Source organism: Embiotoca jacksoni, unplaced genomic scaffold (assembly GCF_022577435.1).
Source record: "Embiotoca jacksoni isolate LCO1_2020_lvr unplaced genomic scaffold, fEmbJac1.0.p SCAF_18, whole genome shotgun sequence".
Lineage (NCBI taxonomy): Eukaryota > Metazoa > Chordata > Actinopteri > Embiotocidae > Embiotoca > Embiotoca jacksoni.
The window spans coordinates 11,226,387-11,348,753 of NW_027185318.1; the positions used below are offsets into that span (position 1 = coordinate 11,226,387).

General features: G+C 44.7%; 9 protein-coding genes and 3 non-coding genes across 18 annotated transcripts; 1 reads left to right on the forward strand and 11 right to left on the reverse strand.

Moving 5' to 3' along the window:
* Positions 1-1,129: 1,129 nt before the first annotated feature.
* dact1 (dishevelled-binding antagonist of beta-catenin 1) lies at positions 1,130-17,775 on the reverse strand. The gene is made up of 4 exons (XM_069152785.1): positions 17,044-17,775; positions 10,293-10,422; positions 10,075-10,188; positions 1,130-6,970 (listed from the first exon to the last, which is right to left on the reverse strand). The coding sequence occupies exons 1-4, from the start codon at positions 17,332-17,334 to the stop codon at positions 4,875-4,877; spliced, it is 2,631 nt and encodes an 876-aa protein (XP_069008886.1). The 5' UTR covers positions 17,335-17,775; the 3' UTR covers positions 1,130-4,874.
* Positions 17,776-20,119: 2,344 nt separating this feature from the next.
* kiaa0586 (KIAA0586 ortholog) lies at positions 20,120-52,129 on the reverse strand. The gene is made up of 28 exons (XM_069152786.1): positions 51,739-52,129; positions 50,491-50,560; positions 50,034-50,265; positions 49,826-49,896; positions 49,503-49,581; positions 49,300-49,414; positions 48,074-48,209; positions 32,602-32,749; positions 31,769-32,298; positions 31,070-31,142; positions 30,470-30,646; positions 30,170-30,383; positions 29,848-30,060; positions 29,418-29,536; positions 28,822-28,977; positions 28,250-28,434; positions 28,034-28,158; positions 27,752-27,948; positions 27,523-27,673; positions 26,945-27,086; positions 26,556-26,806; positions 25,999-26,051; positions 25,724-25,825; positions 25,482-25,620; positions 25,098-25,237; positions 24,969-25,002; positions 22,957-23,158; positions 20,120-20,448 (listed from the first exon to the last, which is right to left on the reverse strand). Exons 1-27 carry the CDS (start codon positions 52,007-52,009, stop codon positions 22,995-22,997), a joined length of 4,287 nt encoding a protein of 1,428 aa, XP_069008887.1. The 5' UTR covers positions 52,010-52,129; the 3' UTR covers positions 20,120-20,448; positions 22,957-22,994.
* irf2bpl (interferon regulatory factor 2 binding protein-like) lies at positions 37,308-43,535 on the reverse strand. The gene has a single exon (XM_069152787.1). The coding sequence runs from the start codon at positions 43,236-43,238 to the stop codon at positions 41,229-41,231; it is 2,010 nt and encodes a 669-aa protein (XP_069008888.1). The 5' UTR covers positions 43,239-43,535; the 3' UTR covers positions 37,308-41,228.
* A 793-nt stretch (positions 52,130-52,922) lies between the features above and the next one.
* Positions 52,923-54,713, forward strand: timm9 (translocase of inner mitochondrial membrane 9 homolog). The gene is made up of 4 exons (XM_069152788.1): positions 52,923-53,024; positions 53,424-53,472; positions 53,858-53,953; positions 54,172-54,713. Exons 2-4 carry the CDS (start codon positions 53,434-53,436, stop codon positions 54,304-54,306), a joined length of 270 nt encoding a protein of 89 aa, XP_069008889.1. The 5' UTR covers positions 52,923-53,024; positions 53,424-53,433; the 3' UTR covers positions 54,307-54,713.
* A 1,259-nt stretch (positions 54,714-55,972) lies between these two features.
* Positions 55,973-74,150, reverse strand: arid4a (AT-rich interactive domain 4A). Of its 4 annotated transcripts, none has more exons than XM_069152791.1 (25): positions 74,132-74,150; positions 72,113-72,163; positions 69,971-70,081; positions 69,321-69,386; positions 68,251-68,341; positions 67,481-67,560; positions 67,254-67,351; positions 66,645-66,777; positions 66,260-66,339; positions 65,772-65,848; positions 65,425-65,612; positions 65,202-65,274; positions 64,893-64,987; positions 64,568-64,665; positions 64,176-64,407; positions 63,741-64,072; positions 63,368-63,529; positions 62,651-62,732; positions 62,205-62,397; positions 62,037-62,099; positions 60,357-61,955; positions 60,156-60,260; positions 59,781-59,936; positions 59,120-59,266; positions 55,973-58,047 (listed from the first exon to the last, which is right to left on the reverse strand). In XM_069152791.1, exons 2-25 carry the CDS (start codon positions 72,116-72,118, stop codon positions 57,944-57,946), a joined length of 4,371 nt encoding a protein of 1,456 aa, XP_069008892.1. In that variant the 5' UTR covers positions 72,119-72,163; positions 74,132-74,150; the 3' UTR covers positions 55,973-57,943. The 4 variants fall into 4 exon arrangements, with proteins under 4 accessions (XP_069008892.1, XP_069008890.1, XP_069008891.1 ...); XM_069152789.1 differs by lacking the exon at positions 74,132-74,150 and adding an exon at positions 73,171-73,259; XM_069152790.1 differs by lacking the exon at positions 74,132-74,150 and adding an exon at positions 72,400-72,564.
* On the reverse strand, positions 67,681-67,766 carry LOC138200289 (small nucleolar RNA SNORD53/SNORD92). Its single transcript, XR_011178391.1, has one exon. It is a non-coding gene; the product is annotated as a small nucleolar RNA SNORD53/SNORD92 (small nucleolar RNA).
* Positions 74,151-75,384: 1,234 nt separating the features above from the next.
* Positions 75,385-81,918, reverse strand: psma3 (proteasome 20S subunit alpha 3). The gene is made up of 11 exons (XM_069152793.1): positions 81,829-81,918; positions 80,557-80,639; positions 80,307-80,430; positions 79,730-79,831; positions 79,307-79,380; positions 78,468-78,540; positions 77,658-77,723; positions 76,747-76,793; positions 76,480-76,547; positions 75,816-75,880; positions 75,385-75,583 (listed from the first exon to the last, which is right to left on the reverse strand). The coding sequence occupies exons 1-11, from the start codon at positions 81,847-81,849 to the stop codon at positions 75,539-75,541; spliced, it is 768 nt and encodes a 255-aa protein (XP_069008894.1). The 5' UTR covers positions 81,850-81,918; the 3' UTR covers positions 75,385-75,538.
* On the reverse strand, positions 76,270-76,349 carry LOC138200294 (small nucleolar RNA SNORD53/SNORD92). Its single transcript, XR_011178395.1, has one exon. It is a non-coding gene; the product is annotated as a small nucleolar RNA SNORD53/SNORD92 (small nucleolar RNA).
* LOC138200288 (small nucleolar RNA SNORD53/SNORD92) lies at positions 79,014-79,093 on the reverse strand. The gene has a single exon (XR_011178390.1). It is a non-coding gene; the product is annotated as a small nucleolar RNA SNORD53/SNORD92 (small nucleolar RNA).
* A 1,104-nt stretch (positions 81,919-83,022) lies between the features above and the next one.
* Positions 83,023-91,015, reverse strand: snx6 (sorting nexin 6). Of its 3 annotated transcripts, none has more exons than XM_069152796.1 (14): positions 90,870-91,015; positions 90,670-90,720; positions 88,574-88,678; positions 88,298-88,408; positions 88,043-88,164; positions 87,752-87,875; positions 86,620-86,715; positions 86,402-86,507; positions 85,965-86,040; positions 85,806-85,845; positions 85,606-85,692; positions 85,340-85,499; positions 85,107-85,192; positions 83,023-84,959 (listed from the first exon to the last, which is right to left on the reverse strand). In XM_069152796.1, the coding sequence occupies exons 1-14, from the start codon at positions 90,873-90,875 to the stop codon at positions 84,918-84,920; spliced, it is 1,212 nt and encodes a 403-aa protein (XP_069008897.1). In that variant the 5' UTR covers positions 90,876-91,015; the 3' UTR covers positions 83,023-84,917. The 3 variants fall into 3 exon arrangements, with proteins under 3 accessions (XP_069008897.1, XP_069008896.1, XP_069008895.1); XM_069152795.1 differs by having other exon boundaries at positions 83,023-84,971; positions 90,670-90,717; positions 90,870-91,013; XM_069152794.1 differs by having other exon boundaries at positions 83,023-84,971; positions 90,870-91,013.
* Positions 91,016-92,953: 1,938 nt separating this feature from the next.
* cfl2 (cofilin 2 (muscle)) lies at positions 92,954-98,728 on the reverse strand. The gene is made up of 4 exons (XM_069152798.1): positions 98,618-98,728; positions 94,925-95,232; positions 94,420-94,496; positions 92,954-94,050 (listed from the first exon to the last, which is right to left on the reverse strand). Exons 1-4 carry the CDS (start codon positions 98,618-98,620, stop codon positions 93,938-93,940), a joined length of 501 nt encoding a protein of 166 aa, XP_069008899.1. The 5' UTR covers positions 98,621-98,728; the 3' UTR covers positions 92,954-93,937.
* A 1,564-nt stretch (positions 98,729-100,292) lies between these two features.
* baz1a (bromodomain adjacent to zinc finger domain, 1A) lies at positions 100,293-115,168 on the reverse strand. Of its 2 annotated transcripts, XM_069152799.1 has the most exons (30): positions 115,077-115,168; positions 114,617-114,753; positions 112,491-112,769; positions 112,130-112,291; positions 111,929-112,030; positions 111,313-111,400; positions 111,115-111,240; positions 110,784-111,026; positions 110,587-110,682; positions 110,136-110,274; positions 109,456-109,587; positions 108,736-109,056; positions 108,376-108,541; positions 107,855-107,983; positions 107,618-107,694; positions 107,401-107,522; positions 106,930-107,168; positions 106,617-106,837; positions 106,397-106,527; positions 106,165-106,307; positions 105,769-105,920; positions 105,458-105,529; positions 105,176-105,258; positions 104,840-105,004; positions 104,315-104,532; positions 104,114-104,233; positions 103,816-103,994; positions 103,230-103,426; positions 102,964-103,051; positions 100,293-102,499 (listed from the first exon to the last, which is right to left on the reverse strand). In XM_069152799.1, the coding sequence occupies exons 2-30, from the start codon at positions 114,727-114,729 to the stop codon at positions 102,324-102,326; spliced, it is 4,479 nt and encodes a 1,492-aa protein (XP_069008900.1). In that variant the 5' UTR covers positions 114,730-114,753; positions 115,077-115,168; the 3' UTR covers positions 100,293-102,323. The 2 variants fall into 2 exon arrangements, with proteins under 2 accessions (XP_069008900.1, XP_069008901.1); XM_069152800.1 differs by having other exon boundaries at positions 114,617-115,168.
* Between the last annotated feature and the right edge of the window lie 7,199 nt (positions 115,169-122,367).

Here is a 122,367-nt window from a genome sequence, read left to right on the forward strand (position 1 = left end):
ATTAAATTCTTCAGCTTTCACCTAAAATCCACAAAGTCACCACTCGGTTACATAACAGGATTCATGAGGCGGCGGGCCGCGGTGTGTAACGTGATGAGCTGAACTCTCTCTGAACCGTTGGAACATTAACATGAAGATTTGTGGTCGCACTAATTGCAGCCACAAGTCATCTCTCCGAAAACACGGCGAGCCATAAAACATGTTGAAGAGCCTCCATGTTTACTGCAGCTGCAGAGCAAAGAGACGCAGCGGGGACGCGACGAGCCGCAGTACGAGACGGAGACACGAGGAAATGCAACGAGACACAAGACGCAAGACAACACGCCGTGCTAAAAAGACAAAATGATCAAACGCACGAGAAACATAACAAGACGAATCGAGACGGGACGCAAGACCACAAAACAAGACACAATTATCAATTATGAGTGGAGTTTTATTTTTGCTATTGCTTTTATTTAAGCATTTAATGCATCATTTCAACTGTTGCTGTTGGCAAATCTTTGCTATTTAGTACTTTTAGTTAACCATTTATTGCATTACTTTGGCTGACTAGCATTTTTAGCAAACCCTTCAATCTGTTATTTGAGCTGACTATTATTTTTGTTAACAATCCATTATTTTAAGTGACTATTTATTACTTTAAACTAACTTAATCCCTTATTTAAACACAATATTTATTACTTTGGGCGAACCCTTTAATCCACTACTACTTAGCTAAATATGTATTATTTTCAATCTAAGCATTTATTAATGAGGCTTTTTTTTGGTGAATCTTAGTTATTACTCTAAATGTTGTATTTATTACTGAAGCTCATTGTTTCGGTGTAGTTTTCCAGCTCCCCATCACCAGTGACTCATCGTCGACTTTGTCTAAATTCCAAACTGTCGGACAAACATGTATTAGCCCCGCTGTTGGTGTTGCTAAATAATGAGCGGACGGGTCAGACTGCACGGACTCTTGACAGAGCTGTGAGAAATGTGCAGATAAAAAAGATTTCATGCAGGAGGTCAGAAGCGTGAAGCAGCTTAACACACAAACACTGAGATACCTTGTGATCGAGCTGAGCAGCAGGGAGGAGGTTATTACTGGACGCCAACTGGGACAAAACCCACAGCTCCAGGCTGTCGGGATTCAGGATTTTGAGGTCAGAGGAAAACAGATGAACCCCGAACAAAGAAACATTATATGGTAAAGTCAACATTTAATGAAGCATAAAAAGGTTAGGCATCATTATTGGCATACAGATACATTATATATACACACACACACACACACATCAGTAACAGTCATTTACAGTTGCATATGTGAACATTTACAAGAGTAAAGTTGGATACGGTTCGATCAGTGTTCGCGGTTAAAACTCAGGAGGAGTCAAGTTTTCACTTTTTGCTTGAAGGTTTCTGGCTGGTAAATTACTCAAAGCCGTAGTCTATATTTAAATACAAACTGTTTCAACACCAGCAAAAACCTCAAAGTCATAGAAAACCTAAAATAGATCAACAGAAAGACCGCATGTGACAGCTGTTAAAGGAGCTTTCTGTGGCGTTTTAAAGCTTCGGTGGAGCTATTTATATCTGGAACGTGTAAACTCTGGAGCAGAACAGATGAAGAACAATGAATTTAAAGAGGTTCGAGTACGCCGTAACTTTAAGGCTGCTCATCAAACTCCACCGATGTTTCTGGGTATCAGTAAAACTCCTACAATTAAATGCGAGGGCGTTTTCACACCTCAAAGTCCAAACAAAGGCCCATGTTTTTGTTACACATTTGATCCGGTTAGTTTTGGTTTCATACTGCAATTTTGCAAGCGCACTAAAGTATATTGCATGACATACCTACGTGGGCTGCGTCTCCCCATACTTAACATTGATTAGTTTGTAGATTTGATATTGGCATGCTGTCAATTCAGCCTGTAGCCTTAAAAACGAAAAAAAAAAAAAATAAAAGGAACAAAAATAATTGTATTGCCACTATACTAATAATAATAATAATAGTAATGTGATATTAGCAGCAGCACCAGCCTTAAGCAGAATTTGCTAAATGAACGTCATCGTTGTGCAAAAATGTTAATCTGCAAGCAATCCTGTGAGGTTTGGCAACATTTCTGAAGAGACCTGCAAGGCGACAACTACAATGACTGATCGGGCATTAACTACGGGATAATGACCGCCAAAGTGTATCGTTATACAAACTTAATGACGTGAAAGACAGAAAAAGCAAACCAAACGTTAGTCAGGTTTTGGTGTAAAGATGTAAATGCTGGTTAAATGGGTTATTGTGGCACCAGTATTGAGAGAGACACGTCAGACTTCTGATTAAATAGAGCATAAACTGCAGATCTGTACCACTCTGCCTCCACCAGCTGTCAGTCAGTTAGTACCATGTGCGGTTTCCTATATGTACCAAGCAAATATATTAGGTTTTAAATAACTTTCATCAAAAACAACAACTTAAATGAGGACCGTCTAAAAAAAAAAAAAGGAAAAAAAAAAAGAGAGAGAGAGAGAAGCATTTACAGACGTTTGGCGTGATGCGTCGGTGCGCGAAAGCGAAGAGCGAAGTTCTTGTGATAATAAATACAAAATAAGGCTACATACAAAACAGATTAACAGAGTTACGCCGTCCGTCTGTCCGTCCTGTCCACAGATGGTTTGTCTCAAAGTGCAGGAAATAAAGAGACTACTGCAGTGAAATTTGATCTAAACCCTCAAACCAACTTTGGCCAATTCGACTGTAGGAACTTTTTTCAAACCATTTGAGGAACCTTTGTTTTCACTGGTGGAACTGGGGTCAAAACGAACAGGAGAACATTTTATCTAAACAGTCCCTGCTCGGGGGGGAGGGGGGGAGGGGGGGGGAAGCAGTATTTTCCAAAAGTACAGGAACTTACAGAGAAGGGCTTGCAGCACTGTAGCGTGTTGTTGAATGATCGAGTACTTAATCAGTTTTCCAGCATTACAGTTGTCTTTGTTTTTTGTTTTTTTAAACTGGCAACTACAAACACTTAAATTTTCTTCACTGAATTTTGACAACAACAACAGATCACAATCAGATGGTGGACAAATTCAAGATCTCGAAGATCCAGTGGGGAATTTGAGATTTCTACCTTAATATTTAGTTAATGTCGTTGATGTTTGGTATTGTCGTGCGCAACAATTACAGCTTTCCTTCATATGTCATCGGACTAATTTATCTAATCTTCACAGCGCTTGAGGCCTTGATGGAAACACAGATAACAAACTGAAGGAACCTTTGGTCCCCTGGTGACTTCCTAGACATTAGTGCGGCAGAAACACAGGTTGAGGAACATTTGAAGAGCCTTCTTGACAACCCTGGAAAGAGAGAACCTCACGAACTCTCTGAGGAACCTGACTAAAGCCCCACTTCTACTGTGGACCAGAGGACACGGTCCAACAGCAACGCTAAAAGCCTCAGTATGCTTCAAACAAAGTTGTTGTCAGATCGTGACACGGCATTTTAAACCTCTGGTCTCACAGCAAATTCTCAACCCTTGAATTGTGAAAATGGGCAGAGATTGAAATTTGAGGGTCTTCCAGCAGAGACTGTCAGGAAGAACCCTTTGTTACCCCCGTATGTACGATTTTCTCATGTTGACATACAAAATCATGCCGAATTAACCGCCCAGTTAGCTCCGGGCAAATATTAGCAAGCTACAATATTCCTACACTGGAAAATGACCCAACTCCACTTTACTGAGAGGTGCACAAGTTAGTTTGTACTTCTAATTGCACACATTTGTTTTAGGATGTAGGGGCATCTACCATTTGGCTTTTAAGGTGCTTTCGTTGGTTTCTGGTAAGTAGGGCCCAACAACAAATCTTTGCCCCGGGGCTTCTCAAAAGGTTAATCCGGCCGTGAGCCAGAAACGGACTAAAACAGAAGGCCTTCAGTGTACAAACACTTTGCGTTTGTTTGAAGCAAACTGAATCCAGGTTAAAGTCAGTTGAGGGACTTTGTTGGGTCAGGAAACAGAGAGGGGCGTGAAGGAAGCCAATTAGATTGGCTGAATCCAAACTCCACATCTTTTCAAACGGTATGTTCCCAAAAAGCATCTTATGCTGCATTTGTGGGAAATTGGAAATAAGAAGCTTAGAATGTATATATTTGCTTGTTTGAACCGGAAACTTCTGCAGAGATAGTTTGATTCACATAAACGAAACCACTGATTTAAAACTGTTTTAAAGGTTTGCAGATTTCTTTAAGTGATACTCGTTTACCGTTTGGGCTGCCATGTTGATTTGTTTGATATCATGGACTGGTTTTTGGATGTTGAAACTTATAAGAGAGCGTACTACAGTGCCTTTGAAGTCCCTTTGAACAACCGAGTGCTGTACTACTTTAAACTGCTAGTTGCTTCCACAGATTCCCAAATTAAAAATTATAACTGCACATGAGCCATGTGACGGTACGTTTAAACAGGAAGCTGATGAGTGAATGTGGTTGCCAAGAATAAAGCTTGGTTTTTACCATTTTTAAAATTACAGGAAAGGCAACAGAGGAGAACCAGAGAGATTCCACACTTGAAGTCATGAGTACCACGACAAGGGTCATCCAGACAGGCCGGACTGGCTGTGTTTGAAGGCATCAAATGTACCTCCTGAATAAAAGCTAAAGAGTACCATTAAGAAAAAAGGCGTCACACATTCTTTAACAAAGTGAAATGACTGGTTTGGATTTGTAGTCCAGGCTGAAGAGGCTCGTGGCTGGTTGAAATGTCAGCGTTTAAAAGTGTTTGTTTTTTTCCTCTTGTTAAGTGTACCTTGCAGCACCCTGTCCTTCCCCAGTCTGTTTGTCCACTGGGTTCTCATGGGTAAGGCGACCAACAGATGTGGTTCTGGTCCGGTCTGGCCGGTCACACGGTGGTCATGAGTTTGAGCGAACCCGACCTGAACCTGAGGATCTTCTTCTTCAGGTTGTGAGACGCCTTGATCTTGACGAAGGCCTTCGCCTGAGCTGGAGTCATTTCCTGCCTTACCGCTCTGGACCCGGTTGCCCCTAACTGCCCCCAACCCCGGCTCATCCCGCCTGCTCCACCCCCAGCTCCACCTCCCCCACTCTCCTCAGTATCACTGGTGGTGGTGCTTTCCTCCACGTACTCCTCCTCGCTGGACTCGCTGTCTCCGAAGCAGTTTGTGGTATAGTTGGACCTCTCGTCCTCGCTGGTGTCCACGATAGTGGAGTGAAAGAGGGAGGCGCACTCGGCTGAGTACTCCGAGTCACTTCCTGCAATGTAAGAGTATGGGCTGCTCAGCTGCCCTCCGGATTGAGGGCAAACGTTGGCTGAAGAGTTGCTCAGTAGCTCCTTTCTCTGCCGACGCTGAGCACGCCTGAACGCCTCGTCGTACGGGACCTCCATGATCGCACGTAACCGCCGGTAGTCGTTCCGTTTGTACTTTGGTTTAGCGACGACCACAATCTGGTCGCGTCCATGGTGATGGTGGTGGTGGTGACCATGATGGTGGTAGTTACCACTGCAGTGGTGGTGGTTTCCATGGAGATGGTGCTTAGAAGCACCTGACCGCACACTGCTTAGTGTCGACGTGGCGTGTTTGTCCAGGACTCGGCCTTCAGGGATGGACGCAGGGAGGCGTTTCATTCTGGATGAAGCGCCTCGCTTGGAGGCCTTAATGTGGGCGGAGCCTGCCTCTTCCTGGAGCCGGTACTTTTTGGAGCTGGACCTTTCTCGGGATCGCTCACCTTTTCTCTCTGACAGAGGCTCATTGTGTTCAGAGGCCCGACTCGTCTTCAACGCCATGGTGCTCTTCACCTTGACAGCCTTGACGTTCCTGGTGCCACCCTTGCGGAGTTTGACGCTGTGCTGCTGGGTGGGGACGTGTCTGCCGTTAACCGTGGAGCTCCCCCCTTCTCCTCCTCCTCGTCCTTCGTCCTGACTCTGGGACCCCTGACTGGCAAGTTCCAGTGAGGACCTGTCCCCTGTCTCTGTTGGGCCTGTTTGGAGAGGACTGGAGCTGTTCTTGGGGGTACCCATCTGCGTTTTGACGATTGGATGTGAAATAAGGAGCAGCTCCGGGTCAGAGGGACAACTTGGCTGCTTGTTCTCTTTGGGGGAGGAGTTAGCTTTGGGAGTGCTCAGTTCCCTGAAGTCTTTTGGCAGCGTTGTGGTGGACACTGCAGAGTGAGGAAGAAGCCCTTTGGTCTTCTCTCTCAGGAGACTGTTGGTGCTTGTATTAATGTCCCAGTTGGTGACAGAAGAGCCGTTTTGGATGCTATAACTACGAGGAGAGTCAATGCCACCCGGGAAAACGTTTGGGGTCTCCTGCTCTTCAACTTTACTGTCCACAGACCACTGTCTCTGAGGACATGAGGTGGCAACACCTTCTGCTGATGTTCCCCAAGACGCCCTCAGAGTCCCAACACCAGGACCACAACTGGGACCAGACAGCTGCCTCACACAGAGACTGGCCTGCCTCAGGATGCTCTTTGAGGGGTCCGTGCTGATACTGGTCCTGGGTCTGCTGGACCTGACAGGCTGGGCCTTCCGCTGCAGCAGACTGTAGATGTAGCTGTCCAGTCGCTTATGGGGAGTAGTTTGGGAGGAAAAAGAAGAGGAGGAGGCGGGCCAGGAGGAGCTCTGAGCTACATGAGGAGCTGAAACAGAAGCAGAAAGAGGGAATGTTTCTGGTTTGAGGCCTTCAACACCGGCCTCATCTCTGCCGTGACCCCCATGACCCAATATCTGCACGAAGGCGGGGCTTTGGACGGACACGGCGTGCAGCGGACTTGGGTAGCGGTAGACGTCGCTGCTGTTTCGGGCCACCAGGTCACAGTGGTATTTCGACTGAGCGTCACTGGAAACCACCGAAGAGGCAGTGTCCGTGGCAGATGGGTGAGGAGCTGAGAGCGAGCGCCGGACCGTACCGGAGAAAGACGAGTCATCAAAAAGTCCTCCAACCAGCTCGTCATACTCCAAACAGCTGGCCAGCTCATCTGGAGACAGAAGGAATTTGACATTAGTAAGCAGATCCAGACGCAGCTGCAGAGTTGGGGCAGTTGTTATTTTAGGCATTTGGCTGACCGATACAGAGTGACTGTGAGGCAGACTGCTCAACACTTCACAGTTTCAAACATCGAGAATCTAAATGGATCCGAGTTCATTTCATGCTGCTGTGTTTCCTTAATGTCAGCAGCTGACAGGAAGTTGACTCTGACCAGAGCTGTTTCCAGGCCGTTCTGATTAAATGCTCTGCTGGGCGTGGTAATAACTGTTTGGTTCGGCTGTGGATTGGAGCGCTCGGGCATTAGTAAGTGGAAAATTCTGTTCAGCGGAGACCGTGTGTTGTGAAATGTTAACCCTCCACTGTCCCGGGATAGGAAATTAAATGATATACAGACCAGGACTTGGCAGGACACTCGTTTAGACGTCACTCTTTGGGGGCTCCTCAGGATTAAGAGCTCCATTTATTCCCCATTTAGCAGAATTTTTTTTTAGGTCAGTTTAGTGCTGAGTACAGAGCTGAAGCAGACGGGACAAACCAACTTAAACACAGTTTTTTTCTTATGACCGAGTAAATACACGAGACTGTTCTGGTACCAAAGCAGACACGATGGCCGACCAGCAGCTCGTTCGGTTTCTGTGCAGCGACATTGGACTGAGTTTATCTGCGATTATGGATGGAGGTTGCGGGACTGCGGAGAAAGCTTGAGCCGAGTCCACTTTGTAAAGCAAAGCTGGCTTTAGTAAAAAAAAAAAAAAAAAGCATTTTAATTTATTGCTACGCGTCCATCGGTGATGCACAAAAAAAAAAAAAATCGGCGGTCAAAGTCGCTCGCAAATATCAAACGTTTAAAAACATCCTTCAAACCGACTTAAGATCTCACTCTGCACGAGTTCTTCTTCAGACTTTTTAGTTTAGTTTTATTTTATTTTGTTCTTCATTTTTGCATGTTTTTACTTTGATGTATATATATAAAAAAAAAATGTATTACCATTTTCTTTTGTTCCTATTTTACCTTTTTTTGTTGTTGTTTTCTTTATTATCATTATTTGAATTTACGAGGGGTGATCAAAAATGATCTGTTGCGTGCACCGTGATTTGCTCACGAGGGTTATTGTTTCCTTCGGTTCAATGAGCATCACGCTGCTGCGCTGTGTTCAACAGGAACAGCCTCCAAACGTTTTGATCCACCCTTCTATTTTTAACATCGTTTACTCCGTTTCCTGTTTTGATATTATCATTATTTATCTTACTTTTCTCCCACAGAAATACCGTTTTTCGGCAATATCTTTCGATTTTTTTTTTTTTTTTTTTGTCATTCCAACACAGAGTTTTTATGCACAAATGGAAGTTTTAACATTCATACTAAAAGAAAGGTGGAGTCATATTCACACTTATGTAAACTCAGAAATAAAACAATTTACTCCCAACTGAATAAAGCATCATTACATGCAGCTCCATCAGAGCCCGTTAGAGCAGGAGAAACAGCTGGAACTCATAACATTAACGATGTGTCTGAGCACAGAGACATCAATAATGTTTTTCCTGCTGCGACACGTCAAGAATATCTGCAGAAAGAAAGGCCTGTTGTGACCGGGCTTCACGTCTGATTTTAGCGCTGTGATGCTCGCTTACACGATCCGTCCCCCCGGGGCTCGTATTTACACACAGGACAGAAAATACACAGCAGAACTAATTATAAAAAGAGGAAATGAAACCCGAGCAGACATCCAGACCGGTTGTGGACGTTCGGGGAAAAAGTGTTGGTCACGGGTGATGGTAGTTCGATCAGATACGTTGTCTGTGAATGTCTGTTGATACGTTCGGGATCAACAGTTTGTGTCAGAAGATGTGTTCAAAGAAAACGTATCCGGGCGGCGTGACGGGTCGTTCAAAGCGTCCTTGCCGTTGCAGTGGCTTGGGTGTGTTCACGCTTCTTATCAGGTGATGTTTAAGTGCCAAGTATGAACCGAGACTCGTCGCGGCGGCTGCAGCCAGAAACCCTGCGGCGGTCGCAGGGGTTTGTGGGGTTTAAAACAAAATGAGGCTCTCAGATTCCTGGTGGAGGTCAAAGGTCACTATGCCGAGCAACTGCGTTGATAATTCACAACGGTGGTTCCCAGCCTGTGTCATCAGACGTTTCCCCGGCCTGTCGGATACAAAACCTCCTCACCGAGACCTTGATTTTAAACTGCGATAAACGACAGAACTTTTAAAGTTTTAATAAAAAAAAAATTATTTGATAGCAATTTTGGTGAAATATGTTGGAGCAGCTGAGGTGAAAACTCCTAAATAAATAACCAAAAATCAGAATCTGCTGTGTGTGTGTGTGAGAAATCTGTCAGTGTGACGACAACTTACCGAGCAGCAGAAACCTTGGCACGGTAAAAATATGTTTTCATTGCCTCTCGGCTTATGAATTATAGTGATTCATTTCTAATTATGGAAACGTATCTACAGGCTACATACTTTATTGGACTTAATTTAACAGATCAAATATTCAGGAACGGTGAAATTAAACACCTTAAACCTGAGGACAGACGCAGTGGTGCGATAATTTCACTGCAGCCGATGAAGCTGCAGGTTTTTAAGAAACTCGGAGGAAGGACTCAGATTAACAGCTGCAGGCTACAAACGTAATTTCCGCTTCTGTTAACGTTTTGTTGAGACCCAGATTACACGGCCATCAGAAGCAGCTCTCTGATCAGCTCCACTAAAAACACCATCCGCTCTATTTGGATATACTGAAGCCTTGATTAAGCTGCAACGAGCACCCAGTCACTTTTCAAAATAAAACGCACAGGTGCAGACTCCCTCCTAATGGTACGTCACATCTTTGTCTGCAGCACAAACTAGAAAAACAACATTAAACACAAAACACAACCAAAAAAAAAATATATATAGAAGCACAAAAGTCAAAGACAAATGACCAAATCAGGTTTTAAAGATTTAACTGCACTGCTGTTGTTCAGGTGTATCTCTGTGGGCGGAGCTTCCTGCTGAGCCCACCCGGACGCTCGCCGACAGGGCGTCCAGGTGGGTCTCAGGAGGGTTCACAGCTTCCTGCGGACGGAGAGGTGGACCGGCCGCTCGTACCTGTGGACGGGAGACGTCCGTCAGCGTCAGCCGTCGAGCAGAAACACTCGCTGAAGACCGAGTTGGAGGAGTTGGAGAGAGATCCGGACACACCGTCGCTCAGCTCGTAGAAACCTGAGAGACACGAGAGCCGAGGAACTGTTAAGTCAAAATTTTTACTTTTTCTGTCAGAAAATGTTATTTCTTGTCCAGGAATTTTTTTCAAGATTTCCGGGCACCTGAGCTCGGCCGACTGTCGGTCTCCAGCTGGTCATGTGACGCCTCAGTGTCCAATCGCAGGTCGCTGATCTGTCGGTCCAACTCCTGTAACTGACTGATGAGGCCAGCGTCCCTCCTCCTCAGACAGTTCTGACAGAGAAGCATGAAAACAGTTAGATTTTTTTTATCAGCTCAGCTCATCAAGGAAATAAAGTCCAACATTTTTTACTGAGATTTGACCTATGAAGTCGAAAACATGTTTTGTTAAATTTTCACCGAAAAAAATTCACATCTTCTTCCTATCTGGTAATTTGAACTTTGTCTCAAATTTGCTGAAGTTCATTTTTCTATGTAATGTTTTTTTCATTTTGTCATAATTTGGAGTTAGTAAATAATTTGACTTTACATCTCAGAATTCAAACAAAATCAAAGTTGTGTCAATTCTGTGATGATATATTCTCCATTTTATAAGTTTGAGTCCTTATCTTTTTCTTCATTTTATTGTTGAGTCTTCATATAATATTTATTTTTATATTATAAATTTTTTGTTATAATTTTGACAAAGTCAGAGGTTTATCTGTTATAATTTGTTTATCTAGATTTTTTTATTTCAGCAATTTGACTTTATATGTAATTATTTTGAACTTTTATTGGAAAAATGTTAAACTTCATCTTCTAGTTTTTCTTGTAGTATTTTATCATGACCCTCTTTCTTTGTCCTCTTCGGAGGATGTGGGTTTCCATTTGGCCGTCGACCCGTCTGTTTCCTGTTTCAGAGTTCAGCTCGTTTGCCTCTGATGAAAATCTGTGAATCGCCTTTTCTCCAAACAAAAGTCGGACAGAGTCCTGATCCCAAAGGAGACTTTAATGGTCCTGCTGAGAAAACCAGACGGAACAAAAGCAGATTTCTTCAAAGTGTTCCACTTGATTTTAAACCAATAAATAAATTGGGATATTAAATGACTAAAAGTCGAGAGGGACAGTTGTGACCGGATCTCAGATCAGTTGGTGGTTTTACTTCAGTGAAAACAGATGACTAAAAACAAACAGTTCCTGCAGATTAAACTGTAAGAAGAGAAAAGTCCTTCATCCTGAGATCTGAAGAGGAGCACAGCAGTGGTTTGTTCTGGACCAGCTGATCACAGACTGGATCAGTTTGGTGCAGCGGCATCTGGTTCTGCTCGTTTGCATCCAAAACTGAACAAAAGTAAAAGCGAGAACGAAATTAATGAAAATAAACTGTTGGTGTGAAGAGACTGCACGTCTTTGCTGTGTCGGCACGGCTAGAAATAACCTCTTGAGGGGCCGCGGGGCAGAAAGGTACCACCGGGCCCCCATTGACCCCCCCTCCCCCTATCATTTCCACCAGAAATAAACACGTTCAGACCCAAAAAGTTGGTCCAACATGGCAACCAGAAAATACCAGGACAGGAAGTCTGGACCATGATGACATCATCAGGCAGTGTGTCTTTTTAAAAAGGGAAAACCAAGGAAAAGTTCTGTGACATCCTCAGCGTCAAGCTCCAGCTATACAATGTGATCCTCCATTTCGCTCCCTGCTCTGTTGCTATGGCGACGCATCAACTCAACTAAAAACGGGTCGAAATGCTTTCTTTGGAGCTGGAGACACTGAAGATCAGAGGTCACAGGGACGAGACCACAGATGAAGTTTTTGATCCTGATGATCTGAAGACTTTTTGCCTGAACAGATACTCTGATCTCAGATCTGCTGCTGACTCGTCTTCACTGTTCTTCGACTCTTTTAAAAGGACTCCCGTTATGTCCCCCTGTGAGGTTTTCACACCAAACTCTTATCAGACCGTCTCAAGGAGGCCGGTTTGAATCTGAAGCAGTCCCACTGCTCGGTTTCCAGCAGTTATCTCGAAGGTTTTTGATCTCAGCTGAGAGGAAATCAGATTCAATCATCCTGGAATCAGATACGAGAACATAAGAGACGGAGTGTGTTGAACAGGAAGCGGCTCGTATTTCAGGGTTTTCAGATGAATTCGAGGACAAATGCTGCAGATTGTGTCGCTGTGATTTTAAGACAATGCCGTTTGTAAATGCATTTTATACCAAATTTTATACCAAACTCTTTAAAGATTTGTAAAACTTCCTTTGTCATTAACTAATTTGAAACGTGACAAAAAGAGGATGTTTCATATCTAAAACTGATGTTAACGCAGATGAAAATAATCACGTATTTTTGATAAGTAACTGATAAAACCACAAAGATTTGAAACTACAGAAACAGACTGACGTTCATAAAGATCAGCGGGATTCTCCTTTAAACAGTCTGCAGTGAGACTTGATGACACACACACACACACACACACACACACACACACACACACACACACACACACACAGTGAATCAGCCCAAGCCCCAGCCCCTCCCCCTCCTGACATGGAAAACATGCAGGTTATGCAGCACAGCTCTCAGGTCATGTGCTGCATTCCTGCGACTGAGCTGCTGCAGAGAAACAAAAACACACTGCTGCTGCCTGATTGTCAATACATGAATACCAATACATGAATACACATGAATACCATTACATAAATACCATTACATGAATACACATGAATACCAATACATGAATACACATGAATACCATTACATAAATACCATTACATAAATACCAATACATGAATACACATGAATACCATTACATGAATACCACTACGTGATCACTAATACCGGATCACCACAACATGATCCTTACTCGTGATCAATATTACCTGATCAGGCTCAAACACATATACGTGTAAACGTAAAGTTCTGTCATCACACACACATTTGTACGTTTGTGTGTGTGTTTAACGAGCAGCGTCTTCAAACTGTCCCCGACTCTCCTCCAGTTGTTTTGTTCTGTCAATCAACCAGCTGACAGCCGGCCTTAAGGGCCCCACCCACCGACCCTGCAGCTGAGCCCACGACAGGAAGTGAGTTCGCGCATATCCTGTGTGAACTGACTGCCTGCGCCCGTGTTTAAGTTTCTCGGCCTGACCTTTGACCTCCCGGTCCAGAAGAAAAGTCACAGCTCGGTCGCAGGTTAGTCAGCGGAACTGCAAGCCCCCCCCCCCCCCCCAAAAAAAAAAAAAAAAAGTTCCTCTACTCTCACGGAGCACGACCCCTCAGAGGAGGAAGGGTTTGAGGACAAAACCACAGGCCGCATATAAAGATTTGACTTCAGTCGTCTGTCGTGTTGTTTGAATGGAGGACCCTGTGAATGCCGATCTCGTGACTCTGAGCTGTCGCCTGTCTCTCAGGACACTGGGACTGTTTACCAGGTTAACCCTCTGAACCTCCTCATGGTGGAAACAGCACAATCATGGCTAGATGTAGAGAGAACTGAAACGCGTCTTTTGTGCAGAAGAACACAGTTATGATGTCATGAATCAGAGAGGAAGGAAAAGTTGAACTTCTTTGATGGTCTGAGTGTTTGTTCTCGTTTCCCCCTCCAGAGAAGCGGTTTAGAGACGCTCTTCGTCCTCTGAGACCACGACTAGAGAGCCTTCTTTTTATCGGACCAGGACCAGGACCAAGACCAAGACCAGGACCAGGACCAAGGCAAAGACCTGGACCAAGACCAAGACAAAGACCTGGACCACCCTCCCGAGTTTCCTGTGCAGACCGTGTTTGTGTTTCAGCTGCTCTGTCAGAGCTGAAAGTCGATCTGCAGAGTTTCCAGCAGCTCGCAGGAATCTCCATTTGTTACTGCTTCAAATGGGGTGGGGGAGGGAGGAGGGGGAAGGGGAGGAGGAAAAGGAGGAGGGGGGGGGTGCACTAATCTGCGCCAGATTCTGCAGAAACAACCGACACAGAAATCTGACCTGGAAACAGATTGTGGAAACACACGGTTCTGTCCTAAAGGTTTTGTCGACGACTCCAACCGGCAGATTGGAGATCAGATTCCCTTCAAAATGCACTCTGTGAAAACACGACGAGGAGCCGGAGTCTGCAAAACCTCAGTCCAGAAGAGACAAACAGCAGCCGAGCGAGCAGCGTCCACATTTTCCAGACTTTTAAAAACTGCACTTAAAACATCACGGGACTCCGTTCAGGGGACTCAAACAGATGAAGCTCAAACTCTTCCCTCACGAAGCTCCTCTCTCCTGCTGGACTTCACACCAGCTTCACTTCAAAGCTCTCACGTCGCCACGCAGACGTGCTAAAAGTTGCACTTGAACGCAGCACGGAAGACGACAGCTGACATTCAGCTGACGCTCCTGCGGGACAGGAAACACGTCGTCCGCAGAAATCAGAACAAATTCTGAGCCGAGAGTCTCTGCAGGACCTCTTCGAACCTTTGAGTGGATTTTAAACGTCACTCGGCTCCTTTTTAAAAAAAAAAATTGTTTTATTCTTCACTCATGTGAACGACTGAGATGATTGACACCCTGAACATCTTCAAGTTTGGAACGATAAATCGATTAGTCGATCGACACTAATTGACTCTTTTAATCTTAGTGTCACAATTTTTTGTCATTTCAACCACTGACAGTTTATAGTGAACATAATAAAAATGCGATGGATCAACACGTCCTTCCCTCATGTTTTCTGTCTCTTAATGACTTCACACGCAAAAGAACCCAAAAACATAAGTAATTTGGTAAAATAACTTAATCAAAACCAGATTTTTAGTCCCACTAAGACCACAGCCACAACATGGAGGATGAACAACTCGACAAGTTTCCAATTAACAACATTTTTTAGACCCAAATAACCTGAAGTGAACCCGACTATAAACCTACAAACAGACTTCACCCTGAAATGTACTGAAACATGTTTTTATCATCAGAAGGGAGTGAAGTCCCCACAACATCAGTAAAACAAGAACACATACACACACGCACCTCTTCTCTTCCTCTTAAACCTGGAATCACTGAAACTCCCAGCATCCTCTCTGAGCCGCAGGGGACGGACCATCAGACTGGAGGAGTTAATTTAAGTCAAACATAAAACCTTCTCCTCACTCCCCCACCAACAGACACACACACACACACACTGATTAAAACCGCCTGAGTTCATCATCCATGACATCATCGTCTTTATGGACGTCCAGACGTTTATTATCCGACATTAAAGACAAATTATTCATCAAAGAAAACAAGAACCGACGTTTGACTGAATCTGACTCCAAAACATGGAAACTAATGATGATCAGATTATTATCCTTCCTGTTTCACTGTATTTGAAACCCATCTCAACCTTTTCTCATAATTACAAAGAATACACACTCTTAATAATACTAAATAATAATTAAAAATCTCATAATTATGAGGAAGGTCTTAACTATGACCTCATATGATTTTCAAAAAACTACCTGTTACCAGAAACTTTTTAATCACTACAAGAAAAATGATCTCAGAATGAAAAACAACCTAATAATTACAATGAGAAATCATAAAGGAAAGAAAAAAAAAAAGATCTCAAATTACAAGAAAAAAAATGTGTTTTCATGAGTCTCATAATTATGAAAAATGATCTCATAACATAAATTATGACACGGTTACAAGAAAATGATCTGTTAACAATTACAAGCAAACGATCTCATCATCAAGAATTTTCATATTTACGAGAAGCACTGTAGCACCGATACGGAAAAACAGCTAACTCATAACCACAGCAACAAACCATCTAATAATCTCAGATAAGGTCTCCAATTATTTTCTTTCGAGATTATTTTTTTTTTTTTTAACCCCACAGCGAATTATAGTGAGGAGCTCCTCAGGGCTCTATTTTTGGTCCTTTACAATTTTTCATTGATGACTTAATAATAACCTGCTTGTGGTTTCTGTCTTCTCGTCTCTACTGTTATTTTCTGATGAAACTGTTTCCAGTTTCACGTGAATATTTTAGTTTATTGATTAAATACAAAACTGAGCCTTTTAAATGGAGGTCTATGGAATAAGACTGATTATTGTAATGTAGTTTTGGATTTCATGATTTTTAAGAAAATTCAAGTTCTGAACAATTGTATACGTTTATGTCAAATTATGTGATTTTATTGAACAATCTCCAAACATTTTCTACATCGTTAACATCAGTTTTCAGATCTTCATTCAGATTCAAGAATTTTAATTGATCAGTTTTCCATCTCGTAGCAGTAATCATAAATATGAGGCTTCGACTAATGATGAATTTTTATTACATATTAAAGTACTGACTATTTTGTTGATGAATCAATCTGCAGTTAAGAGATATAAAACATCAGATATCAGTTTCCTGAAGATCAAGTTAAAGACATGAAATGTTTTGTCTGATAAGAAAACCAGAGATGTTATTGTAAAAAGACACACAAAAAAAAGCAGCTGAAACTGGTGAATTGAAAAATGAAATACAGTCACCTACAAAGTCAGCTTTATACTAATTAATCAGATGCCATTCCGTTAATCGATAAATTGTTTTAGTGATCAAAACCCTCCACTCTCTGCTGTCAGTTTCTCCAAAATCTCAGATTTTATGTTTTTCTGTCACGATAAACTGATATTTTGAGGTTTAATGAGAAACAGGACACTTGAAGATTAGCCACTGCATTATTTTCTGAAGACTGATCAATCAATCAATAACAACTGAAAACAATGGATGTCTGCAGTTCTAACAGCCTCCAGGTGTCTTTTTTTTTTTTTTTACCTCCTACAGTCTGTCACATCAGACAGGCTGACCCCGCCCTTACCTCTGACCTCTGACCTCACACCTGAGTCATTCCGTCCCAGACTGTGGTCACACAAGTCAGAAGGTCATGAGACAGACAGGTCAGGACCTACCAGCTGTTTCCGGAGCAGCAGGATGTTCTCCTCCAGCAGCTTCTCCTCGGAGCTCAGCTGAGCCTCCCTCTGCCGTTCCTCCACCTCCTCCTCCCGGAGCTCAAGCGCGGCCCGGACCAGCACCTCCTGCCGCTGCCGCAGATACTCCAACTCGCCGAGTCCGGACACGGTGGCCTCCAGCCGCTCCCGGACTGAGCGCAGCCGCTCCGCAGCATCCACGTCCGCAGCCACTGCCTTGTCCCGGCCGCAGCGGCCGTCTGCGTCCCGCCTGCAGGGACCGGAGAGCAGCATCTCCTCCGGCAGCCGCCCCGCTGTGACCTCAGGGTCTCCGCAGCATCAGGGTGCGGAGAAGCTGCGGGACTGGAGGAGCATTGTGCGGAGAGCGGCGGGTCTGTTCGGGAACTCAGCCGCGGATCAGCTGAGAGGAAACACCTGGTGACACTCACCTGGATTAATCACCTGGTAAAGTGAACCCAGGAACATAAAGCGGGTCCCTGTCAGTAAGTGGATCCAGATCAGATCCTTTCCTCCGCAGCTTCCAGTATCAACCGGTGGTTTAACGGTCCTCCTGCAGGAAAACGAGTGAAATTATTCCGGTGAGTCGGTCCCGACTCCTGTCGAGTAGATGTCCAGGTACGTCCGAGCACGCTGCGAGGCAGCAGCGGTGAGAAGAGCCGTGAGAACAAAGCGGAGAGCCGGGGTGAACTCTGTCCTGCTGCCGCTCCTCCGGAGGCTCCGTCCACACTGACCCGAGGCTCAGCGAGGCTGTTGAACCCCGCCCCCTCCACGCTGTCTGACACACCCCTCAGAGTGACGTCAGCTGCATTGAAAATATGAGCTTCCTGTCATTACCTTCAAAATAAAAACATTTTGATGCTTTGTTTAATTTTGATGTTTTTATAGGCTACTTTCTTAAAACAGTATATGTTAATATTCGCACAGGTAATATTGATTATAGTTCTATAATTCTTAGAGTATTTATATGTTTTAAAGTAAAAAAAAAAATATATTTCTGTTCATTTTGTTTTCCCTCACCATTTTAAATAACATAACAGAACTCTGTTTCTTAATATCAGATCGGTCTTTATTGATCTCCACGAGGGAAATTCTAACTTTATCGCAACCTAAAAGTGGAAGAAAGGAGTGAAGTGCAACATAAAAACAAACTCTCAAAAATATATAGACCTATCAGAAACACAGAAATATGTAATAATACACACACTGTATATAGGGTAGAATATGGCAGTCACTTGAGATATCTATATAAATCAAAAAGGCGGAGAATGTTGGCACAAACAATGAGAGTTTTGACAAATGAGTGGCACCAAATTTACTTTATTTTGGAGGGCAAATTCTAAGTGCTTCCTGCCTGAGTCCCTTAATTGTTAATTTACCAGCTTGATGCTCCCCCTCAGATCCACCTCTTTTTTTCCCTTCTTTTTTTGAGTTTTCCCTCAAGTCCTAAAGCTCTGAGTTTTAGTAACATTATGAAGGGCTATTGTACTAACTAAATACAAAATAATATTGAATAACTGTGAAAACAAGACGTATCATTAAAGTCGTGCGTTTTATGTATTTATATGTAATTAAATAGAACACACTGTGAAAATATTGGTAGTTTTTTTACACAAGTTCTAAACAAAACTTTTGCAAAACAAAATGATTTGATGTTTTTCTTGACAGCAACATAATGTCAACTTCTCAAATTTGAAATACCAATTATATAGGGCGGCACGGTGGTGCAGTGGTTAGCATTGTCGCCTCACAGCAAAAAGGTTCCGGGTTCGAATCCGGTCCTGGGCCTTTCTGTGCAGAGTTTGCATGTTCTCTCCGGGTTCTCCGGCTTCCTCCCATCATCCAAAAACATGCACGTCAGGTTACCTGGCGCCGCGCTAGTGGCAGCCTGTTGCAGCAGCTCCCCCCTCAGAGCCCCCCTGCTGTAGCGAAGAAATTTCCCACTTTCCGTACATTTACAGCTTGAACTGATTTGCATTTTCAGTGTTTTTATATGTCATCGGTTCGACTAATCTTTATTGTTCTACATATAGAACAATCAGCTGGAAAAAAACAGCATGAACGGGTCTTCGTTTGGTTTCTGGGTCATTTCAGTCTCAGCAAGTGGAGTTGTGTAGCGTTTAATGAGGTCACATTTATTAGTATGTTAGTGAGGGGGGGAGGGGCTAATAGCAGAGCCACTTGTTGCTGCTGCTTAGGAACATGATGTAATAGTTTTTTAATGCTAAAAAATGTTGGTCTATTAATTCATGATGACTTCCCAGTGAAGTTTACTTAAACTTAATCAGCTGTTGACCAATCAGATGAGCCAACGCAATCAAAGACGCTGAGCCAAGGAAAAATGAACTGGAACCAAAATGGTGTAACTTGGTTCGTGTTTGAATGCTCAGCCTGAAGGTTTGAAGGGACAGCTCGAGTTGTCCACTGTCATTTGTGAGGTGGATTTAATTATGCTTGAAACGTTTACTAACAAAAAAATTTATAAATCAGGAAGTTAATCCAGATCGGATGTCGTAGGTCAGGAAACTCCGCGGTTACACAATCTCCCGCAGAGACCATTACTGCCTGCTGACTGTTTCATGTCACTGCGACTGTAGATACAAGAAAAGTACAATTAAAAACAAAGGTTCAGAAAGTCAAGAGGACGTTTCAGATTTCAGACGTTTGTTGACGAGCTGCAGTTTTTGAAGATTGTTTCTAAGTTTAACTTGCAGCTGGATGAACAGCTTCTGAAGCGGCAGATTTATTTCATTCATCGGCTGCTGTATTCATTTCACAGCAGCTGCTGAAGAATTGATCAAGCGGAGCCAAAGAAGCAGAACGACGCCGCTTTGTTTTACAGCTTCGACCTGCAGAGGGAAGAAATGAACCCTGGAGCTTTATTTTGGAAGGACTGAGAGGAAGGAAAAGCGGAACACGACAAGAAGAGACGAGATGACGTGAGGTGAAATATGATAATAAAAGATGAAACAATATTTTTGAGACAATATTAAAGAGGTAGGATGCAATAAAGAGACAAGCTTAGAAAAAGGAAAAAAAAAATCACTTAAAACGCCACAAAATCAAACATTTTTGATCGCAACAATCACCCAAAAAACTCAAAAATCTTGGAGGGACTGCTTTTTTATTTCCACCCCTATATGTTTCCAAAGACATGAAAGATGAGAGAAGTGAAAACAATAAAGATGATAAAGTATTAATGAGGCCTTTTTTTATCCAAAAATCCCTCAGAGTCAAACAAAGAGCTTCCATGAAAGCTTTGCGTTTCTGTTGGTATTTATGGATCTTTAATGCACCGCGGAGACACGACGAGTCCACCGAGAGACCGAGAATCAGATCAGGTTCCGTGTTTATCAAGCAGGAAGTCGGTTCTGACCAGCAGAAAGTTCTCTGTATGACCACAGAAATATAAACATGTCAGTATGTATATGTATAATAATCACATACATGAAAATAATTATATACTGACATATGTAAGAATTAGATCAACTGGTCGACTATCTTCACTTGTGTCAAATTCTGATTTGAAAGATGGGAATTATTTCAGAATATTTTGAGCTCATATGCTGTAAAATTTTCTCTCTTCATGAGACAAACATGTTATAATTTTGTGAAAAACTGTAGTGAAGTTCACAAAAAGTTTTCCTACTTTTCTCCCAGTTTGGATGTTTTCTTTGTAACAGGGAGAGAGTTTGGATCAATAATGAGCTGATGAAAAATCAACACATCGGCAGGTAAAGAAGAAGAAGAAGAAGAAGAAGAGGAAGAAGAAGAAGAGGAAAAAGAAGAGGAAGAGGAGGAAGAAGAAGAGGAAAAAGAAGAAGAGGAAGAGGAAAAAGAAGAGGAAAAAGAAGAAGAAGAAGAGGAAGAAGAAGAAGAAAAAGAAGAGGAAGAGGAGGAAGAAGAAGAAGAGGAAGAAGAGGAAAAAGAAGAAGAGGAAGAAGAAGAAAAAGAAGAGGAAAAAGAAGAGGAAGAGGAAGAAGAAGAGGAAGAGGAAGAAGAAGAAGAAGAAGAAGAAGAAGAACAGGAAGAGGAGGAAGAAGAAGAAGAGGAAGAAGAAGAGGAAAAAGAAGAGAAAAAAGAAGAGGCAGAGGAGGAGGAGGAAGAAGAAGAAGAAGAAGAGGGAGAAGAAGAAGAAGAAGAAGAAGAGGAAGAGGAGGAAGAGGGAGAAGAAGAAGAAGAAGAAGAAGAAGAGGAAGAGGAGGAGGAAGAAGAAGAAGAAGAAGAAGAAGAGCAGCAGTGTGTGTTGAACACGAAGAACTTCCTGTGTTTGATGTGTGTTTTTTTGCCCGAGGCTGAAACTGAGCGTATGCAGCTTCATTAAACCTGCACAAAGTTTAATCCGCCGCCTGAGAAAATCGATCATCACGCAGACACACAGATCCTCAGAGAGCCAATCAGTCTGATCAATACTCTGAGAAACACACACATACACACAAAGAGACAGATCACTGACTGACTGAACTCATCATTGTCAACACTGAAGGTTTGAGATGTTGGACTCAAACGTCAAAAACAGTCCGACTCAGATGTTCTTTTCTTTTCTCAGTAAAAACCCCACTTAGTATGTGTTTGTATGTTTATGTGATAAATATATGATGTTTATATATGTTCATGTGTGTATGTTTAAGTTAATATGTGTTTTTATATGCAAACGTGTGTTTGCATGTGTTTTACGTGCATTTATGTGTTTATATGCCAATATATTTTTGTACATGTTTGTTTCTGACTTTGCATTTATTTTTTAGTTTTTATTTCTTTATATACTCATATATTTGCCTGTTTATATATGTTTTATGTATGTGTTGAATATATGTTTATATATATTTATACATAAATATGTTCATATGTGTTTATGTATGTTTATATGTGTTTATGAATAATGTTCATGTGTTTACATGTTTATATATATTTACAAGTATTTACATATGATTATATATGTTTGTTATTATTTATGTTTATATGCGTTATATATGGTTGCTGTACCTGTATCTGACCTCTCAGCTTTTATCTGGGCTTTTCAAAAGCAGCTCCCTGAAGATAGAGATCCCACCATCGGGATTTTTCTTTGGCCACGTGAAGCCGAGGCCCCTGCAGAAATGTGTGTTAACGTGTGTGTGTGCTGACATGTGTGTGTGTGTGTGTGTGTGTGTGTGTCCTGCTCAGTGTCAGTCTCACTGTCTCCCTGCTGCCTCACTAATCCCACTTCCTGCTTATCAGCCTCTTATCTAGCACACACTGTCTGTGTCTGCGTTTTTACTGTGTGTGTGTGTGTGCGTCTGTGTGTGTGTGTGTGTGTGTGTGTGTGTGTGTGGCTGAAAAGTATTGAGTGTGTGTGCTGATATCAGCTCTCTGTTGTTATCTGCGTGTGTGATGGGCTGCGTGATGGTAAACGTTCCCTCGGTTTTGACTCAGAAATCCACCGCAGAGACACGAAATAAGCACAAAGAAAAATGGCTGCAGCTGAAGACGACACATGGACCATTAAACTCGACAATATATTACATCATTTATTCAACTCGATGAAACGGTAGAACCTCGAAACCCTTTTAATTAAAACTGGTTAAAATGCACTTGAATTTTTTTTTTTAGGACTGTTTTTGCGTTCATTTGGCTTCGAAGGAGAAAAGTGACGCAAGGTAACGCAAAAGTAATCATCAAAAAATACTCTCGCCGTGACCCCTCAGGAACTCTGTACATACAAAAGACTATTTGATAAAATGATAAAACTTACAAATATAATAAAACATTTTTTTTTAAACTGGTTCAGTTTTATTTGTGGAGGTATTGTGGGAGTTGAAACAGTCGCTTCTGTTCAGTTCGCCAAAGTTTGTTTGGTTTAAATTAGCTGAGCAGATAAACAGAGGTCGAAGGTCACAGGAAGTTTATCCAACTAACCTGATGGGACAATAAGGCCAAAGACTGATCCTGTATAATCAGAAGACATCGCTGATGGAGGAGTCTGTGTCTGCGGCTCCGCCCACCGACTCCAACATCATCTCCTCCTCCTCCTCCTCCTCATGCTGCTGCTGCTCCTGCAGTCTGATGGAGGGCAGATAAACGTGCATCGTCTTGGCTCCTCCCTCTTCCTCCTGTCCAGCTGCAGAAACAAACATCATTGGTCAGCTTTCATGACCTCATCACACTGACCCGCTGATTTTAAACTAGATATGATTATATGACGTTTTCATATGGCGTTTAAAAAAAAAAAATTATTTACTTGCACGTCAATATGAATCCATCATTTTTCGGAAGAATGAGATAACAGATCTATTCAAACCTTTTCTTGAACAACTGTCACAAATTCACATCGCTGCCGGTATGAAGAGTTCTGATGGGAAACATTTAAGGATTTTAGACCCTGGACAGTCCTGATGTTATTACAGACCGTGAACTAACCACAGACATTTCTGCCTCTCCATGAGAATCTAATAACTCTTTCCTGACTCTCTGCGTCTCCATGGCAACACACTAACATCTCTCCGTTGGCTGGTTGTCACAGTTACTGAGCTTGTTCTAATTAAAGAGGCAAAGATGAGACTGACAGACCTTCAACTTTACACACACACACACACACACACGCGCACGCGCACACACACACACACACACACACACACACACACACACACACACACACACACACACACACACACACACAGACAGAGTCAGACATATGTCAACATGCTTTCTGATTGGCTGGTGAAGCGGGATAGTAAACACATCGGCGCAAACGCCTCGTCGACGGCTTTGACATCTGACATGTTACCATGACAACCAGAGAAACAGAAAGCGACAGAAGATGTGCTCCAGTGAAACGTCTCCTTATCGTCATCACGAGCTTCCTCATCGTGTTTGAGCCTTTATTCACACTGACAAAAATTTTAAGTTGAAGGAATTTTTTTGTTTCCATGTTGCAATTTCTGTTTTATCAAGAATTTGTTTCTCTGAATCTCTACAACAGAGTGCAAAGTTAGCCTGACCCATAGAGACACAGCAGACACATTAATGGGAAATACAGCAGGATGAAATAAAGCGGAATGATCCTTTAAAGAGATTTTTGGCTTCAAGTGTGCAGATGAAGATGATTTAACCCCCTGAGTGTTCAGCAGTGTAAACATTTCCATGTATGGAGGTGTGGTGACAGAGAGGCTGTGTGCTCTCAACACACTCACAGCCCTCTCCGTGATGTTCGGGACAAACGCTCATGCCCTTCTTTATTTCCCCCTGTTTGGATGTAATAAATCTGTATTCAGTTCAGATGTAATAAAAAGGGCGCATTCCACATTTTATCAAACATGAAATGAGCAGAGAGAAACTACAGCAGCTTTTGATAAGCGTTTCCCTCCATCGTGTTTGGGACGATTGTCTTCACTGGTGTTGGTGACCAGTTAAACCAGGTCACCTGACTGGGGGACGCTGACTGTCTTGTCCTCAGTAGTTGAATAGCGCTTTACAGTAGAGACAGTTCGATCTGTCAGTAGAACTGAGCAGTAGAGTCACGGCGCCATCTGCTGGTCACACGACAAAGTGCAGTCATGCACCTTGTGTCCAAAAGTATGTGGACACCCGCTCTATTCAGGGTTTGCACATTTTCAGTGGAAGAATTTTATGTCGTTTTTCAGTTGTTATTTTTTCTGAAAATTGATGAATCCTTGAAATGAAGAGTTTCTTATTCTGACTTCCTCAGGAGTTGTGTTTGTTGTTTTGGCTTCACCTATTTTTGTCTGACTGTTTTATAATGCGGATATTTTTTCAATTGAGGTAGAAATTCATTATATTGATTACGTTTATTGATTAAGTTGTGAGGCTGACGATAACAACAACTTCTAACATGGGAGGCGCATCTTTTTGTTTCAGTGACAGGAGACAGTTTGTGGAATGAAACCATTCGAGTCAGGTGTGTTTCGTACCTGTTGGTCTGTCGTACTGGCGGACCAGGACAACCTGAACACACACACAAAAACATACACTTGTTTATTTCAAAGTTGTTGAACATATAAAAACCTGTTAATGTGCGTCTGTGTATGTTTGTGTCTCACCTGTCCTGCCGTGTCTGTGCTCTCCAGGTGCGGAGGAAGAGACAGCGACAGGTTGAGGTCAGAGGTCAGCGTGCCGATTGGCTCCACCATCAAGTTGCCCACGGCAACCGAGTCCTGATCGGTGCCTTTAAAACTGACTTCTGACCCATATGGGGGAAGTGAAAACAAAGTGATGTCAGACTACAGTATGTATATAAAATCATCAAAAACCTGACTGGAGTTTGGTGTGAAGAATTTCAAAACTGGACAGTAATAATGGCATAATTTTAAGCAGGTCTCTCGTTGTATTTTGTTTCAGTTATCTGGTCTGAAGAGTTTATTAGAACATTTTTATCTCGTCAGAGGAAACTAAAAGGATCGCTGTGTGTCTGCAGGCAGTCATACCTGCAGCCTGGCTGATCTGGCCAGGCGATGACGTCTGACCCCGCCTGGGAGGTTTCGTAGTCCAATCGTCTCTCACCTCCCCAACACTCGCCTCTTCCTCCCCCTCCTCCTGCTGCTCCTCCTCCCGCCCCCAGGAGCCCTTGCAGAGGTCAAAGGTCATTGAATGTGTTTTTATGTCTCTTCCGCTTGTCGCGGTAAAAAATAATTTACCACAGAGTTTTATTAAAAAATGGTTAACTCACCTCCGGCTGCGGCCTCTCTCCTCTCTGTGAGAGTCTCTGCTCCATCCTGGTCGGCATGAGGTAGTGACCTTCGACCTGTCCTTCACTAGGGGGGTCAAAGTCCTGAACGAGGGACAGGAAGTGACAAAACAGAAAGTTGTATGTACAGCAGTAGTGAGAAGTTGTTATTTTCTGTAGTGTGAAACAAAACCGATGACATCACAAATGTGAAATAACACGGATGATTGTTTCTTATTTCATATTTGATGACGGCGCCATGCTCAGTGACTCCTCACCATGTCCTGCAGCTCCTGCAGAGAGCTGGAGAAGCTGCAGACGGCCTCCTCCTCTGAGAGACAAACAGAAGCAGAGAGACATGAGACAGGATTCAGAGGGACACGTAGATGTCCTGTTTCCCGGTAGATATTGATGTCTGCTTCCAATCGGTGTCCTGCTGTTAAAGGTCATTCACAATTATCAGATATTTAGTGGATTCTGTTGTTTCCTCTCTTCCTGCAGTGTTTTCACACAACCCCAAAGAAGACCATTTAAATCTGCAGGTTTCTGAACAGAGTTTGGAAACAAGAGCATGAACATGTCAAATATGCAGATTTCTGACTGGACTTTGGTGTAAAGAATATGTAAATTGCGAATGATTATAAAAAAAAAAAAAAAAAAAAAAGTTTGACATATAAGACAAGTAAAAAAACATTAAAACTCTTACTGCAGTTTGATGTATGTTAAAAGAGTAAAACATGCAGGGTTTTGGTGTACAGGAAATGGCTGAACCAGTTTAAGTCAACAGTATTTCACAAGACAAAAGTGATGATGATGATGAGGATGAGGATGTTACCCGTCATGGTTGCCAGGTGGTTGACACTGATGAGCAGCTCTCCCTCTGAGATCTGTTTCAGCGTTGCTTCAGTTCCTGCCGTCACTATACTGGTGCTGCTGCTGGAGCTGCTGGAGCTGCTGGAGCTGCTGGAGGCCTCTGAGGAGCCGGCGGGGGACACCGGTTTGGGTTCATGAGGAGGAGACCGGGAGCGAGCTGGAGGAGGAAGAGGGGAGCAGAGAGGAGGCTCCTCCTCTGCTACTGACATCAGCCTGCAGGAGGAGAAACCGTTTGCATTTGATGTCTTTTTAATGTGTCCAAAATAAAAACTGCAGGATGTCTGAAACTTTTCCACACCTGCTGTGTGTGTGTGTGTGTGTGTGTGTGTGTGTGTGTGTGTGTATACATACAGCTGCTTGTGTGTATCCATGTGTTCATCTGGTCTCTCCTCGTCCAATGGCGGCTCTGTGTCTTCCCAGGTGTGGGGAGGCGGGGCTTGATGAGCAACAGAAGGGGCGGGCTCTGGGCTCTGGGTGGGCGTGGCTACAGGCTCTGAAGTCACATTTAGATAAAGAGAGTAAACAAAAAACAGACTGTAATATGAGAGTAATCAAATTATAATCTAACTGTAATAAATTCATATAATTTTATGTATCATATAATCTGACTATCTATTCAGACAACATAAAGATAATCGGATTAGCTTCATATTGTAATCAGACTAAAATATGCTCCTGATGCTAATCTATTAGCGCTAACACTATACTGAAACTACTGCTAGAATTGCTACTTCTCCTAACAATGCTACCAGTGTCACGACTACAGCTACTTCTGCTAAGGCAATTGCATAATTGTTGCAAATTATGCTAATGTTATGACAGACACTAATACTATTGCTACTACAGCTTGTACTGCTAAAGACAGTACCTTTTACTTCACGTAAACTACTGCTGCAGTATACAATGTGCTATTAATTGGTGTGGCTAACCTGGCGGTGTGATTGGCTGCGGGGACTCGGAGTTAATCAGGCTGGTTGGTTCAGATGGAGGGGGTGTGGCTATGGGTGTGTTCTCTCTGCAGGGCTGGGCTGGACTGGGAGGCGGGGTCAGTACCGGCGTGGGGACCCGTGGCAGTCCGTCCTGCAACAAAACCAGGTGTGTGTGATACGTACAAAGATGGACGGGAGGCTCTGACGGTGCTGCGGAGATGTTCGGTACCTCCTGGCGTGCTGGTGGTCCTGGTCCTGGTGGCTCCAGCTCCGGTTCTGGACCCGACTCCAGCGTGTCTCTCCGACCCAGCATCACAGCAATCGTCTCAGCCAGAACCTCGTTAACCAGCTGCCTGATTAACTCCGAGTCCACCGGGATGTTGGAGTCGACGAACAGCTGCAGACCTCCACCTCCTGCTGCCTCCACTGCACACACACAAAAGTCAGAGGAGGAGGAGGAGCTAAAGGAGGAGGTGGAGACGGAGCGAACGATGTCAGCCGGTCCACCTACCAATGTCTGAGGTGATGCTCTCCTCCTTCAGCTCTGATTGGTCTGTTTCCTCATTCTGGGCGGGGTCAGTGGTAGGGGGGCGGTACATGTCTGAAATAAGCCTGGCCATCAGCTGCTGCTCCACCCTGAACAAAAACAAATTGAGCAGATGAGAAACAAATAGCAGAACACAGTGGAGCTACAGCACGTTCAGTCCAGTTCGGACCGGTTTCTCACCATTCCACCAGCCGGTTCTCCAGGACGTCCCGCTGTTGGTCAATGGCCAGGACAGGGACCTGATACTGGGCAGGGAGGGCAGAGGGTGCCTGGGGAGGAAATACCGGACCCTGGTACACGACCGGAGGGGCAGTCGGACCCCCGTCCAACTCAACAGCCTCCTCACCCACCACACTCTCCTCCTCCTGAGGGGAGAAGAGAAAGGAGGACAATTTATTATTTCTCGGACTATTTTTAAACATGGTGTCCTTTTTCAAGACGTCCTTGGAGTTACAATCCCTGACAGTCATGTGCTCCATAATCATATTTGTCACGTAAATTTACAGTATACCTCTGAAGCAACACCTTATTTTACACATCCTGAATATTTTAGCCGATTCTTTGGACACTTTTCACATAATTCCCCAACAAGTGTCTATAATACGTATAAAATGCGAGAGGGATTTTACATTGAAATGGGAGCTTTTAATTTGAAATGGATACAGGAAGTTGCCGCATTTGGCTGAACAATCATGTAGCTTTTTTTTTTACTCTTTTTTAATCTGCTGTTGTGGTACAACCAAAGAGGTCACCTGGACGACATCAGCGACAGACAGGAAGTCAGTTCCAGGGAAGACGTTCTCTTCTTTGTCTTCCTCTTCCTCTTCCTCGCTCGTCCTCTCGATGATGTTGACAGTGTGTGAAGAGGTGAGAGGAGGCGGCGTTTCCTCTGCATCCAGCTGCTCCTTCTGTCAACACAAACACACTAGTTTGTAAAACTCAAAGTACATCTGAAGTCCGGCAGCGACGATTTCGGTCACAAACGTTCAGACTGGTATTTTTTTCTGGCTTGGACGATGCCTTTGTGAAAGATTTAATTTAAACACAAATCATTCCAGGCATTTATAAATCTGTTTTTCATTCACACATCTAGAGGAATTTATGATATTTTGATAACCAGCTTCAGTTTATGAGCCAACGAGGAAGATTTTTATCTTTAACTTCCACTTCAGTCCAAACTTTTTCTTTTAAAAATCAGGGCCCCCGGTCCTGATTGATGGGCGGCTGTTGCTGTGGTTGCTATGGTAGTAACATCAATGCAGCACAGACTCATCATCAGGATGAGCATATGTTTGGGACTTCTATTAACTCTGATCAGGGGAGAGCAGAGGAATCTGACGCCGCTCACCTGTTGCTCAGGTGCTTCACTGTCTGCGGCAACATCGCCGGCTGTGGACGGAGTGGCGGGTGGTGATGTCACCTTCCAAGGACGTCCACACCTGGAGGAAGAGTTCATCCTGGGACGACCTGCAGAGGAACAACACGTTGGATTAGTATTTTAAATTTTTAATAATGACTGATATTTCAAACTAACTAGCTGAAAGCCAAGGTTCATCTTCATCTGCAGATCTGTCGTCATCAAAACCCTCCACGATCAAAGAAAACACTGCTGTTCTATAAACCAGACACACTTCTGTATTATCGTGTCTGCGATTTGGTGCCGGAACAGTGAGACAACACTGTCACCATCAGGTCAGGCTGTGAATTACAACACCGAGCAGAGCAAACAAAAATAAAAACATGAATAACAACAGGTAGGCGTTGATTAGTTTACTGACCCAGCGGGATCGCCATGGCAACAGGGTAGCTGTAGGCAGCGGTCACAGCGAGGTCAGATAGGTTATCTGGGGCCAGGTGAGAGGAGCTGAAGGCGTTGCGGTGCAGAGGTCCTGCTGGTGACAAAGTGAGGGGAGGGGCCAAACTGAGGGGAGGGGCCAAACTGAGGGGAGGAGGCAAACTGGTCTGAGTCTTACACGACTTCAGCTTCACACCTGAGAAGGAAGACAGACACAGGCAGAGACAACACACATAGCTGATCATTTATAATCAGGCTACTGATTTAAATGTTTTAATGCGGTTCGTTTTTTTTTTTTTCCTCACCTCGGACACGCTCCACTAGTTGTGGGCGGGGCTTCCTGCTGAGCGGTGAGGCAGGTGAACTGAAGCGAAGATACGGACTCTTCTTCAGAGTTCGTCTCAGACCTTCGTACGGGGCTCTGCCGTACAGGCGGGTCAAGTACGGCTCTCCGTCCACCTCCGCCGGCTCACTATCCATTAGCCCACCTGCGACGCTGTCAGGCTCCGCCCCCCTTACCTGCACACAGAAAGGATGAATGACAGAGTGATCGCCTGTATGTTGAGTCGATCAAATCAATCCCTGTTAGTCAAATCCGGTCTGACCTTTGTGTTTCTGGCTGTCTGTCCTCTGACTCCTCTCCCCGCTGCTGGCTTACTTCCTGTTCCTCTGAACGTTCTTACTGGCTTCCCCCTCTCTGTGTGGGCGGAGCTCCCACCAGCCCTCTGCTGTGTGGTCACGACACCTCTGGTGCGGACAGTGTCCTCTGAGGATATCTCAACCTTAGGATGACGAAGAGGACCATGAATCTCAGATCAAGAAGAAGATGAAGAAGAAAAACAAGAAAGAAAGTAGAAAAGAAGACAAGAAATAAGAAGGTAGGAGAGAGAGAAGAACTAGAGAAAAAGAAGAAGCAAAAGAAGAGAGAAAGTGCAGAAAAAGAAGGGAAAAGAACAAAAATGAAAAGAAGAAAGACAAAAGAAGCAGTAATGTAGTTGTGGTGCGTTCAGGGGAAACTGAGCTTTGAAAGTCTGTCATATCAGAGACAGAACACATGGTGGCAGTAGTGCCACATTTCACTGATTTCTTGAACTCAACTCTCAGGAGGAGGCTGAATCACAGAAATGACCTGATTAGGGCTGATAATGATTGATTCTGGCTTTCCAGCTGTTCCAGGACTTCAGTGCGGCATGCTGGGAGCTCACCTGGATGTCTCTGGTTAAAGTGTTGATCCAGGCGTCCACCGTCTTCTTGATCCGAACCTCCTCGCTCCAGTCTCTGCGATGGACACAGAGACAATTTTAGGTTTTAACCTCTGTATAAAATTATTCTGTGGAGTGACATGTTCAATTTTCTAGGAGAAAACTTTGTTGATAAAGCGAGGAGAATTAAAAAAAAAAAAAGTGATGTGAATCTGACAGACAGATTTCAGACCGACAGAAGCAGAGAGTAACGGTGTCTCATCAGACTGACAGCTGCCAATCAAATTATGTTTGGGTTAAGCTTCGGCCCGCTGCCACCTGCAAACTGCTCCGAGGCCGGCTGTCAATCAACACCAAACAAACAGTGACGGTTTTATGTGTTGAACCACACACTCAGTGCTGAAGTGAAAATGATGAATTGTCTCATAGAATTGATAAATTGCAGTTTCTGCTGATCAATAATCACGATACCATTTGTTAGCGTCACTACCAAACTGAACCAGACTTCTTGTTAGCATCCAGTAATTTACAGCTAAATATCAAATTTATGAGGAAAATTTCCAGGAATATATTTAGAAATAGAAATAAACTGTATTCACATTTGTGGTTAATAAAATCTTTGCTTTACTTTTTTTCTTTAAATAGTTTTTTAAGTCAACTACAGAAGGACTTGCTGACAGTAAAGCAGGAAGTGTTAGCTACCTGTTAGCAGCCAATGCTTCCAGCTGGCAGTGCAGGACCTCCCCGCTGTTGGCTCTCAGCACAGACTCCACGTTCTCCTCCAGAACTTTCTTTTGTCTGCGGACCTGACGGAGAACCTGACTGGCCTCCTCCAGCGTGGAAGGAACCGCAGGCCACTTATGGACCGACTGGGACTCCTGGGGTGGCTGGGACTGGGTTCGATGGAACAGGCTTTGGGGGTACTGGGGACGGTTTTGCTGGGACTGCGTCTGGTGAGACTGGTGACTTTGGGATTTGGAGTGTTTTTGTTGGGACCTGAGGTTGGAGTGAGACTGGTTTTGTTGGAATTGGAAAGTTTGGGACTGGAGGTGGTTTTCTAAGGGCTGGGATTGATGTAACTGGAAGTGGTTTTGTTGGGAATCGGTCTGTAGGGATGGGGTTTGTTGGAACTGGTTTTGATGGGGCTTGGATAGTTGGGACTGAGATTGGTTTTGTCGGGACTGCGTGTGGTCCGGTGCAGGTCTAGTGTTTTCCAGATAGTTTTCTGACTGCTGGATGAAAAAAAAACAGTCATTCACACTTCAAGACAAAAACAAACTCCCAATATGAACATCAGGTTCCGATCAACCAGGTTCAACCTGGCATAAGCATAATCGCTCGAAACAGTCACATGAAGGTGTTTATGGACTTGTTAAATCATCGCAGGGGTTCTCAATCCAGCTATGAGCAGGTTTTTGCCCTAAGTTGAGTCTCCCATGTCTACTTTTCGCTCAAACATCCTGCCAATATCTTTTTAAATAATTTCCGTCTGTTATGACAGGAATGTTATTGCCACAGTTTTAATGTCTACTCACCGTCAGCAGCGTCTTCATCTCGGTTTTCAAACGTCTCATCTCCCTCAGCACTTCATTGGCTGTCCTCGCCGCCTCCTGGCTGTGATGGGTCAAAGACTGCGGGTGACTTCCTTCCGTTGTGGAAGCACCACGAATATACCGGTTGTCCCTGAATTAAAACATACCCACAGAGAATAAGATGTAAATGAACCTGACACAAAGTCAGTCAGTGTCCCTCCCTGCTGTGAACACGCACTTAGATGAACGGTGGATAAGTTGTTTTGAGAATTCCATCCATTCCGTCATATAACATTTTGGAAAGTCGAAAACGATTTTATCCCTTTTTTCAGTCAGCATATCGCCAAACCAGAAGTTAGCCGATTTCGCCGATGGAAGTTTCTAGTGCTCTGCCCAAAGAGCATCCTCGGTATACATTCACCCGGGAACCTCTCACCAGAAAGCAGAAGGCAATCCTCTGTGAAATACAGAGTGATTTATCACTTAAATTCAAAACAGCATTGTGTGAACTCGTTTGGCTTGAATGACCGTTAATTACCGAGTAAAAGCTGCATAATGAGGGTCGATCAAAAAGAGTGCAGCACAGCGAGGTGCTCAGAGCCGAAGGAAGCAGTAACCTTCGTGAGTGAGTCTTCCAAGTTACGTCCCTTGATCGACATCAGCGCCACAGGAAAATATATCAGACTCTATTCGCCTCCGACTCATCAGGAGTCAAAACAATGAAAACCTCTGACAGTGAGGTCATATCATCAATAACCTCCGACCAAATGTTCCTACTTTCATTTAATGATCTACACTGGGGAAACACACAAACAATAAGTACACACACACGCAGCAGGAAAAGCCCATCAGCAGCAGCAGTCTGGTGTTTACCAAGTCTCTCCACGGTCTGCTGCATCTGGAGTCAATCAGAGGACACCATAGTGTGTCTGTGTGTGTGTGTGTGTGTGTGTGTGTGTGTGTGTGTGTGTGTGTGTGTGTGTGTGTGTGTGTAGGTGATGGGTGGGGATAAAATGGCTGCTACTATCACCTCCTGCTCTGTCATTTAGCTGTTCAGAAATGATCACAAACAGCTGCTGCAGACAGTCTGCTGCTGCTGCTGTTGCCGGGCAACGCCTCATTGGTTTCCCATGGTGACAGTGAGCAGGGTTTACCATGGAGGATGGAGAGTAGCTTCCATTCACAGAGAGGAAAGACGAGGAGAAGGAGGAGGTGAGACAGGCCTCAGTTTACTCCTCTGGTTTCTTCCTCCTCCTCGCTGTGGACCTTTACGCGTGACCAATAATTCATGAGCGTTGTAGTAACGGGTGGAGATGAATATTAATGCTGTGTGTGTTAACCTTTTCTTTCATTTTGTCCTTGTGGTTTCCCATCATCCCCTTTCCTCCCCTCCCCCCCAAAGCAGACCCATGTGGGGGTAAAAGTGGGACAGTGTGCGCTAAATGAAGATAAACGAGGGGGAATATAAGAGAACAGTTGGTCTAAATGTGGATCCAAAACACGGATGCAACGTGGACTCAAACGGTCATAAATACGCAGAGGACCAAATGAGATCTGTAGCATCACCTGTAGTCAACGAATCAGACGAGACAAAGACACAATGAGACGGAGACATCTGCGGGGTGTGTGTGTGTGTGTGGGGGGGGGGGGGGGATATGCTGCTGAAGAAGGGTCGAAGGCAGCTCATTTGTCAGTCACAGATGTGGGGGAGGGGGTGAAGAGAGAGAGTGTGTGTGCGTGTGCATGTGTGGTAGAGACTGAGTCGTGTTGAGACACTCGAGGTGTGAGGACGGTGGGAGTGGGGGTGGGGGGCACTGGGGATGCTAGGAGAAAGAGAGTGCTGACATCACCGTCTATAAATGGAGTCGGCGCCGTGAGATGATGGGAGGGGGGTGGTGGGTGGGGGGGTGAGTCAGGAGAGGGGAACAGCCTCGACTCTGCGCTCTCACACTCAAACGGGCTTTATTGGCACGAACGTTACGCTATCGGTCGATTCCATTTGTCATTTTTTTCAACGAGTTATCGATCAGTATTGTACACGCCTTTCTTTCTCTCTCCGGCTCTTTGTTTCCTCAGCACATTCCTGAATAAATGATGTTTTCAACCAGGAAGCCGGTTACCGTGGCAACCGCAGTATCCTCCGCGGCAACAGAGGAGGAGGAGGATGAGGATGAGGATGAGGAGGAGGCTGGGAGACTGCACTGATGTGCAGACAGAAAAAAGAAAAACAGAAGAAGAAAAAAAAAAAAAGGCACAGATGAATGAAACTGAAGGGCGCATCCCAAATCTCTGCCTCCACTTGCACCTCGCTTATTTCGTTCGACGTTCGCCCACGTATAGCGCAAAACATTCAGCCGACGCGAGAACAGCCCGGCTGGTCGGAGCCGACCAAAAAAAAAGGTTACGTTGACTCAGATATCCAATTTAAAAACTGTGCTGAGCAGAACAACAGCTCAGACTCACGACACGGCCAACCTCGAGGTGGATGCGGTCATTTGTTTGTAAAAGGGGAGCAAAGCAGGAAGGACAGCAACTCGCAATTTCGACACGCTTTTGCTTATTTCTTTCCTACGTTCTCCAAAAACAACAACAGAAATGACACAACACACTTCTTTTTTGCGTCCGAATGAAGCGTCACGTCGTCGTCTCTCCCAGGTTGCTCGGCGCGCGTTCGTGCGTAAAAGCCTCTTGCGTACGTTTACGAGCTGTTTATCGGAGCCAGCGTCTTGCCCTTTCGACCTGACCCCGCGTGACTTTTGGCGAGACAGGTGGCATTTCTCATGACAAGAGGCTGGAGCCTTGTAGGGGATGATGTTAGCTGGGGCCGGGGGGGTGAACTCAGAGACCTGTTATTTGTGATTGAGTACGTTCTGAAGACGACAGATGGTCCTCTGAGGGTTCTTCCAGTAGAGCAGATCGGCTAAACAGTTTCCGTCACAGTGTGTCCATATTAATTCACTTATTCCGCGTTGAAAGTTACGTTTGCGCCGAAGGGAGCGGGACGTTTATTAGGAAAACCCGTTGAGCTGCCGTCAGATTGAGGGGAAAGCGCTGCAGCTGTGGAAGAGTCCTGGAGAGAGGGAGACTGCAGTGTGGAGTCTGTCGGCCTGTCTGCAGCTTCACTGCAGCACAAACAGAAAAACATCACGTCGAGGGCCTCGTCGACCAATCAGAAACCAGCAGAGCTGAACTGAGCGTGTGCACATTTTCACCTGTTTGGATCGGGACGTTGTCGTCGTGTGTTGAATGCGTCACCTGCAGTCAGAGTCAACACAGTAACACGGTACTGATTCTACCTGTAAACCAGCAACAGTGTCAGCAGCCCTGGAAGTCGTACAGTATCAGTAGTGTGTCAGTATCGTCGCTGTAGATTTGGTTTCTTGCTGCATTGCAGATCTTTCTCTTTGGGTAACAACACACCTGGACTGTGTGTGTGTGTGTGTGTGTGTGTGTGTGTGTGTGTGTGTGTGTGTGTGTGTGTGTGTGTGTGTGTGTGTGTGTGTGTGTGACGCTTAAGGTGCCCTTGGCACAGTGCAGCAGCTCGTTGTGTGCATGCTAATGTGCACAAACAGTGATGTGAGTGTGTGTGAGGGCGCCTTCAAATTCTGAACAGGAAACCACCTGGAGTCCCCACAATATGTGTGTGTGTGTGTGTGTGTGTGTGTGTGTGTGTGTGTGTGTGTGTGTGTGTGTGTGTGTGTGTGTGTGTGTGTGCGTGTACACTTGTATCACATATTGTGGGGACCCACCGCACTGGTCTGCTATTGGTGATGTTGTCTTGTATTGAAGTGCAACATACGTTTCACAACATTAGATATTCTTTGTGAACGGCGAGAACATCAGTGTGACATCGTCTCTGACGGTGAGTGATGCATTATGGGTTGCTTGCAGCCTTATTGTTTTTTTGTGGGGGAAAATGCTGCAGGCTTCAACACATTTTAAACAGTTCAGCACAGGGCGTCTGGTTCAGTACTTCCTGAAGTACCCAGTTCCCCCAAAGTTCTTTAGCGCGCTCCCACAACTGCAACGTGAAACCCCAAACTAACCAGATCAAATGTTTACAATACGACACAAACACAAACACAGCTTAGCTACGGCTAAAAAGCCAGCAAACGATGGCGAGGCAAACGGGGGTAAACGTTTCCAGGATGGTACATATTCTCTTTTATGTTACCCTGCAAAAACAGAAGCGTTGCCACCAAATCAGTCAGCACAGTGTTCGTCAGCCCGGGTTCACCTGCCGGAGTTTCTAAAGGCTCCTGTAACGCGTTCCGCTAATACGGAGGAAATGAACGCACGTTGAGCGAAAATGAGTTCGTAGAGTCTCTGAGGGTTTGACTGCAGAAATGAAGCAGAGAAAATCTGTGAAACAGCCAAAAGCAACAAGAAATTGATGATTCTGACTGCTTCAATTCTACTTTTTCATTTTTCCAGAGCTGTTGATACAAGATAATTATTAAGCAGTTCGGTTGGAGCAATGAAAGCAGTGAAGTTCAGCTCCTATTGTCGCCCGACTGTTTTTAACACTTATCATATTAACGTGCATCTTGTTGAAGCTTTTTGATGTTCCCAGCGCATTAAATAAATCAAACACAGGAAATATTTTTTGACAGATTGGGAGATCTTCGTACACTTCTTCGAAGACCTGCAACAACAGAATTTCCTAAATAAAGTTGTTCAGTCAGAAAGAAAAGTCACGTTTTACTGAAAAGGTTCATACCAATGGAATTTATTACAACTGACTCAGCTCCAAGGCACGTTACAAGATCAATTGTGTTTGTTTCATCTGCCTATCATTTTTATCTGCCACTACAGAAACAGAAAATACCAAAAAATAATAATAAACAGAAACAGGCCGACTTGTTCTTGCATTACTGTCAGCTGAATAATTTTTTTTTTTTTTAACTGAAAAACAGATCATTTTTCTTGCAGTAAAAAAATATTGAAAATAAAAAAACTTTAAATTAATAAATTCTCAATCACCAATTAAAAAAATAAAAAAAAAAAATCAAATTCTAAAAATAATGCTAAAAAAATTAAATAAGTTTCTATAAAAAAAATGAAAAACGTAATGATTTTTTTTAATTTTTTTTTTACATACATGACTTTATAATGTGATGTAGAAGTCTGTGTTACAGCGACTGAAACCTGTCTCACTCTCTGAACCTGTCTGGTTAAACACAACATCACTGTTCACACCTCTGTCACCTCCACAACAACACGACAACTTTTTCTGAAACATCCACATGTAGAATATTTATATGTTAAAAAAAAATCCTCCATCCTGAAACGATTCCTTCACTGCAGCCGAAAAACCTAATGTCTTCATTAAAATGGGTTAACGAAGACGAGGCGGCGCTCTTTCATTCTCATCGTACGCTGACGATCTCGTCTTATATATTTAGGTCACTGATCAATCCGGCCCGAAACTTTTAGATGTACAGGCTTGTGGTACATTTTCAAGCTATAAACTGAACCTTTAAATAAAGGTTGCTTTTTAAACTAGATAATAAATGTACAAATTACACAAACTTTCAAAGCATTGTTTAAACATAATTTCACTCATGTATTTGTCAAGTCTTCTACAATTACTTGATACCTGCTTTTTATCTGGAAGGAAAATCTGTCAGTGGACGAGAAACCTGCACTTCACTGTATCAAAGAGAAGTTTATTGACCCAAATTGTTGGTAATTTTAAACACCAATCAATCATTTTCTCATCGTTTCTCCAGTAGTGATTCTTTCATCTGATCTTAAAGGTGTGGAAAGACTGCAGCAACTCTTTAAATATCATCGTACGCTGACCATCCCCTCAAATATTTCAGTCTCTGATGAATCTGTACCCAAACTTTTTGATATACAAGAAACCTTTTTGGGGCTCAACCATTTTTTGTCATTAGACAATAATAGTATCCAGTTCCCATTCAAAGTTTCAATATGTTTCGCCCGTCTTAAGAGACAGATTATACAAACGTTCTTTTGAACCAGCAAACGATACTGCTTAACTTTACACTCAATTTATCTGCTGCTGTTTACTCAGTTGGTCACGTATTCTCTAAAGGTCTTTACACACTGAGGGCATTTATTTCCTACGATTACTTTGCAAGTTTTTTTTTTTTTTTTTTTTTTTAAACTATTGTTTTTGTCGTGATGCATCAAAAAAAAAAAAAACTTCAGAAAAAAGGTTGATTTTTCTGACCTTTCCCAACGTGAGAAAAGGCATCAACCAATCACATCGTGCGGAAGTGGAACGGACACCACATGACGGCTCCTGGTGACTGTCGATTGTTTGTGTCTGACTCAATGATATTGACTCTCTCATTTTTCTGAAGATTGACCTCACACGGATCTATTCGAACTTTTCTCTGACAAACTATCGCAAAATTCACATCGCTTTAAGTATGAAGACTTCTGATTCAAAATATTTGCAGACGAGTAATTTTTTGTGCCGTTTATTTAACGTACCCGGAGTGTGTAAAGGCTTTAAAATGTCAACCAGAGTCCGAGGTGACGTCCTCAAATGTTCCGTGGGTACTTTTGATTCAATGGTTAATTTAATGATTAATTATCAGAACCGATACAATTTGGACTTTTCTTGGTAATTTGGGGGATTTTAGTTTCATTATACTTTCTGTAAATTTGCAGAAGATTTCTGTAGGTTTACAGAAAATTAAGAATTTTGATTAAAAAAAATTAAAAAAAAACTGATCTCCAGTTGTGTGGACTTTGTGCTGCCACTGGATCGAGATGAATCAGGGGGATAAATACGAGCACTTGTCCATCCTGACTTAAATCAATATGCAAATCTAAACTTCAGGGCTTCATTGAACAATTGTTCAACGATTTTGGCCTTTGTTATTCACGACAGAACAAGTTTTATCGGTCTGCATTTCTCCACGCTGTCAGTATGTAATTGTGGTGGAGAGATAAAACATCCCTTTACTATCGTGTTTTTGTTAAGTGTAATATTTTTGACCTAAACCTCGTCTATTATAATATTGAGTCAGTCTTGAATGTATAATTAGTGCAAAACGTAAACAGATTTACCAGCAACAGTCCAACCTGCTCATTTCATCAGTTTCACTCTCAGCACCTTTCTGAGGATTTTATTTTTCTGTGTGTAAATAAAACTTTGACGTTACAGAGCAGGCTGCAGGTTTCTGCAGCGTCACCGAGTTAAACCAGAGATTTTTTCCAAAACACAACACAGGATGTAATTTTATGAGTTTCCCCATCAAAGTCTGATGGAATACCATGCAGGAACAAAATAAACTGTGATTTAATCACAATTCTGGCAAAATGTTACAATAATTCTTAATATGATATGATTGATAGAAATTGATGCAGCCTGAATCCAGATGAGCAGCAGAAAGTCGCTGGATGGATTAACCAGTGAAAAAGGTTTTTATTCTTTTTTCGAGTTGCAACGAGGAGTCAACTGATGTCCCGTCAAGATTTGAATCATCCGCAATGATTTTTGATAAAAACGGATTCAGTCATTTTTCATTTAAAGCTACAGAATGTACATATTTACATGATAACAAATGCTGTGTCTTTGAGTTTTGGACTGATGAATAGATGGCTTTGCAGAATTTAACTGCAAGATTTTTTTAAAGCCCGTTTTCTGCTTTGTTTTGCAGGAGTTAAAATTCAGTGCCTTTTAATGGATTTTTCAGCCCAATAAATCTTATAGAGAAAAAGGAGACAAAGCTCTGCAGTCTGGAACGATAAAACAGCGATTATCAACATCATTTGGTGTGTTTAGGAATCAGAGCAACCCTGTGGATTTTTCAGACAGGAATATTAAAGCTTTCCCGACTCTGCCTCGTGCTGCAGTGGGTCACAACAGCACAACAACATGTAGACACACTGATGGAGGAAGTATTTAGATACTTTACTGAAGTAAAAGTACTAACACCACTGTAAAAAATACTCTATTACAAGTAATATCCTGTGCCCAAACTGTAAACAAGAACATGTACTCAAAAGTATTAAAAGTAAAATAAGTCCAAGCAAATAAATGACAGTTACGCATATGATTCATCATGAGATTATCAATATTGATTCATGTGTAAACAGCTTTTAAGCAACTAATGATTGTTTTCATAATCTGGTGATTATTGTCTCGACCAATTGTTTGTAAAAATTCAGAGCACAAAGTGACTCCTTCACCACGCTTTCTTTTGTCTGAACAGCAGTCCAAACCTTAAAACTATTAAAAAAGCAATTTAAATATTGAAATGATCCAAAAGAAAAACAGCAAAGCCTAAATTTTCTGGAATTTTTACATGAAAAATGACTGAAAACAATATATAAAAATAGTCGCCAATCAGTTTCCCGTCAAATAATCAGTGAGTTTTTGAGCTCTGCTTGTTTAATTTGTAATAAATTATTACACTAACATGTATTAGAGAGTAGAGCAGGGAAAGAAAAGACTCAGTTAGGTACCTCAATGTGATTTTTGATCCAAGAAATGAGTGAAAACAAAAGATGATTGATTGATTGATTGAGATCAATAATCTCACTCCACTGACAGACAGAGGAAAGTCAGGTTTTGAGGCTCAGCAGCAGACTGACTGTGTGGTTCACATTAATGACTGGAATAGTCTTCTTCCTCCTCCTCCTCCTCCTCAGGGGTCTCTCTCCTTCTTTACCTTCACATCTCCGGCCAGGATGGTGGCTATCTCCCCCTGCATGAAGGCCCAGGGCACGTTGGAGCCGACCAGCGGGCACTTCTCCCCGCTGGGGCAGTACACCTCCCCGGAGGCCCCCTGGGCCTTGATGCTCTCTCTGGAGCACGGGAAGCAGAACTTGTGGTTGGGGACGGAAGGACACTGCACGAAGTGCGTGTCCTCCAAGCGTTCGTGGCAGATCGTGCAGCACAGAGGCCCGCTGTTGGCCATGGGGGAGTCAGGCACGTTCTGCGTGTGCACCTGGTCCATGCCACCTGCGGACTGACCGAGGTCTCCGTTGCGGGACGAAAGGCGCCTCTGGCCGGAAACGGAGGCCGGGGACACCGGGCTGCTGTTGGTGTGTCTGGAGGAGGAGGTGGTGGAGTGGACCGAGTCTCTGTCCTTGTTGGGAGAGTGCGCGTTCCCGAGCGTGTCCGCGACTGACATGAGCGCGGCCATTGGAGACTGTCCGTTCTGCGAGGGAGCGGCGGTGGACTCTGGGGAGGAGAGGCTGGGGTGTCCCGGGCCGAGCGGAGGCGGCGGTCCGCTGAAGGAGCTTGCAGCCATGGAGAGTTTTAGGGCTTCGGTCTGGCTGTTGATCCACTGCTGCCTCTGCTGCTCCTCTGTCAGCTTCAGGCCACCCTCAGCAGAGTCCGGCTCCGGGGACGCCTTTCTCTTCCTCACCCCGGCCCTGGAGCTACTGCCCCCGCTGCCTGAAGCCAAAGCTCGGCCGGGGAGCACCAGCGAGGTGGGGAGCAGCGGGTAGCTGCCGTCAATGTAGGGCTGCGGCAGCATGTCTCCCCCCACACACTCCTTAAAAACACGCAGGGACTCCGGTAATAAATCCCCGAGGAGACGCCAGTCCCCGGAGCCGTGCTTCTTCTCGTACTCCAGATACTTAAACCCGGAGGACAATCCTCGGCCGAAGTCCTTCATGCAGTCCTGGTACATCTGCTTGGCCACCCCCGAGGCGCTGGAGAACACGTTCCTGGAGCCGCTCGGGTACTCGATGAAGATCTTCAGCTCGTAGTCCATGCCGGGTTTGGCCACAGCGTCAAAGGCGAACACCCTGCCGACCAGCCCGTGGTCCTTCTTGAAGCGGACGTCAAACGGGGTGCAGCCGGACAGAGTGACCAGCGTGTCTCGCACCGTCTTCGGCTTGCTCGCCCACTCCTCCTGCCTGCTTCGGAGGCTCTCGCTCAGCTCAGCCAGAGTCTCCGCGTTCCTCTGCTTCTCCTTCAGCTCCCGCTCCTGGTCCGTGCTGGAAACCGACGCGGGACGCTTCCCTCCCGGTTCAGAGAGGACAGCCTGACCGGGCAGGGAGACACCGACCATGGAGCTCTGCGGGGGGGCTCTGCTCGCCATGCCGAGCGGGGACGGTCCGTTCAGCAGGGTCTGAGGCAGCAGGTTCGGGGGTACATTCATCTGTCCCGGTGCTGACACCAGCCCCCCGTGACTCCTGCTCCGCGAGTTTGGGCTCTGTCGGTTCAGCTCCGGTGGTCCATCGTCCGATTTAAACCCGTTCGGTCCTCCCAGTCCGTTAGGCAGCCTGCTGCTGCTGTGCCCGCCGTAGTCAAACCGAGCCCGGCTGTCCGCCCCGAGCGAGTACCGGTCCAAACCGGGCTGCTGAGACTTCCCCGAACCGTCTGCCTGGTGGTGGTGGTTCAGCTGTCCCACCGGTTCTTTCCCGGTCAATAACACCGCCTGGCTCTTTGCCACGGCCGGCTGCTGCTGTTGCGGAGGCGGCGGCGGCCCGCCTGCGGTGGATCTGCCCTCCTGGAAGCCGTGAGCCCGCTTCAGGTGGCGGGCTGTCTCGATGACGAACTCGATCCTGTCCGCGCCCTCGTAATTGACGCAGCCCCGACACACGGGCTCGGTGAAGTCCCAGATCATGGCCCAGGGCATGCGGGGCAGGTCGCACAGATAACATGATTGTCTGCGGGACGAGGAGACCTGCGGGGAGGACATCTTCCTTCTGCCCGTCTCCCTCCCTGCCTCCTCCGCGGAGCTGGCTCACCAGCTCCCCCGCAAAATCAGAGAAAGAGAACCGAGAGAGGAGGAATGACAGACGGACAGACTGCGGAGTCTCCTCTCGGGTTATTGTTCCTCCTCTTCCTCCTCCTGCTGCTGCTGCTGCTGAAGCTCCGTGTTGTGCTGCAGAAACGGAGGTGGTGGAGAAAGCAGGAGGAGTAGGAGGAGGAGGAGGGAGGTGTTTTTTTTTCCCTGCATGCATCACTCCCAGGGAAGCTGAGGAATTTGGATTGTGACCCCCCTCCCTCTCCTCCCCAACTCCAGGAATGCCACCTGGTAGAGTAAGTGACGTCACCGCCCCTCCTCCTGCATGATGCCACTTGTTGCCCTCCTCCCCTCCATCCTCCTCCACCTGTGTCAGCCCCCACCCCCCTTCCTCGTCATGAAGCCCTGCTCGCTCTAACTCAGTCCTGCTGCTTGTTTAAAGGCTTCACTCCGAAATCCAATCAATCAATCAATCTGCGTTGACACAGGACCTTTCCTGCAGGTGAGTGTTACACAGGTGACAGCTGAGACAAACGCACGAGAAAAATAAAAACAGAGATTCTTTTTTTTTTTTTTTTTTTGAATAAAAGTAGATGAAATAAAATGACAAGGGCGTTGATCTTGAGTTTAATAAAAACCGACCCGAGAGATCTGTTAATTGTAATCTAATTAATTAACCAAAACGGATCTCATTTTATAATTTGTTGAGGAAGCGCCTTAAAGATTTAATGTTCCGGTTTCTTGAACGTGAGAATAAACAGGAAACTGAATGTTTCTGGGATTTGGGAAGTCGATCGAACAAAAACGAGACGTTTAGTGAAGCCATTTAGGGAGCAAACTGCACCAGCCGTCTCCGGTTTGAAGAGGGTTTAATTCTCCACACTGCATGTTTCAGCTCTTCCCTTTGATGTTTGACAGGATTCAGATCAGGTCTCATAGAAGGCCACTTGATATTAGTCCAATGTTTTGTTCTCAGTCACAGGTCAAAGGTCCTCCAACAGCACACTGACCCAATACACGGCTAAAACCACCACTGGAACGGCCGAGATGGCTTTCTAACACCGATCGCTGCAGAATGCCGTGATAATCTTGAGTTTTGTCTCATCTGCTTGAAGGAAGTTCCCCCAGAAAGCATGGTAGCTCGTCAATATGCCTTTTTGGCGAATTCCAGCTGCATTCAGGCAGTTTGACTTTGTCATTAAAATTAATATATATATCAGGTCTCATAGAAGGCCACTTGATATTAGTCCAATGTTTTGTTCTCAGTCTATATATACATATATATATATATATATACATATATATATATATATAAACACTTGTTCATGATATTTGCAGCTGCAGTCACAGGAACATCAAGTTCACCATTTAAATAGGCTGAACAACTGAAAACGTGTGATAATAAGTAATTCATTTGAAATATCATTACAGCCCAATTATCCAAGATATTTTTCTGGGGGGTAACAACAAATCTGTCGACTCCCTTTTGCAATAATCTTTAAAGAAGAAGCAATAATTCATGACCAAAGGGTGTAGGTATTCATGAGACAACTACTCCGTTCATGATCCCGATGTGTTTTTTTTTTTTTTTTAAAGATGAGAGCAGTTTAAGGTGGACTGTTTGCTGCAGAGGTGTCTGTGTTGCTAGGCAGGTTTCACATCTCTGCGTCCCCACACCCCCGCCTCTGTCTCTCAGTGCCTATAGTGAGACTCGATGGAGCTCTTTGTGTTTCAGATCATTTTCCGTCCCTGCCTCCAGAGGTTTTCTGCTCACGTTTTCCCGCCGGCGCGGAGAAACATCGGAGACGACGAGTCGATTCATCAGAGCACAGGAAAAAAAATTATCTGGTGTGATAATCAATTAATTGAAAAAAAAAACGGTCCAGAAGATCCGGCTCTTCCTCTGCCAGGGGAGGGAAGATTTGGTGCTCGTTTATACTGACACATAACAGAGATATGTGCTGCACTTATGTAGCACTTCTTTACCTCCCATTCACTGTCAAACCACTGATGGACCTGCCACCACAGACTGCATAGAAAACTGGATGTAGACTCCCGGTCTGAAAAGCAACCGCATTAACATTATTTATCTTATGTTGCTTTTACATTTGGTCTTGATGCCTTTTTTTTTTTTTTGTAAAACACTTTGAAATACCTTGTTGTAAAAATGTCGCACACAAATAAACTTGCCTCGGAAAATTTCGATGTTAAAATGTTATATTTTTATATTGACGTAATATGACAAATCCGGCTAAATAAGGAGCCCAGTGTCACCACAAAGCATGCAATACACCCGCCAGTCCGCCAGAGGGCAGCGTGTCTTTGTGACGTCTGGCATCGCTTTGGCGTGAGAAGTACGAAGCCTGTGAAGTCTTTATATTGAGGCTGGAAGACACAAGTGACGGCAAATGGACGGCCGTACGGGAGTTCGAAACCCTAATCACGTTTCTTTTGTCCTAAAGCACATCGATTTGTACACACCGTGTACGCCGTGACCCCGGAGAGCTGCCCTCTAGTGGACTGAAGGGTGTATTACACGCTTTGCTCTGACCCTGGGAAATTTTTAAATCTACTGCTAACATTAGTGTTTGGATAAGTCATATAACATGTAATAATAAAGTATTTGCATTAAAGCGATGTGAAGTAAAAGCCAGAGTCATCGTCCTGTTCACAGACACCGGATGAGCTGCAATTTATATAAATGCACGACTGCAGCTCAGGTTCGTTTGTTATGTCACGTCAATTTCTGTGTGATTCCCTGTTGGCTGAACACCATATTGGTAACACGCAGAAAACACCATGACAACGTTTAGAATATGGAAAAGGTTAAAAAGGGTGCTGCTTTCCTCGTGTTGGTGCGTAGAGAGAAAATCATCGCAAAATCGATGCATTCTGGGGAAAAGAATATTAATTCGAAGTCACCGACACTGTATCTCCAGGCGAAGGTTTAATGTCGGCTGTTTGGCTCAGTGCCAGCTATACACACACACACACACACACACACACACACACACACACACACACACACTAGCACCAGCGCGCCTCTGATGGATACCATCTGCGTTGCCGTGGAAACGTGCCCGGCGACCGCGCTGCAAGGAGAGAGAGCAGCTGAATACATGACGAGCTGCAGCCTTGTTCACCCCCCGAGTCTCGCTCTCTATGAATGATTATGCAAATTGGGCCCCCCCTAATCTACATACACACACACACACACACACACACACACACACACACACACACACACACACACACACAGAAAGCTGCTGCAGTGTTCTGCTCAGACATTCGGAGGCTTTAAATGCAGATACAGTCTGCTCTGAATTTCCACCAGTTTCATCTTTTCTCTGACAAACATGACAAACACGTGATAAGTGACTGCACATGACGTCGGACTCTTTGTAGTCTCACGTGTAAAAAATGTGTAGGGATTAGAAAATGTCCGTTTTTTTGTTTGTTTGTTTTGTTTTTAACGTGGGATGCTGGATGAACGTAATAGATGGGAGCCGTCCGACCTGACGGCGGCAGTGTTATCGCTCCTGCTCCGATGCCTTAACCCAGACACAATGATGCAGAGGTGTGTCCGTTTGTGTCGTTGACACGGCAACACGATGAAGCCGCGGCTGGTTACAGGTTCGGTTCGCGGTGGCATTTAGTTTCTATATTGGAGAGTTTCGATGACAATAAAATTTGATGAGCGCTCTCTGTTTTACGTTTCAGGTCTACGGTGAAATCAGAAAGTTGAACGTACCCGCAGCCACAGAAACGCGTGTAAACGCAGGCGCTGATGTTGATCAAGAGACGTAATTTGGAATATTTACTCACTAAGGTTATATTGCTTCCTCCGGCTCTGTGAACATCACTGTGCTGCAACAGGAACAATCTCTAAACATTTCGATCAATCCTCGTATACAAATAACGGTGCCGTGTATGAGGACCTCTACGTTTATTTTGCTTTATACTGGACGACAGTTTATATACAGATGAGACTCGGATTTACGTTCCCCGTCCTGGTAGCGGGCTTTGACTCTGCTGCCAAAAGCACACAAGTAGTTTTGCAGTTTATGACGTCGGAAGATCTCACAAACTCTCCTGGAAACAATGCTGTTCAGCTGCTGCGGCCACGACTGAAGAAAAGGAAAGGGGAGCCATGCCTTCCAAAATAATGCCTCATCTGTCCTTCCACGTGTGACTGCAGAACGGTGAAGCTTTGTGCTGTAACCAGGCTGCAATAACTACGAGCACGTGATTGTGATTAGTGAGCCGACTGATTTGGGTTTTGGTAGGCGTCCTTTTGTGCAGCAGCTGTGTGCAACATAAGGCGGTAGAAAAACATGAAATCTATCAGTCTGATCCGACTCGTATTCAATTAAGTAGAATAGACAGTTTCCCAACACGTGATTGTAACATTTCAGAAAAGACAGCGGCATGTTTCTGTGTGTTTGCTGAGGCTGCACAAACATGATTTTAACCTCTGGTTTCTGTCTTATAGCAGTTCTGTAATATCAGAAAACGACTCGTGTATTTAAGGGTTGAAGACGTCAAATGAAAAAAAAACAAACCCCGTTGTGTTTGGTGTTGTTGCCGTGTTGATGAACGTCGTGAACGCTCGTGTTTTTGATCCTTCCTGCGGTTTGTGCTGCATATTCACAAGATCTGCTCCTGATGTGCTTCAGCAACACCGACGGGCCACAAACCTCCGTCTGCAGGATTCGGTCTCTTTAGTAAAACGCTCACGATCGAACCCGCAGAAACACTGTCTCTCCTCTCCCCTCCTCCCCCCTCACCTGGTTTGCTCTGGCCATTGGTCACGGCGGCGCGTTTCCATGGCAACTGGGACGGTTTCCACGGTGGCGGCGGCAGCAGCAGCAGCAGAAGCGCCGGTCGCCGGGGAGCTCAGCTGCTGGTTGCTGAGGCCGTTTGCTGATAGAAAGAAGGAGACAAAGCAGAGCTGTGATCAGAAAGTCACGATCAGAATACCTGCAACATTTGCCAGAACATTTCCCTATTTCATATTTTTCCAGACTCGGGAAATGGCTTTTTAAATGTTTCCAGGTTTTCCAGACAGATCTTAAAAATAAAAAAAATATATATATTTTTCAGGATTTCAGTAACAAATATGGTGATGTGATTCATCCACACCCCCTCCCCCACCACACACACGTGCACACGCACCACTGACTGCAGGATTGAAGCTATAAATAGCTGGTCTGCTACAAACACTCGTTACCATGCCAACCCCGTCTCTATCCCCTGAAAGAGCCTCAGTCTCTACAAACACACACAGACAGACACACACACACGCAGCTGATCTGTTCTGCTGCATCACGTTGCCACGGTAACGGCGCACAGGAATAGGAACAGCAGTTACTTGTCAGAGAGAGACGCTACTGCCACCTGCTGCCAGCAGCGACTCACAGCCTCTCAGCTCCGACACCGTTTATCAATCGACGCCAGATTTAATCAATCGCAACATTAATATAGATTCTTGGGAGACATCATCACATATAGAATTAGTGAAATATAATTATACTTGTTCAACCGTCACACATTACATGACAAAGCAGGGCATCTGCAGAGTTCACCACATTAAGTCTTTTTAATCATAATTTAATGGGGTTTTTTCACAGTCATACCAGCAAGAGAACGACAGAAATGATCGACTTGGCACACTGATTTATAATTAACTTAACATTAATACAGCCCAAAAAATTACATCTCAATTCTTCTCAGTTTAATGGACAATTCCCAAATTCATTTTCTTTTCTTTAACATGACTCAAACAGTTTTCTTTATCAAAACTGTTTGTCTCTGCTGAGTAACTACAGCCGACCTGGACACGGTTCTTTATTTAACTGCCTCGCCTTCATCAGGCAGACGTCTCAGGCTTTCATCATACTGTAAATATCACGTACTAAACTCACCTCTTTAAATTAATAGGAACAAGATATGCAGACGACCGAACATTTCAATCGATGAACAGGTCACATATTCACACATTGTGTGTTTTTACCTGCTGCGTCCAGGTGTCTGACCTGCAGGTTGGCTGGTGGACCTGAAGCTCTGAGGTCAGAGGTTGTAGGGGCGTGGCCTGTTACTATTCTGAGGGCCGACTCCAGCAGCTGGCTCTGATTGGAGGAGAAGAGAGGAGAGCCAATGAGCATTCAGAGAGCAGAGTGAAGCGGCAGCAGCTCCTGAACAGGTGAGTGTGTTTACCTGCAGCTGCATCTGCTGGCTCTGAAGCGTCTCCAGGTGCTGCAGCGTCTGCTGGCTCCACCCCCTGCCCCCGCCCTCCCTGACAACAGAGCAGACAGTGATGTCACAGTACACCAGGTACCAACGCAGTACATTAATTAATCCAGCCGTCAATCCACGGGAAATTAACTACCTACAACTTCAGTGATGGCATTTTGTTAAGTTTTAAAATATTTTGCCTGCAACCTCCAATCTGTCAGCCCACCTACTGCAGAAGCTGCAGGATGGATGTGTGTGTGTGTGTGTGTGTGTGTGTGTGTGTGTGTGTGTGTGTGTGTGTGTACCTGTCAGCCTGCAGCAGTCTCTGTACGCCGTCCGCCAGCTGAGACACTCGGGCCTCCATGTCTGACTGAGCCTGCACACAAAAACAAAAACAAACAAATAAACAGCTGAACATAAACAGTACTGCAGTGAGTACTACAGTACGGCAGTGAGTAGTACAGTAATGCAGTGTCCCTGCAGCTCAGTGAACTGATCTCACGTCAGGTTCACCTTGATGAGTGGAGCAGCAGCAGCAACAGCTGCAGCTGCAGCAGTCGCTGCTGCGTTGGTAGCGTCCCCCGGGCGACCAGAGGACAGAACCGCCTCTGTCCGGACCGCCGCCACACCTGCTGCATCATGGGAGCTCGGACGAGGAGCATCCTGGGGGTTTGTTGTGATCTGGAGCGCCTTCGGGTCCAGCATCTGCACTCTGACCAGCCTCCTGTGGGGGGCGCTGTGAGAGCTGCGCAAGAAATACAGGCACGGACAGCAGGGAAAGGAGAGTCAGGACTTCAGGAGGAGGTTGCACTAGAATGGATCGGCCAGAGGGATGCTATGTTGTCATGATTTACAAAAACTTTCCATAGGAATTAAATGAGAAAGTCACAGCAGCAAAGCGAAACAACCAACGGCAGCGGAGGAGTGTCCTGGCAGTTGATCCAAATATTTCCCTCCTTCCTTCTCTCACCGTTGTTTCAGAGCTGCCAGCACGAACCCACGACCTCCGGCTGCGAAGCGTGACGTCAGGAGCTCGCGACCTATGGGTGATGATGCAAGAAGAAGAGGGGTCAGTGTTGTGACGTCATGATTTGAGATGGCCAGTCTGGATATTCCCTTGAACCAGTCGAACCCTCACATCTCATGCCTGACTCTCTCTCTAGTAAAAGCCATCAATAACACAAAAATAAATGTAGTATATAATTTGATTAATGATATAATATGAAGCTTCTTTGACTTTAGTCTCATCTGTGGCTTCGCGAGCTGAAATCTGAACATCAGGTGTTTTGTTCAAGATGAATTTCTATGTATAATATAGAATAATCTGATGTCACTGGTTTTCAGAATCATTTGTAATCTCCCGTGGGGGTGTCGATGCTGTGACAGTAAATTCCCCACTGAGCTGAAAACTTTTAAGTAATGACGGATTGAAGTGATCAAGACCAACATAAGTCAGAAAAAGCAGAAAAATCCCGGTTGTTAACTCGTTAAAAAAAACAAAAAAACATGGTAGTTTCAGCTCAGGTGTGCGATTCTGTGCTAGGTTATGTTTACAATAATACAACATATATGTATGCCATATCATATTAATTATATATAGGTCGTATTATCAACTATTAATCCTAAGGGGTAGACGAAAGGCTGTGGTTGTGAATGAAGGTGTAGACAAAAGGGTGTGAATGAAGGTGTAGACAAAAGGGTGTGGTTGTGAATGAAGGTGTAGACAAAAGACTGTGTTTGTGAATGAGAGTGAAAGTACTGTGCCAAACCAAAAGGTCACAGGAGGGGGTCGGCAACCTGTGGGGTCACATACTGTTGTTCTTTGAGGCATAAACAGGAACAGATGGCTGTTGCGAGGACTCCAGGGTGTGAAGAAAGACAACCACCACCTCGACCAATCAACAACGGATACATCAATACACATTACTTTTTGGTGTCTGGACTATAAGAAGACTGGGTCAGGGAAAGTCAGGAGATCAGACTTTGTGAACTGACACATACTCTGTTGCGGTCAGGGAAACATAGTCTGGACCCAGAGCTCTGTAAACTGATTATTCTGTTGCTGTTAAATAAATATCTTGAAGCCTGACATCTTCTCCTATTGCCTCATTAAAGAACACGCAGGACTGGGGGCTGACACATATTGGCTTTGTACTAGCAGGAGCCCGAGTCCAACACATGTAACCAAATTCTCTGTCCCTCCTCCAAGAGCTCTTACCGGGCGGAGAGTCCGCTGCTGCTCGCAGGAGAGCAACGTCGTCGGGCTTCCGTCTTCGTTTCTGTCTGAGTTCCTGCCGCTCCGGAGTACCGGGCGTCCGGGGAGACGGAGGGCGGGCCGGGTCCCGCAGCTTCTGGACGGTTATCCGGACGGACCCGGGTCCCGGTCCGTGAAGGACCCGGGTGGAGCGGATCAAAACGTCCCCTGTGTCCGAGCTGCAAGAAGACTGATCCGGACTACGCAGCGTGTTTGAGGCGACCCGAGAAAACATACCGACAGTTTATCAACTCACATTTAAAAGAAAAAAAGGTTTTTGTTTTTTTTCTGTCAGCAAACAGCGTTCAAACTTCCCGCTCCGCCAGTGTCCGGCCACAAACAGTAACTGGACGGTTAAAACTTGGTGAACAACGGAAGTCAGAGCGAGAATAATATGAAGTTAAAAAAATAATAATAAAAAAAAAAAGCATCTTAACTAACTTCAAAGAGGTGCCAAAAAGATAAAAGTGTAAAAAGAAAATCTCGAAACACAGCCAACTGTTGCTGACGACAAAACACCAAACTTCCGGCTTCCGCTTTAGACCGGATGTTTAAAAAGACAGATCTCTTACTAATACAAACAGTATTAGTAAGAGTTTAATTCAGTAAAAATACAAGAAAAGATCAACAACCAAATCGATATATCAGAGAAAGAATTTGGTAGAGTAAATGTGCCCCCTCTTAAAATAGGCGCTTATATATTTCTTCATAATTACCTGTTTAACTGATAAATCCTCCAAGTCGCATCGCCCCCTGTTGTTCGGACACTTTTACAGATTGTTTCCATGGAAACAAGATGCTCACGTAACTAAAGTCTATATCAAACAAATGTGCTAATCATAATTAATAATAACTCATATTCTCCAAATATATAGAAGTAAAGCTCTTCTGTTGTCCGAGTTTACAGTATATTTCTGGTTTTAGAAGGTGGGAACTTTATGTTGTTGTGCAATTGTAGCTTTCCGGAGGGTTTTTCAGGAGCACATTGAAATTGGTGATCTTTACTTTCGTCATCGTTTTGCTTTCAGGTTTTAATCTTGTTTTGATCTCATTCATTCGATCTGATTCGAATCACATTAGAATCATTAACACATTTAATTGTGAATTTAATTTTACTACTGTGTTGCTGTTTGTTGATTTAAAGTAAAAAAATAAAAAAAATAAAAATAATGTGTTGAATCTGCTGCTGTTTCTCTCTGCGCCCTTCAGTCCACTGCGGGACGCGTTTTCACCTCCAACACGAACCACAGGTAAAATTAAAACATACATTCCGTTTCTAATTCAATCTGAAACATACTGCTGCTGCTCGGAAACATGAGCGAGCACAGTTACAACATAAACCCGCAAAAATGTCATCGGAGGACGGAAACACGAAGCCAAGCGGGTGGCTGCCAGCGTGATGCTAAACTCGTTGAGTCCAGACCAGAGTGGAGGAAAAAAGTCCAATCTGAACGTGTTTCATCTGTTAGCATGTATTTATTTATGAAGAATTTATCACAGTTTGTAAAAGAGCCGCTTTGTGTCTCTATTTACTTCAGCACTCTGGTTTTTATCAGCAGGCGGGTCTGTGAATCAGAGTTGAACGTTAAAATGGTGAATTTTTGAACGGAGTCTGGTGTGTGCTGATTTTTCTCCGTGTCCCCCTTCAGAGTCTGAATCATGGCAGTCCAGGTGTCCGAGTCTGACCAGGTCAAACAGGTAAGAGGTTTGTTTGAGTCTTTTCACATCTGGACCATTGGACCTGGTCCAGGTCTCTAAACCTCTACATCTGTGCTGTGTTCCAAATGGCCTATTTGTGTACTAACACTCACTATTTTGAGTGCATTCACACTGTCCAGTACAGAAAATGTCCAGTCAGTGCAGAACACTATTTGTTAGGTTACTACGGGAAGTACGTCATTTGGAACACATCAGTAGTGTTTTACAGGATCTTTTACCATTCGAAGATCATTTATGACAGGTGTTAAATTCCACCAAAGTATTGCTTAAACTCTGAACCTGTTTTCTGTAGGAGAAAAGTAATAATCTATAATAATGAATGTGAAAAGTGGTTTTTAAAATGTTTCCTGTGTTTTACTTTCAGTTTAAGGAGTTTCTGGGGACGTACAACAAGGTGACGGAGAACTGCTTCATGGGCTGCGTCAAAGATTTCACCACCAGAGACTTGAAGGACGAGGAGGTAAAAAAAACCCAGACAAACAGATAAAGTCAGCGATCCAAAGTCGAGCGGAGACGATTAGGATCATCCAATGTTTTTTTTAAACACGAATGCTAAAAAGTTGTTGCCATAGTCTCCGTTTCAGTTTTGATGTTCACCGGCTTCATCGTTTATTCTTTTATCTACTACGGCGTCCCATTCACTGTTGTTTATTGGTTTTTGTTTGTTTGTGGTTCCAGGCCAGCTGCTCCGAGTCGTGTCTACAGAAGTATCTGAAGATGACTCAGCGGATCTCCATGCGTTTCCAGGAGTATCACATACAGCAGAATGAGGCTCTGGCGGCTAAAGCAGGACTGCTGGCACAGCCTCACTAAACTGGCCCGAAGAAATGACCTCAGAAAGCTGAGTGGAACCGGACCACGTCCAGGTTCAGGTCCAGCAGATCTACTGTCACCGTGAATAAAGACTGGAACTGCAGCTGATGACGTTTTGTTCGAGTTCGAATGAGCCGAAGTCCCGCCCCATGGCCAAAAGACTCAACCAACTTAGAAGCCCCGCCCAGTCACTATAAGGCCCAACCTACTTGCGTTAAGCCCCGCCCCCCATACTTCCCCTACAGTTTTTGTTTGGAATGAGTTTCTGAAGCTCAGCTGGACACTGAATTCTTTCAAAACAATTTCTTTTTTTCATTTACAAAAACTGCAGACTAATCTTTTAACGTGGGTGTTTCTTTGAATTATGAATGAAGATTTTGTTACCATTAAATATTGTCATGATCTGATTTCTCGAGTCGGAAAATAATATCCAACATTGTAAATTTAAGATTTTAAATCCAGTGGTGCAAAATGACTATATTTACTTAATATGTTTCTACTTTATATTTTCACTCAGAGCTTGCAGTTACTTTAACTTTACATATAAAACTTTTAAAAAAACTACCAGCATTAATGAAGCTGTTAAAATGAACACATGAATGAATCGAATTATAATCTAGCAATATTATATTTATTGTCCTATATAATAAGTACTTTTACTTTGGGTACTTTAAGTAAATTTCTGAACGCAGCACTTCTATTTTGGAACAAAAAGTTACCTGTTGGAATTTCTTCCTTAATGGGACCATCAGTTGTGTTGGGTCGAGGTAGTGTCGGTACACCGCAAACAGCTTGTTCAACTACTTGCAGTCTTCCACACTACGGCACTCACCTAATTAAAGAGGAACAACAATTCATTATTACTAGCATTATTTTTCCAGTGCAAGTTTTTGAGAAAAAATACCTCTCATGGTGTTCCACAGGGATTATTTGGGTCCACTGTTATTTTCAACTTGGATTAATGACTTGCCGTGCGTTGTTAAAATACGCTGATGTCTGCTAAGGACACGACTTAACATCACCAGCTTTAGTGGAGTTGAGAGATAAATTAATACTAAAAGAGAAAGAGTTAAATTGGTATTTCACACACTGGCAAAACAGCAGCAGCACATTGTGCTTCATCACAATACCTGGCCTCCATAATCACTGATTTAAACCCAGCTCAGACGGTTTGGGATGAGTCGAGGCGCCGAGGGGAGGAAAAGCAGCCAACAAGTGCTCAGCATGTGTAGGAATTCCTTCAAAATAAAAGCATCCAGGTAACAAACTCATGAAGCTGATTAGGGGGTAAAGAGCAATAAAAAGGTTATCAAACATTTAAAACAGATTTTTTTTTTTTTATGTGCAATATGTGATTTCATTTGTGTCATTTCACAGTTCTGATATAATCATTGTAGAAATAAAGAAAAATCCTTGAAAGAGTCCAAACTCCTGCCTGCTGCTGCATTTACTAAAAAAAGATAAATAAATACAAGATATTCATAACCTGTTTATAGATCATGTTATATTAGAAAGTATTCATTGCTGCACTTTCACATCTTTTTTTTTTCCCTCCTGATGAGAAACATGGAAATAAGTGGCTTCACAAGCTAACGAGGAGCACCTGAACGCACCGTCGCCGCACCTGTTCAGGACTCTGAAATGAGAAGCAGCTGCAGAGTGGAAACAGATTTAAAAACTTTATTAGAAACAGAGAGCGCTGCTTGTTGTGCACACAGTTCCAGCATGGCTTCTGTTCTCAGGAAGAAGAGTGTGTGTGTGTTTCTGTATTTACAGCCGGCACTCTGGAACCGCCGCCGGAAAAAAACACCACATAGAAAAAAAAACAAAAAAAACCGAAATAAAAACAACAACCAAGGAGTTGATAATACAACAGTACAAACAGTCTTCTCTTAAAAAATATTATAAATCATTCTTTACAGGCGTGTAAAATGTAGTTCTCAAATACATTGTGTGGTTTTATTCTTTTCTTTACTCAGAGCTTTTTTTCTTATGTACAAAAAACAAAACAAAATAAACGGTTGAGGAGCCGTTAGTAGCCGTCTGTTCGCGCCGGAATCACACAGGAAACCAAAGAAGAAGTGCAGCAGAAAACCTCCAGAGCGACACCACTACGGAGCTCTGAGGGCCGAAGTACGGAAGATCAACTCCTCCAAAATTAGGACTTCAAATCAAAATCATTGAGTGGCGAGACGTAACCGTGACTCACACTCACGACAAATTATTTTTAAAGCTCGACATTAATCTTCATCACCTTCGGCTGTTGTTTTATAAGATTCTGTTACATGTGCTCATAAGTGCGTTTTAAAGTCAAAGCAGTGAAATTTACAGTCACAATTTTCTGATCTTAAGCAAAAACATTCAATTTTAAATTGAAGTGACAACTTGGACTTTAAGATAATCATGAAAATGTATCTCAAAACTAAACTTAAGTGATAAAACATTTGATTTCAAGGGAAACTTGTGACTTTTTAGAATCTAATGAGGTTATGAAAATTATGAGAAACATGAAGTCAAAATTTAAAATAATTTTAATGACTCAAAAAAAAAAGAGAAAAATCACGACTTTTTAAATGAAAATGAGACATACTGAATCACAGTTAAAGAGTTTGTAAATAACTTTAATTTTCTATGAGTAAATTAAAATGATCCGATATCAAATTTATAGCGGCAAAATAATCTGAAATAAGACACAAATAGCAAACTATTACATGAAAATGATAAATTTGAAACAAAAATTAGAGATTTGCTGGTAAATATTTGGACTTGGACGAGAATTTATATTTTTTATCATTCCTATAGTTCATATATTTTATGTGTTTTAATTATTGGCAGGAATGATCTTCCATACAAAGCCCACGATGCTTACCCCCAAAAAAAAAAGTTTTGTTCACGAACCCAATAAATATCTAAGGAGCTGGAGAAGCTTCAGTTAATTATTTTACACAAAAAAACAAAAGTACATCTACAAATATCTTGTTTCCTGTCCTGCTGTGATGTCAGAAACTTTTTGGGATTTTTTTTTTTTCTTTTTGTGTTTTTACCAAAATAAAAGCTCTGATTTCATATAAAAAAGGACCAAAAACACTCACAGCAGGATGTCAAAAAAAATATTTTTTGCATAATGAGCTGCTTCAGTGACCTGTTTCTGTCCCACCTTACAGGCCTCCCCTCCCCCCCCCCAAAAAATAAAAAAAATAAAGATTACTTTAAATTAAGAGATGCAGAGCAAAAGCACTGAGGATGCACTGGAGGGAGGAAGGAAAGAAGGAGGGAAGGACGTAAGGAGGGGTGGAAGGACAGAAAAGAAGAACTCTGTGGCGGCGGAACAGACGGCGAGCAGATTTTTCTCTCATTTGTCTCCTCAAACAGGAAGTCAGTCTGTAGGCGAGGGGGCGGGGCTAAGAGCCACACCCTCCCTCCCCTCTCCCCCGTGCAGCCATATTTAGAGGAGCAATGGCGTTTCCCATCAGCCACTGCATCAGTCGAAGCTCACGGCTACAAACTGGAGGGACTTTAGTTAACTTTTTTTCTTCCCCATCATGCCCTCGGAGCTGGTGGAGTGGGCGGAGTCCGTGTCGGGAAAGGGGGCCGGGCTGAGCAGGATAATGTGGGCGGGGTCTGTGTGGGCGTGTCATCACCTGCACTCCACAGCCACGGTGTTCTGGGTGGGCGAGGCCGAGGACGGACTCATGCCCGTGTCCGAGGAGCCTGATGAGGTGGACGCCGTCGTGTTGGACACTGAGACAGAAGGACATACAGGAAGTTTAATAACTGACTTCACAATAAAATCCCCGCACGCAGTGCAGCAAAATGTCAAAAAAACAAAAAAACACTGTCAGCCTCAAACCGTCCAAAACTTGAAGCAGCAACTACTTAAACTGCGTGTTATTTGTTATTTAAGCAAATTTCCAGCCGTTTATAACAAACAATTTTTAATTAATATTAAAATATATCATTAATATTACATTATAATATTGAGAGAAACTTCAGTCTTAATTGATTAACTTCTGCTTTCAGGGACAAAATGTTTAGATTTTGTATCCAATTATAAAACTGCAGATTCTCTGAATAAATGTTATTTGCAATTATGTTTCAATATTTCCTGAAATATCTTCACTAATATATCTTAAAGTTACAACTACCAATTTTTAACATGCATTTTTTTGATTCATTGATTTTTTTTCATCAACAAAGCAAACTTCAGAGTCAAATATGCATCTACAACCACCATACCACTGTTTTCATTATTGATTAATGTGCCCTTGATCTTCCAGACTACATGAGAAATTAATGAAATCATCTCCATCACAACTACAAACAGTCCAAAACTTTAAAAAATATTTAAATTTTTTTTAACATTTATGAAGCAGACATTTTTTTCACGTTACTTCTGGGAAAAAAAATAAATAAACAACTAACCAATTACTTTACTTAATTAATTAATTAGTAGAAAAGCAACATTGAAGAAGCTGAAAAAAGTTATTGGGAATTTTTACTCTTGCTATGATGGAAAAATGGCAATCGACCGATTATTCAACATAGTTGTTTTTCTAGTTATTAATTGGTTTATCTCCAAGATAACTAATTAATCATCAATATATGACACGGAACTGTAAAAAAAAAAAAAAAAAAAAAAAAAAAGTGCTTAATTCACAAGAATGTGTAAAAAGCACCTCAGATATTTCGTTTCTTTTTAAAAAGTGAGTTGATGGGGAAGAACATGGGAAGATTTAGAAATATAGATCATAGCTAAAGTATTTACCGGAGAAAAATGATGCCTACATTTCCCAGCATCCCCGGCCGGTCCTACCTTCTCTTTCTTTCTTTTTTAGTCTCTTCCTGCGTCTGTCGATGGAGGCGACCTCCGACTTCAGGGTCATGTAGTATTTCCTGATCTCCTGCAGCTTCTCCTGCAGGAAGGAGATCCTCTCTGTGCTCGACATGCTGTCCAGCTCATCTGAGGAGGAGAATGAGGAGGAGGAGGAAGACGAGGGGGTTATTTCTTGGCCCATATCTTTGTCTTCTAAAATTAAACATGTTTCTGCTCCAACAGACAAAACGTAAGCGTGGAAATGATTCGAAGCTCGGCAGCCTTTCAGTCTAAACGTCTTTAGATACGAGTTTCTCGACAGCAGCAGCTTCTGATCGTTGACGACACGTCGTCATGGAATAGAGAACTCGTTTACCGTCAGGGATATAGCGCGTGTTCTCGAAGAGCCAAAAGATAAAAGGAATCAGCAGTCCATCAGTTCCTGCCGCTGGGATTTATGCACCGCGGAAATGTTGCTATGGCAACGCTGCAGTGATCGTCGGCCCATATTTGCCTGCGGCGTCATCCCTGACGACCATTTCAGAGCCATTTATTTTAAAGCTAATGTAGTTGAAATAAAAAAAAAATTAAAAAAAGGTCTTCGGCATCTTAAATAACGTTGTGACAGCGGCAGGACGTAAAAAAACACAAGCATGTTTACCGAGCTGGAAGGTCCACTTGTAGGTTCGCTGAGGGGAGGGGAAGCTCGGCTTCTCTTTACTGTGAGAGGACGGAGACGACAGACTGGGACAGCGAGACTTCTGGGACTTGGACAGAGACGAGAGACGAGACTGGTCCTCGCTGTCGCTGCTGTGACCTGCGGAGAAGACGGACGAACGTTAACGACGGCCTCGTCTGCAGAACAGACCGAAAATTAAAGACGCTCGCTGTACACGGATCATTTTCTAAAGATGCGTTTAGCACACAGCGGTCAGTGACGTCATCACCCACCTGTGTGACCCGTCAGTGACGTCATCACCCACCCGTGTGACCCGTCAGTGACGTCATCACCCACCCGTGTGACCTGTCGGCTCACCTGCTCCGTTCTTCTCCACCTTCCCCGGCATGCTCAGTCGCTTCTGGTTGCGTTTCTGTTTCTTGGCCGACGGGCTCGAGTTACAGTCCGTCATCCTCTTCTGACCTGAAGCGGGGGAGGGGGGTCAAAGGTCACACCCATTACTCACAACACAAACGGACCAATCGGGCTGCGGCGTCGTTGTAGAGCTCCGTTTCTTACCTCTGTCCTTGTTCTCCTGCAGCGACAGCAGGGAGGCGGAGGACGAGGAGGCGCTGCCGGCATCGAACCCGGGACTGGAGTCTCCCTCCTGCTCCCCCCCCCTCGCTGGTCCCCGCTCCTCCTCTGCGGCACCCTTCGCCGGGTGGAGCTCTTCGGGGCAAGGAGTGGAGCTGGGAGTGGCAGCTGGGAAGAAGGGCGTGACCGGAGGCTGCGGGAGGTGAGAGAGGTGGGGGGAGGTGAGGGAGGCATGGAGGAGGTGGGGCAGCGTGGGCGGGGGTGGCTGCTGCTCCCTCATCATCAGCAGGAGGTGCTCTGGCGAGGAGACGGGCTTCTCCTTCTCGTCCGGGTCGTCCAGGTCCACCTCGTGGCAGACCAACGCCTCGGGGCCGATCTGCGGCTCCAGCTCCTCGGCGGGGGAAGGGCCGGGGGCCTCGGGAGCGAGGGGAGGCGTCCCAGCATGCACCTCTGGCTCCTTCACCGCTCCACCGGCGAGGCGCTCCTCCTCTTTTGGCGTCTCCTCGGCTGGGCGGGGCCACTCCTCCACCTTTGTCCCTCCCTCGCCCTTCCTCTCTGGGCGAAGGGGCGACGGGAGGTTTTTGGGGGAGGCTCCGGCGGCCATCTTGGGTGTGGCGGCGGGGGTTTTGGGGGAAGCGGCTTCCTCTGGTCTCCTGTCGGGGCGGAGCTTCTTCTCTGCCGCTCTCTGCTCGGCCGCCTTACGTTTGAACACTGCGCTGCTCCTCTCCTCAGGCGAGCCCTCCTCCTCGTCCTCGGTGGCCGAGTCGGTGTCGGAGTCGGGCGACTCGGGGGGGAGGCGCTGGGTGGGAAGGCAGTGGAGGACCACCATGGGCTCATCCTGTCTCTTCAGGACGCCACGAGGAGGAGAAGACAGCGCCGCCGTCTGCGGGGGGCTGATGGTGGGGGTGGGACTCAGAGTGTATGTAGGAATCGTGGGAGGAGTTTCAGAGCCGGTCTCCCTGTGGTTGGCCCTGCGACCTTTGACCCGGGGGGAGGACAGAGGCGTGGAGCGGTCGTCCTCCTCGGCTGCTGCCGGGGGAGAAACGGACACCTGCTGCGGCCTCTCGGCCTCGGCTGGAGGCGGCGTCCTGCTGGGAGACATTTGGCGGGGAACTTCCTGTCCAGGAGACATCTTGGTTTTGTCCAGGACAGACGCGGTCTTGGCGACCGGAGACATCTTGTTTTCTTTGTTCAGGTGAGCTGGAGACACTGCGTCCTCTCCGGCAGGCTCCTCCCCCTGCTCCACCTCCTTTTCTAATTGGCTCAGGACTTTGTCTGCTTTCTCCTGAGGCAGGCTGGGACATGGAGCTGCAGTAGCAGCAGGTGGCTGAGATGTTGTTGCCGTGACAACAGCGTTGTTAGCAGGTGTCAGGACATCAGCGACCTCACTCTTTTCCTCCTGCTCCACCTCTTCCTCCTCCTCCTCCTCTTCTTCTTCTTCTTCATCATCATCATCATCCTCCTCCTCCTCTTCATCATCATCTGCCGGGCAGGGCGGAGCGTCAAGCCTCCCTCGCCACGGGGACGGTTTTTTGTCAGGCGGGTCCTCTGATTCGCTGTCGTCTGAGGAGTTCCCAGAATCCTCTGCGGGGTAAAAGAGGAAGTCGGTTATTGATCAGTGAACTGGATCAAATGACAGAAAACAGGAAGTGGAGGCGCTCTCACCGTTGGATGCCCGGTCCGAATCGTACATGCCGGACGTCCTCCTGGTTCTCCTGCGAGGGGTGACTGCGGAGAGGACGACACGTCAGAGAGGAGGGGACGCACATGCACACGCACAACTATCCTGACACCTCAATCAGCAAATCAGTGGACTCGTCAGGTGCGACTCACTGTCTCCGTTGGCCATGTTGGGCGTCGTGTCCGTCTTCTTGCCGTTGGATCGTCCCTCGCTGCTCGGCGTTTTGGAGACGCTGCGTCCGGCCGAGCTGTTGGGCGTCGTCCTGATCTGAGGACGGCCACGCTTCGCTCCCGTTGGCTTCGGCACAGCTGGCTTGTCGTCGTCCTTCTCCGGCTCGTCCTTGTTCTGCCGGGAGGAGACAAGACGCAGTCAGGACGGTGGTACAGGTCCTTTTTCTTTTTTTTTTCTACGTAACTTTTACTCTCCTTTAATGTAATTTTACATCCTGCCGTGTATTTCGGAGGAAACGCTGGCCTGCGCGTGTTAGAGCGGCTAAAAACGGATAGTAAGTCGAAATTCAGCGTTTCCCGCCAAAACTATTGGATGTTCTCAAACTGACGGTTTTAATCTACGAACTGTTCCCGTGGCGACGTCTCACCTTCATCTTCCTCCTCTGTCTCTTCTTTGTTCCTTTCTCCGTGGGCCAGATGATGCGGTCGGCCTTCACCCACTCATCGTACCTGCAGGTCAGAAACAGACTGTCAGACTCAAACCACCAGCAGGGGGCGTGGCCACCAAACCAAAGCATCTCAGCCGCTTGGTCACAATTACTCAAAACAAAATAAACCTGACTTTGACATTAGATGCTAGGATGTTTTATTTGTTACCATTTAATGTACTCCTTAATAAACTGTTTGACAGACACAATATATTTATATCTTCTTTTTTAATTGCTACACAAAACTAAATTTTATTCACGATTATTGTATTATTTATGTTTTGCAGTTAAATTGCATGAATCTGAGGAACTGGGGGAGTTCTGCTAAATTACCAACTCCTACAAATACTGTGGAGATTGTTTGAACATGTGCCAATTATTTTATTATGTAAATGATGTTGAGTCATTTTGTATTAATTTCATAATTTTTATTTGAATGATCAATATTCCATTTAATTTTTTATTTATGGCTTTAATTGAATTTATTCCCCATGGATGTCTCGCGTTCAGCGACAACAAACTGGTCACCTGTCAACCGATCACTGCAGAGATTAGTAAATTCTTTCACGAAGCGTGATGTAACGGGATTGTCCGCGCCCAAGTTCCACTGTGACCTTTGACCTCTGCGACCCCACACTGCGCCCCCGACCCACTGACCTGACGTTCCAGCCGAAGTAGTGAACGAGGTAGAACTGCTCTCCGTTGTCCACGTCCGTCTTCTTGATGTGCGCCTCGTAGATCTTCTGAGTCTTTCCTCTGCCGTACTTCACCCGGACCTTTGTCCCCGTCACCGAGTCTCCATCCTCCTCATCCCCACTCCTGATACACACACACACACACACACACACACACACACACACACACCATTTAACAGGAGGTGCTGAGCATGAAATCATCGGTCACAACAAAATCTTGCTTTTTGTAACAGGATTTGACATTTAAATATTTACAAAATATTTATCATAAATTAGACATTAAATATCATGAGATGATAATTTTATAATCATTCTAAATTGTAAATCCATCTCACCTGTCTCCTCTCCTTCTCTCCACCTCGTCGTCATCCTCTTCGTCGTCCTCCTCGTCGTCCTCGTCGTCGGAGCCCTTGTCGGAGTCGTCCATTCTTCTGTTGCTGCGTCGCCTCACCTCCCGCAGCGGCTCCTCGCTGTTCTCCCCCGCTCCTCCAGGTCCTCCGTGTCCTCCGGGTCCCCCTGGTCCTCCGAATCCTGCAGGTCCTCCCGGTCCTCTGGGTCCTCCGGGGCCTCCCGGGCCTCCCAGCCCTCCGGGTCCGCTTCTCTTCTCCGGTCGGGAGGACGGCTCTCTCTCTGCCTTCAGCCGACTCCCCACGCACCTCCTCCTCCCCTACGGCACACACAGGAGGAGTCAGTCCGGCCCCCCGGTTTAAACAGGAACGTCTCGCACGCACAAACACGACGTATATGAAAGACGACGGTGTTTTCCTCACCCTCGGGGACGAGTGTCTCTCCTTCATCTCCTCCTTCTCGCCCTCGCTTTCTGACTCCGCCTCCTCCCTCTTGTTGTCAACGGGCTCCGCCTTCACCGTCGGGGAGGCTTTAAGCTCCGCCCCCGCTGCCTTCTGGCTGGCTGGCTTGGCGGCGGGGCGGGGGTTGTTGTGATGGATGGTTCTGAAGGTGACGGAGGCCGAGCGGCAGTACTCCTCGAAACCACACAGGTACCTGACGACACAAAAGAAAGGGTCAGAGGTCGACTGGAGAATATAAACTGTAATTATGAAGCCTTTGCAGGTAGTGCAGCTCTGTTATTATTCGTGCGCAATCCTCGATGACAGTTTATAAACAGGACATCGCTTCCCGAAGCCATCCCCACTTCTCTTACTTCCTGTATGCCGTCTTCACGTTGTAGGACGCAGCGGAGTTGAGGATGGGGATCCCGAGGTCCATGTAGATCTGCTTCCACACGGTTCCGGACTCGATCTGAAACACCGAAAAAAAGAGAGTCAGCTCACACCCGGATATTGTTCTGTCAGCTGGTTGGACGGCGGAGCTCGTCGGTCTCTGGTCAGACAGCCAAGAGGTTCATCAGGGTCTCAGTCAAGTATGCGAAACCTTTCTTGGTATCATCACTCGCACGTCGGCCGCGCACTCAAGAGCAGCCTGATGCTCTTCGGTTGGTGGATGTTAAACGAACGGCGTTGCCTCACCTTGTGGTAGCCTCCCTGGTGGTAGACCAGCCGGAAGAGCTTGAAGAGGTTCAGGTCTTTGTAACCCAGCACGGGAGGCTTGTTGATGGGAGTCCCTGAAACGCAGAACCACAGACAAGACCATCTAAAATAAGAACAACGCTCTAGCTGTCAACGACATCATCTGATCCTCCTGCTGCTTCTCTGGGTTAATAAAAGACGTTTTAGTTTTTGGGTTAACTAGTCTTTTAAAACTTCCACCTGTCATGTCTTTTTACACCCGTGTGGTTGTGTAGTTTTGTTCGGGTCCAGGATGAAGTCCTGTCTCACCTCTGTCCTCCATGAATTTGTAGAGCTGTTGCAGGAAGTGGTCCCTCTCCTCCGGGTCGGGCTCCTCCTCCGGCTGGACAGACAGACAGACAGATGGGAGGACAGACAGGAGAAAAACATTTAACTTGTGTCAACAGCAATTATCAGATTTCAGCTAAAGCAAACTGTCAATCAAACTCTGGTTCATTCCGAATCCCGAGGTAGCTGTCAATCAAACTCTCACCTCCTCCTTTAGGTGTTTCTTCTTCTTCTTCTCCTCTTCTTCGTCCTCGTCGTCGTCGTCGTCCTCGCTCTCTTTCTCTTCGTCGTCCTCGTCCTCGCTGGTGGATGAGTCGAGGATCTGACTCATGTCCATCTTCCACACATCTGGAACCTCCCTGCTCCTCAGGAAGACCTGGGCCGCTTCGAAACCTGCAGCAGGAGGAAGAGGAGGAGGAGGAGGAGAAGAGGAAGATAATAAGATTAGAAAAGTTGGCAAAAAACTTTGTATGAAAAAGAAAAATGCAGAAGAAGAGTCTGGTGGCAGGTCAGTCGGTGCCCTGGTGCATGGTGGGAGTTGAAGTGCCTCACCTTTTCTGCTGGAGAACTCAGTCTTGGTGATGCTGATGTAGCTGACGATGTGGACGTGTCTCCTCACTACTGTGCAACTGCAGGAACAAACAGGAGGAGAAGGAGGAGGTGGGTGAGGTGAAGCTTATCTGATTGTGATCCAACTATTGATCAGAGATCAATCAGTGTCCACATAGACACCAGGCTCTCATCAGGTGTTTTTTCATATCAGATCCAGATTTTAGAGACACATTTATACAAATGATTTGATACATGTTTAAAATTGACTGATATTTGAATGGACTTTGGTGTGCATTAAACACAAACACATCCACGTTCATCATCAGTGTTCACACCTGCCTGTAAACTTGTGAAAAAAAATAAATAAAAAAATACTGGGTATTTGTCAGGTGGGACATGTTTCTATGACGCAGAACCGGGACTCTTGACGTTTCCATGGAAACACACTCAACAACAATAAAAAAAAACAAAAAACAAAGTGAACTCACAACTTGCCGTCGCAGAACGACCTGACCAGACACTGATCCTTCTTTACCACCAGCTCATCGTTACAGCTGGGAGACACCACCTGCAGGACAAACACACACCTGCATGAGTTCCTCTGCATCACTGTGTTAACACATTTATACCGAGCTGAAAGGTGTATTTTTAATTTTCTTAGGAATATTTTAGCTTCTCCAACAGAATCAAATTTCTCTGTACAGACTGTACATGTAAACACCCCTTTAACAATGTTTCCTGCTTGTTTTATACTCGCTAACGTGCCATTTCAGGAATGCCATGTTTATCTTCCACATAATCGGAGACTTTTTTTTTTTCCCCCTGCAGAGGTCAGTATTGGATCGGGCACTTGGCGGTTTCCGTTTTGTTTACCAGAGCTAGGAACCAGCTGCTGGACTCCTCCTCGTGCTCGATGCTGCAGACTTTCCCCAGGAGCTCGTCGTTAAGCCTCCTCCTGTCGTCCTCCTCATCCTCGCTGGACGAAGACTCGTGCTCCTCGTCGGCCCTGAGACGCAGGACAGACAAATCAGGAGTCTCGTTCACAGTGCACAGGAAGTGACTGACATAGATGGTTGAAGTCTGATTTTAAAGAGATGGATTTATCTGATTCACCAAAATAAAAGCTGAATTTACACCCATGTTGCCGTGGTAACAATCAGCTGTGTTTGTGCTAAAGGAAGGACGAGACTCTATCTTTGCCTACACCCGATTTAATCATTTTATTTTCCTCTATCTAACAGCTAAAAGTCTGATTAAGATTAAAAAGCCTCCCAGGAGTGCACCTGTAAAGTCACAGTCACACGTCTCAAGACTAGAAACAATATCAAACAGCCTTTGTGGGTTTTAGGCGTTCTTATTCAAGTCTTTTCCTGCTTTCCTTTTTATATTTTTTACTTTTTCCCCCTCATGGCTTCTTGTACTGTAGATTCTCGCTGTTGTAACGCGACAAAGCGTTTCATTGCGAAAATGAAGAGCACTCACACAGCCTGGGACGAACGCCGTCCACCGCGGTTGGACTTCTTGCCGATGACCGGGGTGCCGAAATGCTCCGGGTTGGTCAGCGGCAGCTGGTCCAGCGTCTGCGTGAGAGCGGAGTGAGCGTGAAACGGGTACATCGGAATCTTCAAGCACTCGAGACAATTTCAGGAATTTTAAGGGGTCGAGTGACTCTCAGGAGGAAGTCGCGGTCCCTCGGTCAAACGACTCACCTCACTCTCGGCGAAGTGCCTCTCTCCCTTCAGACACAGGGACGTGCGACGGAGAGTCTTCTCGTCTCCGTCGTCAAACACTGAAACGCACAGAGTTCAGGTCAACCGGACGAATCAAACTTCGCTCCCTGACTCCTCGCAAAGGCCTTACTTTGACAGAATTTTCAGTTTGACGGGTTGTGCGTGTAACTGGCAGCAGATTGGTCAGACAGCCAAGAGAAAATGTGACATCACATGATATCATCAGCTCATTGAGCGAAACCTTTTCTCAGCATCATCATTCCTTCCCCGACAGCCACCTGAAAGACGTGATGTCGTTGGTCGTGCCAACGTTCGCGCTCTGCTTCTGGTATAAGGGGCAGATTTGTTTGTTTTTTTCTTCTAAAAATGTTAAGCTCACTAACTGGATGTTTCTACCCAGAATGCACCTGGGGGAGGTGGAGTGCACAGTTAACTTTATGTACCAAAGCATGAAGCTTTGATTTATTTAATTGAAGAACTGGACGTGTTGTAACACACTTGTTAATAATTTGTCGGGATGATTCAAGAAGTGTGACAGAGATGGAAGAAACTCCTCCAACTTCACATCTCTGTGTGAATCAACTTCTTCAACCTGTATTTATTGAAGGTTGTTTTACTGGAGGCCGAGTTCGGTATTTTTCACAGCCGACACGCAACGTTCAGCCGCTTCTGCCCGTGACGGTCGGCGGAGCCGAACGCTGGGAGAGATGTCGATGTCGTGTGCGAGTAACGATCGGCAGCAGACTCACCCACGGTGTAGAGGCTGGCGTCCGTCAGCTTACCGATGACGGCCTCGCTGCAAAGACCCTCGTTGGTCTTCACCTCCACAGTGGAGCCCACCTGAAAACACACGCACACACACACACAGAGTCTGGCAACTGCAGCAACTGGACTTTGTACGATAGGGTGGATATAAAAGTTCACGCTGTTCCGGCTGGACGAAGCGCAGCACGGCGATGTGCTCAGAGCATGAAGAAGCAATCTTGAGTGTCACACATTTGTCTGTTTGTTTGTTTATGACTACTGGTGCGTATGAAACAATGTGCGATGACATTGTTGAACTGAAACTTGACCAGAAAGCGCACATCGCAATTTGAGTCACATCTTTTGTGGGGGGAGAGGGACAGTGACGGAAAGAAGACGCAGGGAGCCAAATCCGGTGAGTGAGGTGGTGCGCCTGGTTGCTCCCGACCCAACGCAGCATCTTCAGTCTTACGCTGCGACATTCTGCCCCCGCAAAATGTGACGTACGGACTCCGTCCAGGTCCGCGGGTGAAATCGTAGATGTTCATGTACCGGTGGTCACACAAAAAAAAAAAAAACCTGATGATGATCAGGAGACGCAACTTGGGAGTATTTACTCACGAGGGTTATTGCTTCCTCTGGTTCTGTGCACATCACTGTGCTGCAGTCTCTGAACTTTGTGATCCACGATTGGTTCTACTTTAATCAAATTCACTTCCAGTTTGTTTTTTTTCTGTCGGGCTGCAATCAACAGCTTTTTTCATTGTCAATTGTATGACAGTTAATTTCTTCCCATTTGAGAAGATAACTTTTCAGTCTCTTTCAACTGATGACCGAGTTGATCATTTCAGCTGCAGAGCGCTGGTTGGTTTCTGCGTGTAACTGTTAAATTAAAAGCCTTATTTAATTATTTTTTTTGCCCTCTTTGTTTTCAGGCTTCAGCTTTTGCTTTACTCATAGCGTACAAACACAAAAAGTTTCAATCTGAAAATGTGAGGATTTCACTAAACTGCTGCATTAAAAAAAAACAAAAAACAGAACAAAAACATGCAGTAATGACACGTCACCGTCTTACCCTCAGAGGTCCTTTGACCTGGTCGTCCTGCACCACCTGGGACGTGCTGTCGCCTTTCAGAGTCACCTGGAGACACAAGAGGAGGGTCCACGTGTTTACAGCCCGACATGATTTCCCATCGAGGAGACAGGAAGTGATGAAACACGAACGGCTAGAAAAATGTAGGGAGATTTCTCCAAGTATAAGAAACACTAAAAACAGCTTGTTCTTTCTGTCCCGAATAGACAATCTGAAGACACCTCAAACCCCCCCCCCAGGTGTAGACAGCAGCGTGTTCATCTGATTGATAACAACGATTGTTGTTGTTGTTTTTTTTCAAAGATTGATTTCTTGTTCAAACTTTAACCGTCACTGATTTACCGGAGGCAGCGGATTGGTCAGACAGCCAAGAGAAGTGCATGACATCACACGACATCGTCAGATCACTGAGCGAAACCTTTTTCTCAGCATCATCATTCCTCCACCGACAGCCAATCGCAGCGTCTGCAGTCGTTATTGTCACAGTGATAAGAGAGGACATAGAACCGTTTGAGGCCTCGGACGGAGAGAGACGGAGACAGACAAGACTAAGGAGGACAGAGTGGACGCCTCGGCAGAGATCGGCCGTCCACGAGGCGTCTCGCCGTCCACCCGGTTCCTGCGGGCCTTACCTTGACCTTCACCATGCGTTTTACGGTCTTGATCTTGGCCTCGCAGAAGGCTCCTCTGTACTTGGCACTGACATCTGTCCCCACTGTCAGGTAGGCAGGCTCGTCGGCTGCCTGCAACACACACACACACACACACACACATCATCAGAGCGGGCGCACGCACACGCACACACCGACCCAGCATGCACTGCAGCAGGTCTGAGGTCTGGTTTAATCCAGATTTATTCGGTGACGGTTTCTCTTGTACAGTCGGTCATTTTCTCAGAAGCTACGTTTTAACGCTTGGTCACTGCCCCAGAGTTCAGTCCTGGTCCCGAGTCCGAGACCAACAGATTTTGAACTAACTACTTCGGACCAATCACAACAGCCTGATCCCAGACGTCACTCAGAGGTGGCAGGTTTTATTGCAGAGAGGAACCAAAACTATTTAGAGGTCTGGAGATCGTTCCGACGGTGAGCTCGGAGCACTTCGCCGGCCGTCGTGCCTGTTTGGCGTCTTAATTCTTCGCTTCGTCTCCATTCACTTCTGAATCAGGGACGACGAAAACATTCAAGAGTCGGAGCTCAGAAGTTCAGCTCAGCGCGAACAGATTTGCTTGTTTGGCGTTTTAATGCATTTGTTCACGTTATTAATGCGTCGTTGCTGACCGAGAGCAAAGATGTTCTGGTATTTCTACAAAGGGTCAATCAAGAAGTTCAGAGATGGTTTGAATGTCGTGCAGCACAGTCGCATGCACGGAGCAGGAGGCAGCAAGAACCTTCACGACCGAGTGTTACAAATTATGTTACTTGAGCAACATCAGCACCTGAGTTGCACACGTTTTTGTGACCGCTGGAAGGTAAACATTTGTGATTTCAACACGGACCTGAAACTTGAGCCGAGAGCGCACATCAAATTTGTGTCAAACTCAGGAAGTAAGGAGAGATCCTTGAAATGCTTCAGAGAGTCTCCGGGCCATGAAGCCATGTGTTTATTTTGGTGACGTGTGTCGAGGGGCAAAACTCTCTCTGCCAAAGACCGAAGAAAGACATAACAAAAGTGTTCAACGTGGGTTTTGTACTTGGGCTGATACCTTTTTCACATTACAACTGCTTCCCTTTGGCGATATTATTAAGAAGCAGTGACATTCGCAGGTGTTGCGCACCAGGAATTTTTACCACACAGTCAGACTGTCAACACCGAGTTCTACGGTGACGTTGTGGGAAAACGTTCGGTGCAAGCGGCCTGTAGTGCGACACGATGGCAGTTTGGTCCTCCAACATGACGACACCACTCGTTACCACACGCTGAAGCGTTTCAAAAGATCTCCCTCGGCAATTTCCAAGAGTTTGACACGAACTCTGATGTTTCTCTGCTCAACTTTCTGGTTCGTGGTGGAAGTGCGAATGTTCTTGTACCGGCGGTCACAAAAAGGTGTGTAACTCAGGTGCTGATGTAGATCAAGAGATGTAACTTGGAATACTCACTCGTGAAGGTTATTGCTTCCTCCTGCTCCACTCAACAGGAACAGCATCTGAATTGTTTGATCCAAAACTCGTACATCTTAGTAACAGTCAGTGCCCTTTTTCCTCAAACAGAAACAGAACTAAAACTTTGACAAAGCCCTTGTTCCTCTGTTTTGCTGCCAAGGAACTTCTATCTCTGGTAACAGACTTTCATTTACAGCTACCATCTTTGTTTTGGGATTTTACTGCAAAGACTCACCGTCGTGAATGATCCAATCGGAGTGACGACAAATGAATGTTTGTGTAAGCAGCAGGATTATAGCTGCAGCTAATGATTATTCTCTGGATTAAATGTCAGAAACCTTTGTTATAGTTTCCCACGGCCTAACATGACAATTTAATACGGTTTGATTGTCAGATTCTTGTTCTAAAACCACAAGATTTTAGTTTTCCACCATACATGACAAAGCAGAGCATCATTTGTGCTGGAAAACTGTCCCTAACAGTGACTATATGTCAACCAGATCAGTCGACAGAGTGAGGACGTGATGTATTTCCATTTAAACTGATGACAACAGTCTGTTTTATGAAGCTGATCCACTGGACGCAGACGAGTCTCCGAACAGAAAAGTGATCCGGAGCTGGTTCCAGCTGGATCTCTGTACACATGGAGCTGAGAGCAGGTCAAACACTCACCTTCATCTCGTCGGCTATTCCAGGGAGTCCAGCTCGACAGATTTCGGATCACTGGAAGACACAAACAGAGCAGGAGACGGGGTTAAAGTTGGCGGTGGCATAGAGGGCGTACAGCGGGCAGAGAGTCAAACTGTCCGGAGACAGGAGACCGAGGCGAAGCTAACCAACTAGCCGTGTTAGCTCAGGCATTCTTTCCTGGCTCGGTGCGGCCCCCTCCCTCCTCCTTCTCCTCCTCCTCCTCCTCCTCCCTGCCCGAATCAGATCTAATATGTGGCACAAACACTAACTTCTCCAGCGACGTTTACTCCCGCTGACCGTGGAGCCACCGGCTACTTGTGGGCTGGATGAATGCTGTCAACGGGTCGGTGAGGGGTGAGCGGCGCAGCCGCTGGAGAGAAGCGTCGCTTCCCGCTCCGCTCCCAGCTCAACCGACTCACGTCGCCATCACAGCTCGCCATGTCAGCTAGCTCGGCTAACTTTACCACCACCACCACCGCCGCGCCCCCCCTCCCCAACCCCACCACCAAAAAACGCCTGCTTAGGTACCAGCTGCTGGAGGAGGGGAAGTCTCCTGCTAAACAACCAAGCCAGAACAAAGTCCGGAAAGCGGGTGGACCGAGTGGGCTTCACTTCGTTCTCCGGTCCGGAGCTAAATTTGGCTAGTTGGCTAACTAGCGACTCAACTAGCTGGTTCGTGTCTCACGGGGCGATTTAAAGCGTCCACTCGCGGCGGAGCAGCGTCGACCCGCCGCCACACGAGCTCCGTCTGTTCCCAAAGACAAACCCGAGTTTCCGTTCGATGGAGACTCGGAGACATTCGACGGAGGCTGCCGCGGATTTATTTATTTAATACGCGGCTCGTCCACAAAGGCGCCGGAGCTTCACATTTCTTCACTGCGAAAACAGCCGCCTGCCATTCAATCCACCGCCGCTCCGCACAGCAGCCACCGGCCGCCCCACTGACATCCAGCCAGCTCCCTGCCCGCCACTCGCCGACCCGTTCAACTGCTCAAAAACGTGGTTCGGTTTCGGACAGGATATGAAGGTTTAGTACTTACATTTACGAACGACGGTGCTTCTCTCTCGCTCGGGCTGCGAAGCGATTCACGAACAACAAGCTGTTGAGCCCAGAGCTGTGTTTCCCGACCGGCGATTGGCTGCGATGACAGCGGTAGTTGCAACAGAGAAATCTGATTGGTGGAGCGATTCCCCGATTTCAATAGGACGTACCTCAGGCGGCGTTGCTATTGGTCGATACGAACGCGGCGCCACGAGGGAAATGACGGCAACTGCTGGCTAGATGTCCAACCAGAAGCCAGTTTGAATAAAAAAAATACCGTTGGTGTTGACTATTGGCCACAAGCGTTTAGTTCCCAGCACCGGTGCTTTTTTATTGGCTGAGCGGGCTTCCTTGTCTGCAACGACATACGTGCTTGTAGAGCATCACACCAAACTCTATTCAAAAATCCTCCGAATTAATGTTACCTTGTTTATCGACGAAGCTACAAAAGTAGTGAAAAATAGCAAAACACATTTATGCATTTCGACAATATTTGTTCCCAAAGCACCTGACTATTTACATGAACTCTAAGCAATCACATTCAGTCGCCTGGTTTGCCTTTGCTTTACATTTGAGTGCTACTGAGCACACACAACCGGAAAGAGCGGTTTACTGATGTACTGAAGTTTAGTTTCTATTCATACACGAGCTGTTTGCTCTATGACATGCATGCCGAAATTAAGATCGGCTATGTTGCCTCTGTTAACCGCCTTTAATTTGGTTCCATGACGTCAATAATTCACAGAAAACCTCTGCAAACATTCAGTGGACACTTTTTTTAAATGAAGTATGGCGCTGCGGTTTCCATATGTGGGACAACGTCACTATCAGGGACTGTGTTCAAGCAGGCTTCACAACAAAGCACTGCACTGGTTGTTTTTTTTTCCCAGCACAAAGGTTCAATGACTGGGCTGGACCAGCGAGCCGGACCGGAGCAGGGGGCGGCGGGGACGCGTTACCGGAGAATCGCTGGGACAAACGGCGGTTGTCCGAGGTTGCTAGGCTGAACACGGTGGATGATTGTGGCGCCGTTTGTAAAGAGTGGGCGGGAACTTTATGGCCTTGACGTCACAGGAAGACAGTGACGAGCGAAGCCATATAAGTCACGTTTGTTCCCGGGAAAGTGGAGGTTCTCTCTAAACAACAACAAACAAACACAAACATCAAACGCAAGGGTGACAGTTGACCATTACACCGCCACGTGCTGGAGAAAGTACTCAGAACACATTAGTAAAAGCAATGAAAGGAAAAATTAGTCCTTCATTCACTGTTACCTAAAGGTGTGTCAGAGCAGAAAAAAGGTTTTATCTAATATTGTTGATATGATCAGCTAAATGCAGATTGTTTTCATGATTAATAGATCAATTAATAAAGGAAACACAACATGCTGGTGTCCAGGGTGACATGTCATGTTAAATGTCTCATTTTGTACAAAAACACAAAATATTAAATATTATTATTACACAAGAGATTTAAACCAACTAATGGTCTGCATTTACCTGTACAAACAACTATTAAAAAGTTGTTTAATAATGTGGCATGTTAGATCGCTACATTAGGTGAACACTGAAGGTAAAAGCAGCATTTCACTGCTGTAGTGTGGTCAAGATGCAACAACTTAATGTTTTCTTGATAAATCGACAGTTTCCAACTGTTATTAAAAGGTTATTAGCAAGTTAGCAAAGACTTCTCTGTGGCAAGCAACATTTTCCAGCTCCTCCCGAGGTATTCCCAGGCCGGATGAGATTTATGATCCCTGCAGCGTGTTCTGGGTTTATCCCTGGATCTCTTTCCAGGTGGACATAGCCAGAAATCCTCCAACGGAAAGCACCTAAAAGGCGTCCTAATCAGAAACTCCCAACCAACTTCAGCTGGCTCCTTTTCGACTCAAAGGAGCAGCAGCTCTATTCAGCGAGCACTTGGGGAGAATCAAAGTCAACACGTAAAAAGGAAATCAGTGACAGAGGTTCCGTCGCACAATTCATTGATTTGCATTTTCAAACAACACTTGGCACCTCGGCAGCAAAGACGCTTACGGCCGTTTACTTGTTTTAAGGTTTGATGTTTTGGCAAAAATATTTTCCCTTCAACACTCGGATGTTTTATTAACCGATAATGAAAAAAAGTCTTTTCATCTTTTTTTTTATTCAGAGTCAGAGCTGATTTATATTTAGTGTTCATCAGCTGATCAACACAAAACAGCCCGTAAAACTTTCCTCCAACTTTTTTTAGTTTTTATTTTCAAAGCTGAAATATCATCAAACAGCAAAACAACCAACATGAAAGTTTTGTGAGCTATAAAACATAAAAAAGAATCAGATGTGTGCTGTCAGCAGAGATGGAAATGAAGGGCGTTAGTGCGGAGTTTACATGTTGTCTTCATCCGAGTCGTCCTCCTCCTCCAGGGAATCCTGCAACACGGAAAAAACAGGAGAATCAGCTGAATGTTACCGCCCCCTAAAGGCAGAAACAGGAACTACGGAAACGCTAGCTTCTACAGGCAGCGACAAGAACTACGGAAACGACAAGCGACAGGAACTTTCTGGTTATTTTATTTCTCTTCCACTGTCAGAAAGTCAGATGTGTGTGTGTGTGTGTGTGTTTCAGTCGATGTGAATGTCGCTACTGCAGGTAAATGCTCACCTTGGCGTATTTCTCTGCTTCCTCTCGGACGTCTTTGGGCACCAACTCGTGTCGTCCGTTTGTGACTGAAGGAGAGACGACAGACGGGAGGAAAGTCAGACGTGCTGTAATTTACCTGTACAAGGTTCATCCAGGTGAGGTTTCTCCGATCAATGATGTCATAAAAATCCAGCGTTTATATCTAGAAATAGACCCTTTTTTTAAGAACTGCAGTAACGGCTGAATGTTATTTGATGTTTTTAGTTTTGAGCCCGTTTTTCGTTCCTTGTTTTCCTCACAGCTCATTTGTGAAACTGTAAAACTTTCAAACCAAGTGTCATTGCCACCTTCTGTATTTGTTTTGTTAAAAGGCCTTTTCCGTCACGACCGGCGTGACGTTTCTCAATCGAAGAAGGAACCTGATCGATTGTAGCGATCAGAAGTGAGAGCAGGTGTGTTCCTGCGTGTGCAGCTCGAGGTCAGACAGCCAAGAGGAAGTGACATCACGGGATTTCAGCCCAGTTAGCGAAACCTTTCTGACTCTCATCATCCCTCTCTGCTGACCAGCTTCAGCTGCTCAATCTCACAGGAAACTAAAAGCTTTTAAGAAATAAAAGCATTTCTTCTTAAGAGACAAACAAACCGGGCAGAGAAGAAGAAAATCGGAGCCGTGATTGGTTCTTACCTTCTCCGACCCAGCTGAGTTCCAGCTCGAACGATTTGTCCTTCACCTCGTCATGAACGATGTAGATTCTGGAAAGTCCAAAATAAAATATTTCAGTCTTGACAGAAACATGACGTGTTAACTGCGCTGATAGTTGAAGGAAATGTTGCACCTTTATCTGACAGCTTCATTTCCTGTTTTCTCTACTGATAAAATCTGACGCCCTCATATTGGTAACATCGGATGCGAGTTAAGAGTTAAAGTTCAGCTTGGACGTTGCCGACTCACATTTTGGCGACTTCTTTAACCAGCTCTCTGCACGTCATGTTCTTCATCTGACGGACGAGAAAAACACACGGTTACGACAGGAAGAGCCTTGAACCACTTGAATCATCCGTGTGGTTGTTTGTCATCGGCTCCGAGGAACAACAACAACAACAACTTGCACAAATAAATCCAAAATTATAAAGATTTCTTGCCGCATTGAGCCGCACTTATCCACCATTCTCCTTATCAATTAATCTGGCAGTCATTTCCCCCTTTATTTAAAATACATTAACGGGTGAGTAAAATACCACCAGAAAATAAATTAAAAAGCCTAAAAATAGTTGAATAATATCAATTACTGCGGTGCTGATTAAAATGTAATAATAATAATATAATTAAAATGAGCGTAAAAAAGGCTGAAAAAATATTTTAAAAAATGTCTGAAAATAAGTCAGAATGATATTTATAAAAATGTGTACAGAAAATGTCTTTTAAAAATCTCAATCAAATAATAAAAAGATGCAAATAAGTAATAAAAATTTAAAAAAAAAAAAAATAATTCTATAAATTGTCTGATACTATTGCCTGAAAGTATTAATGACATATACCAAAAAATAAATAACCAAACACTTCATTAAATGTCTGAATATTTGGACTTTTACAGCCGATTGTTCACGAGTGTTTCACAGCTACAGGAGACTGCTGTATTTAAGGTGCTCACTGACGATCATAGAGAATTATTACAGAGTGATGCATCTTCCCTCACAGACAATCTATGGCAGAGTTTAGTGGGCGCTTTAAGCCGCAGACCGAAACTCTGACATCACCTGGAGGTTTGAAGGCTTCTTTACATGATAAAAAAAAAAAACAGCCACTATTAAAGAGACGTGTCGGTTTAGTGAATGAACTTCCTGAATCTGCCGGAACCTCACCCCCAGCTTTTCGATCTCCGTCTTGGCAGCTTGTTTTGCTTTTCCGATGGCACATCCCCAATAACCCTGAACACACACACACACACACACACACACACACACACACACACACACACACACAGGTTAGATAGATATATAGTTAGTTAGTTAGATAGATAGATAGATAGATAGATAGATAGATAGATAGATAGACATAGTTACTTTATTAATCCCACAAGGGGACATTTTTTTCACTACAGCAGCATTATAGGTACAGGAAAGCAATAAAACAACAGTAAAATATTAAATATAAAAATGTACAGTATATACAATAAATAAAATAAAATAGAATAATTAAAATAAATTAAAACTAACTAAACAATAGTGCAAAGATTTAAACAAACAAGAAAAATGTGTTTTTCAGACAACAGTGTTATTGTTGTGTGATGGATTTTGCCAGAGGTGAGTTATTGTACAGTCTTATTGCGGTCGGCAGGAATGATCTCCTGTATCTGTCCTTGTGACAGCGGAGCTGGAGGAGTCTGGTGGAGGAAGTGCTCCGCTGTCCCTGCAGCAGGTGGTGGAGAGGGTGGTCAGGGTGATCCAATATGGATAACAGTTTCCTCAGTGTCCTCCTCTCCACCACCTTTTCCAGCCTGTCCAGTTTGCAGCCAATGATGGAGCCGGCCTTCTTAACCAGTTTGTTAAGTCTGTTGGTGTCGCCGGCCCCAATGCAGCTGGGTGAAAGATACGTGATGTGTGTGTGTGTGTGTGTGTGTGTGTGTGTGTGTGTGTGTGTGTGTGTGTGTGTGTGTGTACAGACAGACTTACGTATGAGATGCCAGATGGGTCGACCATGTAGAGCTGAGAACCGTCATCTTTGTCGTATGAGCCGAGGATGAAACTGGGAGAGACGAACACATTGTGGTAAACAACAACAACAACGCAGGCTAAAAGGCAGTGAGGAAGAGGAGGGAGTGTGCAACACTTCAGCTTCATCATCTTCACCAGCTACTTTTGTGTTCCTGAGCTGATGATCCTTCACTGCTTCAGACTGATTTGATCAGACCGATTTGATCTGACCTTCGAACGCATCGCACCGCTGACCTTTGACCTCCAACACACGACACTGATTCCTGAATGAAGTTGACATTTGTTGTGAACAGCTGAGGATTTTAGTTACTCTGACTTAATGTCAAAGTTTCGCTCGGTGTAATTTCATCACTCTGTGTTGTTGTTGTCCACTTTTGTATTTGTTTATAAAGTTTCATTCAAAAGACATATCAGTTTGACGTCAGACTGGGAGTCAACCGATTGGATTGAATAAAAAAAATAAAAAAATCGATCGTTATGCTCGGAGGTAAGGGCAGCTTAGAGTAGGTCAGACAGCCAAGAGGAAGTGACATCACGGGATTTCAGCAAAGTGTGCGAAACCTTTCTGACTCTCATCATCCCTCCCTGCTGCCGAGTTTTAACCAATCGGTGGTATTGATCCATGTTTTGGGATCAGTGATGGAATGTAGACAAAGTTTTTTTTTTTTCTCTTCAACCTCTTTAATCAATTGACAGCTCATTAGTCATCACTTTGATTGACAGACAAAGGCAGCCGTGTTTCAAGTGAGAAAATTCGTATGGTCCCTGAACGCACCGTAATGTTCCATTGAACTCACCTGCAGCCGAATGGCCTCACGGCACTGTACAACGTGTAGGCGTGGACGTACATGGCTACTCGTTCTGACAGGTGCTGCAATGACAGGAAGCGCAGTTAGCTTAGCATCACAGCCTTTAACCTAGCATCACACAATGCTAACTCTAAGGTGGATGGAGGTTCGTCATCAGTGTTTTTTTCTTTTTTTTTAACCCCCCCGCCCAGAAGGAGTGACGCAGCAACCCAATCGGTCCTCTGATCACAATCTGTTTAATAATCGGCCCCTCATGTTTACACACAATAATGATCAGATGTGAGTCGGACTTTATTCTGAACCGTTTTAAATTTATTCTGTTTTCTGATTTAAATAAATTCTGATGTCCAGCCCCGCAGCGATTTGTCCCGAAAAGAGACGAATGACGACAGGAAGCTGACGTGTCGTTACCTTCAGAGGAATGTCGTGTCCGTAGTTTGATCTGAAGTTGGAGGCTTCTTCTCTGGAGACTTCAGCGAGCGAGCGAGCGTCAGCCAGCAGACCAGCGACTGCCTGGAGAGAGAGAAAGAGAGCGAGAGAGAGAGAGAGAGAGAGAGGACGCTTTATTTACTCATCCATCAACACTGAAGTTCAAATATCCTAGAAAATATGAAGTAAACGCAGAGTGAAAGGTCCCATTCATGTCAGACACTAAACCCATCGACATAATACATGCACATCACATGACCTTCCTAATGGCTAGTAGACCAACTAATCTAATTCATATTACTAATAAAATGATGCTTTGTTTTGAGAAATTAAATGTCTTGAGTAGTTCATCAGGTTTTCTTTGTGTGGCAGGAGATGACAGACATTTGGTTTCACCTGCTGAACCCCCAAAACTACTGGCAGGTTCAAGAGGAAAGTTATTTTTTTTTTTTTTTAAATCTCGAAGATCACATCATTTATCAAATGTCAGATGGTAGGCTGGTGTGTGTGTGTGTGTGTGTGTGTGTGTGTGTGCGCGTGCGCGCACGCATGTAGTTACCATGCCAACATGTCTGTCAATGTTGAAGATGCGTTTGTTGGATCCCTGCTCGTACAGCTTGGACAGGACGAGCTTCTCCACCCCGAACACAACGCCGTCCTTACAGCGAATCCCGATCGCCGTGCTGAACACACACACACACACACATTAGACAGCTGGCTGAAAGATACGTGATCACACACGTGAAATCAAGAGTGTGTGTGAAACGTGTCTGCGCCTGGTATTGGTTTAAAAAGGCGAAGACTCGTACCTGCTGTTCTCCACGGCCTTCATGGCGTACTCCACTTGAAACACTCGGCCATCCGGTGAGAAGGTGGAAGCCGACAGGTCGTACTGCAGGACACAGAAAATGTCACCTCAGCAGCTTCACACAGTAAAATAAATGTCAACAGTTCTACAGATCGGGGGTTTTATCCACTTCTCACACCTTAACAAGTCCTTTACCTTTGAGAGAGCACTTAGGATTCATATTTATCGTGTGTACAGATAAACATGCTGAAAGTGTAAATACTGCTGGTATTCACTGCCTGATAAAAGACAGCCGGTTTTCAATCTGTGGAGATTAAAATCTCTTCAGTAAATCACAATCCATCATTTCAGGATAAACCTATTTAAAACCTGAATATGCAACACAAATCCATGAAAATATTAGTCACTTAATACCTTAAACACATCACTTCTACCTGCTAAAAATCATTCAACTGACACACCAAACAGTTGTTTTGAGGTGTTTTCATACTTAATATAATATTATTGTCCTGCTGGATACTGCAGCTCTCAGAGCTGGGATTATATTACATTTCATTTAGCTGACGCTTTTATCCAAAGCGACGTACAATAAGTGCATTTCAACCATGAGGGTACAAATTCAGAAGAGAGTACAATTTTCTTCGAGAAAGCCAAACTTCAAAGTGCTATTACTAAGTGCCATTTTAAGTGCTACTTAATTCAAAGTATAGTCGGAAGAGGTGTGTTTTTAGTTTGCGGCGGAAGATCAAGTTTGTTTGCGAGTCAAGTAAAACCCCGATGGAACCACAGCAGATTGTTTAGATAATCAAAAGTCTAAAAATCATCTATTCGGGGAGCGAATTTTGTCTGACAAGGGAGTGAATTTAAATCTGATTATTTCCAAACGGGGTTTGGCAAGTGCCGAAGCTAACTGTAAGCATCGTCTGTGATTACGTCAATATCAGTATTTTCTCTCATTAAAATGAGAAGTTCTATGACAATGACAGGTCCGTTTTGTTCTGCTCGTTTAAAACAAACAGTGTGTTCAATTAAACTCAACTAAAACATTCGGCTCGGTCTATTTTCAGTTTCAGTTCTGTTCCGCACGGGGCCTTGCTGTGACTCAGCATGCTAACATGCTAGCTAGCGTGCTAGCCACAGGTCGCTGTGAATAAAGTGCTTTCCCGTACGAAAGTGGAGTATTTCCCTAAAATTCGGACTGAAAGCGGAAACAGAAACATTTAATGTGAAGTTAAAGAGGCGCTTCAGCTCAGAGAGACACTGAAACACTCACCCCGGTCCCGATGGAGCTCATCTTTACACCGACTGTGAGTCCTCTGAACAGCTCTCAATCGACCCGCTGTTCCTGTGCGTCATCAAACGTTGCAGATCTGCTTCCGGCCACAGCTTTCACAATAAAAGTCTTGGTGAAAAACGGAGCCATGTACGACCGATAGACATGTTTAAAATTAAAAAGAAATGAAAACATATCATATTTTGTTAGATAACCATGTACGACCACAGGGTTCTCTTTAATTGATCTTTTTTCAGAGACTAATTCATATTTTTTTTCACAATTTTTAACAAAATGGTTTAAAATAATCTCAAAATGTCACAAAATGACCACCAGGTCATGTAAAAAAAAATTAAAGACACAAAACGACTGAGAAACTCATAAACAACCATAAACTGAAGCAGAATTACCACGTGTTTCAATTAAACATCAATGAATGCATGGTTTCATAATTGAGCTTTTATTTTGGAGGGACATTCACTTCCTGTCAACTATTTTCTTCCTGAGTTTAGAGCTGGTCATTTTACACCACAGAAGACGAGTTTGGTTCCAGTTCCGAGTGATGCTGCAGTGACGTCACGATGCACAGTTCTTCCTGCTGCAGTGAAATTTTCAAAATACTTCAAAATAAACCTGATTAGGAAAAAACTATTTTGTATTGAACTGTCCAAAACAAATTTTTTTAAATGTTTTTTTTATGCCACCAGCTGTGTTTTGTACAACTTTAGTCCTTGACGTGTAATCTATTCTTTTCATGATTCAATTTACAGTAGTTGACTGGCTGATTATAAATGCAACAATAAATACATTTAACATGCTTCTGCAGACTTTAAATTGTCATCAAAACAAAGCCTGTGTGCACAATTAGTTTTCAAAATCATATCTTTCCATTAAATTTGTTGTGAAATAGAGAGAAAGTCTATCATATAGACCCAAAGTATCATGGGAACTGCAGTTTCTGAACTTGGGGCATCAATTAAAATTCAAAGACAAAGATTTCCTGAAACAACTTCAAACTGTAGTGCTTTTGATATCCTGAAGTAAACCCGTGAACCACACACACACACTCACAGACACACACACACACACAACTAAGCAGCAAACCAACGTCTGACTGTGTGATGGACAGCTCTCTCGTCCAATCAGACGCTGTCGGTCTCTCCGATGGTGCCAGTAAACCGCTCACACAGAGGATTTGTAAGAAAAGTGTCTGTAAAGTTTTATTGAGTCTCAGTATGACCGGGGTGGATTACAGACCTGCTGAAGGTTTAAACAACTAAAAATGTTGTGAATTTCATAAATCATCTGTTTTAATTCTTCTTCTTTTTTTCATCACGTCTCCATCTCGAGTCGGAAAAGAAAGCTTTGGTCACATGAGAGTGAAAAAACATTCAGTGCACTTAAAAAAAAAAAATAATAAAAAAAAAAAAAAAAAACCGAACGGGAACATAGTACGATTTCATTCTGCGACTTTTTAACTTTGTCTTTACAATAAATCAAACAGAGCGACGGATTAAGGCAAACAGACTGAAGCTCCACCATCAACTGGAATGACAAAAACAAAAAACAAAAAAAAAACATCTGATCGGAGAGAAAAGAAGCTACAGTTAGTGATGAAGATGATTAGCGTTCATTAGTTCACTAATACAAACATGTACAAGGCTTTTTTTTTAATTTATTTAGTGAAATTACATTTTAATAAGAACCGAGAGCTGGACTCCAAACACCGTCACACAGCGGCGGCCGAACAGGAAGTTCACCGACACATTAAAACGACCCCCAGACACACACACACACACACAAGCACCGCCAAAGTAAGACAACAGAGAACAGAAGAGCAGGAGGAGGACGATGAGGACAGAATGATGACAGCTGCACAGAAACAGAAAATAAAACAGAAAAGACGGACAGACTCCACGACGACGAAGCAGTTTTGTCTTTTTTTTGAAACAGAAACAGAAATAATCGAATGAGAAATCAACTCGTTTCAATTTTCTTCCTTTAAGGTGTCGAAATTTTTTTTGAAATTTATCACCTGCTGAGGAAGATCATAAACCAGCTACCGAAAGACGAGTACCGATACCGACATTATTTTTTGGGGGGACTTCGATAACTTTCTGCTCACGAATTGAAAAGAAGAACATCTCTGCAGTAAAATTAAAATAAAAAAAAATAAAAAATTCAAGGAAATAATTTGAACAAGTTGATTTCTCTGTTTACTGAAATCCCCAAAGGACGAACGCGAGAGATATTTCATAATTACGTCGAGTTATTTTAAATGTGTCTCATAATTGCAAAATTGGAAAGAAACTTTTCCTCCTGATTATGAGACAGAGAGTCGAGATCACGACTTCCGGTTTTTGTTTCTTTGGCGAATAGAGTTCTGATGTTTCACTTTCAAAATAAGACAAAAGGAGCCGGTCAGATGGAGACTAGCTGAGACAAACTGGGACCAGTTGGTGCAGATGCAGCAGACTGGGATCGGCGTCGCCTCCTCTGAGTGACGTTCATACGAATGTTTCTGGTTCTGTGTGGACTCGCCGTATCGGATCACGTTGAAGATCCTTTTGATTTATTCTTTGATCAAACGCTTTCTGACTCAAATGAAAAAAGTGACACATTTTAGAGTGAATTTATTTAATTTAACTTCAGTGCAACGACAGAAGTCAACGTACAGTCCAGGTGTCGGCACTGAATAATAGCAGATGATACTGAGTTACAACGGAACCCGACCGGAACCAGACTGCTGGTTCTGCGAACAGGACATTTCATATGAACATCACTCAGGAGACTCTACCGTGACCCAGCTGGGTTCTGCTCCACCAGCGGGACCAGCACAGGTGCTCCTGGAGAGAGGAAGAGGAGGAGGATAAGGATGAAGACGGTGTCTGGTTAGTGATGAAGACGACAGACTTCCTGTCATATTTAACCCCTTGTTATATCTCGCTCTCTCTCTCTCTGTGGTCCAGAGTTTTCGGTGTAGTTCATCCGTCGTTCGTGGCTCCGCCCCCTAATGGGCGTGTCCAGCTGGATATGGGCAGGACAGTGACCGGGGGCGTGTCCAGCTGGATGTGGGCGGGGTCGTACAGTTAAGTGTTACCTTTCAGGACGCCCAGACAGCTCTGCAGCAGCTGCAGGTTCCCCTACAGATGAGAGGGGGCGGAGTCAGAGAAATCACAGACTTGAACAGTGCTGGACGTCTCTCTGTCTGACTGTAATGTGACTACGGAGGGTTTTCATGGACAGCTAAACTGCTCCTCTAACAGCAGGAGTATTACCTTGGCGTGTTTGAGCTCCAGCTCTGCCAGCTCCACCAGGTTCTTCCTGAACGCTGCCACTCGTCTCGTCTTGAAGTCTATGAGCTCTGTGGTTCAGAGGAGAATCCGCCGTTAGATAAAGCAAAAGAGTCGGACAAACGTCTACACACGGATTCTCCGAGGCGCCTGAACCGGCAGGTAAATTCAAAGAGGACGAGGGGTTAACAGAAGATATTTAAGACAAGGTAACAGACCTTGCTTGGCGGACTCGGAGATCTTCTCGAACTTGTGGCAGCAGAGCTGCTGGCTGGTCTCGGCCTGAAGGACGTCTCTGTTTTTGGCTCGAGCTTTGTCCAGAGCCTTATTAGCGTTCTCGTAGTCCACCAGAGCCCGGCTCCTCCGGTACAGCAGGTCCTGCAGGGAGGAGGGAGGGGCATCATCACACACACACTTCAGTTTTTAACGGAAACCCAAGTTTATTGACCATCTTGAAGCGACCGGCTGTCGGCAAGCATCAGACCTTCGCCGCCTGGGACTCTCGCAGGTAATATTTCAGCAGGTCGGCCAGCTTCAGGTCTTCGTCCGCTGCAACTCGAGCTTCGATTTTCTGCGAGACGACGAGAGAACAGCAATCAGCAGACAGCTCGTTTACACTTATTGGGATGAAGGAGGAAACGTGTTGACCAGAAAGTACACGAACAAGGCTGAAAACAAACCGACCCTCGTTTTCTCAAACAGCTCCGACACCTTCAGGAAGAACCTGCAACACAAGACGCAGATCAACGAGGAGGACGTTGAATTTTTGCCACAAACTCTTAAAACTGTGTGCTGGAAACCCTCTGAAGGACTTTCTGTCGGAGGAAAGGCGTTTGACCGTACTTGCAGAGGTCTGTGGAGTCCTGCGTTCCTAGTGTGTAGAGAGTTGAGGCGATTCTGTTGATGTCGTCAGCAGCGTCTAAACCCACGACACCAAAAAAAAAATATATATATATATATCAGAACCAAACGGCGGGTTCCACATTCCAGGGTTGGGACATTCTGCTCGGTAAATCATCTACGAGCATAAAATACCGTCCTAAAATAAAAATATCCTCCGCCCGCCCGGCAGGGAGAGCATTAAATGTGGACGCAGGTTTGTGCATTCATGAAATGACGTTCCTGATCGTTTCTGAATTTAAAAACGGGAGCCTCTGTGTGCGTCTTATGCGAGACACATTAAAGTCCAAAAACACGGGATCCCACATTTCCCATAATGCACCCGGATCATTATGCGCCACCCTCCCCGGTAAACAGCTGCGTCTGTTTGAGATTCTTACTTTTGTGCGAGCGGATCATTCGGTCAGATTTGGCCGAGGCGTCTTTGACTCTGTTGTGATATTCTAACAGAAACGTCTTCTCGTGCTCAAAGAAATCGTCCACGTCCTGAAACGCAAAAAAAAACACCAAAAAAAACGGTGAAAACAAAGAAGACAACAGATGTGCGTCAGTAAAAGTGAGCTGGAGGCTCTGAGCTCTCGGTTTCCGTGTCGGTCACCTTGACTCCGGCCACCAGGACGCCGTCCGCCGACTTCACCACGTTCTTGAAGAAATCTTCCAGCTTCTCCTTCTTGTTCTTCCCTCGTACGCTCAGCTGTAAAAAAAAAAATCACACACACACACACACACACACACACACACACACACGTACTGAACATCTTCTTCAGCTTCTGAAGATTATTTCTCCCCTCAAGGTTCCATCTTTAATCCATTTTTAATCGCTTCATTTGGGCTTCACGGATTCGTCCGCAGGCATTTAAACTGCTCCGATCTCGTACGCTTGCTCGTACGGGAGCCGCAGCTTTAAGTCATTAAGCGTGTTAATAAAACTGCTGCACAGAGTTCACAGAACGTCCAGCTCTCCGGGAACACAGAGCTCGGATCAGTTCGGGTCTTAAGTGGCTGAAAAGTCTCGTGTTGTGTTCCGACCGTTAGGATCGGGGTGAGCGAAGCCTCGATTGTGTATTTTCCGGTCTCGCTGAAGGAGTCGGGAGGAGTTAGGGGGGAAAACTTTGATGAGCTTATTTATTACTGTCAACAGCACACGTGCACTCTGACCTCACGGCGCTTCATAAAACGATGCAGACTCAGCGAGAGCAACTCGAGACTTCTGTTTCGACACAGTCTGGCCCCGTTAATTCCAGTTCAGACCAAAGACTCGTGAAACTGTTTTTTAACGTCGCCGCAGTGAGAACTGACGGTGTTGCCTGTGACTCGGCTCGTCAAGTTTTAGAACGTCGCCGCTTTCAAAGCGGCCGATCGGCTCGTAGCAACGCGTCAGCTGATTCAAAACGGCAAAGAAAACGGAGGGGATCGTCTCCTGAATGCATTTGAGGAACGGCCACATATCTTGGTGCTCTATCACTATCCTCGTTCGTGTTTTAAGCCTCCGCATATTACATATCTAGCTCTGAACAAAAAAGAAAGAAGCTGATGTTACACTGTCTGTCGGGTTGCTTTGGTGGAAACTGGCAGGTTTCAGAATGTTTAAGCGGACGTAAAAGCGCCATTAGTCGTGTTTTTGAAGAAGCATTTCTACATCCGTCCGGCGCAATGTGATTCTGATACGCCCGATAAAGACGATACCTGCTCTTCCTCCGAGCCGCGTCTGTCCCGAGTGAGATACTCACGTCCTGGTTGTACTCCAGGAAGACATGGAAGTTCAGGTCTTTCCTGAGGACGGGATGAGCTGCCACGCGGCACAGGAAGACCTCGTGCATGGCGACGGTCTTCTTAAAGATGGCCAGGTACTCTCTGGGTGGTGGTGGTGGTGACGACACACACACACACACACACACACACACACACACACACACACACACACACACACACACACACACACACACACAGCAGTGACTCAGTCAGTCAGTGCGGTGATTTATGAGCTACGAACTGCTGTGGAGACGTCTGTGCGGACTCACGCCTCCAGCTCCTGCTTCATCTTGGTGAACTCCTCCTTGGTCATGGATCCTTCTCCCTCCCCCAGCTTCTGCAACTTCTCCCTGGACGCATCAAAGTCTGGTCTGGGAGGGGCCGGGGGGATCTACACAACAACAACAACAAAAACGGGACTGAGACACACTGCGCCCCATTTGAGCCTCCAGGACATGAGAGAGTGTGTGTGTGTGTGTGTGTGTGTGTGTGTGTGTGTGTGTGTGTGTGCGCGCGGTTCTTACGATGTATCCTGCGTAGTCTTCGTTTTCGACGAACGAGTCGTGCAGCCAGATGAACTCTTCATGCTGTCGGACCACCGAGAACTCGTTCTGCTTAAAGTTGGGGAGCGTGCTCTTTGAAAAAAAACAAACAAGAAGCCCAATCTGTCAGGTCATTGTGACTAACAGAAGCGGGGGACGTTTATTACTGAAGGCCGGTTCTGAAACCCGAAACCACGACCCCCACCCTGTCTGTTTTACCAGCGCGGTCGAGTGTTCGGGTTCCGACCCCGAACTCACCTTGGTGTGGACGGTGAACTTGACCTTGTCTCGCTCACTCAGGGCGTCGGAGATGTCGACCTGCAGCGTGGCGTCCGTCTGCAGGTCCACGTTCACCGCCCGCGGCTGCAGGAGGACAGAAAGCACATATCCCACAATGCACCACACCCGGTGATCGGCAACGTACACATCCTGACCGGCATAAACGTCATCGGCCGCTACGCCTGATCATTAAACCTGCTTCTCCTGGTTTCAGATAGTTTTGGATTTAAAGTGGTGAATTTTCGAAACACACCGAGCGAGGTTTCTCTCCAAAGAAGCATGAAATCATCCCGTTCGGCACTTTCAGCTCAAATCCACGTTTCATCAGCGTGAAAGAAAAGCAAAGCTGCAAACTTCAATCATTAAATATCTCTCAATCTGTGGCCTTAATTTGATCTGCGTGAATTTACGCGCTTTAAGTTCTCCTGCAAATCAAAAGGACTCACAGATTCAGATTCAGAGCAGGATTTTGTCCTAATATTTAGAAACTATTTTGAAGTAGCTGAAGTTGAGCCCGTAACAGGGTCATTTTTTGACATCTATTTAAAAGCCGACGCTGCGAAAGAGCTGCAACGATTAACCAACTTTTAGAAAATGTTCCCTGAAATGCACATTACACCCTAATAAGCAGCAGTAATTTAAACTGTTCGTCTTCCAACGATGTTCTGGGATCAAAAACTATAAAAAAAATAAATTAAAGAGTTTCAAATATTTTTAATGAAAAGACTTTATAAAGTCAAAATGTTGTTCATCAATCGGATCATTTTACAGCAGAACTGCAGCACGAAGACGACAAAGACATTCGGATTCATCTCTTTTCTCCGGATCTGATCTGTGAAACTTTCTTTTTCTAATTATACTCGCTCCCAGACTGAAACGTCCCACACGAATTGAGGCAAAAGTCCATTTATATGCAGATGAGACTCTGATTTATGTCCCCGTGGTGCAGACAGGCTTCGATCCTGCTGCCATAAAACACACGAGGTAGTTTTCCAGGACAGATTTCACAGCTTTGGTTGAAGCCAGAAAAACGTCACGGACTCTCCTGGAAAACGTCGGCCTTCGGCTGATGTGGCCACGGCTGCAGAAAAAGGGGAAAGGGAAGCCACAACAACGTCCTGCAGCTTAAGATCTTTAGTTTTTCCAGATTCAGAACCACTCCAGCTCAAAAGCTCCCACAAAAAAAAGAAAGAAAAAAAAGACCCCACTGGAGACGCCTCATCTTTCAGTGGAACGGTGCAGCTTTGTGCAGTAAGCAGGCTGCGACAACGAGCATGTGACTGTGATTAGTGATTACTGTGCTGAACTTGATTTGGGTTTTGGTAGCAGCTCAACATACAACAGTAGAAACATGAAATCTATCTCTCCGGCCTGACAAACACAGTTTCTGATACGTGACGGCAAGATTTCAGAAATGACGGAAACATATTTTCTGTGCGTGTTTGTTGAGGTTGCAGAGACGGGATCTTAATTTAAGGATTCGTCAGGCTGAAGTCATTAACATTTGTTTTTCTAACCAATCTGATGGTGAAGATGATCGATTATCAGCAGGAAACTCAAAGAGCAGCTGTGGTGGTCTCAGACAAACCGGAAACACTAAAGGGATGTTTCACTCTGAACTTTCCGCGTCTGACTTAATCTGGACTGAAGCTGGTTAACCAATTACCATCCGAGGCGGGTGTGTGTGTGTGTGTGTGTCAGACATGTGACACGCATCAAATAGCTCATTAGCAACACGTTAATGATGTAAAAGGTTCGCCAGCTTTTAGCACTGCCTCTGCTGCACCTGTAGTCACGTTAGCACAGAGATAGCAGGTGAAGCTAACGGCCCGCAAGCTGATCGGACCGCAGCAGGGCCACCGAAGCGGGACATCCGGTCAACAGCTGACAGGCTAACTGCCCGTTAGCATGCAGCTAACGGTAGCCAGGACGGCTATCTTGGCAGGAAAAACCCGAGCTAATGCTAATTAGCTATCTTAGCTGAGCAGAACGGAACCGGGAGCGGAACCCAGACAGACAGACAGTCAAGCAGTCAGGTGAGCAGACAGACAGGTAGGCAGACGGTGAGCACTCACTCCCCGGTCCTCTTCGGAGAGGAAGTCGGGTCCGTCGTCCAGCCCTTCCTGCTGCAGATAAAGAGACGACAGAGCGTTAGTTTGCCGACACACCGACCCAAACACATAAACATCAACAACAACGTTAACGACAACAACCGGGGCCCGACACCGAGCCGAAAAACGACACGAACACAGAAGGAGAGAAGAGAGAAACCCACCATCATGGCTGCGAGCGGGTGGAGACAGGAAGTGGAGTGACGTCAGGACGGCCGGGCGGATTTCAGCAATCACATTCAAAACAAACAAACAACAGAAAACAAATAAACAATAAACACAGACTCTAAACGAACAAACTGAAATAAAATCAGACTGAAAACAAACAAGCCAAATACTAATTCGGATTCCTAACAGACAAAAAAATATAAATTAAAAAAAATTAATTAAATATAAGAAAAAAAACAATAAACAAAGACTAAAATGAAATTAGAAAACAAAACAAAGTCAGATGAAAACAAATCTGTCAAATTCAAAACATAAAAAACAAATTCAACAAAGGAAATCAGATTAAAAACAGAATGCAGCGGCTGTCCGTGAACCTAACTACCTAACCTAACCTGCTTCATATTTACAGCCATTAATAACATTTACAGCTGTTTCTTGGTAATTAACCTCTTACAAATTAATTATAAAACATGGGAAATTAAAAATTAGCCTCACCTTTAGTCACGTGACGACCTTAATAACTTCTCTATTTCAAAACCCGTCTTTCTTTCATTTTCTTGTTTCAAATGAAACTGAGGCCTGATGTAACAAATCTGTCTTTATTCTGATTTTATTTCATTTACCCTTCTCTTGTTTATGTCTTCATTAATGTTATTATTTAGTGTGTTCTGACTATATAGAAACATGTAACTTCCACTTTGTACACACGTTCCCCCTCAAACACATCGTTTGAATACAACAAAGTTTTGAACTTTACAGCCAATTACCGAGATCTTTTTAAATTTTACAAAAATGTATAAAAACATTTTATTTCCTTTAAAAAAAAAATCTAGAACAAATCCTTTTTCTGAGTGTTATGGAATTTCTTAACCTACAATTTTAAGAAGAAAACATTAAAAACCCTAAATGTACCAACGAACCTGTACGGAGTCTTCTACGGATGATTAAATCTACCTGCAGTTCATCTCGGTGACCCGCAGGGGGAGACAGAGCTCTGCGATCAGCTGACCTCTCTGAGGGGATTTCTGGGTAATTGGGTCCGTGGTGTTTAACCAGTCTAGTTCTAGCGGGGTTCTAATGAGGTCACGCTGCCTTGCCAGATTCTTCATATGGTGCGTACGGGTTTTAGAGGGATTCTAATGATCTTCCACTGGGTCTGTAATGGGTCCAATGGAGTTCTAATCAGGTCAGACTGGTTCTAATAGGGTTGTTGTTTGTTAATCTAATCGAGGTCCGTTGTGTCATATTGTTTCTAATGAGATTCTATTGGAGTCACACTCCTATTCTGACAGGTTCTACTTATTTTAACATTTCTACGGGAATTCTTTTGAGATCATACTGGTTCCGAGGGGAGATCTGATGAGGTTAAACAACTTCTAATGAGGCCATCCCGTTTCTAATTTGTAATTTCTGATGACATTCTAAGAAATCCAGGAATTTCCATGATGTTCTACTTGGACTCTAATGGGTTTGTAACGGTTCTACTGAGATTGTAGAAGGTTTTGATGAAGCCATCCCGATTCTACTGGGGTCTGCTGGCATCATCATCCTGGTTCTAATGGGGTTTTATAAAAAAAAATGTACTGGTTCTAAGTGAATTCGAATGAGTCTAATGGTTCCAGTGGGGTTGTACTGAGACCATGTTGTGATGTTTTGTAATAGGTTCTACGAAGGAATGCGGCAGTTCTAATAAGGTTCTAACAAGTTTGTAATAGTTCTACTGACACCCTATTGGTTCTAATAAGAGTTCTAATGAGGTTCTGCTGAGTTACTCGTGGCCCTAATACAGTGCTACTGAGGTCGCAGTTTTTTTTATGGGGTTCTTGGTCATAATGGATCCATGTTCTTCTCCACGTTGATTTGCGTGGCGATGATGTCATAGCTGTTCCTCTAGTCGTGTTCCTGATCTAGTGAGGTCATGTCGACTCTCCGGGTTCACAGTGTGCGGAACGACGTCACTCAAGAGGTCGTCTGAACGTGACTGGTGTTTACGGGTACGGACAGGAAGTAACCCCCCCGGGTCCTGCGGGTGGAGGCGCTCTGTGATTGGTGGAAGCAGAGACGAGGCGGGGAGGCGTCAGATCTGCCACAGGCTTTTATTGCAAAGTGGCTTCCTGTGATCTCAGAAACAACGTTCCACTTTAAGGCTCCAGATGTCGTCGTGTTGTTGTTGTGGGGTCGTCTCTCACTGCTGGGGTCAAATCTGCTTCCTGTAGTGTTTCTTTACAAAATAAAAGTGCATCCTAACTAACTCTGGTGTGACGGTTACATTCAAACTGAAAGTAAGGCGACGACCAAACGGCTAGAATGACGGTGAGTCCAACAGGAATGAAACTGAGGTAAACAACTGTTAGCCTGGTGACATAAATACAGAGAATTTAAAGTCAGGATCTTTTCTGTCTCAACCTGTAGTGATTCAACAAAAAGTGCTGGGTGGTGATAAATCTTCTTCGTCTTCTTCTCTTCTGAATGCATAGTCTAACAATGTGTCTGCCTGGTTGGAACATGCTGGAGAAGAAACAACAGTTTACAATAATAAATAAAGTCTTATGTCAAAAGCATCATGAGTGCGACCCGTGTGCGGCAGGAGGCGGAGCTTCGCTCGCACTCCAACACATGCGGCTGCTTCCTTCACATCGACTTTTTGGCAAAACTCTGGCTGTGAGAGAGAGACAACCTTCCTGGGGTTTGGTAGTGTCGTTTTTTTTTTTTCTTTTTCTTTTTTTTCTTCTTCTTCTTCTTCTTGTTTTGTTTCTGCCAGGTGAACAGAAGTCATGTGGCAACAAACTGGGAGGTGTTTGCATATCATTATGTTAATGAGATCTCCTTCATGTTGGGGAAAAACAAAAAAAAGCCCAAAAAATAAAAATAAAAAAAAAAAAGAACCAAAAAAAAAAAAAAAAAAAAAAAAAGAGGCCTAAAAGACGCTAACTCCTTCAGGACATGGATACAGACAGAGCAAGCTGCTGGGTGAAGCGGCGGTGTTCGGGTGGGGTCGGGTGCTTCGGTCCGGATGGCACGGCGGTTGGCTTGGCTTGGCTCCGCTCGGCTCGCCGCCGCGGCATCACAGCGGCTTGCCCTCGAGGGACACCACCACGTTCCCGCCCAGCTTCTCGGCCAGCGTGGTGCGGTCCTGGATGTCGTCCAGCCCGTTCACCTGCCACTCGTGTTTGATACCTGCGGAGGAAGGGGGGGGGGGGACACGCGCCTGAGGTCACTGAGAGGTGGACCAATCACAGCTGAGCCTGTTAACGACTACCATCAGCATGCCTCCCGCGTGATCTGATCACGAGGGGTCACGCAATACTCAAATTAATGCTTTGGACAGTTTGAACAGTAGCGACGTCACGATCATTAAACTTTAGTTGACGACTAATTAACCATTTAAACGAATTTAAATTGACGATTAAGTTCGAATAATTGTGACCAGCTGATTATGTAATAGCAGACAGACAGATGCATACTTTTAACCATCTCTGATTTAAGGATCTCTCACCATGTCATTAACACTATCCTCAATGACCTTTGACCTCTTGGGACACTCACCTGTAAACTTCTTTTTGATGGCATCTTTAGAGCTGGCGTAGATCATCTTGCTCTTCAGTGGAGCGCTTTCTGGAGCCCTGAGGAGCAAGAAACAACACCGTAAGACGAGCCGTCGGGTCTTTTCCTCTCCGGCTGAAGAAAAAATAATAATAAAACGCTCTCCTTGTAGCTGCTGGTTCTTCTTCACTTCAGAGGAAAAACCACATGTAAATATTCTGCTTGTTTTTACAGAGCTGGAGCTCAGACAGGCGTTTGTGTGATTTGAACATTTTAAAATGGTGTCCGAATGTGTGTAAACCTTTAATTACAGTCAGCATGAAGTCAAAGCTGTGAAACCCTCGGACACCTGCGAGGAGGCGCTTTAAAAAAAAAAAAAAAAAATTTAAATCGCATTTAGTCGGGAAACTGTCAAACCGAAAAGACCATTTCACCTCCAAACAGGATGCAAATTATCGTTAGCCGACCTCAAACCGATCAAAGCCCAGGTCCCCGATCAATACCGTACCAGAAGATGAAGACCAGGTCCTCCTTCTTGGACTCCTTGGTCTCGTAGGTGGCGTCGTACAGGCCGTATCTGCAGTCGTTGAGGGGGAGGAGGTTGACGAAGCAGGCGTAGGGGTCGTCCACCGTCTCTCCGATGTCGCCCACCAGGATCTGCTTGCCCTCCTCCACGATGATCTTCTTCCGGTCCTCGCTCAGGCAGAACAGCACCGCCTTCTTCCTCTTCTTCACCTCGTCCAGGGTCGATGACTTCCTCACCTTCATGTCGTTGAACACCCTGATGACCTCATCGTTCACGGTCACGCCTGACGCCTGCCGGAGGAGAGACGCATAAACTTCAACACTCATCCGTCACGTGTAACGAGGACGACATTGTTCGTTCATGTTTCTGAGTCGGATCAGGTTTCCCGGTGCGCTCGAACCAACCTGTTTTTTTTTTTTTTTTTTTTACAGCTGACGACTAACTGCTGAACTCTGACCTCTTCTGACACGCAGCGGACAGGTGGTCAGTGAACGCAGCACCACGGAAAGTTGTTGGAGGCTCCTCAACAGGAAGTCAGTGAACAAATTGTAAAGCTGTTAAAATCCAAAGTGTCGGACTTCAGCGTGTGTCTCTGGAAACATCCAGACTCTGGACTTGGAAAAAGTTGAACTTGGAAAAAAAAAATCTGAGTTTGTGAATTGATTTAAAGCGATAGCAGAAAATGATGACTCCCACGAGGATGGATTTTATTGCATTTGAGGCGACAGCTGCACGTTTGTCTTTTAGTTTCTGGACGATGAGAGGAGGACACGGAGAGTAAAGTTAGATTTGTCTGTCGTCCCAGAGACGGTTCCGTCTTACGGAACGTTCCTTTAGGCTTCGCATCAAACGGATCAGCTGACTCCTGTTGGACTCACAGACGTCAGCTGATCCGTTAAAGACCTCCTCACAGTGTCTCTGCTGCCGTCTGAAAGACGTTTATTTTGTCGAAATCCAACCGAAGCTCCGTAACTTTTGGATTGTCGGGTCAGATAAGACGTGACGTCTGAAGATGTCACCGCTTTCTCGGTCGGTCACAATTATTACATCATCACCCGATCGCGATTATTTCACATCATCGTCACAATCGCTTCCATTCGTCTGTATAAAAAAAAAAAAAAAAAAAAGACTGGATGAAACAGAACCGTCAGATTTCCATCACTGTTTCCTCTTCTTTGAGCTTTGACTCTTTTTTAAATGACATCATCTTGTTGGATCTTGTTTTTGTCAAACAAAAATAGAAGTTTTACGTTTTAATAAATATCTCAAAGTGCATGATTTAACTGTGATTCATCTTCTTCTGTGATAGTGGCACAAAATGAACAATTATCTGTATGACAAATAATCGTCAAGCAAATTTACACGATGGTAGCAACTCTATCTGGCCTCGTGTCCAGTGACACCCGATCCCGACCAGCCATTCAGAACCTCAACGTCAGCCAGTGGGCAGCTTCGCCCCGCTCGGCCTCCGGTCTCGATCTGCCCTCGTGCTGCTGTACGTGTTAATCAAATCATAAGTGGTCACTGGAGAGGAATGTTTGACGCCACATCTGAGGAGGACCTTTGACTTTTCAAAAATTTCATGAATTGACAACTGTAATCGGATGGATCAGTCGTTAAATGGTTGTCGGTGAAGCAGGGGGGAGGAATCGACTTCAACAGAACAGGTGACGGTCGTCTGTCTATAAACGCTCGTCGGACTTTGACAGACGAACACGAACTTAGTCTCTGAAACCGAGTCATGTAAATATGAATGGATCGCTTTACGCGTTCGACTCATCGAGCGTCTGTAAAACTTCAATCAGCCGAGAAAAAAACCGTCCCATTACGGCGACTCAAGACGAGGTCTCAAACCGTCTCGGATCAAACATTTCTGTCCTCTCGACAGTAAACGCTTCCTGTACAACTAACTTTAAAGTAATTTCTTCAAAAGCAACGTCTGAGCACTGAAATCTTTTTACTGTGAAGCTGTGGGCTGAAAATAAAATGGACTAAAAATAGTTCATTTCTGTTGTTTGATTTCGTTTGTCATTTAGCTTCAAGAAAAACAGAATACACGAAGGAATTTAATTTCTGTTAAAACAGCGAAGACGCAGCCGGAAATACAAAAGCCAGAATTATTTCTGTGGGTTGCAAAATATTTTCATGATCGACCGTTTCAGTTTCTTGATTAAGTTTTGTCGTTTTGTCTATAAAATGTGTGAAAGTAGTGAAAATCGTCCGATAACCCCAAATCTGAGTTTACAAAAAACTGAACACGATTGTGCCTGAAAAACAGAGATGACAAATCAACAACTAAATTCTAACGTCTTTTAGTCCCACAAAGTAAAACAGGCGAAGCTCATTGAGCTTTTAGAATTCAATTGTTTATTGTGGTCAGTAATTGAGGTGATTTAAATGTCATTTTTTTCAAGAAAACATAATGAATAAAGACAAATTTCTCAGGTACACATCTTATTTCATTCAATATTTTCGGTTTTACAACTTTTGTTCATACAAACTACATTTTCAATATTTCACAGACTGTAAATAAACTAGTTGGAAACATGGTTAGTTAATGCTGAGCTTTTCATACTTATGTTTCAGCAGAGATTGTATTTACTTTATTGATTTTTTTTTTTTTTTGACCAAGGCATTGATTACTGATCAACAGAGACACAGCAGAATAAATGAGGAAAAGCTTCCTGCTGTTAAAAACCTACAATTACAAGAGTACATTCATGGTAGACAACACAACGCACGTGTGAATAAGGGAAAGTATTTGCTTCTTCTCTTCGAACCACAGACTGAATATTCGAGGTTTTGGATTTTGAAGATGTCACCTTACATGTTATAGCCATGTTTTGTCCTGGTTTATAGACCAAAGTAATCAACTAATCAAAGCATGAATTACCATATTAATTAATAATGAAAGTAACGGTTATTTGCAGCCTCGTCACTACGAGGTAAAATAAAGAGAATCAACAAATAAAAGGAGCAATCAGCACGTTGTTAACCTCTGCTTAAAACGGTCAGGATTCCTATGGACCCTGGTGGAGAGTGTAACAGGAGTACTGACTGCTGACTGCTGCTGATTCGGTGGTCAAACTGGTAAACTGGTGTCTCGGTGTGAACCGGTGCCGACAGCCTGCAGGCCTCCACACAGACTGCACAGTCACTGTCTGACTCACTAACCCGGGACAAACCCGGCCCCTTGGACCCACTCCTTCACAAAAACCGCTTCATTCAGTCAAGAGAGTCCGGCAGCCCTGTTCAGCCCGGGCCCCGGTCGCTCTGGTCCGGCTGGGTGAGGGCTGCTCAGCCCCGCAGGACCACAGCCGGAATAAGATGGCCGCCCCGGGCCACACGGCCTGGGGGCAGGCCCGGCCCGGCCCGGCCCGGCTCACAACACGGACCGTTAATAATCTGGATGAAACTCTGAAAAGGCTCCGGTGACGTCAGTGGACTAAATCCCTGTCCCGGAGCCTTTTCTCAGCGCCCTAAACGCTGAGTAATCGTCGGAGTGTGCTCACGGAGCAGCTAACTAACGGGAGCGGCGGCCATGCTAGCTAACATCACGCTACCAGCCGAGCAGCATAACGGTCTGCCGGAGACCCGCCGGACCGGGACCCCCACACGAACCGGCCTCTCGAAACCTCAGTCCAACCCGGGGGAACGTCTCCGACCGGCTCTTACCATGTTGTCCGGGGGTTTGTCCGCGCTGCTTCGCCGTTAGATCGGGGCTTCTCAGGGGTGAAAGGTAGCGGGGAATGTGGCCGGCCGACCGGAGGAGGAGGGAGGAGGGAGGAAGGAGGCGGGGCCACACCGGGATTAGGAAGATTGAGCCGGATCCACGAATCCGGTTTCAGTCCGACTCACTGTGGACGTCCGTCAAACAGACAGGGAGACAAATACCAGAAAGATCAGATATCCATTCGGTTCAAAATAGTGACATAAAAAGTTTATGATAAAAAAAAAAAAATTTAAAAAAAATGTCATTACATGTTTTCTCATCTCAATTATAGTATTTTAATCTCTAATTTATCCAAATTAAATTTTTTTTAAAAGTAATAAAAAAAAAAAAAATCCCTTTTATGTCCTCTTTTAAAAATATGATTTGAGGGCTGCCAAGATAAGTGCTGTGTATGTAGAAGAGAGAATCATTTAAACTAACAAGTGTTGTTCTCACATGAAACTCTTACAAATTCCAACTTGCAAACTCTTAAATTCTGCTGCAGAACTTTCCAACGGCTGAATGTTGTAAAATATCTGAGGGCTGAGTTCCATAAAATGGTGGAACATAACTAAATACATTTACTTAGGTGCAATTTTTCTCCACTGATGCCACTTTTTTACTTGAACGCTACTGTATTTTTTACTGCATGTAATTTTAATGTAATATTTTACATTAAAAACTTCAGACTGAGGTTTCTAGCGTTTTTCTGAGTTTGTCGTTTTACCAAAAGCTTTTCCGAGAGTGTTGAAGGAGCTCCTGCATGTGCCGAGCACTTGTTGGCTGCTTTTCCGCCACTCTGCACTCCAACTCATCCCAAACCATCTGAGCTGGGTTCAGGTCAGTGATTGTGGAGGCCGGGTCACATGATGCAGCTCACCTCACCTTTTGTACAAACCTGCTTCACAGAGCAAGATAACAGCAAAAACAATTTAGCAAGATTTACAAATGATAAATGATGGTGAAAATGGTAAAACAATAAAATGTTGAAAAAAAAATGAAAGTGCATGAAACACATCTTACGTTTTCTGATGACATCGTAGCCAATTGGTAGGTTGTGATTATTTACCCAGAGGAGAAAATGTTTTTTTTTTTTTTTTCCTCTCCCTGCACACCAACTTTGTTTTCTCTTGTTTCATTTCCCTAAAATTTGTGACCTTTTTGAGGGTCCTGAGCCCCAGTTTGGGAAACACAAGAGAAAACTGCCCAACCACGAAGAACCAAACTTCGAGCAGCTCCAACAGTTAGAAAAATATCACTTAGATGGGATATTTCGCTTTAACTTTTGATCATTTAAAGACATTTTCCTGATAAAAACCTTTGTACTTTTACTTAAGTAGATTTTAGAAATATGGTCTTTAATTTAAATGACCTGAAAACTTCTTCCTTTACCTTTTTTGTTGGGCGTTAAATCCAAAATCAAAGTTTATCCCTTATGTTCAAAAAATAAAGATGAACCTACATAATAGCTTGTTAAGAGTTTTTCTCTTAAACATCATATAGACTCAATAAAGAGCTGGAACAGACTGATACCGTTGATTTTAACTACCTTAAAGCTGCTGAAAGGAAATTACAACTCGAATAGAATTACAGAAACAAACTGTGTGTTTGTGTGAGCAAATCAGCAGGCTGCAGGCGCTTAATAAAAAGTCCATTTATTTTTACATTAGAACAAGGAGGCAGAGGGCAACTAGCAGTCATAAATAAAGACAACGCAGAGGCTTCAACTAAATAAATACACAGCGGGGTGAGGGGGCTGCAGCAGCTCCAGTGTAGTGTCTACAGCCGGCCTCCTTCCACACGAACATCATTATCATCAAAGAAGAAGAACGCAGCCGAACGGCAAACACAAACAAACTAAAGCAAGAAAAGTCGCAGTAGTCAAAAATATATAAAAACTACAAATCCACAGAGGCCGCGGAGGCAACATGGTCTTAAAGGAACAATTCAGCATGTTGAAATCGTCGGCTCATTGTATCAGACTGGGTGTTTAGCATTAGTTTCCTCCAGATAAATCCAGGTTGGTGCGCCTCCCGTTTCTATTCTTAATTGATATTTATGAGGAAACTGTTTCCTCTTGATATTCACTCATTTATAAGGATTAATAGTATAATTATATGCAAATTTTACATTATAACCTCTTCCCCTCCAGATTTGCTTTTATTAAGTTAAATATTAGGATTGGATTTTTTTTAAATTTTCTTTGAAATTATTATTATTATTTTAACAAGACAAGATTTCAGAGAAAACAGGAGGACAGGCACTTGCCTGTGTTTAAAGGGCGTGGTCACCTATTTGGAGTAGGAGGAGCTGCACGATGATGTTCACAGTTTGATATTGAGGTAAAAGAAAATTTATGGAAGTCTGTGGACGTCAAAATTCTAATTAAATAGAGCTGAAATTTATTAATTAATTAAAAAAATGTCTTTATTGCTTTGAATAAATTAACCAACTTATTTATTTTCATAAAGGACGTTTTCAAAAAATAACAGTGGGAGAACATTAATCTCCTGCTTGAGTCAAGTCTGAGTTTAACCTTCTAAATTAAAAAAACTGAGCGATTACCTGAGCTGTCAACTGTATCCCACAGAGGGTGTCAAGAGGATGGAGCGAGTCATCACATCACCTGAACTCGTGGTGACAGGTGGTTGTGGATGCGCAGTTGATACCGTGGCCGTTTGGTGCAAGACAAAAGACAACCACGTTATCATGAGAACACAGTTTTGCACTGTAAATTTCCTGAAGAAGGTCATGAGATACAGCCTAGAGCACGAGGAGGGAACATTAATAGGAGAAATTCATTCCTTTAAAACTACGTTTCCTGTTCAGCTTTGTTCTCAATGGTTTTGGCTGACTGAACGCACTTCACATTTTTTCGCTCAGATTTCTATTTTGGCAATAACTACACGCTTCAAATGGCACCGTGTTAATTTTGGCGTCCTTAGACTTCCGTACAATGAGCCTTGAATACCTGTCGCCTCGCCGACGCTCTGCTTCAGTAAAAACCAGCTGCACTGTTACAAAATAGTTTCCATCCAAATCAAAACAATTTTTGTCCCTGAGCAAACGTTAACGGCCTGATTGGAGTTTTTATTGTCAGTGCAAAGCTCAAGCGTCTTTAGTGGTTTTTGCTTTTCTGGATTTAAGGAAACATCGGGTGAAATCAGGTGGGACTCTACCGTCTCTACTGTCCTACAGCACCACAGGAATGTGTCTGCTACATGTCCACCATCTGTCCACACAGATGGGGGAATAAATGCCCTGAACGTCAGCAGGAAGTCTACAACTTTTCTACATATTTATGAACTCACAGTAGCTGCAACTTTGTTCCAGAAGGTTTGATCAGGTGAACAGGTGAGAGGGGCGGAGCTCGCGCAACAAACAAGCTCAGCTGTACCTCTGTGGAACTTGAACTGGTTTTAACATTAATTTAATGTGTGGCTCCCTTTAAATGTTGACCTTCGTGACCTTTGACCCCGACAGTCCCTTGACAATCTGCTAAGGTTTGCGGGAGTCAGAGGTTGGGAAGGACCAACGCTGAATCAAAATTGTCACCGTTAGAGTCCATCAGGCGGGAAAGAACACGCCCGCCCCTCCCCTCTTCCAGCCCCTGGACCAATCAGAGTGCAGCAGAGTGGACGGCGGGGAGGTCACAGGGGTGTGTTTGGTTCAGTGTCGGGAGCGTTTGGTGGGCGGGGCAGAGACGCGCTCTGATAGGCCGAGTCTGCCAAGTGCCGAGTGGAAGAACTGCTGCAGGCGGAGTCCGGCCTTTGCCTCGTTAGTGTGACGAGGATTATACTGAAGACAGTTGGAGAACATCAGGTCCACATCTGAGATGTAATCACCTGCGGACACCAGGGGGCAGCAGAGAGACGAACAGGAATTATTGTCCGCTTTCCAATCAGTGAAAATAAAATGCATTTTCAGTACTTTTAGAGTTGTTGTTTTTTTTATTTATTTATTTTTTTTATAGCTAAACAGTTTGTAATTCACAACCTGAACTGTCAGACTCAACCCGATTAGATCGGTTAAGGCTCAGATTATCTAATTATTCCAGCAGCTTTGAGAGGGTCAGACTCTGCACTATGGTGGATAAATGAACACTGGGGAAGGGGCGGGGCTCTCTCAAAGCTCTGGGTCCGAAGTGTGTCAGAAGTTACAGACGAGGTAAACGAAATAAAACTACACCTGCACGTTGAAGCCAGGTCTGAACAAGCGCCGAGCTCACTGGTTCATCAACAACACCTCACAGATGTACAGATGTGTCGAGAAAAAGTTGATCAGCGACGCGAGTTCACTTCTTTCTCACCTGCTGTCTGATATTCACAGTTGTTGACTTTCTCTCGGATGGTGCTCAGTGCGATCGGCTTCTTGATGATGTCGTAGTAGTCGGGAACCTGCACACAGGTGGGTAAATTATCATAAACGTACAGCAGCTACGCGTCGGGTCAAAGCCGAGTTCAGACCAGAACTTATGAGATCATCAGATCTGATTCGAAACTCTTCTCACCTCTGAGATGAATGCGTGCGTGTGTGCGTGTGTGTGTGTGTGTGTGTGTGTGTGTGTGTGTGTACCTGAGTCCTGGATACCAGTTTCATGAAGGGCCAGCTGTCTTCATGCCTGACCAGCTCCACGGTCAGCTGCTCGCAGGCCGACAGCTCGTGGACTCCCTGGTTCCTCCCAGAGGAGCGCCGGGTGGACGATGACGAGGACGAAGAGGAGGACGTTGGGGGGAGGACAGGTCTGGATGGTTTCGGAGGGGCCGCAGCGTCTGGGGGAGCAGAGGAGAGAGAGGCTGATGTTTACGCTTTCATTTCAGGTCACCTGCCCGGCTCAGAATCAGGACCTGGTTTCTCTTCAGTCCACGTTTTTGAGCACTCCACATATACCTGCTTGCACTACCATGTGTACCTGGAGGTGACTGGTTATTTACAGAGGGTGAAATATTTTGTTTACCTGAACAAGGCAGGTAAATAATGTCAATTGGTTCACTGAAAGTTCATTTGGTATTTACTTGTTGGCAGATGCGTGCCGACTGGCTTTTAACTAATTGTTGATTAGTCCTTTACTGATTGTAAAGTAGTTGTTTACTTGTCGTTACCTTGTTAGTCAGTTGTTAAAAATAACCTGTCAGCAGGTGTTTACTGATTGGTTGTTTACCTGTTGCCGCTCTCTTGCGGGACTCGCTCGGAGCGGGTGAGGTTTTGGTGTTGCTGTTTGGTGCCAGGATCTCGTGGCTCAGACGGGCGCTGTTCCGACTCCCGGAGCGGGGCGGCGCTTTACCGCCAGAAGCCGCGTTTGCTTTCGATGAAGGGGGTGTGGTCTTTTTCCCTGAGGACCTGTGATTGGACAGAGTCAGTAAATTATTATCAGGACTACAGTAGACTGAGACAAGGACAATGGTGAACTAGGATCAGGGATACAGTGATCTGGGATCAGGTCTATAGCATAGACTTACTTGGAGGCTGATGAGTTTTTCCCTGCTGAAGCGGTGCTGTTCTTGGGTGTGGCCTGTTGACTTTTGGGCGTGGTCTGTTGGCTCTTGCCTTTGGGGGGCGGAGCCTGATTCTTCTTGGCGCTGCAGAGATTCAGAAGAGAAACCGCTATTACATCGTGATCACAGTGTTGATGGAGCAAGTTGAAATATTTCTACACGTACCTCACGACTACTTCTTCCTCCTCCTCTTCCTCCTCTGACTCCTCCTCTTCCTCTGACTCCTCCTCTTCTTCCTCAGACTCTTCTTCCTCTTCCTGTTCATCGTCCTCCTCCTCTTCCTCCTCCTCCTCGTCGATAGAGGAGCGCTGGCGAGACGGGACGCGGCTGGATCTCTGCTTGGGTCGACAGTCTGGACAGAACCAGTCGCCTTCCGGGACCGTCTGAGACGGAGAGAGTTGATTAAATCACCGAAATACTGGAAATGTCACAATGTGTGTGGCATGTTAGCGTTAGCATGCTGCTAATACAGACATGACTCTTCCTGAAGCTGCTTCACAAAAAAACATCCAGCAAACAGTGAAGTGTTGTTGTGAACCAGTTGCATTATCTGTTCAGTCACGTCTCAGGTGAGTCACGGACTGACTGGAAGTAAAACAGAGATGCCTTGTTTGGGGAAGTTAAGCAGAACTGGAATGACTAATCAGTTGATGGTAAAGGGGCCTCAGACGGTGGGTGTGGCCTATTTACCTTCAGCTTGGGCCTCAAACAGTGTGTGTGGTGTCCTCGGTCACAGCTGTCACACAGCAGCATGTTGTCTGCATCTCCTTTGCGTCTGCAGATGCGGCAGCGGGCATTAAGAACGGACCGGGACCAGAGGACGCTTCGCTCCAGACTGGACAGGTGGACGAAAACCTAAAGAAAAAAAACCACCAACAAAATACACACATAAATCAGGGCGTTAATCTCACTTAGACATTTAGAAGTGTGTCGACAACTCTTGAGAGGGACATTTCCGACAGCCGATACAAGCAGAACCTTCTGACTCCGGTTGACTGAATCGGTGTCTAATGAACTTGTCCTGACCTGAGACAGGCTGGAGCAGGACTGCAGAGAATCCCTCCATCGCTCCAACACCGTCTTGATGACTCGACCGCTGTCGCTGCCATCTGAGATGGAGAGAAACAGACAGACAGAGGTCTTTTTTTTGTTGTTGCTGATTTTAAACAGTAAACTGGCGCCTTTGATGCAGAGATCAGATCAAAATATGATTCGACTGAGAAACAGAAACTGAGAGTGAAACGAGGAATGGAGTATCTTTAGTTTAATTTCCCTTCCTGTTGCTGGAGGATTTGTTAATCGACATACCGTCACTGGCCTGATCCTCATCTTTCTTCTTATTCTTCTTCGTCTTCGGGTCTTTCTTTGAGTCGTCATCACCTGCAGAGGGATGAGCACGTTGTTAACATAATACACCAACTACAATAAAACGCGGTTTACCACATACAGACTTCAACATTTTCTTCAACCTCTAATGCGTCACATGACTCGTTCATGCACAGGATCTCAACACCAGTTTCTGTTTTTTTTTTTGTTTTTTTTCCCCCCTTCAATCACACACTCAGTCCCAGACTCTTCCGAGCTGTTCCAGAGCTTTCCGGGCCCGGAGAGAGACTCACCCAGCGGAGCTTTGAGGAAGCGTCTCTCGATGCCTTGCTCGATGTGAGTGAGGGCCTGAGCCAGGATTCGTATGGAGCTGCTGACCACCTGAGGAGTCCCACTGCCGCTTGTCCCACAGGCCGCTGCGCCGTCACACTTCAGCTCGTGCAGCCTGGCACACAGAAAAATAACACACACACACACACACACACACACACACACACACACACACACACGTGTGAAACATAACACACAGGAACACTAAAGTCTGAGTCCAGTAAAGCTGAAACCTAAATATCAACCTTCCACATTTGTGTTCCGAGACCCTCATTTGAAACACATTCACTGTCGTGTCAAATCGGTCAAACCACACTATAGACCGAGGGTCAAGTTCCCAAGTCTACTTGTCTGTGTACCTGTCTCTGGTCCTCAGGTGGACAGAGTCCACCTCCATGGCCTCCGCTCGTCCGTTCACTCCTGCGCTCTCTCTGCAGTCAGAGCTGAGCAGCTCGTAGTTTCCTGCTTCTAAAGCGGAGCGCCACACCTGTCTGTCCTTCCCCTGAACACCAAGAGAGTACGACGGGTGAGTGCCACGTCAGCCGTGCATGAGAATACCGGTCGTTTTACATCATCGGCAGGTGTTCGTACCTTCAGAGTTCCCAGAGTTCCCTGGTGGATGCGGTCCTCGATGTCCAGCAGCAGGTCTCTCAGTCTCGCCTCCATCAGAGTCTCAGCTGCAGCAGTGCATTCTGGGACTGATCGGGACGACTCCGGGTCATCTGGACAAACAGGACAGCGCGTTTACTTTAAACCAGCAGTGCCTGCGTTTCCCTCCATCTTTCCTCTGTGTTTATTCCTGTGCGTTTACCTGCCAGTCTGTATTTGTTCCTGTCACAGTTCTGCAGCAAGTGTTGCAGCCTCTCCCTCTCCTGCTGCAGCGCCTCCTTCAGGCTGCTCTCCCTGTGACCTCGAGGGTTCAGGGCCTCGATCAGCTGATCCACCTCCTCCACGGAGCTGTAGAAGGACCACTGGTTCGGACGGTTGACTGGCGGGCCGCAGGTGTGGAGGGGGGCGGGGCTTGAGCCAACACTGTCGGGTCACGAGAGCAAGGTTTAGTCATCGTTAGAAAGCCCTCTGAACGCTGAAGAGCCATGGCGGTAGAAATCGTCACCGCGGCCTACCTCCCCTCGGCTGGTTCCTCCTTGATGGCGTCCTTGTCCTCCATCTTGGTTGTGGCGTCCTGGGCGGGTTTGGGGCAGGGCTGCAGCATGTCCTCCGTCAGGCCGAAGCAGTCGTCCTCCACAAACAGAGCAGCGGCAGAGGGGAGGAGCCAGTATCGACGGTACAGCCGATCCCGGCCGAGAGGCAGCAGGCAGGTGCAGGCCGCCGCCTTCTGGATCCGCTCCTGCAGCTCTCGAACCTGCAGGGACGAGACGGCCTGATGAAACACCGATGTCACTGCCCCGTTTGTGCGATCTCTGCTAATAAAGTTGGCTGAACAGGAGACACACAACGGCCAAAAAGCTGTTTTTCATGGTGATAATGTTCATACAATCAGTTCCTCTTATCAAAAGTGGCATTTTCCTCCCACTGGCAATGAGTTTACCAGAAAGGGGTTAATCAATGAGACGTATCAGGATCGACAGTCTGACCTTCTCCTGCTCTTTCTCCTGCTCTTCTGCACTCAGACCAGTGGGAGGGCAGGACGACAGTTTGGGGTCAGAGGTCGTCTGCTGCTGCTGCTGCTGCTGCTGCTCTTTCTGGTTGACTTTAGCTAGAAGAGGAGAAACAGAGTGAAGACACATTTTGAAAGTGGGATTCATTTTCATGTCGATGGACTTGCATATGCTTTTTTGTTGTTTTGTTTACCTTTCATCATTTTTGTGCTGCTGGATGAAGAGTTTTGCTCCTCATCATCCTTAGTGTGATGTTCTGCAGGATTCTCACTGAACAGAGAACAAATATAGAGCTTTTTTTTTTTTTTTTTTGAGAGCACTTAAAACAAACTATCTGCCGTAATGTCATAAAGGCCAAAGGCTCAAAGGTCTTCATGAAAACCAGGCAGGATGATAATTAGCAAGTACGGGAATTGAATTGAATTCCTACCCGTTTGTTTGGAGTCCTCTCTTCACCTCCTGTTCTTTGAGTTTCTCCTCCTGCTCCTTCAGTTTCTCCTCCTTCTCCCTCAGCCGCTGCTCTTGCTCCCTCAGCTTCTCCTCCTTACGAAGACGGACCCTAAAAGTGAGGCGAGAAGAACAGCAGGTCAGTTTGTGTCGTGTGTATACCCGTGTGTAGTTTGCGTCGTGTGTATACCCGCGTGTAGTTTGCGTCGTGTGTATACCCGCGTGTAGTTTGCGTCGTGTGTACACCCGTGTGTAGTTTGTCGTGTGTATACCCGTGTGTAGTTTGCGTCGTGTGTATACCCGTGTGTAGTTTGTCGTGTGTATACCCAGGTGTAGTTTTTCGTGTGTATACCCGTGTGTAGTTTGTGTTGTGTGTATACCTGTGTGTAGTTTGTCGTGTGTATACCCGGGTGTAGTTTGTCATGTGTATACCTGTGTGTAGTTTGTGTCATGTGTATACCCGTGTGTAGTTTGTGTCGTGTGTAGTTTGTGTTGTGTGTATACCTGTGTGCGGCCTCCTCTCTCTCTCGCCGGTGTTGTTCGGCTCTGATCTCTCTCAGCTCCTGTCTGGTGGCTCTCTGCTCCTCCACGCAGTCTTCAATCAGATCTCTGCTGGACGCCAACGTCAGCACCTTCCCCACCAGAGCCTGCAGGATCCTCAGCTTCTCCCCTGCAGACACATTAGTACTCATCAATATCCGTCAGTAACACACACTGATACTGGAACGTCCTGCAGGACATGAAGCTTTTATCCCGCGCATACAGTACAGTCAGTGTATATCAATACAAGTCTAAACAGATCAGTATTGATTGACTTTGATCGTGTACATAAGTAAGACGGCGTTTGATTGGCCGGTTGCTCACCTGGCGCCAGGTCGTACACCGCCGTGCACGACAGCCTCTTCAGCAGCGCCGGCTCGGTCAATCGCAGCTCCACGCACGGGTCGTCCATCAGCGTGAACCCGCCCTGCTTCTGGTAGCGGAGCTTGGCGTTGCCGTGGTTACAGTCGGCGCCGGACGCCAGGATGTGCAGGCGCAGGATCTCCGAGAGCGTGCAGCTGTCCAGGTCCAGCTGCTTCAGACTGCAGCCCTGATGCAGCTGAGGCCAGGCTGCAGCCAATGAGGCGACGGCGCTTAGGGCCGACCGAGTGGCGTCGGAGTCATCGTCCAGAGCCTCCGACAGGTCTGCGGGTACACAACATGTACACACACACACACACACAATATACACATGTAAAACACACATTATATACAACAACTGTACACACACCTTATATATATATATATATATATACATACATACTGTAATATACAAAACACAGCACCCCATGTGGGCATTACCGACATAACATGAGGTGTAATTTGTAAGTTGGATGATTCTCTGAGTTTTGGTCTCACTGGAGAAAATGTTCAGACTGAACACAGCAGCAGGTTCAGTTCAGTTGTTAGGACTCAAGGACATTAAAGTAAGGACATTTAGGCTTGTCTTCATGTTGGGACAGAGCTTCACAGGACTGTTCAGTTAGTTTTAAGCTTCATTCTTTTCTAACACGTCAAAAAAAAAAAAAACTGCGTGTGTCTGACCTTCAGCCTGGTCTTTGGCCACCTCCTCCTGCTCCTCGTCCAGAGCCTGAAAAATGGCTGACAGGAAGAAGAAGAGCAGCTCACAGAGAGGACCTTCAGGGTCAGAACCCACCAGAGCCTCCTCCAGAATCTCTGTGGAGAGAAAACATAAGAACTGACAACCTTCAGAGACTCTGCAGAGGAGATGAGAACTAAACGTCTCCCCCTATGCCACAACTTGGAACAAACAATATACAGAAGTCCAAGAACCGGTCAGAACCGAGTGAACCTCTAGAAGATCTGTCAGGAAATAGAAGATCATCTGAGATCGCTTCCCTTAGGAGTCCTCTACTAAACCTGTGGAACTTCTCAATCCACCAGCATCTGAACCAACAAAATATTGTACCCTTAATGTAGCAGGGGGACTTAGAGAATATCTATTACAATGAACACAACGTCTCTTAGAACGTCTGTAAAAACCTCTTTTGTAGCAAAATGAGAACTATCAGCTCAAACTTAGAACCAGCTACTCTTACAGGATCTTAAACAGATTAAAAGCACGATAAAAAAGACAACACTGATCGCTGGGATTTCAACTACAACCCCCGGAACTCCATCAAAACTTCCTTCCCATCACACAGCAGGACCACATCACCAGATTAAGGCAGTGGAGAACAACAGGGTCCCACAAAGGTTCTCACCCAGAGAGATGCCGTCGGGGAACTCGTCCTTCAGGTCGAAAGCCTCGCCGAAGGCCCGCAGGAACTCCAGAACCATCAGAGCGTCTCCAAAGAGCTCCGCTGGAAGACGGGTTCTCACTTGAACCGGACTGGGCAGCTCCTGGCGGAACCAACACATGCAAAGATCCATGGATCAGGAATCACATCCTTAACAAAACCACAACGTCACATTGATACTTTTAAAATTGATACGATAATAAACTTAGATCTTTCAAGTCTGAAAAAGGTTGTATGATCTGCAAATTGAAAGGCCTACAAATATTGAGTGGTTTTGATGGACTTCCATGTCTCCGTCTCCATGACAACATCTAAAAAACTCGCTATGATGCTCACAGAATTTCTCCCGCATCAGTTTTAATCAACATGTGTATTGATCCCAGTCTGTCAGTGAGGAGGCGGTGCGTTCACTGACCTTCAGGTCTTCACACTCCATGTCCTCTCTGGGTTTATTCCACAGCTTCAGCCGCTCGGCGTACTTCTTCTTCTCCTCCTTCAGCTTTTCCCGCTCCTGTTTAAATCAGATCCACAAACGTGTCGACTCCGACGCTTCGATTTCACCTACAGGTTTTTTTTTTTTTTTTCTCGATTCGACGCGTCGCTGAGACTCACCCTGTCCTTCTCCAGCTTCCTGCGCTCCTTCTCCTCCCTCCTCTTCTGCTTCTCCTCCTCAAACCTCCGCCTGTGCTCCTCCCTCAGCTTCTCCTTGTCCTCCTTCTCCCTCCTCTTGGCCTCCTGCGCGTCCTCCTTCTCCTTCTTCAGGCGAGCTTTGTCCTGAGCGGTGAACGCCATCTCCTGCCTCTGCTGAAGCAGCTTCAGCTTCTCCTCCGCCGCCTTCAGCAGCGACGAGCTCGCCTGGAAAACACGCAGCGAAGTTCACTCATCGCAAGTATTGATCAGAGATATCAGTGGAGCGGGAGGAAGTCATAACCTTCATACGTACCTGTCCAGGAGAGCCACGCCCCCCTCCCCTATGAGAGGAGGGGCTGAAGGGGAAGAACGGGGGCTCATCGGGGAAGAACTGAGAGAAGGTCTGTTCGGACAGCCGATACTTGGTCACTGTGGAGGGCTGAGAGACAGGAAGTGATGTCATTAACACAGCGGGGGTCCGGTTACTGTGACACGGGTCACGGGTTCTCACCTTGAGCGCGATGGTCCCGTTCTGAGGCTCGCAGTGCTGCTTGAAGAGAAGCTTCAGTCTCTCTCTGGACAGAGTGGATTTTCTACGGCTGTAAAAAAAAAACCACAAAGTTCATCAGTTGAACAACGACTGAAACTACTGATCATCTTCGGGTACCATTGATCAGTACTCTGCCCGAGAGCAAGTGACTCCCTCCAAACTCCCCTGCTGATCAACATGTAGGCTGACATTCAAGACCCGAGGACGCCGACATCATCATCCACACGAAACAGTAAAAATGTTCCTGCAGCGGTAGATGTCACATCGGTGCTGTTCTTTTTTTTGTCGTTTCGATTGGCGGGTTTGACTTTGATCCACAACATGAAATGCATAAAAATGTATGAAAAAATACCGACCCATATCAGACCCTGAAGAAGAAAAAAAAAATCTTACATTTAGCACTTTTTCCTAAAATATTACTTATTTATTAAAATCGAAATAGTTTCAGATCAATTTTCTTTCAGCTGATTAATCAAATTAATTGCTATCGGGCTGTTCTGATGTCACAATCTGTTTCTCTGCGGAGGAGAAATCGGCAGTGAAGTTGAGGTCAGATCCTCCAGGTGAAGCTCCTCACCTGATCTGATTGGCTTTGACAGTGAACGGCTCGCTGTGTTCGTCCTTCATCATCCTCACTGTGTACTTAAACACCGACGGACTCAGAGGCTTCTTCTTCTTCCTGTTGGCACACACAGACTGTGTGAACAGATGCATGTCCCCACAACATGAGAAAAAGCAAAAACGCAGTCATATCAGACTTGACCTTTGACCTACTGACCCATTGACATGCGTCATGGGGCTCTGGAAGGCGTTGCTCTCGTCGTCGCTGTCGCTGATGACGATGGTGTCGCCGTCGCCCCGCTGGGCGTAGCCATTAGCGGCCGCTGCTCCGTTAGCGATGGCCTGAGGCGACTGCACCTGCAGGATCTCACACACATGTCTGAACACACACACACACACACACACACACACACACACACACACACACACATGTCACTTCACCTGTTTTCACCTGTTTTAAGGTGCACCTTATGATGACGAATTGTTTTACTGAATTTCAACAGGTAAACGGAGATGAAAACACCACCCGTAACCACGGTAACCGCGAGACACAAACGTTGCCGGCAGACGGCTAGTACCTGACTCCCTTGCGTCCGCTGACGTCCACCGTCTCCCCGGGGAAGAAGCGGTCTTTGACGAAGGCGTGGACTTCCTCGCAGAGCTCCGTCAGCCTGCAGCGGTGGCTCAGAGCGGCCAGGTGGAGCAGCGGCACCACCAGGGACGGAGGGAAACTCTGGAGGCTCTGCTTCGCCCGCCGCTCGCTGTCCACCGCCTCCAGGTAGGTGAGGCCCGCTCGCCCCGTCAGAGCGCAGCTCCACACCAGACTGTTGCACAGGATGGTCCTCTCGAAGAACTCACTGGGAGGAAGAGGAGAGGTGGGGGGGGGGGGGGGGGGGGTGCATCCACAGATGTATTGATCATGAAAACAGTTCGACCCAGAACTAATATTCATGTTGTCAGGGTTTCTGGAGAACCAGGACCTGGTTGTTCTAAAGAAATCTAATCTGATCCATCGGATTGGATAAGATCTTGAAAATGGGTGATTAACAAAAAAAACACGGATTCTGAAACACGATTAAATCAGATAATCCAGTGCTGGTTTGGATCCAAATCAAACCTTCAGTATGTGTTAGGAGGCTGAGAAAAGAGCTGCGTGGCACTTAAGCTGCATCTCTCCGTGTGCGGCTGGTAGGTTCCTGTGTCTGTCTGCTTTTGTGTAAAACAAACCAATGGACACTCAGGAAATCCCCGAGGTCCCACCCACCCCTTGAAATTGACTGAAAACAGTATTTAGATATCGTAAACAGTGTTTTTCGTGTGTATTAGCGCGGCAGTATGGAGGCAAAGTGCTGCCACGGCAGAAAAAGAAAAACAGATCCGTTTCTGTCTGTGAAAAGTTTGTTGTGACGCGATGTTGTTCACATTTAAACGAGACAATTTCATGTTATTTCGACATACCCGCATATCATTCTATTACAAGAAACTTATGTTGTGAAATGTTTTTTTCCACGTTATTTATGTGATGAATTGGGAAATAATTAATTCAATCATGGGTTTCACATTAAAACAATATAAATTGTAGCGTAGAACTTTTCACGTTATAACAATAACTTATCATGTCATAACGTAAGTTGTTATTACACAAGTTTGTTATAATGTTATACGTTTTTATGTCATACTTGCATAAAAATATCTGTTACAATAAACGTTATCATGATTAAGAGGTTATTACGTGATAATTATCTATTTTCCTTTTTCTGGAGTGGCACAAATACACTTCGTATAAAGGGATATTACAAAATTTTATTTTAGACATTTCTGTACTTTTTTTTTTCATATATTTCACAACTTTTGTGAACTTAAGACTTTGGAAAGCCAAGTTCAAGCACCAAAACAGTTCATCCACATGAGTAAAGGGATGTTTTCACTCAAATCAGACTTTCATTTTTCAGCATTAGGGCCAAAGCATCTCTCCACGCATAGTCTATTTATTATTAGACGATTTATCCTCATTTATGACATTGTAAAGACTAAACTATTGATCCAGACAGCAAATCAGATGATCGATCCATCAGTTGGACGCAGAACCAATATTCAAAAACACATTTGAGGGTTTCAGAGCAGGATGTTTCAGTCCACTCAAAGTGTGTCAGTGTGGATGTGAAATCTTAATGTCGACACAGATGGGAAGTTCTTCAAGACACACGAGTTTGTAGTTTCTTCAGGTTCAGTTTGAGTCGATCAATTTATAGATTGGTGATCCACAGCCCGTCAGGAAACTCTGACCAAACTGTCCCGAGCTCAAAGGCTTTATCCGGGCGGTTCAAACCGGCGCAGGTGCCCTTTAAATGGACCTCGGCGGGTCCGTTAAACGGTCCCTAACTGACGGCGGGCCTAATGGCACCGAGCTAACAGCTAAAACTAGCTCCGCTAGCCGCCGACTGACAGCTTTACTGTTAGCTGCCCGAGCTAACAGCCGCTAACCCGCTTTAGCTCCGTCAGCTAGCCCACCGAGTGAACACCGACACCTAGTCGGCCCGCGCGGTCCACATCCGAGCACCTGCTCCCGGTTTTAACCCGGAAAGTTTCATTTTTCTGCCTCAGTAAAGTTTGTTCTTCTCGGCTGGAACTTTGCCGACTGTCAGTCAAACTTTACCTCCCCCCGGCTCCCACAGGTGAGCCGGGAGGGCGGCCAGGTACTCACTCGTAGGTCCTGAAGATCTCTCGGGTGATTTTACAGAGGAACACCTCCTCGTCCGGGCGCAGGTCCGCCGGCGGCTTCTGCCGGATGAAGGCTTTCCTGTGGAGAAGCGGCATCTCAGCTCCGCGTCCACCGGCCACCTTTTGAAAAAAAAAAAAGAAAAAAGAAAAAAAGAGGAGGGAAACCGAGTCACAAAGACCGAATGTGAGGAGCCAAACTTCGCCCAAACACGTCAAACTGAAGCCCCCGAGGAGAACCGGGGCTGGAATGAGTGCGGCGGAGGTCGGACCGGGCGGCTGGACCGAGCACGGAGCGGCTCTTTTGTTAGACGCGCCGATAATCTGCCCACATGGAAGTGTGCTTCTCACCGCGTGAGCGGACAAACTCCGCGTGAAAAATCGCGGCGAACACACGCGGCACACGCTCAATAGAGTCAGTAGAAACCATTTCTGATGCTTTTTACCGAGTCGTGGATCGATGAAGTGCTAATCGGCGATCCAAAGTGAGGAAGAAGTCCCGGCTGGAGAGGGGCTCACTGGCGGCTTGTTGACCAAGTTTTAATCTACTTCACTGACCCACGGCGAGCTCGGAAATTCTAGTGTTACACATCCGTTCGCTTTGAAACGGTCTTTCAGAAGAAATGTGTAATTTCAAGATTTTAAAATGAGAATACAATGTCTTTAACTGCTTTTACTTCCAAAAATGAAAGTTCATTTTAAAACCATCAGTGATATACTTCCTGATAATAAGCTGTTAGTTGTTTTATATATATATTTATATATATATATATATATATATATGAAGTGCTAATTGAAAGTTGGCTACCAAAAATGTAATGAATTTAAGTGTGGTAACCATTTGATGAAAAAAAAAAAAAAAAAAAAAAAAAAAGATTTGTATCTTACTCTTGTTTGCGTTGTGGCTCCGGAAAGTCTGTAGTCAATCAGGCTCCGGAAAGTCTCTTTTGCCTGTCTTATTTGCAAGTGATTCCTTTTTGTTTTACTTTCCACATCTAATTGACAACTCCCATGTGTCCTTATCTTGTGACCTACAACCAACTCAGTATTACCATACGAAAGCAGATACCGGTGACTCAACTGTTTGTCACACTGTATAAAAGCTGCCCTACAGAGGAGATCTGGGAGCACTGCTGGACACCTCTCTTTGAGGGTGCATGTATTTGCTCCTTCTTGCAAGAATAAATGTCCGATATGTTTGATTTTGAACCAAGCCTCGGAGTAATTTTTCCAACACCATGTGTACAGAAGCAAAAACATCAGTTTCAAAAAGCACTGGAAAATAGGTTGAGGCTCTGGCTTAAGGGCCTCTGGACCCTTTAAGGGTCTAACATATTGGAAGTAAAACATTTCAGATAAAAAAAACAAAAAACTTTTAATTCCAGGTTTTGTTGCCTTCACTACCATACCTATGACTAATTCTAATAATAATGACAATGAATTTTATTGAAAGGTCTACAATGTTTTACAAAACAAAGTTACAATAGGCCTCATATAACTGACCCAGGATTATAACCACACAAATATACTCCATCACTTCAGAAAATCACAACAAAAAATAGAACATTATATAGAACAATAGCAGGAGATAAAAACAGTAACAAACAAAACAGAAACCAGCTCATTAAAACAATAATAAAGACACTTTTGAGCATGAATAGTGCATTGTTGTTGTTTTCCGAGGTCATGTGTGTCACTTGAATGCGCCACACGAGGGACGGAGTGGGCGGGGCTTGACTGTCCTCCAAAACGTTCGTTGGTTGGCCGTCCTGACACTCTTCCGCTGACAGCCAATGGCTGTCCCGAAGAAGGTCCCGCTGAGCCGAAGCGGTGCGAAACGGACCGGTGACGTCAGATGGGTGAACGGCAGGAAGTGATGACGAGTGGAGATGGTGATGACACAGGAGCTTGTTAGCGCGGACGTCATGCGTCATCGAGTGAGTGAGTAAACCACCTGTGGAAAAAAAATGATATAAAACGTAAAGTGCAGTGTATAAAAGTAATTTAATACATATGAGACCACATATCCCATAAACCCATAAAACCTCTTGTTTTTGCTGTTTTTTCAGGTCCGTGGTTTGTTTTGATGAGGAGAGGAGACGATGAAGAGCCTTACTGACCGTGTAGTTATTTTTGCTGATAAAGCGTTTTTTTTGTTTTTTTTGGAAACACTTATTTGTACTGTAATACCTTCAGCCGAGCTCCTAACCTTTAATGAGGAGAAATTATGGGAATTTTGCAAAATTGCGAGCTCCAAATATACATTGCGTGAATTTGCGTTGATTATTTCAATCGAGAAAAAAGAACAATATAATTTATTGAATATATATATTAATTAATATATTTTTGACCTGTAAATGTATATTTATTAACATGGAATTTGGCCATTATAATGATTAGATTCATCACGTGGGAGTTTTTTTTCTTTATTGTTATCGAGGAGACCAAACACTACATTGTTCCAAAGTAAGGTCAATCTGTCATTAATATTTCCCATAGTGAAAGCACAAACGTTGTGCCAGAAATTCATCACAGATGGGTAATAATACCAAAATAAATGCACAAATGATTGTTTCTGAACAACGAACTATCACACGAACTAAATTTTACATTAATGTCTCTCTTAAATGTTTTTATCCGGACAAAATTTAGGAAAGAATTTCTTTATTATTGATGTAAGTATTGATTGGGTAAAAAAAACAGGTCTTCTTCCACATCATGTCACCTACAATTTGATTCCAATAGGAAATTAAATATGGTACTGAAGTAATGTCTTATTTGGACAGAGGTCATATATTTCTATTGTTTTTACCAGAATAACTGGAAAGACAGATGGGAGTGTATGTTGTAGGCAACAATGACTAACCTTCATGGCCTGGCCTTCATGTCTGTGGCAACACGTGTGAAGAAGTGTTTGGATCACGCATGCTGCTTTTGGACGCACTCTGCTGCTGCCATCTAGTGGCTGATGTCTGAAACAGCAAGACCTTAAACTTCACGTGTTCCTTCCGATGATATTTACATCTTGAATTGTGTCTCTTCAGTGTAGCTTTGATACTATGACTTTTTTTTATTATTATTTCACATGGTTTCATTTCAATAAATGTTCAAATAATTCAATATCTCGGCAAAAATCAAATATTAGAGAAAAAGTCTAGAAACTGAAAAACAGATTTGTGAATCAAAACCTTCTGCTGTCCCTGGATATAAAACTATAAAGTAGTTTAAATTAGCTCCACCTGCAGGAGTTACAACAGTACAATGCTGCTTACACACGAATTATTCAGTATTAATAATTTATTGATGACATATTTAATAATATATCAGTCAGAGGAACCAAACCAATACTCTTACTTTAATACTTTAACTGTGTTTTGTTGCTAATACCTTTTTACTTTTATTTAAGTAAGATTGTCAATACATTTTTACTCTGCTGTATAGGTACTTTTACTTGTTATGGAGTGTTTTTATATTGTTAAATTGGTACTAGTACTTGAGTAATCTGAATACCTCTTTCACCACGGCTGTTTTCACTTTAAGAGTCCTTTTGGTATTTTTTAGTAAAGAAAAGGGTGAATGCTAAAAAGTTAACACAAAGTCTTCAATCTAACGTGCAATGATTGCAATTATAGGGACTTTATGGGGCTTTTTGTGGGCCCACCAGACTAATGTCCCCACAGGTACAGTAAAGCAAGTACATACACACACAGCATCCCCACAGCGGGAGTAAAACAAGTGCGCACACACACACACACACACACACACACACACACACACACACACACACACACACACACACACACACACACACACACACGCAACATCCCCACAGCGCATGTAAAACTAGTAAACACACACAATGTCCTTACTGTGCAAATAAAACAAGTACACTCACACAAAATGTCCCTACAGTGCATGTCAAAAAAGTAAGACACACAATATCCCCACAGCGCATGTAAAACATGATTCTGAAATCAAACAAGTTGAATCATTTGTGGGACAAATTCAGTAGTTTCACAAACAAGAGTTTGACATTAAACTGGTTTAAACGCAGTAAATTTAAGAAGTGTGTTCATTCTGTGGTTTTCGACTCTTCGGGTTGGGGAAGTGTCAAGAGGCGCCTGCAACACAGACTTAGTCCATTTAGCCTCTGAGTTAATGCATTTAAACAGAGTCACACCTCCACCGCCTTGTGAGGCGTCAGGTTCAGTCGGGTTAACTGTCAGATCAGAGAGCAGCTTTGTGTTCAGATGACAGCCCAACTGCGCCGGCTCCGAAAGCGTTTCCTGATCAGAACAAGAAAGACGCCCTCCGCCTCCACCACGACTGCGACTCCGCCGAGAATTCAAGATGTGTCGACAACGTGCTTCTGTTTGAACTCACAGGAAATGAAAGAAATGGAGGCGGATTGTTCCCCCGCATCAGCAGACGCTTTCACCGCCGAGTCAAGGACTCGTCACGCATCACAGGATCTGAACACGTTCACGGAAAAGCGCACGTCTGTCCTGGTTCTGACAAAATCCTACTGTTGACCAACTCCAGGCATGGACGATTATCAGGCAATCCATTCATTTAAAACCCAGTGAGCAGACTTTTAGAGGGGACACGCCTGACCCCGAAGTGCGTGTCAGAAGATGGACGTGGACATATAGCAACTGTAAAGTTTTTTTTTTGGGGGGGGGGGATACTGCTTTAAATCAGCAATTTGTTTTGATGTTCAGACAACATGAGGACTCATCACAACCGGAAACGGTAAAAAAAAAAAAACCAGCAAGAAAAATAGAGACACTAAAAACCTGCAGTAAAAATCAAATCAGCAGACATTACAGAAACCATAACTGTGCCACGCCGTTCCAAACTAGGCCACAGCAGGAGGGACGGAGACTCCTCCCACCAGCGCTCTCCTCGGGGCTTCAACAAACCCACCCACACCCACTCCAGCAAATAGACCGGCCCGCCCCTGATCTGCTTAACACACTGCAAGCTCTGCAACTGAAAATCAATTGAGGGATGATGAATGGCGGCCATTAAGGCCGCTGAGGCTGGATTCAGTAAATAAAGGCAGAGATAAACAGGACGGCTGCTGCAGTCTGTCTGAGAGTGCTGAAGACGTTCAGCCGGCAGCTCAGTGTCCCAGCTGATAAACGATCCGGGTCTGAGAAGATACCTGAAGACTAAGAATTATATTTCTCATGTTAACTTAATGGAAAAAAACAAATCATCCACAACAACAGCAGCAGCAGCAGCAGCACGGTGACGGCAGAAAAATGAGAGCAAAACAGAAACAATTCATCTCCAAAAAAACAACAATCTAACATCCCAGAAAAAAAAACAAAAAAACATCCAGTAACACATCCCGACACCAAACGTGTTCAATCTGTGCTGTCCTTTTTTCATCAGCGCAGCGACTTCGCTCGATTCACTGCCGGCCTGTTTGAAAGCTGTCATTTCCATTCAGGTGGTGAAAGCTCGTCATTCGGCTCCCTCTCACTCTCACTCTCATTACTGGACTTCATTTTCTGCCCTCAACCATTTTTTATTTTTTTTTAGACTGAAGTGAAACAGGACCAGCAAGCCAGCAGGAACCGTGCAGGCCTCGACTCCGCTCTCCAGCACTTGCAGCCCTTTTAATGTTTCTAATGTGCAGCCTGTGGTTCGATCACATTCGATCCTGAACACCGAAAAGAGCTGAAACACAATTGGATAATTATTTAGTTTAAGAAATGTTCAACGATAGGTAGGAAAATGTCATCCACAGTTTTTCAGAGGCCTCTTCAGTTACTGAATCGAAACCTTCAGGTACTAAATTGACCGTCATATACGAGAAAAACAAACTACAGAAAAGTTTAAAGTTTGCTCTGCTACATATGCTGCAAAACTGTAGTTTGATGATCATTTTCTTTCTTATAAAAGAATAAAAATGATTGTGAATGTTACATAAAATCAAATACTGTACTAAGCTTGGCTAGTTAGCTTTTAGCAGCTCTATGTTACAGCCAGAAATTATGATAAACTAAAAACGACACAATGATGAAAATGATGAAAAACTTAAAAGCAAAAAAAATTAAATATCAACACTGATCAAATAATAAGTTACAAAGTCGGGCAGAGTAGACAGTTTGTTATTGGACAATTCTTCTTTAAAAACAAACAAACCCCCCCCCCTCCCCCCCCACACACACACACTCGTATCACTTGTAAGGAGACCAAAAATGTACATAAGCTTTTACCCCCATAAAGAAATAAAGAAAAACGAAAAACACAGAGAAGTTACATTTGGAGTGTATTTATTAATATAATAATTAATAATAATAATTAATAATAATAACCAGAATGCAGTGTAGCCATCAGTCAGTCCAACTGATCTGAGCATGTATTGCAGAGAATAATCACAGTTATATAAAAATATCTTTCTTCACAAGTCCACATCGTGTTGGTGGCTTTTTTAAAACTTGAAATTTATGCCCCCCCACCCCCATCCCACCCTCCCCCTCTCTCTAATATAAACAACACAGAGATCAGACCTGTGGGGGAAAAAAATGACGTGTTTTTCCACTGCAGAATTGACGCCATAAGTTTCGACCAGCTGAGACGTCTTTTGTGACGTCAAATTCAGACAAACTGGCAATTGAGGTCTTACAAAACAAAAGTGGAACCAGATGGTGTCAAAGCCTGAGTTTTACTGCCTTTATGTTATGTTTTACCTGCAGAGTTTTATTGTCTGTATTTTTATCAGCTGAATTGTATTTCGTTGTTGGGCAGATTCATTTTAACTTCATTTTTCCTTTGTTTTAATGCGTTGTTTTATTTCCACTATGATAAATATTCTCTAAAGAGCTTTTCTTTTTTCTTTTAATGTCTAACGTCAATTTAGGTACCTAAAACCTTAAAGTTAAGAGGTAAATGGACCCACATTTATAGTCGTCCATTTGTGCCAGGATAAAAATGAGTGAAAGAAAGAAATTAGTCTCGCTGACTCGACAACTATTTTGGAGAAAAATGCATAAAATCAAAACGGCTGTAGCTCCTGAACCACAACTATGGATAAAAAAAAAACAACACTATTTCTTGTAATAGTTTAAGAAACACTGCAGGTGGTAACCCGGAGCGGCAGCTCTTTGAAGATTTTCAGTGTAAATAACCGCCTTTGTCTGAACCTGTCAACGGCACGACAAGCTTGCAAACAAAATAGCAACAAATATCTGCTTCAAACAACTTGTCCTGGTTCACAGTGAGATCTGTAAGTTCCGACGTCTCCGATATCAGTACATTTCTGCAAACACCTCGAGTGATGTGATGTCGTGAGGTTAAAGAAGTTAAAATCCAAATATTTGACAATTTAACTGGAACTTAATTTAGAGAGTCAAAAGTTGGACATGCCTCGAGATTCTTGCATTTTCATAATAAGTGTTAATATGTTTTTTCTTGTCCAGACATTAATAGGCTGAAGCACAAATTTCTCTTCCAGACATTACGAGGGAATAATTTGTTGTTCGTATTAGCGGACCAGAAGAATTAAACATTTATCTCATTTGGAATAAATGAGGCTCATTTCTGTGATTGTCATCAGCAGAGATCGACTCTGGACACTTTTCAAAACATTTTGCCCAAATAAATACTTTGCACCCAAGTGGTGTTCGTCAGAGGCGACTAATCATCTTGAGTTAATGTGATAATGATGCAGTGGAGGATAAAGTCATACCCAGAGGAGCTGTAATAACAAATCTGATCATCAGC

What these genes read in the sequence shown, in the direction of transcription:
- snx6 (XM_069152794.1), bottom strand. An exon ending in AGTTCACCGTCCACACCAAG is followed by an intron (nt 88,409 to 88,573) that starts GTGAGTTCGGGG and finishes TTTTTTTCAAAG; the next exon opens with AGCACGCTCCCCAACTTTAA. An exon ending in ATGAAGCAGGAGCTGGAGGC is followed by an intron (nt 87,876 to 88,042) that starts GTGAGTCCGCAC and finishes ACCACCACCCAG; the next exon opens with AGAGTACCTGGCCATCTTTA.
- arid4a (XM_069152791.1), bottom strand. An exon ending in AGGTCAAAGGACCTCTGAGG is followed by an intron (nt 68,342 to 69,320) that starts GTAAGACGGTGA and finishes GTGTGTTTTCAG; the next exon opens with GTGGGCTCCACTGTGGAGGT. An exon ending in CAAGTGGACCTTCCAGCTCG is followed by an intron (nt 59,267 to 59,780) that starts GTAAACATGCTT and finishes TCTCCTCCTCAG; the next exon opens with ATGAGCTGGACAGCATGTCG.
- psma3 (XM_069152793.1), bottom strand. Translation starts at nt 81,849, where the DNA reads ATGAGCTCCATCGGGACCGGG. An exon ending in GACACGACATTCCTCTGAAG is followed by an intron (nt 79,381 to 79,729) that starts GTAACGACACGT and finishes CTGTCATTGCAG; the next exon opens with CACCTGTCAGAACGAGTAGC. An exon ending in GTTAAAGAAGTCGCCAAAAT is followed by an intron (nt 76,548 to 76,746) that starts GTGAGTCGGCAA and finishes TGGACTTTCCAG; the next exon opens with AATCTACATCGTTCATGACG.
- irf2bpl (XM_069152787.1), bottom strand. Translation starts at nt 43,238, where the DNA reads ATGTCCTCCCCGCAGGTCTCCTCGTCCCGCAGACAATCATGTTATCTG.
- kiaa0586 (XM_069152786.1), bottom strand. Translation starts at nt 52,009, where the DNA reads ATGTTTTCTCGGGTCGCCTCAAACACGCTGCGTAGTCCGGATCAGTCT. An exon ending in AGATGAAGACGCTGCTGACG is followed by an intron (nt 32,299 to 32,601) that starts GTGAGTAGACAT and finishes TTTTTCATCCAG; the next exon opens with CAGTCAGAAAACTATCTGGA. An exon ending in CCAGATCAGCCAGGCTGCAG is followed by an intron (nt 25,238 to 25,481) that starts GTATGACTGCCT and finishes CATATGGGTCAG; the next exon opens with AAGTCAGTTTTAAAGGCACC.
- baz1a (XM_069152799.1), bottom strand. Translation starts at nt 114,729, where the DNA reads ATGCCGCTTCTCCACAGGAAAGCCTTCATCCGGCAGAAGCCGCCGGCG. An exon ending in GTCAAAGCCAATCAGATCAG is followed by an intron (nt 111,401 to 111,928) that starts GTGAGGAGCTTC and finishes TTTTTTTTACAG; the next exon opens with CCGTAGAAAATCCACTCTGT. An exon ending in AGAGAGGAGGCCGCACACAG is followed by an intron (nt 107,984 to 108,375) that starts GTATACACACAA and finishes CCTCACTTTTAG; the next exon opens with GGTCCGTCTTCGTAAGGAGG.
- dact1 (XM_069152785.1), bottom strand. Translation starts at nt 17,334, where the DNA reads ATGCTGCTCTCCGGTCCCTGCAGGCGGGACGCAGACGGCCGCTGCGGC. An exon ending in CGACAGTCGGCCGAGCTCAG is followed by an intron (nt 10,189 to 10,292) that starts GTGCCCGGAAAT and finishes CGTGTCTCTCAG; the next exon opens with GTTTCTACGAGCTGAGCGAC. An exon ending in CGGACGTCTCCCGTCCACAG is followed by an intron (nt 6,971 to 10,074) that starts GTACGAGCGGCC and finishes TTCTGTCTCCAG; the next exon opens with ATGAGCTGGCCAGCTGTTTG.
- timm9 (XM_069152788.1), top strand. Translation starts at nt 53,434, where the DNA reads ATGGCAGTCCAGGTGTCCGAGTCTGACCAGGTCAAACAG. An exon ending in AGTCTGACCAGGTCAAACAG is followed by an intron (nt 53,473 to 53,857) that starts GTAAGAGGTTTG and finishes TTTTACTTTCAG; the next exon opens with TTTAAGGAGTTTCTGGGGAC. An exon ending in GAGACTTGAAGGACGAGGAG is followed by an intron (nt 53,954 to 54,171) that starts GTAAAAAAAACC and finishes TTGTGGTTCCAG; the next exon opens with GCCAGCTGCTCCGAGTCGTG.
- cfl2 (XM_069152798.1), bottom strand. An exon ending in GACCTGGTCTTCATCTTCTG is followed by an intron (nt 94,497 to 94,924) that starts GTACGGTATTGA and finishes CTTGCTCCTCAG; the next exon opens with GGCTCCAGAAAGCGCTCCAC. An exon ending in CATCAAAAAGAAGTTTACAG is followed by an intron (nt 94,051 to 94,419) that starts GTGAGTGTCCCA and finishes CTTCCTCCGCAG; the next exon opens with GTATCAAACACGAGTGGCAG.